The 144179-nt window shown below is 41.4% G+C and overlaps 4 protein-coding genes and 1 non-coding gene across 9 annotated transcripts; 1 reads left to right on the plus strand and 4 right to left on the minus strand.

Moving 5' to 3' along the window:
• Positions 1-942: 942 nt before the first annotated feature.
• Positions 943-14770, plus strand: CNOT11 (CCR4-NOT transcription complex subunit 11). The gene is made up of 7 exons (XM_027674926.1): positions 943-1424; positions 2800-2964; positions 7315-7467; positions 8012-8214; positions 8984-9186; positions 12007-12103; positions 14544-14770. The coding sequence occupies exons 1-7, from the start codon at positions 1019-1021 to the stop codon at positions 14739-14741; spliced, it is 1425 nt and encodes a 474-aa protein (XP_027530727.1). The 5' UTR covers positions 943-1018; the 3' UTR covers positions 14742-14770.
• Positions 14771-16710: 1940 nt separating this feature from the next.
• On the minus strand, positions 16711-40558 carry RNF149 (ring finger protein 149). Of its 2 annotated transcripts, XM_027674928.1 has the most exons (9): positions 39972-40558; positions 32271-32521; positions 29309-29377; positions 26404-26486; positions 25844-25940; positions 25308-25337; positions 22975-23170; positions 20536-22617; positions 16711-17319 (listed from the first exon to the last, which is right to left on the minus strand). In XM_027674928.1, exons 1-8 carry the CDS (start codon positions 40435-40437, stop codon positions 22559-22561), a joined length of 1251 nt encoding a protein of 416 aa, XP_027530729.1. In that variant the 5' UTR covers positions 40438-40558; the 3' UTR covers positions 16711-17319; positions 20536-22558. The 2 variants fall into 2 exon arrangements, with proteins under 2 accessions (XP_027530729.1, XP_027530730.1); XM_027674929.1 differs by lacking the exon at positions 25308-25337 and having other exon boundaries at positions 39972-40452.
• On the minus strand, positions 20110-20225 carry LOC113963809. Its single transcript, XR_003532967.1, has one exon. It is a non-coding gene; the product is annotated as a small nucleolar RNA SNORD89 (small nucleolar RNA).
• A 2964-nt stretch (positions 40559-43522) lies between the features above and the next one.
• CREG2 (cellular repressor of E1A stimulated genes 2) lies at positions 43523-63538 on the minus strand. Of its 2 annotated transcripts, XM_027674930.1 has the most exons (4): positions 63131-63538; positions 60785-60954; positions 48598-48711; positions 43523-47131 (listed from the first exon to the last, which is right to left on the minus strand). In XM_027674930.1, exons 1-4 carry the CDS (start codon positions 63527-63529, stop codon positions 46984-46986), a joined length of 831 nt encoding a protein of 276 aa, XP_027530731.1. In that variant the 5' UTR covers positions 63530-63538; the 3' UTR covers positions 43523-46983. The 2 variants fall into 2 exon arrangements, with proteins under 2 accessions (XP_027530731.1, XP_027530732.1); XM_027674931.1 differs by lacking the exons at positions 43523-47131; positions 48598-48711 and adding an exon at positions 57621-58301.
• Positions 63539-66830: 3292 nt separating this feature from the next.
• On the minus strand, positions 66831-101271 carry RFX8 (RFX family member 8, lacking RFX DNA binding domain). 3 transcript variants are annotated; one of them, XM_027674933.1, is made up of 16 exons: positions 101139-101271; positions 96364-96487; positions 93598-93659; positions 92032-92118; positions 87691-87753; positions 86068-86131; positions 84932-85066; positions 84775-84852; positions 84136-84249; positions 83344-83494; positions 81854-81912; positions 77863-78019; positions 76247-76341; positions 75001-75115; positions 70989-71276; positions 66831-67168 (listed from the first exon to the last, which is right to left on the minus strand). In XM_027674933.1, exons 1-16 carry the CDS (start codon positions 101228-101230, stop codon positions 67122-67124), a joined length of 1731 nt encoding a protein of 576 aa, XP_027530734.1. In that variant the 5' UTR covers positions 101231-101271; the 3' UTR covers positions 66831-67121. The 3 variants fall into 3 exon arrangements, with proteins under 3 accessions (XP_027530734.1, XP_027530735.1, XP_027530736.1); XM_027674935.1 differs by lacking the exons at positions 66831-67168; positions 70989-71276 and adding an exon at positions 73687-73988; XM_027674934.1 differs by lacking the exons at positions 81854-81912; positions 83344-83494.
• Between the last annotated feature and the right edge of the window lie 42908 nt (positions 101272-144179).

Here is a 144179-nt window from a genome sequence, read left to right on the forward strand (position 1 = left end):
CCTGAGAGCCCCATCAGCAAAGTGGATATTCTCAACTGAACTGGACCATGGAAGAAACGGATGAACACCAGCCATCCAGGACGCACTTTGGGCAGGACAGAGATGGGCAGCAGGAGCAGGTTAACACAGCCTTCCCTTCGAACACCAGAAGCAAGGTAAGGCAAGACTGCCACGGCTGCCGGCTGGAACACAGCCCTGGCGTCTCTTTCCTGTCCCTCTCCCAGGGACACATAGAGCCTCTGAGTGTATGGAACGAGCCTTTACGCCCATTCAGGGTGGTGACAGGGGAAGGTGCCAGGGGCGAGGTTTCCCTTCCTACGGAAAGAAGTGGGATATCGCACAGCGCTCCACCACCTCCTTAGGCAGCCCATGCCAATGTCACTTTCTATGAAAAATTCTTCCTAATGTCCAACCTAAACCACCCCTGGCACAGCTTGAGCCTATGTCCTCTTGTCCTGTCACCGGTTGCCTGGGAGAAGGAGCCGACCCCCACATGGCTACAACCTCCTGTCAGGGTCCCCCGAGCCTCCTCTTCTCCAGGCTCAACAGCCGCAGCTCTCTCAGCCACTCCTCATGGGAGTTGTGCTCCAGACCCTTCAATGGACCCAATCCATGCCGTTAAACGGCACGGCCACGAGGTGTTCCTCGGCCAGCGAAAACCCCTGGACGCACAGCCGGACAGGGCGAGGGAGGCAGCGATGGGGGCTCAAGGAAGCGGGACCCCGCTCCAGCCTACGAGCATCCCCGGGCGGGAAGCGGCGCGTTCCCCGCTCCCGCACCCATCCCGGCAGCCCCGCCGCTGCCACGCGCCCCCTGCCGGCTCCCCGCGGGACCGCGCGGGGCCGCGCGGGCCAACGCCCCGCCCCCGTGGGGCCGCCCGGGCCAATCCCGGTGCGACCCGGCCGCGCGCGCCGCCCCGCCGCCGCCGCCACCGGAACGCCCTGGGAGCCTTTACGGCAGCGCCGTAAAGCGCGGGTAGCGCGGAGGGTGGTGGTGCCGGGGCTGCGGTCGGGGTCGGATGCCCGGGGGCGGCGGGAGCCCCGCGCCCGGCACGCAGGTGGGAGCGGAGGCGGGCGAGTCGGCGGCGGGCGGCAGGATGAGCCTGTCGCCGAAGGAGCTGTCGAGCTTGCTGAGCATCGTGTCGGAGGAGGCGGGCGGCAGCACCTTCGAGGGGCTCTCCAGCGCCTTCCACCACTACTTCGGGAAGGCCGAGCACTTCCGGCTGGGCTCGGTGCTCGTCCTGCTGCTGCAGCAGCCCGACCTGCTGCCCAGCCCCGCGCAGCGGCTCACCGCGCTGTACCTGCTGTGGGAGATGTACCGCACCGAGCCCCTCGCCGCCAACCCCTTCGCCGCCGTCTTCGCGCACCTGCTCAACCCCGCGCCCGAGCGCGGCGGCGACGAGGCGGAGCGTACCCCGCTCTCAGGTGTGTCCCATCGCCGGGGCAACGGGCGGCACGGGGGCCCTCCCGGAAAAAGCCGTGGGAGTTCTGCACGGCCGGCAGCTCCAGGCTCCGTGTCAGACAGGCCGCCTGCAGGGACCTCACCGCGCTCTGCATCTGTCTGAGGGAGCTGGAGCTGTTTGGCCTGGAGAGGAGGAGGGTCGGGGAGACCTTATTACTCTCTACCTGAAAGGAGGTTGTAGCCAGGTGGGGGTTGGTGATGTGACATTGGAATAGACTGTCCAGGGAAGTGGTAGAGTCACCTGGAGGTGTTTAAGGAATGACTGGACATGGCGCTTAGTGCCATGGTCTAGTTGTCGTGGTGGTGTTTGGTCATTGTTTGGACTTGATGATCTCAGAGGTCTTTTCTAACTTAACTGATTCTGTGATAACACAGAATTTTTTTGAAGAAAGCCATTACAAAAACCTGGAGGTGATAAGAGGCTTCTGACAGCTGTGAAGCTGTGAAACAAACCTCTTAGAGACAAGTACATGAAACACTTTTCCCCCTCTTCAGTAAATACAAGTGTGACAGCATTGTGTAAATCGGTTTCTAAAAAAAAAAAATCCTGTTGGAGGGAGTCCTGAGGAGGGCCACCAAGTTAATTAGGAGAATGGAGCACCTCTCAGCACAAGGAAATGCTGAGAGAATTGGATTTGTTCAGCCTGGAGAAGAGAAGACTTCGGGGTGACCTAGTTGCAGCCTTCCAGTCCCTGAAGGGAGACTATAAGAAAAATGGAGATGGACCTTTTTACAAGGACCTGTAGTGACAGAACAAGGGGGTATGGCTTCAAACTGAGACTAGGTTTAGATTAGATGTTAGTAAAAAATTCTTTACTGTGCAGGTGGTGAGACACTGGAACAGGTTGCCCAGAGAAGCTGTGGATGCCCCATCCCTGGAAGTGTTCAAGGCCAGGCTGGATGGAGTGCTGAGCAACCTGGTCTAGCGGAAGGTGTCCCTGCCTGTGGCAGAAGGGTTGGAACAAGATGGTCTTTAAGGTTCCTTCTGACCCAAACCATTCCCTGATTCTGTGAATTGCGATGTCAGGTCATACTTAGTGGCTCACTGGTTGTCTGGATTGTAAAGTGTGTGAATAAACCACTGTGAGTGACTTAGCCTCAGATTTTGCATGTCAAGATGCAGAACAGTGATCAGTGTAGTGCTGCATTTTCCATTGCTTTAGGAACTGAGTAGGTAACAATTTTGTGTGTGCACACAGACTCTCCAGCTGCACTGACCTTGCCATAAATAATACATCAGTTTGCATTTTAGTTTTGCTTGTTATACAAGAAGCGTATGGAAACTGTTAATGCTCCTGCATTAAAAACCAGGAATTGTTTTTCACTGTGTGTCCACAGGCTTCTTACCTCCCATAACTCCTCCAGAAAAATTCTTTCTTTCTCAACTGATGTTGGCCCCTCCCAGAGAGCTGTTCAAGAAGACTCCTCGGCAGATTGCTGCAATGGATGTGGGGAACATGGCCCAGTCAGTGGATATAAGCGGGCTTCAGCTGGCATTAGCAGGTAAGGAAGGTTTGTGGCTGTGGTTCTCTTATGAATGGAAACTGTAATTGTACCATGACTGTGAGTTACCTGAGAAACACTCTCATCTGTCCTAAATATGGAAAAGTTTAAACTGTGGTGTAGTGTCTTCAAGCCCTTGTTCCAGCACATGGAGAAACTTCAAGCAGATATTACACCTTAACTCTTATCCTTTAACAGTAGCTTTTTAAGCATGTATGCCACTGCCTTAAATATGAGAGCATTTTGCAAGTATAGGAAGGTGTTAATCTAAAGCTTGGTGGTTTGTTGGTTTTTTTTAAGGGTGGAGGTTTTTTGTTTTATTTTGTGGGTGTTTTTTCTGTATTTTTACCCCTTTTCACCCTTTGCAATATTTGTAGTGTGAGAGAAAAAGCATAGCTGTCACACTGCTGTCTTGTACCAGTACTTCAGCTGTACCTGGCAAATTGACTATTACTTATTACAATTATATCATCAGTTTATTATAAAGTTACATCTTGCAGCATTAGCTCAAGAGTGGGAAAGTGATCCACTTTTGCTAGATTGAAAAGAAAAGCAATGTGATGCTTATCCTTTGACAGGAGAACATGAGGAGGAATGTGATTGTTCAGGTCACATTGACTGATGAGTCACATCTGGAGCTAATCTGAAATATATTGTTGGGAAGAAGGTGCCGCTTTGAACACCAAAAAATACTGGTTTTTTTTCTCTAGGTATGTGCAAATAGACCTGCTTGCTTGAAAACTGACCATCCCACTTCTGTATCAGTACAATGTGGTTTATTGCACTATTTAGACTTTCTCTGTCCTGCAGTTGTATCTCGGTATTGTAATTTTTTTCTCTAGACTCTGACATTGACTTGTGATGCTGTGGTACACTGTCCCTCATTCACAGCGTACAAATGTCCTCTGGTGTCCTCCTTAGCTGCTATTTCTAGACTGTGGGATCTTTTGAAAATGCAGATTCAACACCCTAACATACCATCACGGGCAAGACAAACCCTTCTGGTTCTTGTTCTGTTCATCCTGTCTGTATTTTCCAGAATACTTTAGCAAATTCAGATTCTGAGAAACTTCAGGGAACTTGATTTTTACCATAAGACATATGTGATGCCTTAAGAAGCCTGGAGATGATTTTTTTCATTTGTTTTTATTTGTTTTGTCCTTGGTACTGTGTTTGCCTTCTGAAGAGTTTGTTCATATTACAAATGAAATCATAGGATAAGAGAATGGTTTGGGTTGGGAGGGACCTTAAAGATCATCTAATTCCAACCCCCCTGCCATGGGTAGGGATAGCTTCCACTAGACCAGGTTGTTCAAAGCCCTGTCCAACGTGGTCTTGAACACTTCCCAGGGATGGGGCATCCACAGCTTCTCTGGGCAACCTCAAAATGGTAGTTGGATGAATGGGTACTCCAGGCCACATATTTTAATTTGTTCTTTTTTAAAATACAAGTCAATGGTGGCTGAAAGTACAATGCAAAGTCATTAATGGTGCTTTGCAAAATTAAATCCTGTGAGATGTGCATGTATAATTGTTTAAATAATCCAGTAAACATGCACAACTAATTGCTTATGAGCAGTAATAGGAGTTATGTAACAAAATCAGCTGCATCTGAAAAAGTTTATGCTGTCTTACTCAGGCTTCTTGCTGGAGCTCCCTAAAACAACTGTCTGCTCTCTAGTCACTTTTTTAGAAGATAAATATTTTGCTTGTTTTGGAAAGTGCGATTTCTTTCACAAGTGTTCAGTATTATTTCTCCTAATGACTCAGTATGCAGGATGAAGCTGGTGTAGGATGATGGCACAGTAGATGCAATGTTTGTGGTGTTGTGTTTACACTTCCCACCTCCATATTTCACAGAACGTAACAACTGGAAGACTTGGTAGCCCTTCAAAATTGTGGTCCCTGAGACGAATTGAGGGGTATTTAGAGCAGGATGATTTTTACTTGCTTTAGCATATATCTGCAAAATCAACTAAAATAACTTAGAAAGCATTAACTTTTTTCAATCAGTTTATCTTTCCCAATCTTTGTGTTTTTTAAAGGGAGGAAAGACACTTGGCTTGTCTTCTGAACTTGAACTCACTGTGACAATTGTAGCTGTATGGTAGTATTTCTATTTTTTATTTTCTTTTTTATTTTTAGTGTTTATCTGCCTCCCATCTTCCCTTCCCCCAAAAAAAATAGAATGCTGGATCGAGCATCTTGGGAATGAGTATTAAAACTTGCTCTGTTCTCTTCTCCTTTTGATCTACAGAGAACTAATTCAAGCTTTGGTATTGCCCTGTAATGATGTGGTGTGTTATCCTATCAAAAATGTAATTTTCTCCTAGTTGAAGGGATGGGTCTTCTGGCAAAGTACTCCTAAGTGACTGCTAATTCCTTGTTTGATCTGGGATTAACTGACCTGTATTAAAGTTTTTAATACATTGTAGAGCTTTCTTTAAGAATCAAAGGAAATTTCTTTTTACCTGTAAAAAGAAAAAAAAAAGCTCCATAGAGGAACCTAAAGGTTTGTTTTCAGTTTAAATTTTTAAAATTTAAATGTCTTAGTTTAAGGTGCTTTATTATTTTCTGTTAAATACCTTGTTTTAATTCTTACTTCTGCTTACCTGAAACTGTTGATTCAGCCCTAATTCTCAAAGCTGTGAGGGTGAACTGAGCTTCAATGCAAATAACTAAGGGCTCGGGCAGACTTCTGAAATCTGTGAATTGAAATATTTCTAGTTAAGCATCAGTAATAATTTCAGATTATGAGGTTACAAACAAATCAGTGACTTACTGACTGGTGAATTTAAATTCTAGAGTACAAATAAAAAAATAGAAAAAACCCACCCAATGTCTCCCCTTCACTCCTGCACTTCATTTGTTAAATCAGCCCTTCTGTCCAGTGGCTAAGTGAAAGTACTCAGGAGATGGAGTTTGAAACAATTTATTATGTAGAAGACATGTTTTATTAACCAGCTCATTTGGACTTTGCCTTTAAAATGTTTTTTTGTTTAAATAACTGAAAAGTATGCTAGTTGTTGCCTTTAATAGAAAAACATACCCTACTGTGCTGCTTTGGTGAGTATATATGCAAATATTTGCGTTATCTGAAATAGTTGGGTAAAGTAGGACAGAAAGCCACTGGGTGGTACTTTGTTTTGATGATCCTTTTGTCACTCACAATTTCGGCGTCTCTTGCAGATCTGGTTGGAGTCATATGAAATAGTTCATGTGCATGGGAAGCTGGGAAGCCTCAACATGGTTGCACAGAAAGGAGCAAGCACACTTTGCTTAGAAGTGTTAGGGCACACAAAATATGACAGCACTACACTCAATTAGCCAGGAAAAGGAATGGTGTTTAGTTTCACGAAGAACTTCTTCAAGGGATTTCTTGTGTGCTACCAACAATTTTGGACTTCAGATTGCTTAAGGCTTAATCTGCTTCCTAGTGTTCTGTGTTAATGGGCTGGGAGGGAGGAGTGTCAGGTAGTGTTTCTGTAGTGGGGATTTTTCTGGATTTTGTTCTTCAGAGTTTTTTTGCCAAAGCAATGGAAAACATGATCTCTTCAAATAGTACATAGAAGATTAGCCATCAAGTCTTCATATACGGAAGAGTAAATAGATTGTGACAGAAGAGCATGTAAAAATCTGACAATGCGAGTATTGAGCCCCCATATTTTCTTTTTGGCCACTTTTTCTTCAAGTCTTTGGCTGTATATACTAACCTTAATATTATTTTTATGTAACTTGTTCCGTAGTTTGGCTTTCAAAGGGACACTTTCAGCTCCTTTCAGGTTTGCTTTAATGATGACCTCTCTAGAATCACATAACAGTTAAAACTCCATTGTTTTCCAAAGGAGCATTGACTGTGGCTTGACAGTGAATGCACTAGTAGGTTAGGCAATGCCACGGAAATGCGTTGGGTGAATTTGAATACCTGACTTCAGGTCTAGTATAACCACTGTCTTCTGTGAATGGATCCATGTAGATTTCTCACTTACCTGCTCTGAGAGTGATTACAAAATTAGATACACCATGTGAACTCTTTCAGGAGTAGCATGGGAACCTAATAATGTGCTTTTGGATGCAGATTACAACAGTTACCTACCTTTTCTAGAGCAAAGACTAAGTTTAAGATTAATTTCTATTTCTTCTTTATCCTTGCTGTATATCTCAGTCCCTTGCCTGTCAGCTGGCACTCTCACTACTAGCTGCCTGATGCTGTACTAAATTGCATGTTGATGTTATCTGTTGTTTGTTTTTTTTAAGCTTGTTCTTTTTTTTAAAGCTGCTTGTTTTTCTCTACCTTTAATATTCAAGGCACCTCTGTTTCAGTTTTATGCTTTAATATTCTTCTTTCAGAACGCCAGTCCGAGTTGCCAACACAGAGCAAGGCCAGCTTCCCCAGCATTCTCAGTGATCCTGACCCAGATTCTTCCAACTCTGGTTTTGACAGCTCTGTTGCTTCCCAGATCACGGAAGCCTTAGTGAGTGGACCAAAACCTCCTATAGAAAGTATGTGCATTTTCACATCTTTGTTTCTGTAACGTGACATGCTGTGTTATTCTAGTTCTTCAGATAAAATATAATGGAATTGAGAAGTATGAAATGGGAGTTAAGATGAAGGAAACAGCACAAAACTGCACTGTCAGGCTATCTGTAGATCAGATTCCATAGCGTTCACATTTTCAGACTTTGAAAAATCTGGAGTCTGTCTTCAAGCTCTTCCCCATGTCATCTGTTGGCTGACAGATCTTAGACCCTGCACTAAGATCTGCATTGGCTGGTAACACCTCCCAAGGAAGCAGTTGCTGTGTGAGGGGAAAAAGACCATGGGATCAGTAACTTAGTGATCTGAATCAAGAAGAAAAACAGACTGATGTAATGATATCACTAAAAATCATAAATAAATGTTTTTCTGGGAGGCAAATAGGATTGTAATGCTGTTCTCAGTGTTATAGTGGCTTAAAGACATAGGGGCTTTGGGGATTATTTTTGTACTGATGTAAAACCGAATACCCACAGCCTAAGAAAATATTTCACTTTGTTGCCATTTTAGGTCATTTCCGACCAGAGTTCATTCGACCACCACCTCCACTCCATATATGTGAGGATGAATTGGCATGGTTAAATCCCATTGAGCCAGATCACACAATTCAGTGGGATAAATCAATGTGTGTTAAGAACAGCACTGGAGTGGAGATAAAAAGAATCATGGCAAAAGCTTTTAAAAGTCCTTTGACTTCCCCACAGCAAACACAGGTAAGTATGATGCACTTTGCTGTCTAAAATGATTCCCTAACAAGCTGTCTAACTCATGTATTTTAGAAAACTTTGAGCACTTTAAATGATCTGTGTTTGGATTCAGGAAACTCCAAGTACTTCAAATTGTAAAAACCCAAGAATTTTGACTTGGGTTTGTATTATTTAGGAAGAAATCCTTAAACTCCATAGCAGTGACTGGATGTAGTTATAGTTGATCAATAAGCGACACCGATATTTTTCTGCATGGAAAAATCTTCATGTAACTGAGTTATTCATGCTTCTGTGGAAGCTGTTGATACATAATTATTTCAGAAATACCAACACCAAATTATTTATTTTTTCTCAATTTGATAATATTACCCCTGATTTCAGTGGGCTTTTTTTCATAATCATTATGCTGACACTATAAAATAACCCTTATTTGCAGACCTCTTTCTGACAACAGTGAACCTGAAATTGAGATTTTCTTCTGCTGTACAGGAAACTAAAGGCGGCTGAAACTTTTCATGTGGTTTTTTTCTCTCTTCTTTACCACCCACTGATGAAAGACTGCTAAATGCCTTATTAAAGGTTTTATGGCCACAATTGCCTGTACATGGAAATTTTAAAGTAGGCCAGTGTTTTTTCAATTGAGAAGCCTACATCTAAAGGGTTATCATTCTGTATCTTAGATGTATTATAGTAGTTTCTTCAAACAGTAACATGAATAGTTGAGGAAAAACAAACCGAGAGTTTTTGGTTTTTTTTTGTTTTTTTTTCTTCACAGCTCCTTGGAGAATTGGAAAAGGATCCCAAGCTTGTTTACCATATTGGTCTCACTCCTGCCAAACTGCCAGACCTGGTTGAAAACAATCCTTTAGTAGCTATAGAAATGTTGCTGAAACTAATGCAGTCTAGTCAAATAACAGAGTATTTTTCTGTCTTGGTCAACATGGACATGTCCTTACATTCAATGGAAGTTGTAAATCGGTGAGTACGATCTTAAATCTAAAAAGGTTTTGCTAAGTATGTAAAACAAAAACATGAACAGTTATTAAGTGATTGTGAGGCTGACCACAGGGCTGTATTTAGATGCATTCCAAACACTACCAAAAGTAACAGGAACGGAAGAAATAGCTAGTCAGATTACAGTGTAGGAAAAGAGTATCAACCTGTCATTGCCTTTTCAATTTCTTTATGGTGTTTTTGTTGGATTTTTTTTTCATACTGTTTTAATAATAAGTCTCAGCGTTCTCTGATTAATCCTGCAAGGAAGAGTGTGCTGTGGATTTGTTGCTTTTTATGACTACTGGACTGTCTAATGCTGTTTCTTTCATAAAGGCTTTACTTCCTTTCCTGTAGTTCTTTATTGGTGGTGCCTGTAGTTTAAGGAAAAAACCTCTTATTTTAGTCCAGACTAAGTTTATAAAGTTAGTTGAGGGTGGGTATTAAAGAATTGGACCTCTCAAACATCTTCAGTGCTGAGTTGAGAGAACACAGCCAATTTTTAAGTTCCTTTTTACAGCCTTGCTATTTTAAAATATAACTGTAATATTAACAGCTTCCTATTAGCAGCAGCAAAATTGCAACAGGAAAAAAACCCTCACAATTTCCCAGGAGAAAGATGTGATATTGGAGGTATATATTACACTTTATTTTAATTATAATTTTATATAATTGTTTAAATTAAAAAAAATTTATATTAATTATTCATAACATACCATATTAGGTATGGTACAAAGCTAATTTCTTGCACAGGTGCTTTGCTAGTTAATCTTTCAGTCCCTACTCCAAGAATGGAGAGGCTTATTTTCTTTAGAAAACACTGTATTACTCTCTAATATTAGCAAAGTGTTTCTCCTTTGAAAAGAATAGGGAAATACATGTTCTATTTTACATAACTTCAGCTGGAATTGATGTCTGCTAGAAGATTATTTTTTCAAACTGACACACTGAGCTCAAAACAGTATTTAAAATGGTGTCACTTAAGAGAGTCTATCACTGCAATCTATAATATGTCTGAATGTTTCCTTCAGACCTCAAGTTCTGGTTAATATATAAATTTCCCTAGCAAGTAGATGTCCTATGTCCCAGGAAGCTGCAGGTTTAGTTCCTGCCTTGCAAAATGACCAGTTACTGAATGGGTTTGTTTTTGAACTGTAGTGATTGACACCTCCTCTAACCGGTCACAAGAATTCATGTTCTTTTTCTCATACCTAAAAGTTTAGCCTCGTCTCTAGCTTCCGTCTTTTCTTCCGACTGAGGGAGCAGTTGTGTTTAATTAGGACATCTGGAAATGTTCATTTTGATCCTTCTTGAGGTATGCCAGTGTAGGAGATAGAAGAGTACAGTGGGACAAAGGGCAGCTATTGTGAGAATCCTCCACAAACAGTTAATTCCACGTGGCTAATCTGCCTAATCTCAATTTGCATTCTTGATGCAGTTTAAGTGAACAAAAGGTGTTATTGTTAAATGGTGGCCCTGCTTTAGGTTCATGCCCTGTTTTCATTGAGAATAACTTCTGCATGTTTCTTAACAGAATGCTAGCCCCTTAAATAGGAAAACTTCTCAGACAGCTAATCCCCACAAACTACAGAAGTACATCTGTCTTACTTTCTTCCATTTCTGAATGGCACTTACTGAATGTGAACTACCAAATCAGCCTTCTTCAGCAGTCTTTTTGCAGAAGGGTCAAATTGCACTTAAATATCATTTGAGGAAAGAAACATACCTGAAACAAATCCCTCCCTACTGGTGCAGACTGACAGCTGTTACTGCCCTGAATGTCCAAGATAGCTACACCACCAGGCATGCTGGTTCTCCCACAGCACAGCTACCATAGGAACAACTTCTATCAAGCTGACAAATGACTGTCAGTGCAAACAGGGAGACACTGATTTTTAAGTGAAATAAGACAAAAAATTGAAACTGCACTTGAAACTAAAACATGCACCTTTTTCCCTATTGCCCCCTTTTCACTACTTGAGATAGGACTGATTGGATTTACTTGGGTCAAATTCTATTGTAACCTTAAGGCAGTTCTACATTTAGTGTATGTTGTTATCTTAAAAGAGCGGTACTGCTCTTTCAGTTAAGAAACAGTGGCAACTCAAATACATTGGTAGTCAGTATTGTTAAAACACAAATAGGTGTGCTTTGCTGTTAACCCTTAAAAATACACCAGTACCATTCTTTGATGCAATAGTTCTCCAGTTCTTCTGTAGTAAGAAGCTTCTGAGATTACTGTGCATCATCAATCTTTAGTTAACTTTTTCATCTAGTCAGGGTCTCTTATTTGAACTGTAGAGATTCATATTGCTCCAGATACTAGGACTGAAACTTACAGCTGAAGGAACTAAAGAGCTGATATTTTGCAGTAACAGAGTTATTCCATTTGTATAAATAAGGAAGGATTTCAGCATCTAGAATCAGTACATGAAATTCAAATATGAATAAGCAAAACGGTATTGCAGTGCTTATTGCAAATAGCCCTGGTACTCAAGACAGCTAGAGGGCCTCGTTGTAAATTGGAAAGTAGTGTCACTGACTCATTTGTGTAATGTTTGTAGGTGTGTCAGATATACTAGAAACCAATCTAACTCAGCTTCTGTGTCAGAGTTAAAATAAAACGTTTTGGACTCTTAATGAAGAAATTTAAATATGTAGAAATGTCTGTGGAAGCTGTCAAAAATCAGCTCTGTATGACAGGACTGGGAATAAACTAATATCACAGGTCTAACTTACTTGTTTTGCAACAGAATCACTAGAATTAGGGTTTCATAAACCACTGGATATTTTTTATTTGAACAGACTTACTACTGCAGTTGATCTCCCACCTGAATTTATTCATCTTTATATCTCCAATTGTATCTCCACCTGTGAACAGATTAAAGACAAATATATGCAGGTGAGTACTTGAATAAATTGGTTTGGAAAAAGTGTCCCATATATTGCTCTGTTTAATATGTGCTGTGATTTTATAAGACTTCACAGGTAATTACTGTTCCCTTTTTTTCTGTAGACATCATACATTTCTTCCTGGCAAAACTGCAGTTTTATGTGACTAGGGTTCTTGCATCCGAAAGGTTGTCACTCACCCTTTTTTTCTCCCCCAGTATTAGTTTTCCTTCTGCTTAGTTTTAAGCTTCAAGCTTGTTTTCTATACAAGTGTGCCCAACACTTCCAGACCTCTGAGATGATGTTACAAAACTCACGTGGAAGTCTCGCTTTTCAATAGTGACCTGTAACAGCTTGCAAGTGTTTTGTCTTCCTGAGACCATACTCTGCTTCACAAGCCTGTCATACTCCTTCAGTACCAGCATGCAAGTTGTAGCCACGTTAAAGATCCCTGACTGGGGAGGATCAGGGGAAATCTGGAGAGGTTTCATCACCTTCAGCATGCAGGGTTGTCTGTGTACTGTGTGAGGTACTTCCTTCTCTCCTGATACGTTGGTTTCACCAAGTGCCCAGTAGAACTTGTTTTCTTGGGTACATCATTGGTGAAAAATAGTTCCATGTTCAGTTTACCCAGGGCTTTGTGAATCTTGACCAAGTCCTGCCTCAGCTTTTTCCTCTCAATACTGAAGAACTGCAGCCTCATTATTCTCTTGCAACAAGGCAGCTGTTCCTTAAGCTTTTTTGGTGTCCTTCTCTAGTGCTTTCTCCAGCTCTACTATATCCTTAAGCTACAGAGATGAAAATTGTGCACAGTACAGAGAGTGGGGTTGCAGTGGGGTTTGAGATAGCAGCAACCCTCCTTCTGTCTTGTTCTTGGCACCCTTCCAGATGGTGACTAACCATTTGTTATCTTCTGGTGGTTTCTGATGCTTCTCTGCTTTGAGACTCTGCCAAACACACGAGTGACTTGACCTGTGACCTGCTGAATAGCAGCTGTACCTATTATATTTGGTAGTGGAACAGGAAAATAGCAGCAGACCTGGACTGCAGCTGAGAATACACCCAGAGTGGGACACTGTGCTCAAAGGGGCTCATGCTCGAAGAGACCATGTAGGAGCTGTGCTTCAGGCACACATGGGACAAAAGAATAGAGGGTCAAGGAACACGTACTGATCCCTAAGCAGCATGCAGAGCTTAGGAGATATAACACTTTCTTAATGTGTATAAGGCCTCACAGACATAAGATGTTTTGTTTTAAAAAGTATGGTACAAAACTACTATTGGAAATGATCCTCAGAAAGTGGGAGTCAGCCAGTATCTTGCATTTGTTCTTTTGCTCCGAGTTTCATGTTCCTCAATTATTAAAGTTACTCTTGTAACTAACTGGTATTGCAGAGAAAGCATGATGCCTTTTGATTGCAGTGAAGGAAATCGGTTGTTCACTTTCTGAATTTTCTTGTTACAGGTAGTAAATTTTGGAGTAGTAAACTCAGTTCCTGAAAAAAATAGCTGATATCTTAAATTTAGTGTCAAATAATCTTAAATGCTGTGGACAATTAATCTATCAAGCCCCTCCGTTCTGTCTGATAAACATCGTACATGTATATAGTTGCTTTTAGAGAAAGGTTTGGGTTCAGCTCATAATATGAAGTAGTATGAGACCACTTAAAGATAAAAATCTGCTTTTGTCCTTGGGGAAGAATGTGCTCTGTGTAAAGCAGAGAGTAGTGACTGGATCTATGTATGACAAATTTTAGGTGCCAGTTCCTAGGCCTTCATTTCCCAACTCCCAGCATGCTCTTCAAGGTCCTACCTAAGCAGCTCTTAAGGAGGAACACTTCCAAGATCCTCTGTTTTCATTGGATCAGGCAGGAAGTGAGCCATAAACTCTGAGGCATATTCTTGGATTAGGTGTCCCTGGAACTGTCTTTCCTTCTAAGATAGAGCAAGAGGGTCTGCTAATTCAGCAGCAGAGCACTTTCCATGAAGGAAGTTTGGAATCAGTTCTGTTGCTGTCACTTCCCATCTGGAGTGCCTTGATAATGTGATGGGAATTTTGAGATATGAAGCTTGTTCATTTTTCTTTATGGTGTTATTGTAGAAAGTAAGACTAAGCAGGACCCAAATGATGACATCATCTTAAACTATTATCCTTTCTCTCTGCCTTTATTCAGAGATTACATAACAAATTAAGTGCAGTGCATAGGTGGGTCTAGTGCTTCGTATGTACATGGGATTAATGTTGAGAAAGCTCCTGTATCCAGAAGTACAGAACTATAAAGCAGAGGATTCAACTTTTTCATTGAAAAAGCTGAAGTACCACCAGATAGCTGATGAAGCTGAACTGCTCCTGAAATGCCTCACTTGTACTGCTGAGGGCCAACAGTCCTTTAACTGACTAGGCTGCAGACATTTATTTGGATTATGAAACCATGTCTCTTTTGTTTCAGAACCGCCTGGTACGTCTTGTTTGTGTTTTTCTTCAGTCTTTAATCAGAAACAAAATTATTAATGTACAGGACTTGTTTATAGAAGTGCAAGCATTCTGTATTGAGTTCAGTCGGATACGAGAAGCAGCTGGCCTCTTCAGATTGCTGAAGACACTAGACACAGGGGAAAATCCATCAGAAATGAAAACGTCAAAATAAAGTGACTGTCACTGGCAAAAAACCCCTTGTGCCAGAGTTCTATACTAATTGTCTATTTTAAACTTAAATCCCTGGATTATGTAATACATTATAAATAGCATTTTATGCATTTAAACAATAAATAAGGATTTTTCAGCTACACATGTTTAAGTTCATGAAATGCGTTCGGCGTTATGCTATTTTTGACTGTGGTTAACCTTTGTATGTTGTATGTATGTCCTGAGATTCAGGTTCTAATTCCAGAGAGAATATAAATGATACCTAGCATTTCACAGCAAATTTCAGTATTAATCTGCCACTCGCAGTTTTGTGCCCAAAACTTTTTGTGTATAACTAAAGTCGACTTGTATCAAGGTAAGTAACTTCCTTGTTTTGCCCTTTGTTCACTGTGTAAGACCTCCTAGGAGCCGGATACAACTCCTAAAAATGCATGGCGGTTTTAGCGAGTAAGGCAAAGTCTGTCTTGATGTCTAGAAACTGCTAAAGGCTTATCGTTACATGGCAGAAATGAAGTGTTGGGTGCTGTAGGTTTAGAGTGGTACTCTCTCTTTTCAAGATCACTGAATATTTCCAGAATCATGCCAGCAGTAGCTGAAATACCACACCTATTTCATGCTTGTGAGAAAATTTCATGGAGGAAAGATGGTGCCATTGCTTCCATAAAAATCCAAGGCATGACCCTCTTCCTGCTTCCAAACTTGCATAGGCAGTTGCTCTGTGGCTGCCAAAGTTAAAATAGTGTCTTCCTTCTAAAGCATAGAGGGGTAGTACCATTCACATGGTTAAATGCCTGGTGTTGGGGAAACTGGGGAAGGAGTCAGTGTAACTATTATTTTAAGCTGATAGTAGAATAGCTGCTGTTATTCAAGCCTTGAGACTGAAAAGGAAAGTAACTTGAAAAGCTGACTAGTTCCAATTTAATGCTTGATTGATAAATGAAAGCTGTTTTAAATCTGCTTCTCAAATTTTTAGGAAGTGCAAGATCAGTAATGCAAGGTTAAGACTGTCTTTTGGCTTTCTCTTTCCAACTGATTTAAATTGCAGAATTGCTTGGATTGAAAATCCCATTGATTACTCATCTCACACAGCATAATCTTTTGGTAAGAAGTCCTGTGAGAAGTGTTCTCTCCTCATTAGGGGTTAGACTTGTGTAGCTTCCCAGAGTTAGGATGTATCAAGTCAACTAATGTAACATTTAAGGTCTGTCCAATTGTAGATGTTCTTTCTAAAACCCAAGACATTTGCTATGAGATGTTTTTAGCAGCAACAGTTAACTAAGCTTGTGCTCTAACTTGTGTGTTAATGTTTTAAGAGAGGCCAAGGCTGCCCCGTGTGAGAAGCAGGTCAGACAAACTGGCACAGCCAAGCCCCTCAGCCAGGCTGGCGCCAGCTCTGTGATAACCCAGCAGTGGTCTATACCTAATGGAGAGGATCCACATTGGAGCACTTATTTAAGAAATGCAGCCCCTACGAGGGAGGTCATGATGGAGCAGGGGAAAAGGGTGACCAGGAGACAGCAGAGACCAACTGTTACAGGCTGACCACACCCTTTCTTCCCCATCCCCGTGCCACCATGCACATGAAAGGGAGAAGAGTGAGGAGGGAGTCAAGTTGAGCCTAGAGAGAATGGTAGTTTTAGTTTTCTATTTCTTACTATCTTACTCTAAAATTAATTTATTGCCATTTAAAAGTAATCTTCATCTACTCAAGTCCGTTTTGCCTGTGATGGTAATTTGTAACTTTCTTATCTTGACCTATGAGTTCTTCCATCTTACTTTCCCCCTCTTCAACAGGACAGCAGCCAGCCAAGGTTAACCCACTCCCCCCGGTATTGGTTACAGGGGTAAAGTGGCACAGGCTGAAGGGATGTCCCCCTTAGATACCTACCATGAAGTTAAGCTTGTTTTGTGCTGTGCTAGTGCTGAATCTCTCAGTGTATCAAAGAAAAACCTCTCAAGCTTCTCAGACATTGCTTTTTAAAAGGTCTGTATAATTTATTAAGGAATTTGAGCTTTTAGCCATTAAGTTACAACAACAATGCATAACTTGACATTCTTACAATTGTACATACACAATGGAAAAGACACAAGTGCTTAATCCAAACAATGCAACCAAGTCAGTACAAGGTTACAATAAAAGACAGTCGGTTGTGAATAGTTGTTGACAGACTAGCAAATTCAAATGGTTCTCTGCAGGTATGTTTATAATATAAGTGACTTCAAAGTTTTGGACCTAAGCTTCTGACTAACAAAATTATGAAAATTCAAATTATTTTCCTCTTCTGAATTAAGGATATGCTCATTTTAAAATGCAGTATCATTACCATGTTTGAGACAGTGAAAAGTAGCTTCAGGTCCAGTGGAAGTATAATGGACAGTCCCAGGCAATGCACTCTTCACACAAACACATGCAATTATAGAGACATTCTACTTTTAAAACTTTCTCAAATCAAGTTTTGCAATACAGCAGGATAGCTGAAGAGAGAGATCAGGACCCATACTGAAAAAACCCAAAAGCCTTCAGCTTGATTTGTGCATGTTTAATCTACAATTCCAATTCCCAAATCTTCACATATCACCTGTGAGAGAAAAGAATACACCCAGTAAAGACCAGTCTCATATACATGTTACAATTTTTTACAGGCATTCCCATTTAAAAAATTGGAGTTGCCATATTCGACTAATTTACTACGGCCCTATTACAAAATTGCATCTCTTCAACTTAACCAAGGGGAGCCCTTCTCTCCCCTCTTCCACCCCAACTCCTCCTCCCTTTAGCCCTGCTCTAAAACTCAGTTAAGTGCACAGTAAGGATATTCAGTTTTTTTAGCTTGTCGAAATACAGCCTTGACAGATTTAATTTTCTGCCAGTTAAAGAGTATGTGATAAAGTAATTCAGCTTAATCTAAATGTGAGACACAGCAAAGTTAAAAGCAGAAAAGGAAAACCAGAAAGGACCACTCTTATCTCTTCTTGCAATAGCAAGCTATTAAATCAGTCCAAGCCTTTGTGTGAAGTCTCACCCAGCCTGGTGACTGAAGGGAGACACACACAACAGAACAGTCAAGATGCCAGCAGAATCTGGCACCCAGCAGTCAACACCAACTCCATTCCCTCCAGGTTAACCTCAGGAGATACTTCCAGCTGACTCCTCTACTAGATTTCAGTTCTAGCCCTCTTTGTAGAGCTGCAGAGTCAGTACGTTCTTACTGATCTCAGTATCCTCATCCAGCACAGAAACACTACATTCAGTGCCAAGTGCTGTAAACCAAACCAATGAAAACTGTATATGAAACCTCTCCACTCAAAAAACCCCAAACAAACAAAAACCCCCAGGCCTTACGCTCGCAAAAACCCCAAACAAAACAAACTTTAAAGAGCTAATCCCCCCCTCCCTCCCCAAACCCAACCTATCACATTATCAATATTACTGGGTCATGGTGCTAAAGGCTCTGCTGAGCAACAGTTCCCGGTTCAACATGTGTGATGCTGATGTGTAACAAAAGACATGGTTTTATTACATGTTGTGGCAACAACTAAAAAATGTTCCACAAATTCAGAATGCAGTCCTTAACCTACTGGTGTGTACTTCAAAGTACAGCTGGTGTTGCTAAGAGTACTTGAATGTCTACACTTGTCTAGACAGAAGTCTGCTTTTATGAGACAGCTAAATTATCAGTCCAACCTACTGTGTTCTATCTGTTGTCACTGGAATGTGAAACCAACACCTTTCACTTCTCATTGACCTCATGAAAACCTGCAAGTGCCACTGCCTCTGTCTCATCCACAGGGCTTAGGATGTGGGGAACCAGCACTGCACACTTGCTGGACTCCTCTCTGCACAATTACAACTGGCTGGTCTTAGAGAAAGCTTAGAGGATAGGCAGAAAACCTGAATGACCATTCCCAAACCAGTAAGTAATTAAAAAACCAGCTTGCACCTTTGACAAAGTTGTTGCAATGGCATTTCTCTGTGCCAGTTACACCCTACACAGGACTGGAATTCCCGAAGTGTAACAGCCCAGCTTTGGCAGGAATAGACTGGTGCCCAATTTATTAAATCAGTATGGATTAAAAGCATTCTCACTGTAGTTAAATTATCCTACAACTTCTCTGGCATACCTCCAGAATCTAGCCCTAATTACTGGCAACAGGTTACTGGACTACATTAAGATCTGAGGTGGGGGTGAGGGGCAGAGGAAAGGAGTTACTGATATCCTATCAAACTTCTCCAGTACCTGCAAAGCATCTCCTCTAAGCATTGCTTAGAGCCTAAGAAGAATCCACTCAAGGGGTCATTAGTGAAACAAAATCCAAATTTTCTAGTTAAATTGATACTGTAAGCAATAAAAATCACTATTAACGCACTTTTAGATCTGAAATGTCTATGGTTCATTTTGCTTGCTGAAAGCCAGTTTAAATGGTTGTTTACTATATTTTTTTTTACAATTTGTCATTTGTAGGCTATAATTAATAAACTAAAATTTCTGAACAAAGAGGGGCCTCTAGTTTTGCTTTAAGACACCATCTTATTTTGACACGTTCATAGCTCCTTTAAAAAAAAAAACAACAAAACCAATCACTTCACAAATTTTCTCCCTAACAGAGACACTAGAACTAACAAAGCCATATCAATTAACACAACACTAATAAAACTTATCCCACAACAAACAGCATCACCTAGTCCTGCTAGGGGTTTTTCCCAAGTGATTTATTCAGCATCGCCATTGAGGGGCTTCGGACCTCATGTGGGTACTGGGCTTTAGCTTTTTGTATAATCATACCACATGAATACCTCTAGTAAGAAATCCTCTGCCTGATTACAGCAAAGTCTGACAAAGGGACAGATGTCTCCAAGACAAGTTCCTGCATGTTTTATGAAAATGTGCAGCTAGGAAGAGAAAGATCAAGGCACGGGGAGGCAGGAGGAACCCACAACACACACAGCATCAGCTCCCACACTAGGCAGGACACAGCCTAAGCCAAAGAGGCAGAATATAGATTCCCCAAATGTTAGGGAAGGGAGTCAGAAAGCACCTGGCCTACAAAAAGCATTCATGGGGGAATGAAAAAAAGACTCTAGTTCTGACCTGCATATAAGCTTTTGGTAGGTAAAGTGCTAGAAACTAGAAACACCAATTTGATCCAACACAGTGGAGGTCCAGATCAACAAAGTCTGTGAACCTCTACTTTACTACAGCTGCCTACACCTGTTTACTTTAAATGTTTCGAATGAGCAGTAACAGCAGCTCACATGGTTCATGCTTCTAATCCTATCTTGCTACTGTTTTAAACTCCCTAGATTGTCTCTTTCCTGCCCTGTACTTTTTATCCTACCTCTCTTTTTGCTAATGGATGTCAGCTTTTTGACTGAGGTCAGACTAATGATTCGCTTCAGGTGATTTTTGTCATCGTGCTTCCAAGGAGAGCAAACTGCTTGCTGGAGGCACTGCAATTCGGCCTTTTATTGTCATCATTCCTCAGCAGCACAGCTGGCCTTACAAGACCTAACTGTATCAAAGATCAACTATGCGCAAACCAATTTGATAGAAACAACTGTAACTACTCTCCTGAAAGGCTGAAGTGAAACAGGAGCAGTTCCGGCATCAGAAACAGACCCCAGGACTCTTCGTACTTGGGTATTTTTCTAAATCAGCACACTTCAGATTTTATAAGCGCTCTTTTCAGTTTGAAGGTCCTTTAGCTTTTCTCCCAGCTTTCTATCAGATCTCAGATTTGATTCTTAAGAAAAGCTTTTGGTTTTATAGGTATTACATAAAGGCTCAAGTACTTACCACATTTCTTCTCTCAAGAATGAATACTGTGCAGTAGTTATCAGCAAGACACAATCCACAGACTGACAACACTTCTCTTGATAACTTCTCTTTTGGTTCCTCCTTGAGCTAGAGTTTAAACCCTCTCAACATACACTACATCAATGTTCAGTTTTGTGTTAAAGAAGAGGGAGAAGACTTAAGTTTTTAAAAGTGAAGAGATAGTTAAAAAGGCAGTTCTGGAAATGTTGATAAAATTCTTTTGGAGACATAAACGTCCTTATACATTGCTTGGTTTAGTTACGGGCTGGTTTTTTATTTGTTCAGTTTTGGAGGAGATGGTGGGTAAGTCATATTCCATTCTCATGTGCTTCTCGTAAGATGAAGGCATCACAAAAACTTGCACCTGCTGGTGACATCAGAACTACAACCTGACAGTTTTCCAGTAAACCTAAAAGTTACACTCCTACAAGGAAGAGGCAAATTTTTTTTAAGTAGGCATTAAGAGGAATTTTTTGAAGGAAATTTAGGGTGAAATATCTGCTCTGCAACGTAGAAGTTCAGGTTATATTTCCCCATCTGAAGCCTCTGTCATTTCTGGAACATTCACTCTAAAATTAAAAAAAGTTATTGCTTCTACTGAAGCTCAATATAAGTTAGAAAAAGAATTGCATATTTTCTTAAAAACATTCCAAATATACATTTTAAAAACAAAATGCACTCTAAAACAAATGTCTGGTGAAAGACACTGTTTTAAGCAACCTGTAGCAAGAGCTTTACAAAAGAAAGTCGAGGAATGTAGCATATTATAACATGACAATGCTAAAATCCTAAACAACTCACTTAACACTCTTAAGTAGTGTTTTAAATATACATATTTCTTTACAAAACAGTTTAGCAATTCCTTATACCACTTACAATATATAAATATTTGGATAAGAGGTCATAATGGGAGATGCCAGGGTTTATATTTACTCTCAGATGCTTCAGATTTCTTAAGTGTTTTACTATAAGGCACAATACTGCTAATCTAACAGAAAGGAATAAAAGCTAATGGCAAACCCAGTCAAAACTCTTAATGTGGAATATCCAAGAGAAGAATTCCAGGATCTCTATGCAAAGGAAAAGAAAAAGCAAAACAAAACAAAACAAAACTTTGTATTTCTTAAGAAACACTTTCAATTTGTACATAAAGTGGATCAGGATGGGAACAGGAGCAAGAAGGAATTAAGTAAATTCTTATAAATAGACTAATAAATATATCTTAGCCATAATTAGCCCTTTACCTCTGTTCTACTGAGTTTAAGACTGAAAGAGGTAACCAATGTGCATATACCTAAATAAGTCTACATGCTCAGCACGTGAAGACCACCTAGCACAACTTATTACTGCCAAATTCAGTATAAAAACCTTGCAAGATGGAGAAAGTCTCCTTTTCTTAGCATCCAGTCCGAGTAGAACACATTACAAGATCAAATTAGTATTTGTTACATGTAACGAAAGTTGCAACTAGCAATTTTTCCATCACAAAAAAAAAGAATACACAACATATCCATGAAGTTATTTGATTCCTTCAAGGTTAGATCGTGTTTTTTTCTAAGAATATCCATCTCCAATTACAACAGATCAGAACTTTCAGAACATTTTAACAGTTGTAGTCTTGCAAGTGTTCTCCATGTGTACATACTGAATGTAAATAGTGCATCCAATATATTTCACTGTTACACATTGTACATTGTTTTCACTGCCTAGTCTTCATCTTTGTTACAGCCCTCTGGAACACAATGACATTGCAACAATGCTTACAGAAAAAGGGTTATTGCATCTTTTTTTTAGGATGAGACATCCAGAGGAGATTTTATAAAATCCTCCTGTGTACAAAATTCTTAGTTATTAGCCCTTTTGGAACACCAGCTAGAAAAGTTTGAAAGGTAAAATAATTTACATTGTTATTTTTTCTGTTCACTAGACAAGAGTCCATACTAATTAAATAAAAAATAATAGTTCTTCAACAGTCTATTCAAGATATCTTCCATGAAGCAGTTCAGTGGGAATTTCCATTAGATAGATGTTCTCCATGCCGGTTATTACTGACATCCACATCTAAAAATTAGGAATTAAAAGGAAAATTGTTTGTTGATTTACCATTTTAATATGCTTTATCTTGTTACCTTAATGCAGACGCTGGCAACAAATTTCATATTTATATAAACCTAAAGTTCTCAACATCCTCTGGGTAAGTAATCCTCCTCATCATGGCTAGGCTTCGCGAACGAAGATTTGGGAAGGGCTCTACCCATTTTTCATGCAAATCTACCTGCTTGTATTTTTTCAACACCAGTAGTAACTGACACCACTCAGTCTGGTATGCACCATAATACTAATACCAGTTAGAGAAGAGCTTCTTCTAATGCAATGTATGGTGTTAAGGATTGTCCAACAATAAACTAAGTGACTTACCAAGCAATGCTGTGGTTTCACCCGCATCCTCTTTTAAACTGGTACACTGCAATACAGATTCATTTGTGGAGGAAGCTGACAATTCGCTGACCTCATTTCTGTCATCATCTTGCAAAGCAATACTCAGACTTCCAACTGAAACACTGCCACTTATGGATTCAGGTATTGGAACTTCAAGTACATCTTCAGGGTCCCCCTTCAAAATTAAACATATTTAACTGACACTTTAGTCTCCTATCAGGCATCAACATTCCTCCATGTTACCACTTTGTAACCTCACATTATTGGAAAAAAGACCATTTTTTTAGCTATTATCTGTGCACTCCTGGAAACAGTGTTGAACATTGTCCACTCGCAATGTTATTGCCTGAACGTAAAGAAACAAAGCCAACCAAAAGAAAAGCCATTTTTCAAAGCCACCTCAAAGCCAAGAGCAGCAACAGGAGTCCACTCAGTCAGCCTTTTGGATGGAATATTTCAACACTGTAGCAACAGTATTGCTGCAGTCTAGTTAAGAGCAGGCTCCACTGAGGAAACCTATTGATCCTTTGAGTTTGCAGAAATCTCTCTTTTTCATGACAGTAGTTGGGCAAGCTAAGACTTTTTTTTTACTGGGGTGAGCAAACATTTGACATCAGAACAAACTTCTCGTCTACCTCCAGCCTAACTTTAAGTCCATTCCAAAAATGCAAATATGCTGGCTTGTCACTTTGCAGGAAGAAAACATCTACAGCACATGCAAAGGGATTTATTTCGCCTACTGTATAGCATGGCTATTTCTGATCCATTCTGAAACTTAACTCAAAGTCCTACATGTACATGTTCCTAAAATTAAGCAGACTACCTTCATTGCCATAGCTATACTGATATTATTTATACATAAGCAAGTATATTGCAATATAAGTAGCTATTCTGTGAGTCTCCTAACAAGTATTTTTCCCTTCCTCAAATAACTATCAAGGGCCCATCTTAAGATTTAAGAAATTCTAGTCTGATTCTTTATCATCAAATCATCACATTTTAAAATGTACTGAATTTTAATAAGCTACAGAACTCCTACAATTGAACACAAGACACATATGATGCTAATCTTTACATATGTGGGTGGGGGACATTAATGATTTTCCAAAATTTAGACAGTTAAATAAGCTGAAACTACAAAATTCAGCAATGTTCTACCAAATCAGTCAGACATGCTGAACTGCAGTTCTTTCTCTCTTAAGAAATAGTATAATGAAGAATTAGACCACTTAAGTCTGTCCTTTACAAAAGCCATGTAATAGGACTTTCTACCTTCTTTCTACTTTGAGCCTTTAAAATTTTTGAAGCATCTCAAGTACTTGTCTATAAAACTGAACTCATCCTTGAACCTCTTTGCAGAAGGTTTAATATATTTCTATAATATATTAAATATATATAATTTCTATAATAAGGCTGCACATTCTTCTCTGCAGGTATGTCACTCAGCGAGTGCACTGCTGAGAGAAGCTGCTTTGCTTTTTGCACTTTTTTTCTTCACATCAGTAAAAAAATACAAGTAATCACTCTACAGACTAGATTGGGCAACCTGGATCAGGCTGAAAACTAAGATAGAAAAAAAATCCTGAATGGTTTCCCACATTATTAGTGTCAGTAAGACTTGAATGATTGATGACTAAGCAGGATATATTTTCTCTGTTTCAGTAGAAAAATGAACTGGGCTTCTCTATTTAATACAATCCCATTCCACCTGCTTTCCAAAAGTCATTTTGGCCAACAAGCAGAGGAGGTATTACTCCTCCCGGTTGGGCTTGGTATCAGTATCCACTGCAACAGCATGAATTCAGCAAATATAACTATTCTGAAGGTTTAAGTATTTTGGTTTTCGGCCTGTATTCAAAAGGGTAAGTCCTTCAGCATATAACACAAGATACATCAACTCCAAGAATTGAAAGTGAGCAAAAAACAAGCTGCTAACGTAACAATGTTAAAGTAACAATACCTCTTTCACATGACAAACATATTGCAATTCTTGGGTAAAGCCTGACTTAATACACTGAAGCACCAAAATCTGGTATATACATATTACATAGCAAGAGTGTTGCCACCTTTGACAAAACAAAACAGTTATTCACAAAGCTCTTCCACAGATCTGCTAAGTCTCTGCAATGAAATAAGAGAAAAGGTAGTCAAAATGCAGACCTAGTCCATGAAAGGAAAGTCCCTGAAACCAAAGAACACCTCTATTTTTTAAAGATCTCTGTAGATCAGTAGGAGATGAGAGAGGTACATTCATGTCTATGGCATTTTAGTGGAACTCAAGACTATTTATCAACAGTGACCAAGTAACCTACCCCATGTGTCTTCATCTCTCTTTTCTGGTGCTGTCAGAAAGAAATGAGAGCACATCATTTTCTCTACTTAACCAATTTCTAGTGAATGACTTTAGGAAGGTTTTAAGTACCGGCTCATTTACAGGGATGAAACGCAGGGCATATGTGAAAGTACACAAATACTATGTAGAAAAACTGGTTCTTTTTCCTTTGAATCGCAGTTCTCAACAACATCAAATATATGCTCTAGATTTACTGAATTCAGTTATATATTTGTAGCTTGGACAAACTATCTCACCTCTGATTCAACTTCCTTACTATCACCAGCTGGAGACAGAAAAAACTGGTTATCACAGATTCATAAGATGCTTGATACACTATTTAAGCTCCTACCCATAAAATTCCCTTATTTTTCTGGTTCTCAATTACTCTTGCATCTTTGCTTAGTTTCTTGAGTCTTGTCAAGTTACAGCTGGTCTCATTCTGAACAGTTACATGAAGTCTTGCCTCCTACACTGTACTTCTACCTTGAAGATTAAAGTAAGTGTGCAACATACCCAGTATCCCAAAGCTTTGATAACGTCTAGTTTACACATTGGACAAGTTCGGTGGTCCAAAAGCCAAGGATCAATGCAGGTTCTATGGAAGATGTGCCTGAAGAAAAGAAATGCCCTTTAGAACTTATCATGAAAGCCACACACCACTCCTTCATACAGTGTGCAAGTTAACAACACATTAGACATAAACTCTTCCTTGATAACACTGACAATTAGATGTTGCTCAATTTACTAGTACAAACAGTTCTGTAAGCCTTGTCTTTCATGTTTTCTGATGTAAGAGATGTCACTAACCACAAAGACACCCCAGAGTTACCAGTTCAACAGTGTACCATTCTAATTTAAGCAAGCTCTATTCACTCCTGCAGTCCTCCCAATTGCTCCCTTGCCCCTGCATAGGTGTGAAGCACTACGTGGTCTCGCAGTGCCCTTCAACATCAAACAGGCCAACAAATGGCAGCTTCAGCTCTGCCCCAGAGGTTAAGAAGAGTTTACAGAAAACTCATTCTATTTCTTCAGAAAAACATGCTAAAGAGTAAAGAAGAATTACAGCAACTTACTTGCATGGCAGAATTCGGACAGTGTCTTTCAGTTTGTAGTTCTCAATGCACACAGCACAGTTTTCCACATCAACATCTAAACCCTAGATGTGATAACATGTTTAAGTGTATTACGTCTACATTCCATTACAGAACAAGCTTTGTGTAATAGCTTCACAGAGTGTGAAATGTATTAAATGATATAGCAAATAAAAATATCTCCCTCACTTAATTCAAGATACTATCAAGAGGTGATTTGATCAAGTGTTACCAAATGCTAAAGGCAGCCAAACCTGGATTTTCTACTTTAAATAGCTATACACGGTATCTTAGGTAATATGTTACATCTCAAACATTGGTTTTGATCATGGGAGCTTAGGAACATTTCAGTTTAAAATAACTATCCAATGAAATAATTTTAAAAGAGGTCAGCACAGATCAAAGTGCACAATCTAATTCTGAACTAGTGGTCCCAAAGATTTCCAAGTGCTTGAGCAGGAAGAGATTCTCAGGGTAGAATACTGCAAACATCTTCTCCACTTTTTTCTACCACATCCTAACAGATATTCCTTCATAGCTTCACAGTAAAGTATGCAACTTGGGATGGTTTAAAACTTTTCTCCAAGCTCACACTAGGCAGAACATCAAATGCAGTGTTTCCCCACCTCTATTTCTTTCTAAAGGTTAGCATCTTTCCTAACAGGTCTTACTGTCCTTTTGATGCCATGCTTATAGTTGCAGTGCAAATATGATGGGTATCTCCAAACGCAAGAGAAATAATCCAACATTAATTGGGCTGCAAAAAACCTAAGTATTAGAATAACAGACAGTGGACAAACTTCTTTACTTTTATCCCCATAAAATAAGTATTTTTGGTGTACTACTTACTGAAGCACTTCAATTTCATTACCACAGACACTCAAATGAATTAGTTCTGCAAGCAAACTTTCAAGTTCAAGGCAACTATTTCCTTCCTTTGCATGCTATCAATTTACATAATTAATACCTTAAATTCCTAAGTAAATCACATTAAGACTGTTTTTTTTTTTACATAAGCAAAGTTAAGACAAGTACTTATTGTGTAACAAGTTATTTTTCATTCAGTACAAGAGGCAAAATCCAAGCACACCATATGTAGTATATACTCAAATGAGTGTCCATTTTACAATAATCCCATAAGCTTCTCAGGAAAAATCTACATGATAGCAAAACCACTTTTAATATATTGACCTATTTTTAGTTAAATACCTCAAAAGAAGGGATAACGAAAGACTGTACTGTGTCACAACAAAAGAAACAGACTCTTTCTAAATGGCTGAAAATACACAAAGAAAAATGTACATTTACAGAGTAGACAGGTCTGTATTTCCAGACAAATTTACATTAGTTCATGAAAATACCTCTACATCAGTAATTTAAATAAATTTGGTGATAGCAGGCTGATTCAAATCAAATTAGAAGAAGTGATTTACTAAGCAGAAAGACTATTTTAATAGAGAGATTTTAACCTCATCTACTACTGCGCTTATCTAACATGGCATTCATAGGTACAACCAGCATCCTGTATAACAACTTAAACTCCTCCATTTTATTTCGTCAAGGGTCTATCTATGGGAAGGAACTCCCTGGTACACTGCAAGAATCACATGATACAAATTATTTTTAGAGGTTTACTGAAAATATTTAAAAGCCGTTAACATGTTGCATGTGATTTTCACCATGGGTTTCATCCTGACCCTTTTACATCCCTTTTTTCCTATGCTGATGTTATGCTTTGATACTGCTTTACACATGTTTTGGTTCAATTCCTTCTTTCTTGATCTTGCATGAACAGAAGCATGAATATCTCTCTGTTCACAGCTTGAAATATATGTTAAATTCCATCAAAAAGGAATCTAAATAAAAGTAAGAAACACTCGTAAAACACTACTTAAACATGCTGAATGCATAAAAGGGAAAAGGCAAGGAAGTTCAAAGACAGCTTTGGGTTTAAGTTTCAAAACCGATTTACTAAATGAAGGATATTCTGTGTAGCACAAGATCTTAGCTGAATAGCTTCTGCTGAACCACAGCTTTTAAAGTTTTTACATATCAATGTCCTTTCTCACTTGAATTTTATTACAGGTTTAAAAACAACCTAATCCTTGTTTTTCATCTCTGAGCAAAAGTAAAAAGTAATCAAATAAGACAAGGGTTGGGGGAAAAAGTGTATGTAGTAGCAAAAATCTATTCAGAAGCTAATTTTGCATCTAGCATCAGTGCTGCCTGAAACTCCAACTAAAATAATTTTCTTTCCAAACCTTGGCTTTTTCTACATTGCTTATTCTAATACAGCTCAGTTTAGGCTGTATGCTGTCAAAGCCAACTTTCTGAAAGCTGCTTTACTTTTTAGAACAGATTTCATAACATAAGAAAGGTACTTTAAAAAATTTACACTTCAACGTAAGTCTACACAGCTCCTTAATGTATTGTATTGCAAAAGATAAAACAAGTGTTTTATTTTTCAAATATATTTATATTTTTAAGGCCTTCTGATCAAGAAGAAGATGAATATTCTTTTAAGAAAACAGAACATTACATCACTGTAAGAACTGTGCAATCAGTAGATCTCAGGAAGTATTTTGCAATCCACTTGTTGATGTTTTCAAGTGTGAAAACATAACGAGGTTTTCCCATCTTTACACTACCAGCCTTGTATACATTCTGTATAATCAGATATTATTTGCAACAAAACAGCCTTACATTTCATAAGTAGTTCAAATTTGACTCTTCAATTTTAAATTCTGTCTTTTAAACAAAGGCCCTAAAATAAGCCTAAAATTGTATGTCACACTGCAATTACGTTGCGAGAGATTAAGTTTAAATTCTATGAAGACTTTACAACCATTTTTAAAACTTATAGCAATAACCAGAGACACTGAATTACCTTTTCTCCACGTTTCACAGTATGCAGCTGAAGCTGGCTGATCGCTCTCTTGGTTTCTTTCCTATGTCCCTTGAAAGAAGATTTTAAGTGTTAGTACAGACATTAGTTTCAGGACATTATATTTCAAAGTTTTTAAATACTTTTCATGGAGATTACTAAGTCTTCTGAACGCATCTAAAAAAAATAATCTCTGGCTAATTAATTTGTTTACAAATTATTTCCAGCCAGCAGATGTTCAAGAACTGCAGGTTTTGCACTCCTGGGGCCCAGCAGCACATTTTATCTGTACAATGTCCCCAAGCAGTACCGAAGTGAGCAGACCACACCGACACATCCAGCCTTGCATCCTCACTACTGGCATTAAGGGTCTTTCCGCACAGGAAAACTGAAACCTGTGTAGGCTTTAGACGCAATCAGAGCTGAAACAGCACCCGTATAACCAGACCTTCCAGTTAGTCAAGCCCATGAGCAAGCAGACCGTACGTTTTGCACCAGCCTGAGAGCAGGTGGAATCCTGCCAGGCAGCCTACAGCTGGCCACCAGGTCAAAAGGCTGCTTGTAGCTATTAATACTTCCCCTCAGTTAAACACTGTCTCCTACGTTAGACAAAGCTTTGCACTGAAAGGACACATTATGCGAAGGAGATGACAAGAAAGGCTTTACAGACATCATGCACCATACTGGACTTCTGTACAATAACTCCTAATTATGCTTAGAGGGGAAGCAAGAAAAGAAAGCAGTACTGTATTCCAAGACAAAGTGCCAACTACTGCAAGAAACTGAGAAACTCAACACTCCCAATTAACAGATGCTGACTTGTCTAGCAGCAACACTCACTAAAGAAATACCATAAAGGAATAAAAAAAAACAAAACCATAATGGTAGCTTTTCTCTGTAATAATTACAATGATGTATATAATTTTACAAATGCATAGTGTTGAAAATTGTGATTTTTAAATTTTTATGGTGTCAAAAATAATTAGTCTGAAAGTTCTCCCAGAAACGGACAGACAACTAGCAGCAGAAGCCTATTCCACCTTCTGTAGCACCGCAGGGTTTTCTGCACAGTCCTGTTTCATATTCAGTAGCAAGGAGGTCTTCCAAAGTTTTACTGCTAAACTGGTGTTAGAATAAACCTGAAGATAACCATCTTCACCTTCACTTAGCAGCTACACAGCACCTTGCTTTAAAGCATAACATATTTAACTCCTGAATTTTAATTGTATTTGAGTCCATAAGCCAAGAAAAATAAGATTTGGGTTAGCAAAGTGGCTTTTTGTCTCCAAAATTCTTTTAAGACTCCTAACCATATATCTTGACTAATGTCTTCACAACATTTTCCGACCTTTGTTTTCAGTGGCCATTTAGAAGAGAGAGAATTGAGAAAATGGTATAACCTTTTAATGCTAGACAGTTTCATTTAATTAAGAAGTATTTGGATGACAAGCCCAATGACATAATCTATTGAGACTGTAGTACATATTTCTGAGAAACATCACATTCACACTAAAGAAACCCAAAACACCTTAAAACTAAAGCACGTTATATGATATGATGCTTAATAAAGCATGTGAACTTTCCTTAGGGTGAACTACCCAAGAGGCAACAGAAAGAAGCAACTTTCTTCACCAAAGAACTGTTGCAACACAGAAATACATCCCTTTTTCTACAAATACTTCTTAAACGTTTTGTTTTCTTGAAAGTATTCTCATAATATAAGTTCTAAGACTTAAAGCTTAGCAAAAAAGACTCTATGGAACCAACATTTCAGGGAGACCACAAGTTCAACCAATACAGAAATCCCGTGTGTTATCCTCAGTTATTAAAAAGAGAAATTAAATATCTTATTAGAAGAGTCCTATAAGTCCTATACAGAGCTCAGATTCCTAAAGGCAAACAAAAATCCATTCCCTCCTCCCCCAAAGTCTACATCTTCAAACAGAAGGAAGGGGAAGTCCACATATAAAGCAGTGACTGAAACGATATTCTTTCCTGGACTGAGGATAAAACAAGAACCATTTACAAATATAAATAAATTCAACTTTCTTTTTCACTATTAGAAAACTGTGGTAGAGCTACTGATGACCACAGTAAGAACCTAACCTATTTACAGGAGTTGAAAAGCAGAGGGAAGTGCCATTCTAAGGTATTTTCAAAACTCAGTAGGACTTAGGTCCTCAATAATTCCACGGAAGTTGCTCTCTTGGTCACAGGAGTCCAGAGGTCCCTTCCAACCTAAATTGTTCTGTGATGTAGCACTTCCTTCAGGGAAAAAAAGTAAAGCTGACTTTTTTTTGTTCTATCAAAGTACAGGAATATGAAAAGAGCACATGTGGATCAAAGTTATTCTTTCTTAACCTTCCCAGAAGTCTCGGTGCTCTCAGCATTTCAGGCAGCCCAAGAGAGGTGAATCTCACATGCACCTTCTAGTCTGCTGCAGTTCAGTAACTCTACAGTGAAGTGGTGGAATTACAAGTTTTAAAAGCAGTTTTCATAAAGCTTTAGAACCAAAAATTCTACCCTGAACAACTTGTGGGTTTTATTAAGGAAAGAAAAAAAGCTTACTGTGGTGTCTTTCTGTTAAAAAAAGTCTGGTATGGGAAGTTAATACTTTCAGAATGAAAATTACTGAAGAATGAAAATAACTTTTAATGCCAAAAGGAAGGAAGTTCAGTTAGGTGACAAATCACACAAGAAGCTGCCCTTACTCTGTTGTTGACAAGTGGCTAAATGTATTTCTCACTACTTCATACGAGCATCTAATAATTATAACTAGTCAAACTTGCGATGCCAATTAGCATACTGCTTATTAGCCTCACTAACTACTACTGAGCAGCTTTCACAGTTAGCAAAATAGGAAGGCACAGATCTTCAAGAATGCATCAATAAACAATCAAAGTTAGGCAACTGATTTGACAAAAGGAGGAGGTAAATACTCTTATGCATCATCAGATCCATTTACCTGGTTTCCAAACTGTGATCCTGTATACAGGAAACGTTGTATATAGTAAAATATGAGCCAAGCAAGCGATATAATCATCATGGTGATGAAGGCGATGGCTACAAACACAACTGATTGACCACTAATATATTCCTGCACATGTCGTGTGCCAACAACAATAGTCATTTTTACTGGAATCCCTCTTCGTACTGGCTCCAATATCTCTATGCCTTTTGGATAGCCAACCATTATCACCACTGTATTTCCTGTTCCTGTTGGAGGGGGAAAAGAAAGAAAAAAAGTCAGTCATCACAGTAAAAATGTAGGCATTCTTGCCTCTTCAGTTTAAGATCAGGAAACAAAGTTACAGGAAAACCTCCAATGCTTTTTTTTCAGGCATAGCAGATTCGATAGAAAGTTTACTAGTAAAGAATCCCTTATTTACTTTCAGAAACTCTCAAACACGACATAAACTCCAACAGATGCATCTCTACTGTTCAAGGCCCTATATAGTCATCATTCCACACACTGAGGTGAGATGTGGATGCCATGCAAAAAAGCTAGACAAGTTATACACATCTCATCTTGAAGCTGCTTAAGTTCTAACTTGCAACTCAGGAACAGCTGGTTTTTTATTTGTCAGCATGGGAATTTTAGCTCCACATGGAGACAGTATGTGAATATCACAAAGAGAGACACATTCAATTTAGTTTGAATCTGAATCCATAGCACAATGACACTGGATATGTAAACAAAAAGAAAAGAGGATTCAGATATTTAATAATAAATTACATTAAACATTGAAATACTTAAGAATTCTTTAATACTAAATATTCAAAATGTAATGAGACTTCACAACAAGGACTTGTCAAGAAATACTCTAGGACTCTTTTGGGAGCATTGGACCAAAGGATTTTTCTTATACATTAGAACTCTAAAGCACTCAATCCATATGAAAAAAACACCTAATTTCAAAAAACCCCAAAACCTTTAGGCATCATGTTGCCACCAAAACCAGTAAGGATACTGTCAAGACCAACTAGCCAAAACTAAAGACCTTCTGTGACTAGAGTTTTACTCTGTTTTTTCTGGAAGCATCTCCAGTATTGTCTCAGAAACATCTAACCTAAGCATTAAAAAAAATTACAAACAAATGTACCTGTTAAAAATGTCACATTTTCACTGGTCTATGCTATTTTTATTTGAATAGCTCTTACTTTGTATGTACCAACACTGCTACAACCCTTGGTAAGCCATGGCTTTATAGTTTACTTTGCTCTCCTACCTCTGAGAAAAAGTGAAACTAATCTTAGTTCAGAGAGAAAGGCAGAAAAAGAGAGGAGTTTTCCTAGCTGAAAAACTACAGCTGTAATGTCACAGTTACGTTTTTAGATTCACAAGATTACCTACCTGCAACAAGACCTCCCACTGAAGGCTTAAAGCCTTTTTCCTTCCCAGCTGTGTAAGATTCCGTACTGAGAAGCTATGTCAAAAGAAATTGTTTCCTAATTTATAACATTACATCAAATGGGGACTTTCAAAATCCAAAGCTGCATTCTGGACTCACCCACCTCTCTGCCTACTAAGAGAAAGAGTTATTTGCCTAAACTATTTACCCCAAATCCCTTTATTTGAGATAGTTGTGGCTGTGACACCTTGTCAACCTGGCCACTCTGCTAACAAGTCAAGGGGAATTTGCAGAAGTTTCACTTCTGTATGTAGCAATTCCTCCCTCCATAAGGTGCAGATGGCTTGCTTTGGATGAAACACTAAAGATGAGTAACCCTCCTATCTCAATGCCAGTTACCCCTTCTCAGCTTCACTTTGTGCACCTCTGATTCAACCTCTGATCACGTACTGTAAGAATTGTTATACCCCTGTCTGCCAGATCCAGACCCAGCAAAAGAGCAGATTTTCTGAAGAGAGTTATGTTTCTGGAAGTTTTGAGGATGGTGCAGAGATACACACAAAAAAAGAAAATATGCTAATGGAGAAAGGCCCAACTTGTGCCTCCCCTCAGGCACTCCACTCTGCTCACCAGAGCTCCTGCTGCCTTGCCTGGTGGGTATGTTTGGAGACACAAAGCAGCGAAGCCGAAGACAAACAGGACAGGCTCCACTAATGAGTTCTGCTCACCAACAACATGCCAATCCAGCTTATCACCTGTTATCACAAGTCCAAGCATACTAATTGGTTAATCAATATTGTTCTCATCTCTGAACCAGCATGAAAGCATTACCAGAGACAATCATGAATCTCAGAGAAGACTGTGTGAAGCACTCTTTGCTCTCTGACCCTACACAGGGAGTTAACAAGAAAAGAACACATAAAAGTAAGAATTTATCTCACATTGCTGAGAACTGCTATCCCCATACCTAAATCAAGAGATTAGGTCCAATGTCCTTACTCAACTGTAAGAGTTACAAGTAATAGCAGGGCTGCCTAAGGATGGCCAGGGAAGGATACAGATGTCTTGGAAAGATTTATGTTGTTTCATTCAAGCTTGGGGAAGAAAAGGAAGTTTCAAGACTAGAGACAGCCTGGATTTTTCAATCAATAAACATTTCCACCTCAGTCCTGAAATCTCGAGTCAGTTTAATCTAATCCTCCGTGCGATTTCTAACAAAGAAGTATTCTAAACCCCCACAACAATAAGTAATGCCTTTCTCTGTTTTGCCACTAGCATGCCCAACTATCAGGCACTTTTTTCCTTGAAATGAAAGTCAGGATACTTTTACATAATGGTTCCTAGATACTGTGGCACCTTCCACTTTTAGAATTAACACAAGCGTGCCATAGATTTTTAAATAAATGTCCATTTAAAGCATTTTAACAGATTTAAAGACTTGGTGATGAACCTGCCATTAAAAACACATGCAACTGAACACAGCGGCCTTGAAGGTCATGAGACAGAAGGGGGGGAAGAAAAAAATAATTGCAATCAAAGATTACAAAAGGAGCAAGAGCAGTCTCAGAGAAGCAGTTGCCCTGAGCAGCGTGTAAGACTAAGGGCTTTAACTCATTCCTTACTAATTTTAGCCTTCTGTTCTGAAACACGTTATTCAAAGACTGAAATGATGTTGAATCATTCCATCAGCTTCTTCAACTGCAACACAACTCAGAGATCTCAAATCACATTTATTAAGAAAACTCCAAGTATCACATATATGTATCTACTGAAAGCAAGTTTAGTTGGATTTGCCTTTCTACAACTTTCTAATTTTACAATAAATAATCTACGTTTTTACTCTGCTAGAGTAAACTCGTTTTCTCGTCTAGGTTTGATTGATGCTTCAGTGAAACTGGGTAGATTTAAAATTTGGTCTGTGCTTTTTAACATTATGATGGTTGACAGATCCTTAGGATACTTGCAAAAAAGGGCAAATCTGGAACTTTGAAGATGAAGACATGTTTCCTGCCAGTGCACAAAAGGTCAGTTTTACTGCTAGCATTGCTAGTCTTTTCTTGGAAGAGGAAACTCTCCTGATGAGGAAAAAGTAGGACAGATACAGATTCCAGGCATCCCAAATTACAACATTTATTCCCATTCACTCGCTTAGAGACAAAAAGATAATCTTCTGTCATCTGGAAACTGATGGCAGACACACTCTAGTTTTTGTCCTCCTGAGAAACATCAGAAAGCTCCCAAAGTTTGACCATGTTAGTAAAAATGTTTAAGGTCAGTCCATTGATTTATTTAAGCATAAGCATCCTACTGCTACTGCCACAATTAACACCAAATGTTCTCTTTAGCTCCTGGTCCAAACAAATGGCTGTTACCAGCACACTAACAATCCAATGACAACCATCTACCCCAACCTCATCTCATCAAATCCCTGGTGCATATTGTGTTTTCACCTGATGCAAGAAGCAGGATGCATAACCACTGATACACATACTTCTTTCCACATGAGTTTCCAACACATATGCACTTTTATGTATAACACAGATTATACACAACATTTTGAAGTTACTCCTGCTTCTTCAGAACAACATCAGCAGCTCAACATCATACAGTCACCAAGTTAAGCAAGCCACTAATTTCAGTTCTGTCCTTTCAGTATTTACAGTACCAGAAGCTTTCAGTAGAAAACAGCAGTAATACAGAAATTATGCACCACTTGAGAATCCTGAGTGGTGCTGCAAGCAATGTAGCAAAGTGTTGAACTACATGCCAAAATAACCCTAACTGCTGCTTTGGAGATGGCAAGAGCTTATAGAATCATGAGTACAAAGTAATTTGCATCTGTTTTGTTCAATATACATCCATAAAAAAACATGACAATGAAGGAAAGAACTAGTTGGATGTATTTTGGCAAATCAAAGACCCTTTTCTTTATGTAGCTAAAGCCATAATCTCAAATTAAGTCTCAAGCTTCCCTTAAATCCACAGGCCATGAACCAAAGCCCTCCCTCAGACTATGAAAGGCCTACCTCAAACTATGAAAGCCAGTCCCTCCCACCCCTGTGTGTCAAGCACAATCATATTTTAATTCCACTAGTCTTCAAGGTAACTTATGTTCTAATCAGAATCACCAAATCCTAGTTTGAGGGGGGATTCAGAGATGGCTGGATGCATGAACTACAACAGAAAAAAATACAGAACCAGAAGACCCTGTTTTCTTTCCACTGCAATACACCTCTGCCTCCTCCTAATTTCTCAACCAGAACTGAGCCTCTGACTCTGCTTAGTCTGGTCTCCACAATACCTCACACCTTGCCTCTCCAGACTCTTCTCCAGCCTGCTCCCAGCTAATATTTACATGCAATACTTGTTTTGGTTTTGGAAATTATTTTGAAGCTTCTGTTTAAAGTTTGCCACATCACAAAAATGAACAGATTTAAAATTGCCTGCAAAGTCTGTAAAACTGAAGTTTGAGTTTATGTTATTGAGATACAATAAGTGAAAAACATCTTGAGTCATTTGGGTAAAATGAGTGTTTTCCATTGGAAAAAATGTCCTCAGCCACACATGAAGTTGTGTCACTATTACTTTGCCAGAGGAGGGAAGTCATCCAGCATTTTGAACAATGTAATTCGGACAGAGAGCAAAGGCCTGAACCACATGAGACACACCAGTAAAGTCACAATTGAAGAATCTTCTTTTAGAAGGAGAGACAGGATTGCAAGGCTACATATTTAAATTCTCGACTCTCTTGTTTCAAAACTGTAATTAAGAGCCCTACTCACTGCACTCATGAAGCTTACAAGGTATCCAAGAAAAATACAGACTATTTAGAATATTCGCCCTTTATCAAATGCTTTGACATCAGCTACAACAAATCATTTCTACACCTACTCAAGAACTTCTCTTTCTACTCAAGCTGAAAGGTGTCACAAACCACCAAAAATCCTACAACAACAATAGCACATGTGCATCACACACATCCCAGAAAATTCAAAGGCCAGGCTTTTCAGAAGGAGAATGAAAAGATGACACTGGAATCAGAAAAGCCACCTGTTTATCACCTTCACATAATTTAGGCTGCACCTCTACCAGCCATAAGCACTGTTCCATCTCACACCATTTTCAGTGCCACTAATTGCAAACCCATTAAGTGGATTTTACTCATGCATATAACTCCACTCCTTAGTTACTGCACTGTAGATTTCCCAGAGTATATATCCTCAGCACTCTCCCAGAAGCAAAGTTTGCTTCCTCATATGTCAATTCACAAATCCCTTCACAGGAATGGAAAACTTAAATCGTGTAAAATACAGCTTTACCTTCCACATTCTTCCTTGCCAGTCTTCCACAGACTCTTTTTTCTCCCTTCAAAAAGCCTAATACTTAAAATACTAGCAGTAGTTCTTCCATATATTCCCAAAGTACACTAAAAATATTTGAACATTTACACGTCTGAAAGTTTCAACCATGAAACAAACATCTATGACTGCATCAGAGCTTGTATATATTGGGATATATTATTACATTCCCATGCAAACCATTCCGAAGTCCAACCTGCACTTGTGAAATCAGTATAAGTACAAATACATTATTGTATATATGCGCTATACTAAATCATACTCTTTATATAGGCAGAACTTTTATCAGCAACATTCTGCCAGCTTAAGACAAAAAACCCCAAACAGCAGTCAGAGAGCACTTCTCTTTATGCTACGGACAGATAGCAAGTCCAAACCTGAGCAGTAAGCTCAAGAAGGTCTTCTGTAGCCAGAGACAACAGCAGAAAAGAGAAAATTTTAAAAAAAAATTATAAAATAAGCAAGATGAGAAAAGGAGGAAAAGATTCAACAAAAGAGCAAACAGTATTTATGAGAGAATTCCATGCTACAATGGGCAACGGAGAAGAATGCGGAAAAAAAATTGTACTGATTGGCCAATACAGAGCGACAGGAAGAAAAAGAAGCTGGTAAAGAGGAAAGAATTATTACACAACAACATATCTTAATTGCCACATGGGATCAAAATCATAGGTCTATTGTACCTGCATCTCATCTCCACTTTCACAGTAGATTAAGAACATGAGATGGGCCAGGCTGATTCCAAGCAACCAGCAGGCTAAGAGTAACAGTAATCATGCTTCCAATCCCCAAATTGGTGCCCCTTGGTATTCCAAGGAGGGAGTTGTTTTCCAAATGATAAATGACATGTGTGATAGAGCAACAGCTCCCTAAACTTAGTTTTTCAGCTCACTACACTAGGAAAATACGTTTCCTTTAGAAAGGCATTATGGTTCTATTTCAACTAGGTCCCTGGTCTTTCCCTTCCTCATGACGGAGGATGAGGATGAGACCGTGTGCATTAACAAACTCATTGTACCAAAAAGCCGTGTGAAGCACACATCTGCAGAATTTTTTACTTAGTTTGCTTTGTCTTTGCATCCTCCTTTGAAGACCTCCCAGTTTCTCAAAAATCTACAAAAGCAAACACGGATTTTATTACAGAATTTCGAGGCTCTTTTCCCCCTTTAATTTAAGCATTTCATGTCGTCATGACCATAAAAATCCAGCAAGGCTTTAGTGTCATAGCCCAAGCCAGGACTGCGGCGACAGAACACGCGGATTCCTATCTCGGCAAAAATCACAGAACCCTTCACAGAACCCAGGCTACATAGCAGCAGTAGCAGCACGCTCAAACAAGCCAAGTCAACATCCTTCTTCAGGATTCAGTTTTCCTACTCCATTCGCAAGCGTTTAAGGATTACCTGATGCTTACACCCCTCTCCCACCCTTCACAGACCTGCGCAGGAAGGACGATGAAGCTATTACAACAAAGCCTGTATCAAAAGCTATCTCTAAATAGCTACAGCTATGCCTTCAAAGACACCTGAAGGCATCTTCGGGATACCTGGTGTGTTTCCACACGGTCTGCAGAAAGCGGCCTACCTGCGACCGCTGCAGCCACTCTGCCAGAGGTCGCCAGGCAAAAAGGTATTCCTAAAGGAAACCCAAGGCTCCCACCGCAGTCTGTCACACGCTGCCCATCCCGAAGGCTCCACCGCATCTCCCCCTCGACACCTGGGCCGTAACTTGGGACACAGAACACGGTCCCGGCATTTTCCCTAGCGTGGCTTACAGAAAGATAAAACAAAACGCCTGCTCTCTGTACCATTTTTACAGGGACTTCTGCCTCTCCGCATCCCCATCCCTCACCTCGCAGAGCCACAACACCGATGCGGGCCGGCGTTAGACAAAGCCATCCTCCCAGAAACATCCCCCCCGAACCCTCGGCGAGCGCCCGGCGCCGACCCCGCTCACCCAGGTGGGACATGGACACGGTGCTGTTGCCGAAACGGGCCTCGTTGTAGATGACCACGGCGGCCGCCCGCTTCCGCGCCGCGTTGGTGACCTTGTCCTTGAAGGTGCAGCCGCCGCGGGCCACCAGGGCGATCCAGGGCTGTGGGTCGCCCTCGGGGGGCCCGCGGCCGCCGGGCGGCAGCGGTACGTCGTAGTCGGTGTCGGCGGCGCAGCCCTCCATGTGACGGGGCGAGGCGCCGCGGGGGATGCCCACCAGGCCCTGGGCGCTCTCCTTGGGCGAGCTGTCCCCGTAGCGGCCGCTCTCCGTGTTGCCGCGCACGGTGCGGTTGCTGAGCGGCTCCACGTAGGCCGTGCTCACCCACGCCGTGTACCACTCCAGCGCCCGGGCGCCCGCGCACGGCGGCGGCGGCGCCCCCAGCGCCACCAGCGCCGCCGCCACCAGCGCCAGCCGGGCGCGCCGCACCATGGCCCGGCCGCCCTCGCCACGGACACGAGGAGCGTGAGGAGGTCGCTCCGCCGCCGCCGCGCTCTGCCCCGCGGCCGCCCCGCGCCGCGCAGGTACTGGCAGTGCCGCCCCAGGCGGAGCCCGCCCGCCACCGCGGCTGATGGCGAGCAGGGGGCCGGGCCGCCCCGCCCCGCGGCATGACGGGAGAGCGGGGGGGGTTCGGGCCGGACGGGCGAGCGTGGCGTGGGGATTGAGGCGACCGAGGCGTTGCGGCATCCAGAGTCGATTAGCTTGGAAAAGACCTCCGAGATCATCGACTCCAATCTATGACCGAACCACCCTGCCAACCAGACTATGGCACTAAGTGCCACGTCCATTCTTTCCCTAAACAACTCCAGGGACGGTGACTCCACCGCTTCCCTGGGTAGCCCATTCCAATGTCTAATCACGCTTTCTGTGAAGCAATTACTCCTATCTTCCTGTTGTCCAACCTAGACCTCCCCTGGCACAGCTTGAGGCCATTTTCCTCTTGTCCTGTCACTGGTTGCCTCGTAGAAGAGGCTGACCCCCACCTGGCTGTAGAGATAAGTGATAAGGTCACCCCGAGCCTCCTTTTCTCCAGGCTAAACAACCCCAGCTCCCTCAGCCACTCCTCATAAGACCTGTGTTCCAAACCCTTCACCAGCTCCGTTGCCCTTCTTTGGACACTCTCCAGCCACCTCAATGTCCCTTCTGAATCGAGGAGCCCAGAACTGGACACAGTACTTGAGACGCAGTCTCATCAGTGCCGAGTACAGAGGGAGAATCACTTTCCTGATCCTGCTGGCCACACTGGTCCTGATACAAGAAGATGCCATTGCTCCTGGTCAGAGAGGACTGGTTTGGGGGCGCAGCTCAGCCCCCTGCGCGAAACTGGTGCCTGAAGCGCCTCCTGCACAGAGAGTGTCCGCTGCAGCCAGCTTGGGGCTGCTTGGCCTTGGACCCTGGGATGGGTGTCAGTCCTCAGTCCTGTCTATCAGCCTGAGAAGTGACATATGTGTGAAGTTACATGAGTCACTACCGAACACTCCAGGGCACACCTCGCCCTCATTCGAGGGTGAAGTATGACCTCCTAAGGAGTGGAAGGAGGCTGAAACGCCAGAAGCAAGGACAGATAGGAAGAAGGAGTGGTCAGAAGCCAGGAACAGAGCGGTGCACAGCCATGCAGGGGAAAAGGGTCGGAGCTATGCACATCCAGATATAAACGGTACCTGTGCTGTTGTGCTTAGGGGAGCTCACTCCAGAAGGATGAAAATGGTGAAAGGGTCAGTACCATGTATTTAAATAAGAAATGAAGGTATTGAAAAAACATGATCATTCTATGGATTCATTTTCCATTAGAAGTATTCAACATATATCTCTTCTTAAGAAAACACATTTAAAGTCTTACCTGTTCTTTCACAGAAGACATCTGTACCTTTTTCCAACTTCTGAAATAAATTGCTTGTTTTCATGAGCCTTTTTTTAATAGTCTCATATACCCGTTTTCCTTCAGAAGTCAACAATTGAGTGATTCTACACTGTTACCTATGCTGTTAAACAACATTGTCAAACTTTGTCGCTGTCCTTCCTAATCATGATTATATGTTGGGGCTGCTGACACAGACAGGGTCTAGTAGAGCCTGAAATAGTTTGTGCAGAAGATATTGTCAGCAAAAGCCATGAGCTCAGTGAACTGCCCTATTCTGTGTCAGCATCAAGACCAATATGTTCCCATTTCTGTTCCAGAGTCAGTGTTTAAACAAACAAACAAACACCTTCAAACCCAATGTATTCCTTAAAGCAACTCTTTAGCATTCTACCAAAATAACACTTGGCAATGTTAGGACTCTCCCCAAAGGCACTGAGCATTGTGAAAACAAGTTTAAAGTGGCAAAATCAGACGACAGACAAGAGCAGACAGAGTAATGTGGAAGGAGCTATGGAGAAGTTGGAAGTTGAAGGAAGAACATAGTAAAACTAGAGCTAATGAAAAAAATAGGGAAAAGAGGACAAGGAAACTGAGGAGCATCTGACAGAATGTTAGATGGGAGAGGGTGTGTGGAGGTGGTAGCAGAGAAGAGGCAAGTAAAAGGTGAGCTGTACTGAAGTATTACAAGTAACAGGCAATTCAGAAGAAGCACAAATTCAGTGTTTGGCAAAAAAAAACAGATTAAAAAAAAAGTAACAGCACTTCAGTGATTCCAAAAATGTTCAAATTAGATTTTTTTTGTAAGTAAGTGAGAGACACTTGGTATAATCAGAACAGACTTCACTCTGGAAACGGGACAAAAGTGAAAAGAGTAATTAAAAAGGAAAAGAACAGCTACAGGAAATGATCTTTTAAAAATATGAGTTACTGGAAATAGGAAGTTGATGTTGACCGTGATTTGTACAGGTTAGGGAACTGTTGTCATGGTTCTCACGGTGAATGCAGTCAATCCAGGGGCAAGAGAAAGACTTAAGGTGTAAATAGGTAACACAGGCTGTTATTCTATTCTAACATAGGCTGCTATTCTATTTTATTCTGTTCTATAACCTTTATTGGATATTAAATGGGAATTTTAGTATGAGAGGTTGAATTTTGTTGGAAGGAGATGGTGCAGAAAAGCAAGATGAAAAGGTAAATTGTCATCCTTGGCTTGAGAAAACACGGGCAGAGGAAACTGGACGGCAGAGAGCAAGCTGTAACAAGAACTTGTAAGAGCAAGGCTGGCAAGGGAAGAAATAGCACTGAGGAAACTTCCAAAACACCATTAATGCACACCCGAGAGAGATGAGTGCTCAGTCCCTACATGCAGAAAAGAAGAGCAAACTTCAAAAGTTACATTTAACTGTCACAGTGAATGCTCACGGTAAAGAGATGATGAAGGAATGATAAAAGGTGCTTGGCTAGGCTTTTTTCACTAGAGAAAAGGCAGATCTGAGTCTCAGTTCCCATAAATATTTTGAGACAAATTAGCTTGATTTAGGAAAACTTGGGGGAAAAAAGTAGATGTTCAGATGAGATAGAAATTATAACAGTTGTTAGCAGAAGGTCAGTTCCTCTGGCTAATGATGTACTGAAAAATATTCTAATACAGTTTCCACTTTTAAATTTGTTTTATTTGTATTTTTTCTCCATGGGCATTTTGTTAACAACTTTCAATATTTTTAGAAATCAAAATACATTGCAAATGACAATACACATCCAGAAATGAGACAGGTTGCATTTCATCCACAGAAGTGAAGAAAATTTCATCAGAAATGGAGCATTCTTTGGTTAAATAAGAACAGCAGTTCAAACTAGCTGTACTTAAATGCTGTACATGCATTACTTGTGCACAAATTAGCAAAAAGTGAGAACCCAACTTTTCAACTTTGTTTTCCTTTTTTCAGCAAGTATACAGAAATTACTAAATACATCTCTTAAATATTGCAAAACCACAGTTAGAGTTTTAAACATGTTGCACAACAAGGTTTTTTGGGAAAGCTACAGAAATAACTAAAAAAGAGAACACTTAGAAATTACACGTCAGCTAGTTGAAGTGCTTAATGAATTCATAAGAGCTTATCAAGACCTTTTATGAAATGCTTGTTTGATGTAATAATTAAAGTACAACAAATAAATGGTATTTTTATTTTTTGCTTTATCTGAAGCAAGATCAGACTCCACAGTCTTGAGGAACTATGATTTTATTATATTTCAAATAACACTCTTTGGGTTAAAAGCTTTCACAAATAACACCATGTGATGACCAATATCACTTGAGACATCTGTCAGTTTAAAGAAAAACTGGTACTCGCATATAAATAATAATGTAAATCCCAATTAAGCAAACTACTATCACCTCCCCTTTTTTTGGTCTGGAAAATTCCATTCAAAATCTGCAGATCATATTTTTGATCCATTTCTACACACTTTCAAGGACTTCTATGGTAGCTATTCCTTGGGTGAAGGAAGCATGAAATGAGAACAGGTGATTTAAGACAGCATTTCTTCACGAAGCTCCTTTTGTCATTTTATATGCCATCACCATTTCATGTTTTGAGGTTCTCTCAAGAGCCTCATGGCTGGTCCATATAGAAAAACTTCTTGATGAATGTGTCACTTTACAATACAGAAGTTACTCCAGTTAATCTATGTATCCAGGGAGACAGCCTAAGCAGGTAGGGTGTTGTAAATTCAAAACCTTTTTCAGTACACACTAACTTCTTAAACCATTAAAGCTCTACTGGACATCATTGACACAATGCCTTACTGCTTCAAGGCAAGTTAATAAGTTAATGAATATGATACAAGACTATATTACTGTTGCCAGGGGACGTAAGTGAAATTGAGAGTATAGTAACAGCAGCATTTCTAAAATTCTTCCGCTCTTCTTCAACTTGTTTAAACATTTACTTTTTACTCTGAATTTGTGTGTATGTGTTTAGGGGTGGGGCACAGAAGAGGCATTTCAGGCTCTGGAAATAGTAGTGAACTGGGATAATGAAACATGTAATTATAGTTTCACAAAAATGTTATACCTGCAGAAATTCCCCTACAAGGTTTAATACTCTTCCTGTTGAACTCAGATTTAAAAGTCCCATTAATCCAATGGGTAAAGTTATCAAATCCATAGTGGACAAAGATCTCCATGGCAAAATGATATGAATCAAGGAGGATTTCACTTGATGGTATTTTATACTTCTGTATAGGATGGGCCATTTTGCTTCAGTACTACACAGTGTAAGATTCAGGGGCAAACTCAAATGGGAAAATGCTACTTATCTGCCAAGAAAAAAAAAAGGAAGGAAATAGATTGAGGCAGGATGCTTCCTCCTTTTGTGTAATTACCTCTGCGAAAGATCTCCACTGCCAACAGAGCCTCTGGCAATAAGACAAGGGGGAAAAAAAAGCTTAGTGAGTATCTAAACAATGTTTTCCCCTCTCCTTTGCATTTGATTCTTACAGAATATCAGGAATGATAGCGATGTGTGGAGTCCCGAACTTACCCAAGGGCTAAGTGGCCCCTGGTAGTTAAACCAGCATAGTGCCCAGCACTGTTCTGGGAATGACTCCCTCTCTCTATGCCTGAACCAAAATAAGCTCAGCTACACTTAATTGGCTTCCAGCTGATCATGGCTCACACAGCTGCCTCTGAGCTCTGCCCAGGGATTAACCTGTACAAGTTCGGGCCACTCGCCCAGGCACCCAAGTTCCTCCCCAGCCCAGATGTGCTGTGGACTGATGTCTAGAGCTCAGGTGCAGTCCCAGGGATGCTGTAAGACCTTCCCCACAGGCACAGATACCCCATCTCAATGTATTTCTTTCTTATATTTAACAGGGAGAACAGCTGTATCATTTTCAAACTGTGTAGTGACTTGGCTGGTTAGCCATGGGAACTTTCTGTGATATCCTTAGGAAATGAAGAGTAAATTTTCCAGGAGGACATCTAGAGAAAGGGCTGAAGATGATTAAAATACCTTTTAACTCTTTTGGTATTATCACGAGATGCCCATTAATAATGTGTTTGCAACAAAGTTTGCACTTTCTACACTAGGAAAATGAGATTTTGTGGCTTGAAATACCTAATATCTTTTTTAAAAAATAAATTCTTTAAAAATATAAATGCATGAACAAGCCCTTTAAATCTTGGTGAGGAAACAGAGTTAAGGGACTGCTCCACCCCTCAGTGAGTTAGTGAGGGTTTACAGAAAATCAGTTGCACAAACGAGTTAAAAATAAAGCAGTAGCTGGAGAAGGGAGGCAAAAGAAATTGGGACTACAGGCTATTAAAAATACTTTTCCTGCCTCAACAGGAATAGGCTAGCTGGGAACATTTACTTAAATTCTTCTTATGACAATGTTTATACTTGTATTGAGATAATCCTTGTAGGGCCGATTTGATTTGGCCCTTAATATGTTTAACCAGCTTTGTGTCAGTGAAAGACAAGTTATATTGGAGCTGTGTTCTTTGAACTGTTTGCATTTTTTCTACTAAAATGGAGAAGTTCTACTCAATTTCCAAGTGAAATATCAAATTATCTAACTAGGGAAAAACACACATAGAAAATACAAGTTAGCAAAAGAGGACAGCTTTAGCATAACATTTTTTAAAAACTTAAATACCTAAATTTGCAGCTATTCAGTTTCTCTTAGAGTACGTACAAATCAAAGGAGACCAAACAGCAGTAATATCTCCACAATGCATAGATGGTTCTGAGTAGGCAATTTGCTTTTTCAGAATATTATATTTAGCACATACTGTAGTTTCCCTGTGGGTGCACAGCAATAGAAGTCAAAACAAACAGATACGAAGCATTTTTAAACAGTATTTAAGATGACGCATTGCCTGCTTGAAATGACAAGTTTGTACATTGCAGGGTAGGGCTAGTATCCACCACTCCTTTATAATTTGAAAGTCTGTGTTGATTTATTTTCACTCTGCTCTATGTCAGACAGGGCTATTTTGAAGCCTTTTGGGAAAAGAAAAGAAATATCACTGTAAAGTAACCATCCAGCATGAAATTTTAAAAGTGTTTGGAAAGGAAATTCAGGAGATTTCTATCTCAAAGCACATGCAATCACCCTTTACTTGGAACTGCTTTTAAATACTCTTCTACTGCAATGGCAGAATCTTCTCCATACCAGCTTTGAAGCCAGATGTGCTCAATGTTCATTTTCATGAAGAACCACTCATAGCTACGAGGCCACTTTCTTACCACTGGGTGCCTGGAAAGACAAAGAAAAGGGAAAAAAAATTAAAAGATGTGCCAAAGCATATGCATAATCTCCTTTTTTCTTCAGTCTAGTGTGTTCAGCCAGATTGAAAACTGAGATCCGAGAACCACTACTATTCATCTTTTTGGCCCTCCTTTGCTGTAAGGTTTATGATCTTCCACACCCCAGTCTGGAGAGAACTGCAACACAGGCAGCCAGCAAACACCACCTTCCCCATTGCAGAACCCCATCTCTAAAACCAGATGTTGTTGGTCTCTAACTAAGTGAAAAATAGTTAGAGGGGACTCTCTGAATGTGTGCCAGGCTTGTGCTTGTACCTGTTCAAAGGAAACAGTGTTCTGAAAATACTACACATTTGGTAGCAGTTCTGGTGTGGCGGGAGAGCTAATAAAACTGGGTAGCAGGTAGAGCACAGATTCTGAGCTGTCAGTTCCTACAGCTCCTACAGTGCCTTGGAGCACCTATGACTGTGGCATTGGAAAGTGGCTCCAGATGCTGCTGGCACCGGATAGGGTGTGCCCAGCAGCTCTCACCGTGTTGTTCTGGCTTTTACACCCCGACGATGGAGCATTCTCTGCAGAGGTGCTGCTGGACTGTGGCACACATAGAAATCTAATTTCTACAAAGTTTGTAAAAAAACGCTCCTGTGCCAAGATGGCCCCACCTGCCCGTGGCCTCAGTTTTGCTACTGATGGCACCCACTGACACTCACCTTAACCCCTTCCCATAGGTCAGAGAGAGTATTGACTCTGGGCTATTTTGGATCCCAGCTCATCCCAGTTTCCCGGCAGTATTTGATTGACCAGGCAAGGTGTGCCTGGAAGACAATCTCTGGCAGCCTGTGTGGGAGGTGCATGCTCTAGCTAAGGTTCAGGCTTTTCGTGCCTGTAATTCTGAAGACCCACTGGAGGGCATGGGGGCACACCCTCTATATGTGTGTACACCTCTGGGTTGTGCTTGCATCTTTCAAAGGAGACTGTTCGGTAAGTACTGTGGCTTTGCAGCAGCTGGTATGTCAGAAGAGGCAATAAAACCCATAAGATCCACCCTGAAAATATTTGTGAGCCCAAAGGCAGCAGGCCTCTGCTCTGTCCCTGAGTAGGAGGCTGTAGCTGAAGAGCACTACCTGTCCTAAACTGGGGTAGAATCATTAAAGATAACAAATACACCCTGGATTTATGGAATGTCTCCTTGCAACCAGATGAAATATTTTCATAATCCCCAGATTATAAACTACATGCTTTATGAGAGTCCAACACTAACTAATTGCATTTCCATATTTCGTTTCCTCAAGAGTTAAAAGGAAGTCAGTCATTCCAAACTACACAGGAGCCAACATGCTTCGTGGCCCCAAAGTAAAGATCAGGCTTGTTACTTCTCAGTTTTTCTGTACCACATTTGTATATTTGTCTCAAACCTGTGGGTTGCACTCTACTGTGTGCCTGTTAGATACAGACCTGGAAAACACTGCTTGCTTGGCAAATTCCACTTCCTCCGGAGGCACCATGACCATCTGTCCCATGAGAGTCAGCCTGACGCACCTCGGATCCTCTGGATCAATTACATTTTTTCTGTGCATGAGAAAAATGCTTATGAGTATTAGCTTGATTTCTTTTGGGTTTTGGAGAAATGTGAACTCCTGCTTACATATAGAAAGCTTTGTCAAGCCTTGCAAGTCTTTTCTACACCCAGCTATACCATTTGGTGGAGGGGGGAGATCTTGGAAGAATAGTTGCCTGACACATAGATCTGTGTAGATATTTGCTTAATCTTAATTTATGCTCACAAAACCTGGATTAATATATGTTGGCTTGTAAAAAGTATGAAAATGGCAGTTTTCCCAGACAGATGTACAGACCTGTATTCAGGATTCTGAGAACTGTGAGATGGTTACTCTGTGCCTATGCCTACAAAAAAAAAGTATGAATACATGTATTTGTATGTAAAACATAAGGTCTTTTCCTTGTGCTTATCCTAGAAACTCAATCCTTTTTCATTTTTTTATCCATTTTTCAACTGCTTTACATCAAATAAACAAGATCTGTTAAAACAAATTCTCCAATTGCCTTCAGGTCAAGACAGAGAAGGTACCTGTTGCTTTTTGGGTCCTCGTAAACAGTAATAATAAATAACTCCCATTAGTAGCTGCAGGGCAATTGTTGACTCTGATATATACAATACAATCATATAAATCATAAGTAAATTGACCATTGCAAAAACATGTTGTATGCAATGACTGCAAAGGCTTGATTCTGGTGAGTGCTGAGCAGCCCCAAGTCCTATTGCCAGCAGTTTGAGACCGCTCAGCATCTCAGGGAACCATCTCCCCATGTAAGCCCAAAAAGCTGCATTAGGAAATGAAGGCTGTGTTTCTTCTTCTCTGTGTTTAGTCAGAAGCAGCAAATCACAGTAAATTGCATCTCATCTGTGTGCAATTTTACTTAAAGATCTTGGCTTGAGCCCTTTAGCCTTAACTGTGTGCAATCTGCAATGGCTTCATTTTTGGTTATAATTCTCAATGTGTCTAGTGCATGCAGGAAACATATGGACATCCTCCTGCAGCTAATTTAACACCTGCAGATTCTCCACAGATGGTTAGGAAACACTGTGTAGCTCACTGGATAAAGTACTTACTCTTCTAGAGAGGGCCATGAACAGAGATACGCAAGGAAGTATGGGAGGCTGGTTGATACTCGGCTATGCCCCGTGAGCACTTGGCATCACCTGTAGCCTGACCTCCAACGGGCCATTTGTCATATGATCTCTGGGAAGTTTTTTCAGCATCCTGTTCAGTTGTCTGAAGGGGATGTTCAGCTTAACAACCTCCAGACAAACTCCACTTGTACTCTTTTTCCTCTCCCAGGAGGAAGGGCAGCGGCCAAAGATCAAGCTCAAACTTTCTGTTCACATCAATGTATAATGGTCTAATTTTCTCTAGTAAAATTTTTTTAAACTATTATGAAATAATACACAAGTGGTGTTCTGAGTGTCTGAAAATCTGCATTCCCTACCCTGGCACTGGGTTTATTTCTATCAGTGTGTATCTGGAACACAAATTTGTCTATGTGATCACCTTGGCACTCCGTAGATCCTCAGCACTAACTCACACTGACTGCTGAAGATGTCATTTCACATCTGGCTTTCAGTGGCCTGAGAGCACCCTGTCGCTAAGGAACAGAGCTCCATGCCCTAGGGACACCTCTAGCTCCTTGCATTTTTTTTGTGTAGGCTTTGGGTGTTGTGTGGCTGTTCAGCACACAGGGTCCAATGAGACTCACCCACCAAAACATGAATAAATATAGGAATACAGTATATACAGCTGAAGAAAGAGGAGCCAAGTCCCACATACACAAGGTGTCAGCTGAGGGTCTGTGTCCAGCAGCCAGGGGAGTGGAGATTCACACTCTTGGAACCACTGACCCTGGATAATGAAGTCTAAAAGTCCATTTGAGGCTATCTCCTGATCTATTGTTATCTTTTGTTCTTAACCTTAATATTGTATCAAAACCTTCCGCATGTGTTTATATATTCAACGAATTTTTAACACATATATTGATGAAGGAAGGGACTTCTCACTAGCAAAAATTCAGTTCAGAAGATTGCTTTAAAATAACTGTGTGTCCCAAAATATGATACATTTTCCTCTATAGCCTAACAGTATCATAAAACAACTGAAGAGCAAGGAAAAGCAGGAATATTTGCAAGTGTCTTTCTTTGCATAGCTCCTGGGTAAGATGCAATTATTACTTTCAGAGAGGAATTTGAAAGGATTGCTATTAAAGAATGTCTGCATTTCACAGGCTGGATCAGGTGATACATTTTAGATGTGATCAGGAGCAGCAAGAGGTTTTGGTCTGACCTTCTCAGATTACAATTATGTGGTGGTTTTGTGCAAGTACATGTTTATTCTGAAAGTGTGCTCATTGATTTTGAGTAGGCTATAGACCTGACATTGCTGCTGTTAAGCAGTGAACCCTGCCTGCCTATGCTGAGAAAGTTTTGCCTGATAGGACTAGTGGCAGATGTGACTGCTTCCCAATTTACATAAAAAGCTGCTCTCCACGCATTTGGTTGACAATGAAACCCACATACTAAACTGAATTTTGCCCATTGGAATAATATTCTGGAGGGTCAGTTTGTTTTTCTGGGAAATGAGGCAAACAAGTTCTTTGTTGAGATTACATTAGGTGAAGTTTTGGAAGAACTGAACAGGACAATGATACATTTGAGTTCAGCACATGTTATTACTTTGTTGGCTTTGCATTCAGGGCTGCCTCTTATCATAGATTTTCTGTTTCAGAACAGGAACCTTGTATTCTAACCTTACATTAGCATTAGTATTTTCTTTTTCAAAGGAACCCTTCATATTCTGAAATAAGTCTGTTTCTGCATCTTTTTTTGGCATAGTATTTCCCTAATGATGTGTGATTACTTTCATACTTCTTAAACCACCCAAAATCACTAAACTTACAGTTACCACTTCTAAATGTTGTAAGCAGGTCTTGAGTTTCCAGTGCTGTTACCAGCACAACCAACGTAAATGCAGGATTTGCTTCCTAGTAATAAATAAGGAATATATCTCATATTTTTACTAAAGATAATAAAAGGATACCAGAGATAAATAGGTATATTTCATAAAATATTCCTCCCTTATATCTGTGGAGGTCTATTCATGCATTCACTAGTCACTTGTTGCCTTCTGTATAAGTGCATATTCAGCTCTCAGGCCTTGGGTTTCTTTTATCTTTGCTGGCACGAGAACAAGTAGGTCCGGAGAAGCAGCTTTAAATAACATTTATGTGCTGCTGGCTGGGGTTGAGGGGGAGGCAGAGCCAGGGGCAGAGGTGGTGATACTGTTGCTCTGTTGAGGAAACCCAAGGTGGTTTCTCAGGCCCTGTCTTTACCAGAATCAGGTCCTCTGTCTCTCTGGAGAGGATAAAATATGAACTGAGGGGAAGAGAAAGAAGGTAACTGGAAGGAGACCAAGCAGCAGAGGAACACATTTTTCCATGCTTATTTAAAATACATATACTTTGTTGCAGAAAACTAGGAAAATCAGGTTAAAAGGGAAGAAGATTCAGTTTATGCATTTTATAAGAAGACAGTGCATTAAGAGGAAGCATCTTAATTATTCATCTGATTTGTGAAGAAAGAAAAATTCATTGTTCCTGTTTTTCTGCTTATAGTGAGAAAACTAGGTATGCAGAGTTTGACCCAGTCCAGCCAGTTCTTTTCCAAGCATGTGAGATGACAACATGAGCCACATTTAGTTACAAAGGTGCCAGCTTTACTGAGAGGTCTGTATACAAGTGCAATATGTTTCCCAACAGAGATGCAATGCTGTGAAGTGCACTGCCAATGAACATGTCCCACTTATATTACTACGTAACGCTTCCATGCTTTTTGGGTCACAGTTCAAGAGTGGTTCAGAGTAAAGAGTGCCACCTACTCATTAAATTGTTTATTACACTGGCCGTCTCTTGTTTAATTAGAGGGTTCTTATACAACAACTATCCAAGTCCAAATGTGATGAACCCATAGTTCAGGCTGCTGTGGTTATATTGGCACATAACGTGACGATGTTGGGTCTTGGTTAGGACTCGCTTTCACATTTGAGATCTCTGCTTTGACTGACTCTTCTGTCTCCTGGTTTCTGACCAAAGGTATCCCTGAGTATTATCTTCATTCTCAGTCTCTGCAATCCGTTAGTGAGGTGACACAAATCTGCCACAGAGCAGCAGTAAAACAAAAATAAGAGTTTGGGAGGCACTTGGGAAGGAATGCCAGGTGTTCCCAAGAAGGAACTGGTATGAGAAATGTTCAGTAATGTTCCGGGGTCGGGGGGCAGAAGCAGGGGTCTATAGAGAGGAATATCTCTCTTTCGCTTCTTCTCCAGCCTTCTTTTCCCACAGAGCAGCTGACGTCATTCTCCTCCACCCCCCTGAAGAAACAAGACCTTCCATCTTCCCAGTCACGATATACGAATCCTTCCCATAACCCTTGAACACAGTTCTCCTTGCCCTGTGAGAAAGCACTGGTCTTATCCCTCTACTTGAGCAGAATGGAAGAGGAAGTTTGGAAAGAGCTTTCTCCTACTGCAGAAAAGAAGAGACAGAGGGCCAAGAAGAAAGGCCCAAGAACAGTTTTCCTACTTTTTTTCTACTTTAAAGCATACAGCTCACGTGTGGCATAAGGGCAATGACTGCCTCCACACATCCTAACCTCTCCTATAGTGACAGCAGTGGTGTAAAACCATGTCATTAGGAGGTGGGGACGGGATGCTGACACAGCTCATCCCTGTCCCCTCCCACAGATGCAAGGTAGGCATCCTGTCACACCCTGCACAAGGCTCCTCTTACGTAGCCCCAAGCTGGGCACAAGATGAAAAAACAGAACTCTTTTCTAGTATATACAATGCATCATAGGATTTTTGTCCTCTAAAATCTACAGGAAGGAAGGAAGGGAATGCTATGTTCTTAGAGAGTTACTGTAAAGTGCATATAATTTTGATTAATAGATGTGATTAATTTTGAAAAGTAAGTTATCCTTCTCATACAATTAATTTGCTCACCGCTCACTAACTGCCAGTGTCTCCGAAACAGAAATAATGTATTGGTGCTGCTAATCTGCGTGGCATGAACGTCAAACAAAATCTCTGCTGAAAGCAATTTCATAATCTGAAAAGCTGTTGCTGGCCTTTAACTGGATATGGCTGGGCAGTTCTGCCCTGCTCTGATTTTGACAGGAATTTCTTTATCAGCCATGTTGGGGAGCCAGCAAAGATACTTAGACGTCTTTGCTTTTGGAAGAGGTCTTCTGGTCTGAATCTGAAGTCAGGCTTGGGAGCTGAAGAGTATTGATACAGTGGCTATTCTGCATCTAAGTGAGCCTGTATTCATGGCATATCTGTTTTCATGTTTTAAATAATTTCACTCTTTCTAGAAGATAGTCCTTCCCAGAATGTTTTAATTACAATGTGTTACATGAAACCAGTCTGTTTGCCTGTCTTCATTGACAATAACAGCTCATTTCTTCAGCTGAACTCCATGTTTCAGACAGGAAACTTTTATATAGTTTAACCACAGACAATTCACGGAGAAAAAAAAGAATCACAGCATCAACTATTTTTGTAAACAGAGTCAGAAGAACACATACTACTTCACTAGAAAGGGATTTTAGGAAATTGGTTATTTAAGAATACAGGAAAAAAATAGTAATTTAGAGCTATGTTGTGTGCATTGGGTCATGATGATAGTAGGTTTCATGTTTGACTTTCTAATTTGATATCTTCATGACTTTTTTAAATACAGATTTTTCAGGAACAGCTACTGACATAATTATTTGCATATGACTAAAAAGGGCCAATATAAATACCAGAACTAGAAATGTGTCAGTGCCATTGAATCAGGAGGTGGATCTCAAAAATTGATGGATATCTGAGTTCAGCCTTTGTCTTCTGCATGCATCAATTCTCTTTGTGAGAAGGTGCAGTACCAAATTTGTTGTATTAATCCATGCATTAACAAGCATTGACTCCACAAACTCAGGGGTAGTTATGTGTTAGCTGGCCATCTCATATCTCAGAGGTTGTGCCTGCCACCCATGGCACGATTATTGTCTCAGGATTGCCCATGTGTATGTATGCATACACATACATGTTTGTGTATGCTGCTGATCCACCACACAGCCAGGACCTTATCCCACCAAATTCCTCTTCTCTCCTCATAACCTGGTGATATCCAGAAGCACTGGGGTTATTCAGCACCTCCTGTCAGCATTTTCAATGCAGAGTTTAGGAAACCTTACAGAGCTTAGGAGCCAGCTTTTATCCACTGAACACATCTGCCTGATTGTGCTGATCTGCTACCAGATGAGCATGGTGGGTAAAATGACCCTCATGGAGTCACCCCGATGGAGGTCATAAACAAGGAGGGGAATCCGAATTTGAAACACCATCCTCCAGACTAATAGCAAAAGAAAACCAATGGTGGACTGACCCCAAAGCTCACTGCTTTTCTCTTGTGCCAGTTCACGGCAGCTATGTAATGGCTCCTTCCCTAAGGAAGCTGCCGTGAGTCTCTATGAATGTGCTGAACCTGATGTCAAGGAAGCGACACACTTATAAAATTAATTGCCTGTTTTCCAGACTGCAGCTGTAATGAGCCTACTCGGAAAGAGGGATCCTCTGAGCAGCCTGTGTGTTGGGAAATGTGTTTAGAACAATAGCTCCTCTATTCTTTAATGCTGGGCTTGGTCTTGCTCCCACTGAAAACTGCAAGAATGGGACTCAATCTTTTCAGCTTGTCTGTGGCATAGACATACCAGCTTAGTCTATTTATATCCCTGAACCATTTAATTTCTCTTGCCTCTATTATCCATTTATCAGCCTTCAGATAGGATGCTGTGTAGTTGCTAACAAATGCTGTCTCTATCCTGGCCATCAGAGAGTCTTCTCAGAGAGGGGCAGTCCATCTCCTCTGGGAAATGGCAATCTCTAGGTCAGAGATGAGGAATCCAGACTGTAGCTGCAACACTAAAATGTCTTGCAATTAGTGCTAGTCATCAGTACGAGTTTGGCGTAATAAACACTTGAAGAAAAGCACCAAGATCAGTGTTTACAGAGCCATAGTGCTGTCTACTCTTTTATATGGATCCGAATCATGGGTCATCTACCGCCACCACCTGCGTCTCCTAGAAAGCTTCCATCAACGCTGCCTCTGCACAATCCTTAACATCCATTGGTCAGACTATGTGACCAATACATCTGTTCTCGAACAGGCAGCAATTACGAGTATTGAGGCCATGTTACTGAGAACGCAACTGCGTTGGGCAGGGCACGTCTCTAGGATGAAGGACCACCGCCTCCCTAAGATCCTGCTCTATGGTGAACTTGCCACTGGCTGCCGCAAGAGAGGAGCTCCAAAGAAAAGATACAAGGACTCCCTGAAGCAACAACGCAGCCTCGGGCATATTGATCACCATAACTGGTCCACTCTGGCCTCTAATCGGGAGGCCTGGAGACAGACCATTTATAACGCTGCTGATGCTTTTGAGAAGGCACGCAGGATCACTCTTGAGGAGAAAAGACAACGCAGAAAGAATCGAACCTTGCAGAATATACCATCTAAGGAGTCTTTCTGCTGTGTCTTTTGCAACCGGACTTGCCTTTCTCGTATTGGCCTTTTTAGCCACCAACGCGCTTGCATGAAAAATGGGTAGAGCCCTTCCCAAATCTTCGTTCGCGAAGCCTAGCCATGATGATGAGTGCTAGTCAGATGCATCACAGCTGTCTTTCTTTCATTATTAAATGTTATTTCTCTTATTAGTTTAGGGTTTTCAAATTTTCTCTCCAGCTGATTAAATATTAAGGCTGGAGTACCAAAAAGGCCAGTCTGTACTCCTCACAACCTTGAAAATGAAAATATTTATTGTCAAGGTTTGGAACTTGAGTCTGTTCTAAAACAAAACAAATGAAATTTGCTACTAAATAAATTTAATATCAAATTGGTGTGCACAAGTCACTTGAAACTCATTAGATAAAAGAAGACTACTGAAATGTCAGCTATGTTTTCTTTCTAAAGGCCAGAGATTTCTTTTGCGTTCAGTTGGTCAGAAGCATTTTTCAGGAGAGTGCCAAATACTCCCAGGAGCATTGACTACAGGCACTGATTAGCTTTCACATTTATTTTCATTCTTGCAACTCGTAGTGGGTTAATAATGGAATTCTAATAAAGTTCCACATGAAAACAAGCTATAAATGCATTGCTGGCATACAAGGACATGAACTTTCTCACGTAGAACATGATTCATTCAGATATTTTACATAATTATTTTGAAACCAAAACAATAAATAATGCACTTGACAAAGAGAACATCTGACAAGAATGACACTTTCCTTTGCAAAGAAAAACTCACAGATACCATTTTAATACTGACCAGAGGTCTCTCAGAGTAAAAGGTCTTGCCTCTCTTATAGTGTGGGTAAAGAAGACTTTTGCTATACAAAACTTGAGCCACCACATAAAGCTCTGGACTAAGGATGCTGTGTGCCTGTTTGCATGGCACAGCCTGGCTATCTTAGCAGGTCAAGTGCACCCTGAAGCTGGGGACAGGTCACTCCAAGCACTGGCAGCAGGGCCCAGATACACTTGTTGTTTCCTTCACTGTTGTGCTCCTGGCCTTTTCTGTGGGGTAACAGTAGGATGGTGTACAGGGCTGGAATTTGAGATGTTGCTACTTTTAAATGTAAAAATCACTCACAGATTGATAGTTTAAAATATAAATTAATTTCTGACCCTAGTTATAGGTGGAAGGAAGAGAAGAAAGTTAAAATCCCAGTGACCACATGCTTCCTGACTGTGAGACAGCCTCAAAGCTTGCTCACATTTTTGTATCATCAAAAACACAAACTGCACATCACAAATGTCCCAACTTTTCATTGGCCATATTGCTTGTTCTTTGCACTAATGCCAAACAATATCTGTTCCAGATGAGAAGTCCAGAAATAATGAAAAACAAACTGGTTTTGTTTTTGTAAGAACGAAATAAATAATGCAAGGAGCTTTGATCAAACTCTGAATCTGTGCTCTCAATTCAATAGTCAGCTCAATATTTAGAGTATGGTTATATGTTAAAATGTGGATATCTATTTTCCTCCACCTTCTTTTTTCCTTTCCCCTCTCCTTTTCTCTCCTCTGGCTCTTGGGGAGCTGATTCAAGTTACTAAGCCAGTAGAAATCTCATTCAGGAAAAAAAAAAGAAGAGGTTTCTGCTGGGTTACTGAGCTAAAACAGGCCCACCATATGGTCAGCTGGAGGGAGGGGGTGGGATTGCATGTCCAGGAGCAGCACTGGCCACAGGAGGAAAGGAAGAAGGATCGGCAGAAAACCTTAGTCTCACTGTCAGGTTAATGTTCTTCAGATTTATGTTTCAGCTCAGGGTGAGGCACAGCCCAGAACCGATGGGGGCCAGGGTGGCACGTCACTGGTGGTAGGGAGGGAGAGTCGGGATATGGTGACTGGTAATTAGTTTGGCCTAAGCTGTTTTGGAAATCCAGATTTAGCTTCTTGATGGTGCCCAGAAAGCTCTTCTCACCAGAGAGCACAGGCTCGGGCTGCAGAGGGGACTAGAGAGCCAGGTGACAGAATCCACGTGTCCCTGGCTGCAAAACAAACAGCAGCAAATATCTGGCATACTGAACAAAAGGGCAGTGGTTTGAAAATTAATAGTCACTTAACAAAAAGACATTGAATAAATATTCTCAAAAGTTTGTGATATATATGGATTTCATATTTCTATAAATCATGCAGCTTTCTCTTTTGGTGGTGAACTGGCACTTCCCAAACTGGTAAATTGGGCGGTGATGTTGCTAAACCATAAAGACAAAGACTTTCAAGTGTGGCTGTTTAAAGGCAGGGATTAAAGGCCACACTTAAGTGCCTAAATGGGTGTGTAGTTTTCAGAAGTGCTCAGCACCACCACTTATCATGGATGGAACTGCTATGAGTCTTGAGCCTCTGAAAATAGGGCATTAGGTAGTAGGACATAGGACTTCAAATACCTTTTTTAAGCCCTTGGTCTAGATATTCAGCTCACTATTTGACTGAATGGGAAAGCTTAGAAAGCAGGATAAGTGCCATTAGCATGTAATGAAAGAAGAGATATATTTATTTCTTAAATGATAAATCCAAAATATTTAATGAAATAATTAAAGAAGATATTTAAGGAACAAGCAGAACCATTCCAGTGTTAAGTTCACTACTCTGTTGACCTCCTCAAGCATTCAAAGCTTAATTGCCTTAAGAAATGTGGTGATGGGACAGCGTCAGAGGAAGCCATAATTTCTATTCCTTGGGAGTAGGATGTCAGCCTGAAATTACCTGTACTGCTTAGGACTAAGAAATATTTCATTTTTCCACTATATAACTCTTCAGAAACAGCGTATTCTGGAGACAAATACAGACAAGTGTTACAGTAATGTTTTATATTTGCCATTCACTTCTTTTCTCAGTGCTGTTCTCAGCTAGCAGGCTTGAGAAGTGGGGTGATATACAAGGCAGTCCCCAGCTGGGGAAACCTGCTCTTAAGATAAAACCTCTCCTTCCCCAAAGAGGACCTTAAGTTGGGGTAAAAACTGTTAGTGTAATTTCTTTCTGAATGAGCCTGTACTTTCCAGTTCTCTTTCTCTCTTTGGAACATCAGTTAAGATCTGCTTTGGTAATGGAGTCCTGTCTGACACAATTTCAGTGTCATGTACCTTGTCACATAAAGAGGCCTTTGTAAATAACACTTCACACAAGGTTGACCCAGCCAAGTTTGCCACGTTTGACTGTAAAAAAACATATGGTAGAGATAAGTCTTTTTCAAGGAGATAAGAATGGAGGGGAAAATTGAATCATCTTTGAGTTTACATGCATACATTTTACACATGTAAAGCTTTGGTGAGCTGACGTTACTCATTATACATACAGAAAGACATGGACCTGTTGGAGCGAGTCCAGAGGAGGCCACAAAGATGATCATAGGGCTGGAGCACCTCTCCTGTGAAAACAGGCTGAGAAAGTTTGGGTTGTTCAGCCTGGAGAAGGCTCCAGGGAGATCTTACAGCAGACTTCCAGTACCTAAAGGGGCTGACAAGAGAGCTGGAGAGGGGCTTTTCACAAGGCCGTGTAGTGATAGGACAAGGAGGAATAGATTTAAACAGAAAAAAGGTAGGTTTAGATTAGATGTTAGAAAGAAATTCTTAACTGTGAGGGTGGTGAGACACTGGAACAGGTTGCACAGAGAAGCTGTGGATGCTCCATCCCTGGACATGTTCAAGGCCAGGCTGGATGGGGTTTTGAGCAACCTGATCTAGTGGAAGGTGTCCCTTCCCATGACAGGGGGGCTGGACTTAAATGGCATTCAAGGTCCCCTCCAACACAAATAATTCTTTGATTCTAAGATAGTATGATATGATTGGGAAGAAGTCAATTCATTGCTGTCTCTGGAGAGAAGAACCTGGAACTGGATGTAGATTGGTAAACCTAAGACCTAACTTCCTTTATTTGTGGGGTCATTTACTGACTGTTTATGATATACAGGGTATAAAAAAATTTGCAAAGATATTCAATCATATCCTCTGAAGAGGTGGAAATTAGACTGAGTGTCACAGTCCTGGGTGTATAACTTCTGAACTGAGAGCCTGAGATCCCCTTACAGAACCCAGAGAGCTAGATCCCCATGAAGGCAATCAGCAGGGCCTCCAGAGTTGTTCAGCAGAGCAACAGTGCCTGCTTTACCATGAATTGGATAGCCTTTGAAACTCCACGGATCTTATTGACTAGATCACTATAGACTAGAATAGGATCTTGAAAATCTAGATTTTATGGAGGCACCTCCAAGAAGAGATTAAAATTTAGGTGTGTTAGTGTGCAAGCTGAAAGCCACTCTAGCTGTTGATGCTACAATATACTTCAGTGACACCCCTGTTTTTCTGTACTATGCTTTACCAGGGCAATTTACTGCAAAACAAACCTAGGAAGGAGCATGTAGCTGATGGTGAGAGCCAAAAACGAAAGCAGGACATTGAAGGTCGGGACCCAGCATTTTGTTCTGAGGTCTCTGTTCTCACTAAAGGTGGTAGTAGGCAGATAAAATTATTACCTGCAGAAATTTCCATCTGTTTCTGGCAGGGTCAGAGAAGCCATGGGATTCTTCAGGAGATCTGTCACAGTGTTATCCTTCGGTGTTACGTAAAAGAAAGGGATTCCAGTGCTGTTATTGATGGGACCATCGCTGAGAAGTAAACAGTTCCCATAGGGCATACCTTGGATCTGCGAAGTCCAAATAAGCAACTGGTTACATCTTTGCATACAGAGGGTTTACAATGTGGGGCATTCCCTCAAGGGCTCTAGCAGAAAGGACAGCCAGCCCCATTGCTCCCACTCTCTGTTGTCATCATGAGACAGCACTTCTAAATTAATCTATCTCCTCTAAATTAGTTCTATCATGCTTCTATGAAAACAGATCTCTCCTCTATTTTTGTTTTCCAGTCCTGTCCATGGCATTATAGAGTACATTTTCTCTTCCACGACCTTAAAGGAACTACCAAATTAAAAATGTTTAAGTGCATTAAAAGCAATGTCATCAGCATCAAGAAATGTTTACTTTAAACCAGTGCTGATACCTTTCCTCAAACCCAAAGGGATACAGAGCCTAATTTAGCCTTGATTCAGCCTGCTTTTTACACTAATTTTGCCAGCCCTTTTGGCTTTGACTTGCAATGTCATTGCATCTGTTTGCCAAGACAGACAAAAAAGCATTTTAGCGAGAATTGTTTGAAGACAAACTGGACATCAGCTCAACTTCCTGGGTAGGAACATCAGGTCTGGAGGGGTCTCAGCCACCAAGCCAGCCAGAGTAAAACCTCCTCCCATGGCAAAGGAGGGACGCCAAAGAGCCAAGTTTTCAAAACGTTTTCTCCCATACACTGACCTGTGTACACAGAGAGGATATAACACATGCAAAAATGTCCTTGCCCAGTAATGACACCTATTAATATTCTCCATAATGATTTATATTCCTAATTTGCTTTTCATGCCATTATAAATAGCAATGACAGATACTTTATGAGTTATGGGAGTTTTTTTCATTTTTTCAGATCCTTCTTTCCTCATGGTGTATTAGATGTTAAATAGTAAAATTATCAGTCAATATATTAATTCAATGTAAGTGGTAAATCTTTTACAGCAAAATCAAATTAAATATTAATAGTTAATAAGAAAACCCTGGATAATGTTACCTGGGTTGCATGCTTTCTGATTTTGAATGTTTATATGCCTTTAAAATTTTAATACTTATAGTGCTTATAAATGGCATTTGTTGGCATTCCTTAGAAGTAATGCTTTAATGATGCTACATAACTTACAAGCTAAAGATACTTGTTTATTATTAAGAGTTACAATGAAAAAAATTAGCTGTCAGTAACATTGCGGGACAGGTTCCCATTGCTTAAAATGTTCAGTCTGTCATGCAAGGTTAATTTTACACTGGATTCTCAAAAAGAATTGTGATCACAGGCAGCATAGCTTAGCATTCAGAGCAACAATCACCACCCCATGAATTCCAAATTTTATTATTATTCAGATTTTTTTATATTACTTCTGTGTTCTAACTAGAGGCAGCTAACTGCAGACTACATTATGTCTGTAATTCCACTGAGGGTTTCTGGCAAGAGTATAAACCAGGAGAGTTAAGATCATACTATTTAATAGGATTTCCAACAAGCTGATGTAGAATTACAGGTCTCTTGTGATCATGTGTAGATTTGTTTAATAGTATCTTTTTTCAACTTGTTACTTTGTATTTCAGAATAACATAAACTGTCACTAACTCTGCCAAGCTTTCTGAAGATTTATGTGCTTCTAATTTTGCCTATTTTTGAAATTGTAAATTAATTAATCTGTGAATACTTTCAACAGAAAGTTTGGATGTCTTTTTTTTTTAATTTCTTTTCTTTCCCCCTTTTGTCTGAGTTGTACTGGATGCTGTGTCTGTCTCATCCCAACCTTTCACTTTAAAAAGGGAAATATTTTAAAGCTGCAAAAAATAATGACCCCGACTCTCTGGTGCAGCCCAGCTATTTTCCTTAATGCTACTAACAGAGAAATCGTCCTTCAAGCTGGACGGATGGAGAGATTCTGCGGTAGCCCAGCGAGGTCTCTTCCTTTTCTTCCTCCTCCTCCTGAAACAGGCCCTCTCCAAACCCAACGTTGCATCTCTGCTTTCTGGCCTAGAGATTTTGGTTTTTTTGGTGCCCCTCTGGTGCGATTTATAGCATGCCGCCTCCTTCGCCGTGCTCTAAGCACGATTTCTCTTCCAGAAAGAGTTTCCGCTGTTCCCTCCGCGACGCGGGCGCTGCCGGCGGCGGGACGGCGCGGCCGCGGGGGCTGGCGCTCGTCCGGTAGGAACCGCGTGGCGTGGGCACCGTGGGCACCGTGGGCACCGTACCTTTCCTCGGGCGGCCCGCGTCGCCACGAAGCCCCAGGTGTTGTGGCGGGCGAGGAAGCGGGCAGTCCCGGCGCGTCCCGGCGCCCCGCCGCCCTCCCGCCGGTAGGAGAACATCCTAGAGGGGGCGGCCCCCGGCCCCGGCCGCCGCGCCGCCGGCCCGGAGCCCAGCGCCGCATCCTCCCGGTACGCTGAGGCCGGGTAGCTCTGCTTCCAGAGGCCGCCCGCCTCCTCCAGCAGCGCGGGCAGCGCTTCCTCGGTGGAGGAGCTATGCAGCTCGTCCGCCGCCGCCCCCGCCTCGGGCAGCGGCCACGACACCGAGCTGACCACCACGTACCCCCCCGCGCCGCCCCATAGCAGCGCCGGCAGCAGCCACCACGGCCACCGCCGCCCCGCCGACATCTTCTGCGGCAGCTCCGGCCGCGCCGCTCCCGCCGCGCCCTCCCGCGGCCGACGCCCGCCCCGCACCACCCCCTCCCCGGTGCCGAATGTTCGCAGCAGCGCCCGGTCGATCGGGCGGCACGTCGCGCCTCGGCGTCCTGCCCCCGCCCCAGCCCCGTACGGTGCGGGAGCCGCTGCCCGCACCTGCCCGGGACGCCCGTGGGACACATGCCCGCGGCGTGTGGAGGCCCCTCGCGGGGCTCCGTGCTGGGTTACCTGTCGCTTGTGGGGCACCTGTGACATTTGGAGCCCCTGGGTCAGGTGCGCAGCCCAGTAGGTATCTCACGAAAATAAGTTCTCTACATGCAACACAAAACTTGGATGGACAGGTGGAGCTGTCAGGGCAGAGGCAGTGCGACCTCTCCGTTTATTAGAAAAGAGAGAATTCACGAGGCAGCATGTTCATATGAATATTACCGTTGCAGGGAAAGCTTCATTTGGGGTTAAGTAACAGCAAGACCCCAAGTCTGAGATGGCAGTCAGCACTGGTTTGGTGTTTGCAGGATGTGTTTTGATACGTAAGTACATGGAGTTGCTATTAAATGATATGTTTCCCAGGTGAGGTTTTAATTAGGCAAAGATTTGGATGTATATTTGTGTTTATATTAGTGGCCTGATTTAGTAAAGGCACTTTTCATCCAGCTCTTTTTCTGTTCTTGGCAGTAGACTCCTTCAATTTGACAATGCAAACTTGCAATTCTTTGAAACATATGCTTGTAAACTTTCATCGTGTTTGTGCAAATTATTTAAGGAGCACAGGTTCAATAGGAGACAGGGAGCAATGAATCTCATAGGAGCCTTTGCCTGTCTGAAGATTCTCAGGTACATCTCACAGATCTTACCCTTCCATAGCATATTGCAACGTCAGTCTATTGACACAACTTCTGCTTAATTGTACCACAAGAACATGTTGTATATCTAATCTAGAATCTAAACTCTTATAAATATAAGTTGACTGGAAAATATTGAGTATTTTTAGCTTATATTTTTCCTAGACCCCCTATTCTGTTTTTTTATCTTCACCATAAAAACCTGAAGGATAGTGGAAAGGGATACAACAGGTCTTAAAGCCCAAATGAATTTTTCTGACTGTGAAGATACTTCCTGAGAGTATGTAATTTTGGCACCAAACTCTTAATCTTATCTGTAGAATACATGATTACCTTTCCCTTTAGCACATGGGCCTGTCTGCATCTGCTGTAATACCACACTTTTGAATATTGATTCCCACTACATTGCTTGAGCTGAGACAGAGGGATAGAGATGCAAGTAGAAAATAAATGTAGATTTCCAAACCCAAAATAAGTGAAAGCCTAAGCTCCTGACAAGTGCTTTTCTCTGATTCAGGATATGTCCTTTCTCAAAATAACAAAGCGGTTGTCGCTTCTTGAAATAGCAACCAGACCCAGACAACTCACTGCAGGCATGCTCTTAAAAAATATTTAACCCTCCCATTTCCCTGGTGTTTCAGGGAATTTCTTCACACACTTGTTTTGTAAGCAAAGTACAAGTAAAGAAGTTATAAAGAGAAACCCTGGCATAAATTTGTATGAAATAGTAAATATAGACTATGAAATTTGTGAAGAATGATGAACTCCCAGTCAACCCTGAAACTGTACAGGATCTGCTGCTCCAGCTGGATCCCTACAAATCTGATGGGATTCCCCCAAGAATCCTTGAAGAGCTGGCTGATGTCATCACAAAACCTCTTTTGATGATTTTTGAGCAGTCTTGAGAATACAGAGAGGTCCCAGCTGACTGGAAGCTGGTGGATGTTGTCCTGATTTTCAAGATGGGCAAGAAGGAGGACCCTGGAAATGACAAGCCTGTCAGTCTCACTTCAATGCCTGGTAAAGTTATGGAGAAAATTATTCTATGAAGTATTGAAAAACACCTGAAAGACAACGCTGTCATCAGTGACAGCCAGCACAGCTTCACAAGAGGAAAGTCCTGCTTATCAAACCTGTTTTCCTTCTATGAGAAGGTAACCCGCCTAGCTGATCAAGGGAAGCCAGTTGATGTAACCTTTTTTGCTTTTCAGAAAAGCTTTCAATATTGTCTCTCACAGTATCCTTCTGAACAAAATGTCCAGCACACAGCTGGATAAACACATAATGCCATGGATAAGCAATTGGCTAAGGAGTTGAGCATGGTGGGTAATAGTGAATGGGTTGACATCAGACTGGTGACCTGTCACTAGTGGGGTTCCAAAGGGCTCCATCTTAGGCCTTGTGCTTTTCAACATCTTCAGAAATGACTTGGATGCAGGACTGGTAGGGATACTAAGCAAGTTTGCAGATTACACAAAACTCAGAGGAGCAGTTGACTCCCTCAAAGGCAGGGAGGCTCTGCAGAGAGACCCCAACTAATTAGAGGACTGGGCAATCACCAACAATATGAAGTTCAACAAGGAGAAGTGTTGGATTCCGCACCAGGATGGGACAACCCCAGATGTATGTACAGCCTGGGGAATGAGATGCTGGAAAGCAGTGCTGCAGAAAGGGAGCTGGGGATCCTGGTTGATGGCAAGTTGGATATGAGTCAGCAGTGCCCTGGCAGCCAGAAGGGCCAACTGTGTCCACAGCCAGCCTGTTGAGGAGGTGATTGTCCTGCTCTGCTCCACGATGGTGCCGCCTCACCTTGAATATTGTGCCAGTTTTGGGCATCATGATATAAGAAAGATATTAAGCTATTAGAGAGTGTCCAAAGGAGGGCGACAAAGATGGTGAAGGGCCTCAAGGGGAAGCCGTATGAGGAACAGCTGAGGCCACTTGGTCTGTTCATGCTGGAGGAGACTGAGGGGAGACCTAATTGCAGTCTACAACTTCCTTGTGAGGGGAAGAGGAGGGGCAGGCACTGATCTCTTCTCTGTGGTGACCAGTGACAGAACCCGAAGGAATGGCCTGAAGTTGTGTCAGGGGAGGTTTAGGTTGGATATTAGAAATAGGTTCTTCACCTAGAGGGTGTTTGGGGACTGGAACAGGATCCCCAGGGAAGTGGTCACAGCACCAAGCGTGACAGAGTTCAAAAAGCATTTGGACAATGCTCTCAGGCACATGGTGTGACTCTTGGTGATGATCCTGTGCAGGGCCAGGAGTTAGACTTGATGATCCTTGTGGATCCCTTCCAACTTGGTATATTCTGTGATTCTGTGATCTATGCTGTAGCTTCCAGATAAATTTACCACAATAACTCAGGTAGGTCTTCAGCTTTACTGACGACAGAAAAATACAGGAAATACATAAAAGCAAGCCACAAATAGTTCACCTTTTTTCTGAAGATTTATTCAAATAATACAAATCACATGACAACTTAAAATAACTGCATTGCTAGCCCAGTATTGCATTTAGTATTTCCAGGGGAAAAAAATCTTAAATTTAAGAGAATGAAAACAGTATACCTTAAAGTTGTATCAAAAAGTAAGAATGGTGTAGCATAAAGAATTTTCAAGTCTGGATGGTTTTCTCTTAAGATTTGCTGCTCATTGGAGGCAAAGAAGTGTCTGTCCACCTTTTGAGTAAGAAGTGTTTCCCTTCCAACTTGAAGATCCAGTTTAGTACACGTTATAATAAATCTCTCTTCCAAAATTACTTGGATGTGCTAAAAATTAGAAAAGAAACATGGAAATGTTTTGGCAATAGGAACTGTAAATTTTAAGTTTCTCCCTTCATCAAACAAGAAAAGTCTTCTCTATTCTTTCCAGTTTAACCCAAGGGATTTTATAGATGCCAAGCCTTATTTTACATCAATAAACCCAACAAGAGGAGGCGCACATTGGGGTTCCTCATAGGTAGGCAAAGGTCTGACAGGAGGCCACATCCACTTCTAATATGTCATTCACACTTTGCATTTCTGCTATGAGCCCTTCTATTCACTTTCAAAACAAATAGTCTCAGCCTGTCTCTGTCCTGACGGGACCTGCTTTTTCATGCTGAAATTCTGGCTTTCTTAAAATCAGCAGAAGTTTTGACACTGAATTCAATTAGGGTCATGTTTTTCCCTAGTTTTTTGATCATTTTAGTTAATGATTTCACTTGATCCTGGCTTATACAGACCACTCAGATGAACACTTACCGTTCCTATATGTCAAACAGTTAACTATGTCCTATTTTTTTCTCCCTTTTTAACAAATCAAAGTGTTTGATTTGCTCTCTGCTAACAGAGCTAGGAATAGCATACCCTCAGTCTCCTCGTGCCCTGATTTGCAGTATATTGTATGTTACAAAGGTGTGGAATTGGATTAAAAGCTACAGCACAGTGCTCTGCAGATAAACCCACTGCAGGTGTGAAGTTTAATAGGATTTTAATTTGGTAACAAGTGAACAAAAAGCAGAAACCTAGAATGGGATTTTCTAGATGAAAAAATGTTATTCGTGCTGAAAGAAAGCAAGTGCAAGCTCTGTGATAAGGAATAAAGATGGGGCCAATGCTCTCTGAGCTGCAGTTTCATAGATTACAGCTCGCTCAGAACATCTCCGTTACTGCCACTGGTTTCATCAATTCTTTAGTTCATACTATGTTTGGCTATATAGCATTTCATCTGCCACACTTCCCTCTAAGCCAGTGTGTACAAATCTTCTATTGTCTCACTCCCGCCCTCTACATTTTTTCATATAAAACCAATGTTTTCCTTGGGAGATGCCACCAACTTCGAATGTATTCTCTCTTCAAAATAATTAACAATTATTTTCATGCTTCAAACTATATTTAAAAATAAGATTCAGAAATGTGCTGCACTATTCAAAATAAATGGAAAAATATAGTCTCTCTGCTGAGGAATGTAATTTATATTCAGCATGAACTAGGAAAGGAAAACCAAAAACAGATGGGGAAGGAAGAGAAAGAATTCAGGTGACAACTAAAAGATTACGAAGTGAGCTGCTAATCCACAGACACATATTGGTGCTGCTGATAACAGGGTAAGGTCAGGAGATTCTTTTCTGATTTCTGTTACCAGTCCTCCCTCTTGTTTTCCAGGGTTTTGTAGCACAACTAAGTGGTTAGCACTAATTTCAATGAGGTGAGGGTGGAGGTGTGATAAGCAGACTGTTTTTTTTCCCCAGCACAACAGACTGTAGAGAAGGCATAGAAATGCCTTGTGGGACAAGATTAAAATGCCGTAGAGGTTGGTGTTGTTGGCAGTGAACGGAGTAGAGGATGGGAACTGACCAGTGGATCGCGGAGAGCTGCTGAGGCTGTATGAGGTGAAGCAAAAATTATGAAATAAACTCATGATGCACAGAGCAATATGTTAGGCAGCAGAAATGCAGTCCAGGAAACAGCAGTGTGTCTGGTGGATGCTGCTAAGGCTGCTGAGGCTTTAGATACCCAACAGAATGGGCTGTGGCCGAAGGGGTGTTAGTCAGGAGCAGGGATGCTTGGGAGATGGTTGCTTGGGAGCATGATGATGATGGTGATCAAAAGTCATAGAACAAAAATTCTCATGCAATGAGAATCTACTCAAAGGATCTATAGAGATGGCCATACAAACAAAGTGGTGGGTGATGGAGATGCTTTTGGCAGCTGTGTTTTTTATCAACCTATGGAATTAGTATTGCACACAAAAAGAAGGAATCTGCAATGGTTGAGGTGGGAGCTACCACCTGTCTGAAGAAAACAAGCGGGCAGAAATGCTCACTCACTCTATCACAGACCCTGAAGCACTTTTGAGCTGCAGCTTGAAATTTTTCAGCTCCCTCAAAAAGTTGAACCACAACATCAACAGGCTCTTACCAGAATTTCTTTTTCATCCCACCATTATCAGCATCTTGCATGTGGACTGGTAGAATCCATCATCTGTTGGCTTCTTTAAACTTTTTCTACACTCAATCCTTCACTGTGTCCTTTCCTCATCCATAACTTCTCTCAAGTTGTCCTACTCCTCATTTCACATTTTACACCCTTCCTCTCTTATTCTGACATCCCTCATCCCTCACTCTAATCAGCCTTGCTCTGTTCTTGCAATCATGTACAAAACATGCAAAACTGACAGACATATTTATAGGCACATCACTTACACAGACCAAACCTGGGTCAAACCCTTGTCTGTGTCTGGGTCAAATACCTGCAAAAAGCATTGAAATGGCCATAGGAGGCCATACAAAAGCCCACATGGGCAGTACAGTGAAGAGCATAGGAAGCAGGGCAGATATTGAATGAGATTTCTAGTGGTTTATTTCCTCATTTCTGATCATCAGTGATTTAGAGCTCTCCTGCTAATAGCTGGCACTCAGCTCAGTTTGGTTTTTGACTATAAGGTGGTATGACAGGATGGGTTATTATTTTACATTTGAAAAATAACAAAATCTGTCAAACATGCCCATCACATGTATAAATCATTCTTAGTTTGTCCCCTTCATACCTGCTTTCTCCCCTCCAACTTCCGTTGCTGAGCTAGTCTTAGCATATCCTATGTTTAAGAAATTAGGGTCCCCTAAGGGTTATTATAACTAATAAAGATGTTTTTAAAACAGTCAGTTTCCACTCCTGGTCCTAGTATATGGAAACTGAACACCTCTTGGGTTTAAAATAACTATAGCAGGGTCGCCCCAAAAATGTAATTTTCTTCGTGAGTCTTGGTGCCATTAACATTTGTCCTTCACAGTTTTCTGGAAAACACAGTGTTCTCTGAGATTTAAGATAATGTCCTAAATTTAATTTCTCTTCCATATTACTGCATGGAAGACAAATCTGAAAACAGCTGAATGATTAATTCATCGCTTGCATTAAGCACAGAGACTTGATCCATGTTCCCATATGTCCTTATATTTTAGCCTTGTATCCTAGAAGACTCAAAGTCTATCTTGTTTTCTACCTGTATGCCTTACTTTATGCTAGTAAGTTTGGAGCAGTGGACTGACTGCAAGGAAGCCTGGTGGAGAGAAAGGTCTCAAGGATTTAATTTTTCTGCATCTTTTGATAAAATTAACAGATAACTGGAGAGCAGAGAATGTGCTCTCGATGCTTCCAACAGTGAGAAAAGACCACACTGTGCCCTCTCTCTTCTGATCCATAAATACATGCAGCCCATTTTGCCAGCTAGCCCACAGCCTGCTCCAGCCCACCTGAACAGTACTGCTCTTCCTTAGACAACGCCTGGGGAATCTGATGGAGCACCAGAGGTCTGCTGGAAACCTAAGGAAAGATCAGGGAACTGTGGTACTGAAGAGGTGGGTGGTGTGGAGATTACAATGCCTTGATAGGATCATGGGATGGGTGTGAGGTGTGAAGGATGCTTTATGACTACAGTTTTCAGTGACATCGGACACAGCTCCATGAAAACCTGGATTTCATTAGTTCTACTTTACATGCATAAAAACCCTCAACCAAACACAGCCCTCCCAATCCCTGGGGTTATAATCTACCCAATTTCTAACTGGGGTTTTGTCATAGTTTTCTTTTATGTTAATGTTAATTTCACCTTGCTGGCAGTGGCTGTGTTCACCAAACAACTCAGAACTCTGGAAAATATTGCTTAATCCAAAGTTATTCTGGTTCTGCATCACGAGAGCTGTCTGTGGAGCATTGGCTTGAGACTGATCCTCTGCAAAACAGGCTGAGAGATGGCTGGGCTCATAAACACACAGAACAGGGACCTCATTTTGCTTTGCAACCAAGGAATTTCCATCTTCTTTCTCCTCCTCTATATAGGTCTGGAAAACGTGAGCCGCAAAATCAACAAGTAGCAAATTCAACAAAAGCCAGGATCCTAGTTTTAAAGAAAAACAAAGATAAGTATGACAACCTTTTAATTTGCTTATCTTTATGGTGTGTTCTTTTTTGAAGGGCTTTGTTATAGTAATGAGCTAGATAAAGTAGCATATCAGCACTCATCGAACAGGACTTACAAAATTACGTACTTCCAGATTTCACGGCAAAAGAGGCACCAAGTGCAGATTTTAAACATAAGCAAAAACTTTTTCCCTTATTTAACTTAGCGAGGAAAGTGTATTTGTGTTCATTCACTTTCCCGTTCAAGTTTTTCCCCCACATTAATTTCTACTACAAGGCTTATCAATAACAATGTATCATTCCCATTCTCCCCTCAGACAAATAAATCATTCCACCTCTTCCCAAGCAAAACCTCCTACAGATGTTTGTATGTCTTGTATTTATGACATTAAATGGCCTACGCCTACCTTGCAGCCTGAGCCATAACTGCTAAAAGCCAAGAGAGACTCTCTGAGGCCACTGACATTTGAATCATACCTTGACTGGAAGTCCTTACAGTAAAAAGTAGATCTTCTTCCATGCCATAAATCTGTGTAGGAATTCATGAAGTAATTCATAACCTCTGCATCCCACAAACAAGTTTACATGGACATCAACAAGAAGGTACCACAATTTATATGAACAACCAAGGTTTATAGAGCTTTAAAAATGAAAAATGTCTCTTTTGATGTTAAATGTGTCTGAGAAGATGCTGCTTCTGCTGTTCATCCTTTTGGGGGTCTTTAAACTATAGCAAAGTAGGTGGAAGCACTTGTTTACCTATGGAAAGGGATTTTTATAGTTGGAGTTGAAAGTATACAGACCTGACACTAGTAGTCCAAGAGTGTTTCTATCAGTCTTTCAGGTGTTTTCAACATATTTAATAAAAGTAAGCATGAAACCAAAGCTACCACTCCAGTTGCCCCTTGGATAATACAGAGGGACACAGTTTTCAAGAGGGACTAGGTTGAAGCAGCTTGCTTGCAAAGGAGGAATGCACAGGTCACTATCCAGACCTTGTGGCTTGGAATGCCTTGGAAGGTAGACCAGTAAGGAAACAGAGGTGTGTGAGCCGACATGAAACTCGGTGAGGGAAGTATGTCCCAGTACCCCTGACTGCGGCTCCACACTTTCTCCGTACTGCCTTTCAGCAGGGGTAACTGCACAGTTCCTCCAATTGCACTTGGGCATCACCCACGTGGAGGCTGGGCTGGGCTGGAAAAGGGTAAAAGTCAATTCTAAATTCTGAGGTGTAAGTATGCCAGTATATTATGTGTGCTGGATATGGCAAACTCCAAGGCAAGAGATTGAGTCAGAAGTAAGTTTGGTTTTGGTTACTAGTATGTGGTTTATTTTGGGTGTGAGACACACTGCATTTGGCCAGACGCACTGGCACTCACACATTTCCCTAAGTGATTGTGTTTCTGCAGTGTGGATGCTACATAGTTTGACTTGCAGGATGCCCACCATTCCTGCAAGAAATGCTGACATTTAAGAAACTTCTGAAAAGCAATGACCCTGAGAACTTTTACATCAGATGGCTTGTTAACAGAACTGCTTCAGCCTGTCTGCTAAAACTCAATATCCTAATGGAATAGAAACATGTGAAAGAAGGGACATCATTAGATCAAATAACGCAACATCTTAAAGCACTGGGGTTATTAAGAAAGAAGATAATAATGACCAAATTTTTGGAGCATCATAGCAAAAGATTAAAAACCATTTTTAACTCTCTCATATATGAGAAAAAATTAAATCAGTGTTATTGAAGTACAGTAGGAAGACTGTCATAAGTGACAGTGAAAATAAAAATTGTAACTACTTCAAGGAAGGCTCTGCAGAGGCAGACATGCACTTCATCTGTTGCATCCCATCCTTTGACAACTGCAGAACAAGGAGCCAATTCATTAAACTCTTCTTGCGGTGGAAAGAGGGAAGAGGATGTCATCATCATGGGAGATTTCAATAAACATTATGCTTCCAGTGCAGTTCTTGGAATTCATTCCCAGCCTCCTCATTGCCAAGAATATTGCATGTAACATTGGAGAGTTTTGTGCAGAACTCCTCCAGAGATTAAGAAATGACTGATTATTTTATTATTACTGTAATGCAGCAGCTGATGGACAAGGGACTCTACTGTGCTATGTTCCCTGCAGACACAGAACAAAACTCTGATCCTGCTTAAGACAGTTTACAATCTAAACATAAGGCAAAAGGTAGCAGCTTGATGCAGAAGAAGGGTGTGTTCATAGATGCACAAACACAGGCATTATTGGGGTAAGAATACCAAAGAACACAAAAGGCAACAACCTTAACAATACCCCTTTGTTATGTCTTTGCAGGAAACACATGAAAGTACAGTTTTGAAGGGGCATTTCAAAGAAGATAATGAGGTTTTCTTTGGCTATTTATGTGAAGCCCCGTCCAACAGAAGAGTCAAAAATATGAAGGTGCTGCTTTGAAATTCTAAATGGCGGTTCATAGAGTTCGGGATTAGATGCCTCTCACAGGAGATGGTGCATTTCTGCTGAATGAAGCCTCTGAAAGGTGTTACAAATGACAAGAAAGGCAGTTAGGGTAGAGACTGAACCGATTTAAGACATGGTTGTATCACTTCAAATCACTTCAAGTGAACATGACTGCACAGTTCCTTCACTTCTCCTACCTTGCACTGGTGTGTGATGGATTTGATGTTTGACAGCTCAGAGCCCTAAAACAGAGAGAAAACTAAGCCAGCTAAAGGAGTGACTATTTTCAGTCAGTTTAACACCTTCAACAGGTGTGCTGCTAACTAAGCATAAGGAAAAGGAGCATTTGGAAGGAGCTGCTGTCAGATGAACTAACTGCCTTTTTGGCAAGTAGTTATCACAGTGACCTACTCTGGCAGAGCAGTTCTTTCTGTAATATATAGAAAGAACCTGAAGGACTTGGAGCTATCACTTGAGAGACCTAGAATGTTTATGGTTTGGGATATTAGCAACCCCAGCTCTCCATCACACCCTTCTGCTGTGGTGTGCAACTCTGGTATGGAGGGAGAGCAGAGGCTCTCACTTCAGGCTGCTGTTTTCCATTTCCCCACAGACAAACTATGACTTCTGCCAAAAGAGGGAGTCCTGCCCTTCCTGCCATCTCCAGCTGCATGCTCCTACTCTTCTCCCTTCTGTGAATCCTAGAGTTTTGCTCAGACAACTGGTCTGGTTAAAAACTAATAATTTAATTTCCCTGACCTACCTATAGCCACATCACCAGGAGAATGGTGATTGAAGGAAGGAAGTAGAAAGAAGGGATGACTTTATTAAGTAGCATGAATTTATGTCAGTTAAAATCATGGAGTCACAGAAACACAGAATAGTTTTGGTTGGAAGGGATCTTAAAGACCATCTGGTGCCAACTCCCCTGCCACACACCTTTCACTGGATCAGGTTGCTTAAACCCCCATCCAGCCTGGCCTTGAACTTCCAGGGATGGAGTATCCACAGCTTCTCTGGGCAATCTGTTCCACTGCCTGACTACCCTAATAGTAAAGAATTCCTTCCTAATATCTAATTTAATACTACTTTCCGCTTAAAGCCATTCCCCATTGTCCTGTCACTACATGCCCTGATGAAAAGGTCCTCTCCAGCTTTCTTGTCAGCCTCTTTAGATACTTTTAGATCTATTGCCTCTGTCATCTCAGGTCAGAAAGGGGCATATGAAATGAGATTCACAAAGATCCTACTTACCAAAACTGTCTGTCCTGTTGATGGTCAGAATCTTGCCTACAGTGCTCAGCAGGAGGTTCCATTTCAACATAAAATCTGATGCCTGCTTTTTAAACGTCTCTTTACTCCTGCTTGGCTGCAGATAAAGAAAATAATTGGTTTATGATACAGGTGATTAAAAGAATTCCTTACTGTGTGGCAGACTATTTCCCTGTACAAACTGGGAAATAGTTTCAAGTTTTTCAATACAAAGGTGGAAAAAGCAACAAATATTTTTTTCTGTTAGAATCCTAAAATAGCTGAGGTTGAAAGAGATCTTTGGATATTACCTAATCTGATCTCTTGTCCAAAGCATGGCCAGCTTAGTTCAGGACTTGTCCAACCAAATTCTAAATATCTCCTGAATAAAGATTCCACAGCCTTTCCAGGCAATCTCTTCCTATGCTTAATTACTCTCATAGTAAATTTTTTTTCTTTTGTATTGCCTTATGCCTTATAACTGTGAAACCCCAGGAAAAGTCCTGCTCTTTCTTCTCTATACCATCCCATGAGGTAGCTGAGGGTTCCATGAGATGAATGCACCACAGAACTGCAAAGTATCTTTCTTAATTTAAAAAGGAAAAAAAAAGTCAAATAAGTACAGTTTACTTTATTTCTTCAGAAAGGGAAAAAAATTACCCAAACTCTAAGTATCACCCAGACCCAAGTTAACTGGCCTGGCAACCAATCCAATGCAGCATACAAGCTACTACTAATTCTGAATCAGGCAAGGAAGAGGGATGGTAGAATGGGTAATCTGTCAAAAGGTACATATGTGAGGATGTTCATACTGGAATCTTTCACAAGAGCTAGAGACTTTGCACTAGAAGTTGTCACTCTCTTACTACCTGCTAAAAGTCAACAGTTTAGTGAATCAAGGATTTCAGAGATTAGGAAGGATTCTTTTCATTTTTAATAACATATTACTTTTGAATTTTGGTTTATTAGCAACTGCAATAATACGTGTCTATGAAATGAGAGCAGATACTGAAACCACTTGAGCGGATATATGTGCAGAAATATGCTTGTAGTTGTTTGCACAGATGGAACTTTTGTATGCCAATTAATTTTCCATTTTCTGCAGCATGCATAAATTGTATCTATGGAAATCTGCAGTCTGGTCAGGTTGCTAGTGTGCAATGTAGCTCCTGCAGACTAGTGACAGTCAGCATGTAGCAAGATAAATGATGTGATCACTCTTTCTTTAGTGAAATTATTAATTTAATACCTTAATGACAAAAGTCTGAAGATCTGAAGAGAAACAACTCAGGAGATCCCGAATATCTGTGGTAGATGTCAGCGAAGAAATTAAGTTTTTCAAACCTGTGAAATACAGAAGAGAGATCATTACATGAAGTGATTGGCTTGCCTTTTGGTTTGTTTCTGCCCTTTTTAGCTTCCTTTTTCTTTTATCTTTACCTTAAAATAGATTAAGAAATCTGTTTCTAGTATTTTGATTAATATATAGTACCCTACTTGGACATGAACGTGAATTCTGACTGATTTCAATTTCCACCATAACTCCACTGACCTAGTCATCATGGCAAAGGTGACAAGAAAAAGCACTTCCAATGAAAAAGCTGGAATTTGGTTATAGGTAATACTAACATATGTATCTGAGATTTTATGTGGTTGAGAAAAAAAAATCTTGGTTTATCTCTTGAAGGGAGAAAACAGTTTTAAAACAATAACATTAAGTGTAGAATATTCTGTAGGCCAACTGAAATACAGATAATGTTGCCACATATCAGTACAGCTGTTCCCCCAAAAGATTGGAACCTACCACCCAATGCCAAAAGGGAAACTGCATCTCTCTGAGTTTATACCCTTCTGAGACATCTTCCTTCAAGAAATCATATGTATAGCGTTTGTGAAACCTTGCTTATTATAAATAACAGTTTGCAAAAGCAATGAAAACAGAGAATGCAATAAACCCACCTTGGAAAGAGTAAGATCATGATAATATAATGGAAAAATGTATTAAAAGTGTTCTGTGCAGTGGTTTTGATTTTAACATGTATACAAATATTATTGAAATGGTTCTGCTGATTGTTCTGTGAAGAAGGCAAATTATTATTCCTACTGAAAGAAGTCACAGAAAGTCTGTGGCATATCCCTTGTCAGTGCACAAGTCAGTGATGGAGCAGGAACAAAGAGTTGAGGTTTCCCCCTGTCACCTCTGTACACAGCCTAGTCCAACTTGCCCATCTCTTGCTAACATTTTAAATGGCAGACCATTAATCAAAAAAATTAACTTGCCATTATGTTTCTGTTTCTTTTCATTAAGCTGGCAAATACATTATGTCACGGCTGCATACAAACTGAGTATTTTATTGTTTACAGCACAACATTGATCCCACAGGCCACAATATAGCAAAATGACATGAAAGCTGAAAGGCTTTGTCCAGTTCAGCATACAGTATTTTAAAACCTAACCATAAGAAATTATTTTATGTGCTTCAATTAATAACAGAGAAAAATGTAAAATGCGATGATTGAAAACATCTTTTCTGTCAAAGGAAAGAAAAATTAATATCCCTGCTTGCCAACCTTCTTCTAGAAGATATATAATTCAGTAACACAAACCCCACTCCTACTGCCACAAAAAGCTTCCAGAGAGAGTCAGAACGGACAGCCTTTAATTCTTAACCTTTAGAGTTAGGAGGATAACACCACGTGATCCATTCTCAGTTTTATTGGCTTTTTTCCAGCCCTTTGGGTTACAGTAAGACAGTAATTCCCATTAGGGCAGATGCCATGAATGAGCAAGAGGAAATGCTGGAGCTTTAACAATGGCAAGCAAGGGCTTAAGTGGATAGACAAATATAGCAAAAAAAATATTACATTTGAATTGTATGTTTTTCTGCCGCTTCTTTGGATTCCTAAACTTCTCTCGAAAGAGGTTTTTAGTCACATCCAGAGATTGCTCATTGAAGACAGCATGCAAGCCTGATCGCAGAACAGTGACTGTGCTGTTGTTGTTCAAGAGTGCTCTTACTGTCTGTAGAGAATAAAAAAACAGTTAATGCCTTTCATTCTCTCAAGCTCTTAAGTCAGCCAAATAAGGAAATTGAAAAAGGGAAGCTTCCCTTACTCAATACTAGACTTCATATGAGCAGTCTCCAAACTGGGAGAGGGGCTACAGGATCAAAGGAGATAAGAAGTTGTCTTCAAGAGATTTTTGTTCTTTCCAATGACACTCTGTGTTGTCTGCGATGAAGCAGACAAGGCTAACATGCTTGAATTATCTGGGCAATTGCCTGGGCAATTGGTTTTGTCAAGAGTTACTATAATTACACCAAATAACAGTATTTTGTCTAAAGCATGGAATGGTGTATCAGGGACAGCTTTCTCTCGATGTTACCTGTCCTTAATACATGTTTCAATTAAATTCAAAGGCAAATTCAATTCAATTCTCCAGTTGTCCAAACCTTTGAGAGAGTAAAAATGACATTAGAAATATGGTCATTAGTTAAAATAATATCAGTTGGGATTTTATCACATTTATCTGCTTATGAGTCATTTGTGAATGAATCTGTCTTCATATTTGTCCCAAAAAGTATTATTCACATAGATATTGCAAACAATTTTCAGACTAACATTTGATCCTCATCTCTTCATTTTTTTTTAATTAATTGCTAACATCACATAGTATTCCTTAAAATTCTTGGTGAAATGATGAAAACAGTCAAGGATACAATTTCCAATCTTGTCATTCTGCTAACTTTTTTGAAACACTAAAAACATTCTGATTCTCACTCAGTAATCCCCTTCATCTAAGTTAAAGACAAAGGCATTTTTCTTATTTGACTTGCAGTTTTCAGTGTCAGAAGAAGAGCCTGCAACAAGAACACATGATTCAAAGGCTGGGAACTACCAGGGGCAGCTTCTTCAGTACCCTGCTAGCACCTGACTCCATGCCCCAACACCGCGGACTTATCTCTTTAGCCATTGGACTATACCAGATATAATTTTCTAAATGACAGCACTTAAATACAGCTTACCAGACGCAGGAATCAGCTCCAGGAAATGACAAACATCTTATCCACATTCCTTTTTCAAAGGGAATTTACACCTTTTTATGCTCTAATTACTTTTGCATGTCCAGGTAGTAGCAGCTGTCAGCCTGTTTTATCCACACATGATGGAAAATTTACTTTTTTCTTTTGAATGCTGACCCTGACAAAATTGTTCATATTTTCTCACCAGATGGCTAAATTATTGCAAAGTACTCTACAAGGGATGGTGTGGTTACACTGTTCAGAGGCTGCAGCTGCACTGTGCCTCTGTAGTACTTCTCATCACAAGCACTCTCACCTGCTTTGACCATTAAGTCTCTAGCTGAAATCCCAGGTGCGTTTTAGACAGAGAAAGCAGAGAAGAGTAATTAGAAATATCAGATTACTCCTATGTGAGAAGAGGAGATAAACTTCAGATTTGGATAGAAATAACTGAGGAAGGATGTGATGGAGATTTGCAGAGAGAATTGCATGAAGAAGAGTAGAATTTTTTTAAATAATAAAGTATTTTTTCACACAACAAATAATCAAACCCTGGAACTCACTACCCCAAGATGTTGTGATGTCAAAAATCAAGTTATTTAATACTATGATGTGGATATTAGCTGTCATCTCAGATTGCTGGAAGCCAGGAGAGTACAGTGGAGGAGGAGGACGGTATTGCTTGCTCTACTCACACCCACTTCACATGAGCATCTGAGGTGGGTGACAGTGTGAAACAGGATACGAGTCCACACAAGCACCTAGGGTGGGTCTGACTGACTAAACCACTCAGCAGTCTTTCTAAGGGACATCCACTTGCCCATGAACCACCTGCATATTTTTCACAAGCTGAAAAGTCTAAACATCTGTGGTGTTCATCTCACCATCTTGTGGCATGCCTTGGACAGGGGGATGCAGTTTGCAGGAGGATATTAACTGGTGTTTCTTTCCTACCCTGTTTCACTGGAGCCTAGCACTCATGGCTTTGGCAAGATCTATAACAGAAGTTATAATCAAGGCTATGTGACTGCTGAAGGACTACAGAGATGCTCATTTACAAGACTTACAGAGTCTCAATTATTGAAATTATTGGTTTTAAATTGATGATGGGACTAATAGTCAAGTACAGTGGAACTCCTTTGCTTTTCCCTTGTATTTTGAAGAAGCTCTAGAGAAGGTACAAACATCATTTACTTGTGAGAGCTGTAAGTGTAGATTTGACCCTGATTCTTGGGTCTGCTGTGCTCACTTTGTGCTGATTAAACAGTGTAAAGGGGATGTAGAGCAGCCAGAAGCTGCTGCTAGAGAATTTCCCCAACTAGCTGCAATTCTCTTGTCCTAAATCTTGAGGGCGTAAATCTAATTTTGACTCTCTGCAGCTTTTCTGCACATTAGGAATAGGGAGGGAAGAGTCAAAAGCTACAACCAGCCCTTTAACATTACAAGAAGGATGATATGAATTCTGAGCATGCAAATCAAATGCAAATGGCTGGGAATAGTTGACACTTGTGATCTTGCTGGATTATATTCTTCAATAAGAAGCCCTGTTTAGAAGCACATAAAGCTAAACTTTTCAGGTATTAGTATCTCCAAGGGCTGCTGCAGTAGATGGAAACTCTGAGTGCTTAGCACTTTATAGAAGTCGACTTATTGCCTGTGTTAGCACACCTATGTGTGTTTGTGCATTATTAATTTTTTTTTAAAGTAAGAGGGGTGTGTGTTTTGTATCCTGCTGGTGATGAAGCCTGCCTTCCTGCCTTCCTTCCTTCCTTCCTTCCTTCCTTCCTTCCTTCCTTCCCCCTCCTCCTCCCTTTCTCTCCTTCCCTCCTTCCCTCTGTTTATCGTGGGGAGACAACACAGTGATTTAAGTCAGGTGGCATGTTGGAGAAATCTTGTCCTTGTTGTTTGAAGGAGAGAATATACCATCTGTTCTCTTTTGCTTTCTTCCCTATTTCTGAACTACCTCTTCTGCCATGGCCTGGACCACCTCAAAACCCAAGGGTTTGGAAGGATCCAAGGACACCAATGGAAGAAATATTGCAGAAAGGGTACAGGCCTGCATAATAATGCAGCACTGAATGAAACTATTTACTTTGCCATGTTCAGAGGTTTAAAAATGCAGCTTCTGAAGGCACCTCTGTAGCTGAGAAGAATGATACTGCAGAGCAAAAAGCAGGCAGAAATATTAATCGTTAGAGATATTCTTCTCTCTTTCTTCACAAGGAAAAAAGCCAGTCTGAGTGACTGGACCCTGAGGAGGAAAGGGCAGAGGAAGCTACCCTGCATCCCTCTTCCTAACACTGTCAAAGCAGAGGATGGAAAAGATTTTTCCAGTTGAACCCTGGGATCTTGAGCCCTTAGACACTTCATGGCCTACTCCCTGACCATGCAGCTTCTCCACAGCCAGTGTGTTAGTGATCTCCCTTGTGCAGGCTGCTGCAGCACTTGTCAGAGAAAGTGGTCAGGATGTTGCACAAAACCAACTTTAGAATAACTCCAGCATGTGCTGTCTGACTGACTTTGTCATGGATGAGTGAAGATACTGGAAATTGTCATCTGATCCTTCCAGCTACTGTGTTCTCCTCTCCATGGGGGACCACTGACCACATCTCAGAGGCTTTTGCAGAATCCAGAGGGAGGAAAAGGTCCTGTCAGCATACTTAACGATGTGGGAAGAGATGAGTAGGAGGGTGAGCATGATTTAGACTACGGTCAGTTAAGAACACCCATGCTGCTGCTGCTATTGTCTTACAGTGGAGCATCTGAAATTTAGTCCAAACTGCTTGTGTGAATGAGATGCCCATCTTTTTTGCTTCACGGGTTCTGCAACATACCTTGGCCATGTTACAAAGGTCTGTCTGTCTCCTGAGTCTTTTTACAAACTCTTTAACTTCTGTTAAAGAAGAAGAGGCAGATGTTTCACATCATTAATATTTTACAGTCTAAAATACATTAATGAAGACAGATCTTTTAAGTTAGAAGGTAGATCCCTAGGGGAGCTTTGGAGGGTAACAGAGAGCACAGTGGGGGCACTGAGCCAGCATTATAGGCTGGGCTGGGGACCCTTGCAGTCAAAGCTTGCAAGGAGAAGCTGCTTCCTTCACTGTGAATCTATTAACCCATGATTTACAGGAAAGATACTTTCAATATTTTTTTACATTTAATACTTCCTAATTAAGATTAATGTTCTTTTACCTGTATGGTTTCAAGTGAATGAAAGCAATCGTAAATCTAAACCTCCTGTATTTTGTTTAGACAGTTTACATTTCCACCTTTATGCATCTATAATTCTGCAGCACTGTGAATAGGAGTTGGTTTCTTTTGTTCTACTTTTGTCCTGTTTATGTGTTATATAATTATGAAAAGGTCCAAGAATACACTTCTTAAGAATAAAATATAAAATAACTGATTTTCAGTGGCAGGAAAATCAAGTATAAAGCAACTTCTGTAGACAGACAGTGATTTTCAGTGAAAATTTCTGTTTCTATGATGTTTGTACAAAGAAGAAAGACCAGGATACATATACAAAGGGTCATAGGTGATTATTGACATATATGCCCATGCACACACATGTTAAAAATACATTACTAAGCTTGCTCTGTCAAGCATTCAAATGTAAGAAATACCAGAATTATTTTGTCTCAAAGTCTTTCTTAGGCATATGATTCCTAATACAATCTTTTGTCTACACAGGAGCCCTGCTTCACTACTATGGAGCTGGTCTTCAGTCAAGGAGCAACTGAGCAACATGATGTTTTAGTCAGAATCTTCAGCATCATATATATAAATATATACATGTGTGTATGGACATATTTACGAATGCAAACATATACACACAGGTTTGTAGAGTACAGACTTTTTCCAATCATCCTCAATTCCTCTAATGGAAGTCATAGTTTCCCTATAGGAGTGTGGCTTTTTTCCCTCCCTTTATATTGGACTGTGTTATAGCCATTAATTAATTTATCAGCATAAAACCAATTGCAAGGTGAAGAGACAGAATAATATCTAAATTTCAGAGGGCAGGCTGCTTATTATTTGGTTATCTACACAGCCAAAGGAATCGTGGCAGAAGACATCTTTAAAAAGGTTTAAGTACACTTCAATTTACCATAAATTGGGAATAATTTTGGCTTAAATTTGTTCTCACACATTATCTGAGACTATTTATTTTTAACTGTATCCCAGCTAACTCTAGTTGTTGCTACTATTGAAGTTACATTAACTAAACAAGTTTTTAAAATAATTTAAGAGTCTTGTAATACAATCTTTTTTGCAGTTTAATGAGAAGTTATTTTTGAAAATTTCTCTTACTCAAACCTACCATTAGATTTGGATGTTTGGAGCATTAGTGGAAATCCTCCCAAAGGATTAAGCATCCAACATTTAACATTTTCGCTGAACAATCTGATTGAGTCGATGTGTTGTGCAGGCACCTCCTCCAGGAAATCAGGAAGTAGGATGTTCTCCAGTTCCTAGAATACAAATTCATGGTGCTGCAACAGATGAGTGTACTACAGATATTTACAGCATCACCAAATAAAATTGTATTGATAGTTTAAATGTAAAGAAGCCCATTTTTTTCTTCCAGTTAAGCAAGAGCTAAGCTACCTTTATTAGCAGAAGGAAAAAGATTTTAAGACTAAATGTTGTTTCCTGAATTAATTACTAGACACTACTTAATGACCTGCTGCAAGTCAGAAGCAAATTATTTTTATCAGAAAACTGCATATTTCTATGTGGAATGTCACTGACAAGTGTTCTCAAAGGAAAAGTAACTCTCATAATCTGGAAAACAGTTATCAGTTGAAATTTCAGTCACATAACCTCATGCCAGAACCACAGACTACATTAATAACAGCACATTCCATTGATATCGGGGACTTTCAAATTAATACATAGGAGGAAAATGGAAGTTATCTCAGATTCCACTGGCTCCTTTCAAAACACATACTATTCTCTCTCAGAAGAAGCCAAAGAACAGAGATGAGGTAAGAATGAAAATCCCGTTTGTACAGCACACAAGAAACCGCCGACCTTTCTCCTTATATAGAATTACTAAAAAGACATAAACATGTAGTAGCATAATTACAACAAGCAAATGTGGCTACAATACCTTGAATAGATACCTATCATAGCTTTTTAACAGCTGGCACACATCTGGCAAGCACATCAGTTCTATTCTTTCAGGCTGCAGAGACCTCCAGAACGACATGATACAGTCTTCTACCTGTCACACAAAGCCTTTTATGAATTTTCACTGATTTTGCACTTGTGAAATGTGAAGTGTATTTCAGTAAAACAACATACAAGCACAGAAGCAAAGGAATGACTGTGGAGATGGACTCTTTACCTGGGCCCATCCTGGCTGGGCTCCAGTGTAAGTGGAAGCATCCTGGGGACGTGGCAACAACCTGAACCTCTCAAGGCAGTGTAGGAAAGAGGGGAGAAACAAAGAATTGTGCCATGGACATGAGGATATAATGAAAGATATGTGTCTGTGGCCGTGTGTTATGCGCTGGGCTCAGATCTTTTGATGTGCCAGGAGGGCTCAGGATATGCTTGCAAACTCAGATTCTTGGAGCATGTTGTGTTGATTCAGAATTTCAAAATAACTTGACTGAATGCTCCTTTAGTCCGTAAAAGATCATCTACCATAAATCAAATCATGAAGTAAATATGCTACACAGACACAATGTTTTTCTTATAGTTGTTTGCTGTTGTCAGAATAAGTGTTAATAAAGCAAAGGCATACCTTGTCAAGCTTGTTCTCTCTCACCATTTGTAAAATAACTTGACAATAGTTGTAGTAGTCATTGGCAAGCAGTGCAATCTGTGACCAAAAAGAGAGTACAAAATGATCTCACAGCAAAAGAGCTAACTTGCTTTATGATAAGATACTTTGAACGTACCATTTCGTAGGGGTCTGTCTCACTTTGCACTTGCTCTCCAAGGAAGAACTGGTTGAATTCAGGAAAAAGGTATTGAAATGTCTCTTTCTCAGCCTTTAGATAAATGACAGATGGATAATACTCCAAACTCTTACTCTTGATCATCAGAATTTATTTTGAACAATAAAAAGAAAAAAGATTGCAATTATTTTGTCAGTTCGGTTAGAGGTATTAAGTATTTTCAGTATTTTCTTGAAATTGTAGAACACGATTTTTTAATAAGATTTATTTCTTCAGAGAAATGCTTGTCCTTTTTTTTCTTTTTTTTTTTTTTTTTTTTTTAGAAAATTGGGGTGGATGAAAGAAACAAGCAGGGCTGCCTAAACATTTAAATCCTAAACCATACATGAATTTCTTTTTAAAACCGGTGAATATTTAATGCAATACATATCTTCCACATATATTTTCTGTAGCACTCATGTCACACTTGTAACCTTCTGCACAAGGCTGCAGATAGTTGGCTGTGCTGTCAGGGTGACAGCAGACTTCTCATTGGCCACCATTACATCCACTTCAGAGCACTCATTACTGCACCCGAGCACTCCGTAAAAGTAAGACAGACATCCAGTCTCTTATTTTTTCCTCACTTTGGTCCACATAAGTTTGTTGCTCATGCTCTGCTGGATGATGTTCAACAAGCCATCCCATGACAGCTCACTGAGGGGAAAACTGCCATAGGTTACCTGTGCATCCACCCTTTTCAGTGAGCAGGGGTTATGCTCTTTTTTCTTAATCATTTCCTAGTATTTAAACACTTATCATGCCAATAAACTCTGAGCATGTTGAAAAGACACTGTCTCACCAGCATGAGGGCCTGGTACCATGGGCCTCAGGCAAGGAAGGCTGTGCCCCACTAACTCCCCTAATATTCAAACCTGGGCTGTCAGCCACAATTTCCGCTCTCAGTACAGACAAAATTATTTGAGCTGACGTTAAGACAACAAAAATATTTAGCTAATGGATGAAATAGGAGTGGGGGGAAGTAAGCACTTTTGAAAAAGATGGGCTAACTCTATTTCATCAGAAGGTATTAGGTAGCAGTTCCAACTAAACACACAGATTGACATTTTGTTATGTCTAATGTATCTGAAACTCACTGTTCCTTTTTTTGGTCTATTCTTCTTGTAATCAGCTGCATTTTCAGAACTCCAGAAATTATTACTGTGATAAAATATATAAGAGAAAAAAAAATAAACTTTTAAAAGCTCACCAATTTATTCTGTATTTAGTAAGAAAATGAGCTCAAACTGGATAGAGTACACTAGGTTGGAGCATTGTGTTTGGGAAACAAACACTGCTCTCTTTCCTGTCATTCAGTGGTCCCGTGATTTTCTAACAAATCTGAAGATGAATTTCTTAATTTTTAGATAAAACTGAGATATTCGTTATAAAGACAATGCCATTTAGCAGTGCCATGACTTTTAACTTCTTGCACCAGAATCATGGGTTTGTATTTGTAACTGCAGTTTGTTTGGAATGGTAGTAATTATTATAAACATGAACATAACAAAAGCATAATCATCCTTGTGCTTAGATTTCACAGTTATGACATTTTCTGCACTATACATCAGTTTAAATAGCATTTTGTTTCTGACTTTCACCCATCTACTTTGCAAGCTGGCCATGATGTTCCATACAGTCAGAATTTACTTGGTCCTGCACAGGCTTGACCAGTGGCTTTTAGCTGGAAAGCCAGGGATGAAGGCACAACAGGCTGCTTTATTGCTGTACTCTCTCTACTCTCTCCTACCTGTCTCCCTGCCTGTTTTGCTGAGGCTAAGGATAGTGGAGGGAGGGACAATGTTGCTAGTAAAAGGGGAGCACTGTGAGAGTTGGATGCCTCCAATCAAGCCTCCATTTGCTGCTGACACATGCTCACTGTCTGTGAAGGCATTTCAAACTCCAGGGTCCTTTTGGACTCGGCTGTTTTGAAGGGTGACAGGCAGGGGCTTTGTAGAAGATATGCTTCCATTGGTGATTGCCAGCACTCAGGCTATCTAATCAGAACTTGGCTACTGGGTTTCACCGCTGTGATGTATTATAAACCAGGGTACCACCATACGTCCTGAAGGGGAGTACGATAAAATGTAACAGCTTGAATTGCTGTCTGAAAATTGCTGCCTGAAAACTCCAGCTGCTGAAAATGCTTCCTCTCACTTCTCTGCTTCTCACAGGACTGACCCTTGCCCCCTTTCCCTCTGCCACTACTCTGTGCCATGAAGGCTGTGCTCCAAAGAAACAACCAAATTGGCTGTCCAAGACAGGGCACAACATTTATGCTGGGCATGTTTGGTAGCGCTGGTGACTTTCTCCCAGACATTTTAGAGGTGGTGGCTGGACAAAGGGAAACACATGTAAGTAGAGACATTTTATAACGCTTCTTTCAAATGGGTCCTTCCTGCAGATTTCTAAAGCCTGTGAAACAAAATTAATGAATATTTTCCAGCTCCTGCTCTCCCTGAGAAGGCGGCCAGATGTATTTTTTGCTGCCGCTACTATGGCAACCTGTATCAGCACTGCTCGCCTCCAGTGGGTTGGCTCCCACGGCAGGCTGGCTCCTGCTCCCCCCGCACAGGGACATCGAGGGGCGAGAAGGGGTGCTGCATGGGTTCTTCTGTGCCCTGGCAGCTAGCCGGGAGCTCAGTGGACATTAAATGGAATATCTATGGAATGCTAACATCTATATGCCCCCACTGTCAGCAAAGGGGATTGGGATTCACCTGGTGCCTGCAGAGGTGCTTGGCTGTACATCAGAGATGCTCACTTCCCCTGGCGAGCAGTGCCTGGGTAAAGACAAAACACACAAAAGAGGAGGTGGGTAGGAGAAGGGGAAAATGGGTGACAGCAAAATCACAAGGAGATTCACCGTCTCTCTTACAGAGTTTGGATGATGCTGTGGGGTGGGAACTAGAGCTAAAATGGGAAATACAAGACTGGGGAAGACAAAAATATTAACAGAGGCAAATGGGAAGGACAAAAGAAAAATGAAAGGAGGAAAGGTGGTGAATGTGTATGCTGTTGACTGTTAGATTACACTGAGATTAGAAAAGTTAATTTGCTAGAATCATATCAGATTTTTTTAATGAAAAAATCATGGGTTTGCTTCACTAGACAGTCAGGAGCCTAAACCTTCCCTATTACTAGAATCATAAAGCAACTCTTACAAAACCAAAATTCAATTACTTTTTTTTTAACATTGCTGTAGTCTGAGCCACAGAAAGTACCATCTTAGTGAGTGCTTGTCCTCAAAGTTCCCATTCCTAGAGGGAACGTATTCCTATTATAATGAAAATCAGTAATTAACATATTCCCTTAATGTCTGTAATGCATTTGGTGTCCTCATGGATTACAGTTGTGCTTATTTGCACTATTTTCATAACATCATCATCAAACCTGTGGTACACATTTCTTCAAAGATTCAAAGATTTCTAAACGAACCAGCTCACAGGTGGTTCTTATCACTCCTTGTGTGAACATGTTCCAACCCTGACACATTCGAGGCCCCACTGACTATCAAAATGCAAATGCCTTCTTTGTATTCAGAGGCACATCATCTTACTGCCATTTCTATGACACCAACAAGCATAGCTCCCAAGCTGCCAGATCCTTCAGAGGCCTAGTTCGTCACTACCAGCACCATATCAATTGCTGACTATTTCATCATGGTCAAGAAATATCCTTTTCAGCAATTAGAAAGAATGGTTCATAGTTTTGAAACAATCATTTCCTTCACCAACCCGCAGGATAGATGGATGCCTTGATCTCTAAACTGGGCCCCGGTGTCCACCTTCCCCTCCGGTAGGTGCAGCAGAAAAAGCATCTGCACGTTGGACTTTATTTATGAATGGGCACAATAGTAATTTAGGACACATTCACTACTGAAACAGATATCCCCTGTCTCTTCTAGAGGGAAGTGGCAACAAGTCAGAGAAATATATCCCATTACAGGAGTCTGGCCCACAGACCAGCATTTGAACTGCACTGAAATGGTGTATTAAAAATCTTTTTCACTCCAATTTGGAAATTTCCACACCAACACACTCTCAAAAACTGAGATGTTATGTGTCAAATACCTGTGGCGTGGGTATACGTACGATTATCTATGTGAGAACAAAATTTCTTCTTGCAGGTAGAAAAGTCTACAAGTTTTAATTATTCTTTTTCTAAATTTCAATTTTATAATTAAAAAACAATCTGGAATTTGCCATTGCTGATTTTACCAGCTTTGTTGGATCCAAAAAAATTAACTGTGATTTCGAAAAGTACTGAACTTGATGAGGTATTTCCTTCATGTATTCCTACTTAAATGCAAAGAATGTACAAAACTCCATACAAATGAAAACTAACTGATTTATTTGGTTGAAGCTGATGCTTATTTTGTATGTGACCTAATTATTTCTTTCAGAGTTGTGCTACTCATGCTTCTCTGGCTGTGTCTTGTGCTTTTTTTACTGCTTTCTCTCTGTTTTTTCCTGCTGTGCTCTATGAGACACTAAGAAGTAATTGTGACACCCAGCTGCTCAGGTTTTGTGGGGCTGTATGTTGGCTTGGGACAGAGACCTGTGGCTGCATTTAGAGTGGAAGCATCAGACAAGACAATTTTGTACTTCAGGGACTTTTCTATTGCAACTAGAAAGATGGCCTTTATCTAAATACAATCTTTATATTTTGATTTTTTTTTTTTAATATGAAAAGTTACAGAATCATAGAATCGTTTGATTTGGAAGCAACCTTCAAAGATTATCCAGTTCAACCCCTCTGCCATGGGTAGGGCACCTTTCCCTAGACCAGATTGCTCAAAGCCTCATCCAACCTGGCCTTGAACACTTCTAGGGATGGGCATCCAAAATTTCTCTGGGCAACCTGTGCTAGTGCCTCACCACCTTCACAGTAAAGGATTTCTTCCTAATGCCCAATCTAAACCGACCTTCCTTCAGCTTGAAGCCATTCCCCCTTCTTCTATCACCACGTGCCCTGTATAAAGTCCCCCTCCAGCTCTCTTGTAGGCCCCCTTTAGGTGCTATAAGGTCTCCCCAGAGCCTTCTCTTCTCAAGGCTGAAGAAACCCAACTCTCTCAGCCTTTCTACAATAGGACAGCTGTTTACGTCAAGAAACAATATCAAGATAAGTAGATAGCTAGTTTATTTCAGCCCTTTCCCTGGAATACCTCCCCTTTTCCTTGGTTTGACCAAATTAAATATAGTTTTTTAGGAGTAGGTGTCTGGGCAGGCACCTCTGCTGGTGGAGAAGGAGACAGAGGTCTGCAGCTAGTGCATCAGCTCCCCTATGGTTAAGCATGGGCTGCAGAGTGTTCCCCAGCCCATTGGAGAAGATGGCTCATTTCCATGAGGAGGGCCAAGAACAGAAGCTATGCTGGCGTATGTGATGCATCTGTCTCCCAGTTGTAGCTAAAGTCCTCCTTTCTGCACCTGGTCCAAACTTAGCCAACATTGGTTCTTTGGTTCCTCCTACTTTTTCTAATTTTTCCTCATGTTTCTATGCTGAGAGGAAAAAAGAGCAACAATTCAAATTGTTTTGTTCTCTCTCATCTCTCCTGTGACCAGAACCACCAGCTCTCTGACTATACCCATCAATATTGCTGTTTTCAAGTGATGCTGCAGGAAAACTTTCACTGAAGAAGAAAGACCAGCATAGACTTAGCCAGAGACCTGTAATGTTTCTTGAACAGTGAACAAGACCTTTCCTAATTGTGGATATCAATTCTTATATCAAATCTCAGGCTGGTTCTGGTCATACTGTGTGCAGCGGATATGAAGACTATCACTTCAGTAAAGGGTGTCATGAGAAACCAGCCTCAAATTTCCTATGAATAATTTGTTTGGTCTCACAACAACTGACTGCCACTTGATTATCTGCAGAACCTGATCCTCTGCACTGTCCCATCATTTGCTGTTGTCCTTCTATGGACTTCTGCAACATTTCTCTGCTATAAAACCCATAGAGAAAGGCAACAAACCTATGGGTATATTTTTTCCATGCTCTTGCAGAGCATGCACTCAATTAATTAAATATTATATAAAATATCACAGACACTGAGAGTTTCATCATTATCAGATATCTGAGTGCTTAATAGGCTGACTTGTATTGCCCTAACATTCTTGCTGTAGAATAATGCTATATCTCCATATTAAAGAGTAGAAACCAAAGTATAGAATTTACCCATATACACACCGAAGTAGTGTACAATAATATAAGAGTGAGGATACAAGACTGGTCTTCAAAGTCCAAGGCATAGGCTGCACCTAATGTCCTTCTCCTGTACATTAAAAAGAAGTGTAAAACTGTTACAGAGTGGCAGCATTTTCCTTCCTTTTTTTCTGGGGAGAAAGGCAAGCCTGTGGTTTGTTTATCTGAACTATAAGCTTGACCATGAGAATTCTTCCTCTCCTGCCCACAACTGGAGCATGCTCCTTTCTACGCTCTAATCTGCCAAAGTATTTTACATTCATCAATTATTTTTAGGCTTTTAAGTTTTGCAATCAATTTATACTTGTATTACACTGTGTTCTCTTACAAGAGGTGATTTTAAAATCTGATCTTTTAAAAGTAAATAAAGGAAGCATTTTTGAAATAATATGCCTCAAGTAGTAAAAAAAACTCAGATAAAATGATTGTGTGTAGGACTCTTCAAAACAGCGCAATCATTTATACTTCAATACAGGTCTCTTCAGCCTACTGTTCAATAAGGAAGGTGATACAATGTCATGAAGGTGTTTCAATATGGTTTTTTTGACCTCCAATTTAGAGTCTCAATATATTAAGCTCTTCTTTTAGGTTTCACATGAGTTCTTGCTCTTAAGATTTACATGGTTAAAATGTCCAATTCAAGGAAGTCCAGTTAAGCAAGGTCTGTTTCCAAAATGCAATTTCTCCATTAGGGTGCAGCACCTAACGGCACACCACTTTTATAGTGTGTATAATGAGAAGCAAAATATAATGCTGTTGTCAATATTCAACAGATGATTTACAGACTTTTATGTACAGATGATATATATACTGTCATGTGACATTTTTTGATTAAAACATTTTAAAAAACAAACCTGAGATAATTTTGTTCATACAGAAGACAGCAAAAACGTGCATAAAAGGAAGAGTTCTTCTTGATAGCTATTCCATCATAATGATATCTAGAAAATTAAAAAAAAGATCAACTGGCAACCATATGATTTTCAAGTCATCAAATAATTCATAATCCTCCTTTGAAAGCAGATCATTCTATTTAACCAAAGACTAAGTAAAAAAACCCTTATGTTTGTTTTTTTAAATTCTGTTGAATATTTATTTTCCCCAACAGAAAAAAAATTACATAAACTATTTACAAATACTTTTTAACAGTTTTTGCCCTGGAATTATACCTTCTTCTAAATAAAAAAAAAAAGCCAGTGAATAGGGTGCAACAGATTTGTACAGGACAGTTACTGAAGTCAGGGATCAGAGTCTCAGCAGAGTCTCAGAGGTCTTCATATACCCATGGATGTTGAAGGACTTAGTGCAGCTGTTTCCTGGCCATTCACAGTAGCTTGAGGACTGGATGGCCCATCAGTGGTCATGGCGAGCTAAAACTCAATAAACCTGCCAGACCTTCTCTAAGGTTTATCCTGAGCTCAGTGAGCAACGGAGTCACCACCTCTGCTACCAAGGTGTCTCGAGCTGGCTCTTCCCAGATTGGGCCACGATGAAGCCAAGGGAGCAGTGCCGTGGTTTGCAGCCACCAGCAGCCAGCAGGGTAACCTTCTGCTGATGGAGAGAGCATGGAGGCTGGGGGCTACCAAATACTGCCTACTATGAGGAGAAGCTTGGGAGTGTCTGCAGTGAGGCACTCCCAAATTAAAAGATCTCTTGGCTTAAGCTGATAGCAAGTCCAGACTAGTGGAGAAAAGCCACAGATCAAGTAAGGGCATGTTGTTCTCAGAGCCTGTACTTGACAGCTATACAAAATGCTTGTAAAATTTCTCTGTCTCAGTGTCCTTAAAACGTCCCCTTTCCCAGTCTGGATGTTCAGAAGATGATTATAAGTTTGGATACAAAAGAGCATCAAACTCTCTGTGCTCTAGAAAAAGAGAGGAAAGGGAAAAGAAAGGAGAGGGAGGAGGAGGATCTGAAGTTGTCTGATTTAAATGGTTTGAAACTGTTTACAGCATTTCCATTGACCACCAGTATGTGCTGGGTCACTCCATGGATATGTGCAAGGATGAAAAACACAACACAGACATCAATCATGGCTGCCATCCCCATGCATCCCAGAAACAGGCTTTTCTGGCCTTGAAACTCAGTGTCTCAGGAGCTCTGAGTAAGGTTGTGATGTCTAGCATGCAAACCATGCTGTTAATAGCCAGTACAAATCAGAGCAATAATTCTTTTTTTAAAGCAGTCTGACCTGGAATTCATGCCCTACCAAAGCAGATCCGATGTGGTGGTTTTCATGGAATTTACTCTATTTTAACATCCTTGGTGACACCATGAATCACTCTGGATCTTGTGATGTGTTACAGACTTGCAACCAACAATTCAGCTGCTATATTGCAGTGGTGAAAAGTCAGCCACTTTAAAATTTTATTAGAATAGTTAGAAATAACATTTTCAAAGAAAGGACATAAAACCAATACCTGATACTCCCTGCTGTGGTCCGCTTTCTTGTCACCAGACCTGGGAAAACTAACTGAATAAGCTGTAAAGACAAGCACAAAATTACAGATACTTCGCAAATTCATTCTAAAATGCAAAAATGTATCTGCCTCCATTTTTTGTCTTTATCACTTTGTTTGCTTTCCATCATTTGCAGGCTAATACCTGTTCTTACATAACTCTCAAATGGTAACTGTTGAACAGAACTCAATGAGGCTTTTGTGGATCAAAGGCTAAGTATTTAAGGGATTACTTCCCTCAGGTTGGAATTTTTTTTAGAGTAGTCTGTTTTACCTTGCACTGAAAAACATTCAGTGCTCACACCAGTAGACCCCCATGATCGGGGGGGTCAATCAGCTGGGGGAACTTGAGGGCACTGTGATGCTCCCATACTCTGCCAGACCTGCAAGCCTTATTCAATTAAGTAGGACTTACTCACACAAGGGGCTTCACCTTCCCACTTACTCTTGCAAGGTTACTGACAGGATAGGGCCCGACTTACCTGTTTTAAAAGGACCTGAATCATCAAGCTGCAAAGCAACCTTTTGACCACCATAATGATAAGCGTGAACTGAGGTCATGCAGCATCTGTCAAGGTCAGGCTCTACAGTGTAATTAGATATTGTCAGGTTAATAATCCACTTCACTATGATTATTCTGCATGAGGTGTGCTGTGAAGACAGAAACTAACCCAGGACACCTGGAACTAACATTCCCTATATAGCAGGAATAGAGGATCGAGCACTCCATGTTAGTGAGGAGTAAGAAGAGTGTCTACTCAGCAGCACACAGCTTGGACTCTGTGCAGAGTAGCTGGTCCAAAGGCCTGATAAAGACCAGATTTCCCCAACTCACACTAACATGCACCTCCAGTTTTAAGAGTGGTCTTGTTCTTTGCATGTTTCTCCATGCATCCACACCAGCTGCTCCCTTTCTTAAGATGATAGTTTAGCCTAATCTCATTTTCCTCAAAGGGCAGCCTATGAAACTGGTGCTTCTGTGGCACAAGACATACACTTCTTCCCACTGTCTCTTCTACACAGACAGCACTATATTTAAGTAGAGGGACAGGGCAGATGAGATTAGCAGTGTCTTCAATCACCACAGTTTGAATCACGTGGGGGCTTGACTGCAAAAGCCCTCACAGTCCACATGTATGTAGCACAGTCAGGTTACTACAGCTTGGTGAATTATTAATAGCTCAGCCCATTAGCAAGGCTGGGGTAACTATTACATGTGCCCCTTCAGTTTAAACCAGGGCTGCTGCAGTTCCTGCCCTCCTCAGCTTCTTGCTGCATGGTCCTTTCTCCTGCTGCAGGAGGACAGACCATTTCAAGCCACTGGGGAGATGCACCCCAGCTTGCTCATTTGGGTTGTGTTAACTTGCACCGCAATGCACCGGGCCAGTTAAGGCTGTGAGCAAACAGTTGCAAGTACCAACCCATAGCAGCTTTGGCTCATCAGCTAAGCTCTCCTGCGTGACCAGACTCATGCTTCATCTGTGCCTGTCCCAACTTAAAAGTAAAATGCATTAATGTAAACCACAAGAAGGCTGGTAATCAGTCATGCTGGAATACCTGAAAGTGTATAGGCAGAATGAGATTAATCTTACCTACGTGGCTACAAGGCAGAGATATCTAAGCTCGTCACTGTAGACTCAGTAGTCAATGGAGAAAAACAGGCAGTTCTGAGGCACATTTCATCTGAGCGGACTGAGATGATTCATTTTGTGTGAAAGGGAACATATGTAACTACTTATTTCTCTCCATTGGCTACCAAGAGATTTTTAAGGTGACCAGCTTCATGGCAGATGTCTATGCTGAGCCAGGCAAATTCTACCCATGGTCTTAGCTGATGATTCATTCAGCTATGGTAATTAATCACACTGGATCACTCACTCAAATCTTAATTTTCAGTAAAAGTGATTTAACTTATCCAGTAAAAAAATTAGATTCAACTGAATTGAGATAAATGATTCCTAAAATGAGGTTATCCACATAAATGAAATTGATTTCAGTTATAACTTGTACTTATATTATTTTGGGCTTGTATTAAAATAGTGCTTAGTAGCTCTTAGTGTGGGAACTAATAGAATATTGTCAGTTAAAAAGAAAGTACTGAACGAAAAGCCTTGAGCAACAAATAATCACAAGGTTTTCTATCTTCCTTACTTAGATAAAAAATGTTGAATAGCTATGGGTGTTTGTTGCAACTGGGATTTCTAAGTGGTAATTGCTCTGTGGGTTGCATTAACCTCCATATAGTAGAAGAGTGGAACTGTTAGAAGGAAATTTTGCTTGGATGTATCTGTGACAACTTTTTAGGGTATGTTTGGAGCAAAATCTCCACAAGTATACTTTAGGGGGAAGTATAAAATTATGTAACAATGGAAGGTATCTTTTAAAGACAGAAGAATCAACTCCTTGGGATGAGTTGTTTAACCTGATGTTAAAAACAGAAAGCTGGTAAAACTTTCTAAAATACATTGGCAAAAGAAGTCTTTGCTAGTGTAACATATACCAGTTCCCTGAAGAAAATAAACTCCATCACAGACAACTCTCATTTCTCTAGTATAACTGCATCTGCATGAGGGCTTACCAGAAATACATTAGAAAACACACAAGCATAATACGTTATTCATTCTTCTCTGTTACTTAATCTCATTTGATATGCAGTGTGTATATTTGATGATCAAATTTTCTGTTTAGGTATCCCTGCTTATCTTATATATCCTGTCTATGGTGTACCTTTCCAAAGGTGGATGGATGTACTTGAATCTTGAAATCTGGATTGCAGGTTTCAATATACAGTTCATGTAGTAGCCGACAGGGTACAGTGCATCCTCCACACAAATAGAAATTATCAGCTAGCCTTTAAAACAAAAACATCAGTTGGTTTGTATCAGAATTAGAAGAAAGAGTTGTTAGCTTTTCAATTTTTATTTTCCTTGTTTCCAAGGTGTAAGAGAGGTCATGTGAGACTCTGCTATGAAATTAACTCATTCTCATAATTTTTTAATTAAAAAATATAACTTTGTAATATTATAACATTAACACCAATACAGCCAGTATTAGCATTTCTCATATGCATATCAAAAGATCTAACTTTGGTCTTCTAAACAGAAAGGTCTCCACTTTCTCCACCAAAGACAATAATAGGAGAATTTTTCCACCTGAAATATGCGATATGGTGATTTGAAATAGAGAGTACCCAAACTGTAAAGGACAAAATTCTGTTTTCATACAACCTCACTGATTTTAGGACAAGTTTATTAAGAGAACAGAATTTTAATTTACATTACTATGTAACAGAACTGCTAGGACTGAAACAGGTTTAGATGTTTAAATACTCATCCTTTAGCCAAATCCCTGACTCATCTTACTTATCAGAATGGCCATAGTCAAGTAAATGCAACTACTTGTGTAAATAAGGTGAGGAAGACGTAAACTTGGTTACTTATTAGCCTAAAGTATTACCTTCACTGGGAAAAAATGACTTTTAATTATGAGATAATGTCAATGGTTTTGATGTCAGAAGATAGTAGCCTGCAGTACAAATACAGGAGTAAAGCTGAAGCAAAGGAGCAGAGAGATTAATTTTCAAAGCATAACACATTGCTCGTATGACAGTGGTTTCTTACTCTAACTGTGCTTCCATTCTACCAAATGATTTATGCATATTTAATTAATTTATCAGCTGAATGCTAGTGCAGCACAGTGCCAGTTACTCACTGTGTCTTTACTGATAATCCAGTTGGTTGGGAAAGAAGACTTTTCATATTCACTGAGTGAGATAAGCCAGCTGGATTTTAAATCAGCATCCTCTGTTTTATCAGTAGCCTGACTTCAGACAACCCAGTGTTTATCTTTCTGAACTAGCTGTATTGGCAGTAGATAGCAGATAAGGTCTTCAGCAAACTGGCTTGCTAGAACAGACTGAGCAAGAAGATGGTCACTGTGCTGCCTGACAATGTCTACCTCACCCTTTATTCATGTCTCCTCCCCTTCTTCCACTGAAGAAGGCTTTCTGCCTCCCCTAGACTTTCTTCTCCCCAGCAAAAGATCCCCAAATGCCTCACTGATACCTCCTTGGAAACCACCTTCTCACCCACCGACCCAAGAGCCTGGTACTGTCAAGCACCAGGGCTGAGCTGCGCTGGGCTCCCTGCCAGCTCCCAACCACCTCCAGCCCCACCATCCAACAGAAAAGGCTTCACCGATAGACCTGAGGAGGAACCTGCATCCAAAGATAGGGGCTCTGCTGCATTACTGGGGTATTTCCCATCATCAGGCTAAAAGGTAAATGAAATTTATTCTAGATAAGAGTCCTGACTGAGCCCTGCCTCCCAGCAGGCAGAAATGTTGTATCTTCTAAAGCAACCTTCTCAAAACCCTTCACAATTAAGCAGTCCCATGGGAGATTAAAGCTCAGTCCAAATTCATCCTCAATATAACACCAAAAGAGTCACTGGAAGTGCGTCATAAATTAATTCAGTAGGTGGTTTCTGCCAATAGTTTTTCTTTACCATTTAACTACTTAGTGATAAAGTATTTCGGAATTTCCTTTTGTGAATTCATCATCTATTAAACTGCCAGTGTTTTTCAAATAATAAGTTAAACATATTCTTAGTGTTGACACATAATACAAGAATATTGTCTATCAGGAAAAAAAATCCACACAGAAAAGACCACTGTGCTCATCTTCTTGCCTATTAGCCCTAAGGTTTTCAAAACTTGAGTTTTTATTGCATCATCAAACCAAAACTGCTAATAAAGACAAAAAAAAAAATCAAAAGAAAAGAGTGGTAAGGGAGAAAGATTGAGGTTAAACAAAAAGCACATGGCGAAAGACCTCCTCCATTTATCTACTATCTATCCACACTTCGTGTGTGATTTATTACAAAACAATAACAATGTAATCTTTGTTGACCTCACCAAGGCTTTCGATACTGTGAGCAGAAAAGGTCTATGGCAGATTTTGGAACGTTTAGGTTGTCCCCCCAAGTTCCTTAAAATGATCATCTCACTCCATGAGGATCAGCTCGGCTAAGTCAGATATGGCAACACACTTTCTGAGCCCTTTCTAATAACTAATGGTGTGAAACAAGGCTGCATTCTCGCACCAACCCTATTCACAGTCTTTTTCAGCATAATACTCTGAAGGGCCACGGCCAACCTCAATGATCAGGACGGTATCTACATTTGATACCGTACTGATGGAAGCCTTTTCAACCTAAGGCGACTGAAGGCCCACACTAAGACCTTAAACCATCTTGTCCAGGAGTTGCTCTATGCTGATGACACCGCCCTTGTCACCCACACAGAAGCAGCTCTGCAGTGTTTAACATCCCGCTTTGCTGAGGCTGCTGAGCTCTTTGGGCTGGAAGTCAGCTTAAAGAAGACTGAAGTTCTCTATCAACCGGCACCTCAGGAAGTCTTCCATCATCCCCATATCACCATTGGCGAATCAGAGCTCAAATCAGTCCAGCAGTTTAACTACCTAGGTAGCCTCATCTCCTCGGACGATAAGATTGACGGAGAGATAGACAACAGGTTAGCAAAGGCATATAGTGCTTTTGGAAAGCTTCATAAAAGAGTTTGGCAAAATAAACACTTGAAGAAAAGTATAAAGATCAGTGTTTACAGGGGCATAGTGCTGTCTACTCTCTTATGTGGATCTGAATCATGGGTCATCTACCGCCACCACCTGCAACTCCTAGAAAGCTTCCATCAACGTTGTCTCCGTACAATCCTAAACATCCACTGGTCAGATTATGTGACTAACACGTCTGTTCTAGAACAAGCAGCAATCACAAGTATTGAGGCCATGTTGCTGAGAACACAGCTGCGTTGGGCAGGGCACGTATCAAGGATGAAGGACCACCGCCTCCCTAAGATCATGCTTTATGGTGAGTTTGCCACCGACTGCTGCAAGAGAGGAGCCCTGAAGAGAAGATACAAGGACTCCCTGAAACAACATCTCAGCCTTGGCCATATTGATCGACATAACTGGTCTACTCTGGCCTCCAATCGGGAGGTCTGGAGACACACTATCTGTAATGCTGCTGATGCCTTTGAGAAAGCACGCAGGATCACCCTTGAGGAGAAAAGACACCGCAGAAAGAATCGAGCCTTGCAGAATATACCACCTAAGGAGTCCTTCTGCTGTGCCTTTTGCAACTGGACTTGTCTATCTTGTATTGGCCTTTTTAGCCACCAACGCGCTTGTAACAAACGTGGGTAGAGCCCTTCCCAAATCTTCGTTTGCGAAGCCTAGCCATGATGACGATGATTATCTGACTGATTTTAGGACCTCACATGGACTCCAGGTTTTTGGGGTTTGCCACCTGTTCTATTTGAACCCTTGGCAGCCAGGCCACTATACAGGTTGGCAAGTCTGCTGTTAAATCATTTGTGGACCAAAATCTAGTTTGCTGTTGACAATGCACCAACTGTAAAATGAAGCTGAGCATTTAAAATTTTTCAAAACATGAAAAGGGGATTCAGAAGGTTGTCATGATGAAAAAAAAATCATCACTTCATCATTTCAAGGATTGTTTATGATTCAATTTTATGCTATGTCTCAAACCTGTTGGATGAATGACCTTGGATGAATCTCTTCCTTCTGTCCTTTTAAAATGGGAATGCTAGCATCTATATCACAGTAAAAACACAGATGAGCTCCCACTGCTCAGGTATTACTGAGAGGGAGAATAAAATGTTTTAGGATTACTTACTGACAAGTTAAAAGTTCGTTTGTATGTGTTATTACTGTTTCACACAAAGCTCCAACAGTATTTACCAGCTGGACTCATCTGTGATTGGGGAAAGTAGGAAAGTATCCCTGGTTTCTCTTTGGCCATCACATGGAAGGTGATGCTCTTCTCAGAGCACAAGCAAATGATGATGACAACCTTACTCCACCACAGAAAGCGTCTCATTAAGGAGTTCAACCATTACCTTCATCTCAAGAAAGCATAACCTCGGAGAATGTCAAATGGTCAGCATCACTCTGAGTGAGTGCCAGCGTCCCACCAGCTGTGCAGCCAAGCAATCACCCGTGGTGAGGTCTTACCCGTGGGCTGTAAGAGCCCACCAGTCACGAGTGGTCCAGCCAGGGAGAGCCCTTGCCAGCTGCCCTGCAGCATCACACCAAGTGGGTGGCAGCCCAGTGGCCAGGTCCCAGCCAGTGGTCAGGCTGACACAAAATCCCGTTTCCACCGTGTCAAACCACCTTTATATCAGAAAGGCTTGTGGCAGGAGATGGGACTTTCAGGGAAGTTTCCTTGCTTTCCCGGCATCGTTTATGCACCACAGTGATGACGGGGCCTTTGCAGCAAACCAGACTCTTGCCCCACGGAACCGCGAGAAACGCTAAAAGCAGGACTCCTGCGCTTCCCGTGGCAAGCCCACCCGGTGGGTCCTGCGAGCCCCCCGGTAAGGGGAGAGGCCAGCCGCGCCACCTCCCCGCTCCATCCCCAGCCACGCCCGCCCCCGGGAGCGGGGCAGGGGGCAGCACCCACCACTGGAGGACGGGCAGGTACGTGAGGGAAGTGGGGCCGCAGTAAGCCATCTCGGCCGGCTCCGGGGCGGGCTGTAGCTGGGTGTCGGCCATTGGTGCGGGGCCGGTGGGTCCGGGGCCGTCGGGTAACGGACGGTGGGTAACGCCCGGCCCGCGCCACCCCCGCGCCCGCCCCGCGCCCGCCCCGCCGGCCGCACGGGCGCTCCGCGCATCCCCCGACAGCCCCGGCGGAGTGGGACCTGCGCCCTGGGAAGGGCTGGCCTCAGTGCCACCGCCTGCATCCCTGGCATTCACCGGCATTCCTGGCGCCCACCCCTTTGCCTGCAAATGGGAATTTCACAGGAACTGCAGGAGAGGAAAGGAATGATACGCAAATTGGAAAGAAGTGAGAATGGCCGATTGTGCGGCTCTACATCTGAATATCACGTAGTGATAGGAGAGGGGGGAATGGCTTCAAACTGAGAGTAGGTTTAGACTACGTATTACGAAAAAATTTTTTCCTTTCTTTACTATGAGGGCGGCAAAGCACTGAAACAGGTTGCACAGAGAAGTTGTGGATGCCCTATCCATGGAAGGGGCCAATGGATGCCCCACTGTTAGATGGGGCTCCGGGCCCTGCCCATGTCAGGGGTGTTGGAACTAGGTGATCTTTAGGATCCCTCCCAACCCCAGCCATTCTATGATTCCATGATTCTGTGATCACAAGTGCCATCTTATAGGTTTTGCATGTCTTTAAAATGTTACTTTCAGAGTTTTCAACAAGAATGCCATAACCTCCCATAATTCATAGAATCATAGAATCATAGAATCAACCGGGTTGGAAAAGACCTCCGAGATCACCAAATCCAACCCTTGGATCCAACACCACTGTGGTTACTAGATCATGGCACTAAGTGCCACATCCAGTCTCACCTTAAAAACCTCCAGGGACCATGGATCCACCACCTCCCTAGGCAGCCCATTCCAATGTCTGATTACTCTCTCTGTAAAAATTTCTTCCTAATATCCAACCTAAACCTCCCCTGGCAGAGCTTGAGACCGTGCCCTCTTGTCCTACTGCTGGTTGCCTGGGAGAAGAAACCAACACCCATCTGGCTACCACCTTCTTTCAGGGAGTTGTAGAGAGTGATGAGGTCTCCTCTGAACCTCCTTTTCTCCAGGCTAAACAATCCCATCTCCCTCAGCCTCTCCTCACAGAACTTGTGCTTGAGTCCCTTCGCCAGCCTCACTGCTCTTCTCTGGACCTGCTCCAGCACCTCAATATCCTTCCTGAACTGAGGGACCCAGAACTGGACACAGTACTTCAGGTGTGGCCTCACCAGCACTGAGTACAGGGGAAGAATCACTTCCCTGGTCCTGTTGGCCACGCTGTTCCTGATCCAGGCCAGGATGCCATTGGCCTTCTTGGCCACCTGGGCACACTGCTGGCTCATGTTCAGCTTCCTGTCAATCCAAACTCCCAGGTCCCTTTCTGCCTGGCTGCTCTCCAGCCACTCTGTGCCCAGCCTGTAGCATTGCATGGGGTTGTTGTGGCCACAGTGCAGGACCCGGCACCTGGCCTTGTTGCACCTCATCCTGTTGGAATCAGACCATCTCTCCAGCTTGTCCAGGTCCCCCTGAAGAAAATTGTTTAATTTCTCTTTGATGCAGACAGATGAAAAGTCTGTCTGCTCTGCTGAAACCCTGTAAGTACTTTTCCATTGCAAGTATCCACTATGCAAAATGAGCTTTTCTGCCATGTGACTGATGAACATAAATTATGTATGGCTGGATCATCTAAAAGCTTACTAGTGGATGGCTTTGGGTTACATCAGAGCTCAGCTTCTCAGAAACTCCCACGGCTCCCTCCTGTTAATTAGCTTCCTGAAAGCCCACATATGAGACAGACTGGCTTCCTTGCTTTGTAAGGACAAGATGACCAAAGCCAACACGTTAGTAGGCAGCAGTATTAAAGCGGGAAGGAGGGGATGGACACGGACTTGGGGCCACAATACCAGGAAAGGGAATTTAGGGAAGAAGATTGCTGGTTTTCTAGTGCCCCAATGTAGCATGCTTTTGAGGAGCAGTGCACACAGATATCATGTATAATACATGTTGCTCTTTATCTGTGAAGCCTCATGCTGTGTTGAAAACCACATGGGAAGATGCTGTTCACTCAAGGGCCCCTGAACCAAAGCCTTTAAAATTATTTCTGCCCAAAGCACAGGTTAGTATACGCACTGTAACCAATACAATCTGTCACCAGTAATTGTACTTAATAACCGATTGTGTAGGCTTCCCTCAGGAGATACAGTTCATGTTTTTTTACATCCATGGTCTACTGATCCCCTCTGTGGGACATTTAACTTACACAGCAGATACTCCTGCAAATACTGCAAAGTGAAAGCTTTCTCAGGTTAAACCAGCTGTTGTAAGAACTGGCAGCAGTGATATTGCAGCAACTATAAGACTCGTGTGGTGTTGTCATCTAAGTACTCACAGAGCTTCTGTGCTGGGGCTTGCAGTAGATACTGCCTGACACACTCACGTCCAGTTCAGGTGTGCCTGTCCATACTGCACTGAGAGCAGTCTCCTCCACTTAATCCACCTGAGGAACAGGAACACTCATCTCCAGTTTCCAACAACTGGCTTGCTTATATGTTTGCATGTGCTTCTGAGTCCTGGTCATAGTTCTCAAGGGTCACGACCCACAACTGACTTTTTGGGACTATCTGAAACTGTACAAAGTTAGTGAAGCTCCCTAGGCCTGATGCCTGAGCAGGAAAAAAAGACCCAAAAACATTCACAACTTATCTAAAACTGAAAAATGATAAATGGGCTATTTCTGTGGTAACAGATTAAAACAAAGGAAGTCACACAGATCAGAAATTCCCTGGACTACACCTAATACTCAGAAAGGTCTTGATGAGAGGAAGCAAAAGATGCACAAAAAAAACTGTCCAGTTACTGCCCATGGCTTGAGAGATATAAATAAGGTCACAGAACTTCTCTTGCCCAATTTCCAGATAATGAGATAGATAGATCTGTGTGCTGTTCAAATCTTGACACTACTTTTATTTGATTAGGCTCTTCCCATTTTTTTCAGAAAATGACTCTTTAACCTTTCAGATAATTCTAACACTTGCTTTTTTGGGGGGCTGGGGAGGGAAGGGGGCAGGGATGGAAGGGAGATTCTGACTTGAAATGCCAGGCTGCTAGTAGAATTCGATTGAAAACCTGAAATCTGCTTCTTCAATTTAATCCAGTAAGATTGGACTGGGTGGATGTACATTAGGTCAAGCTGTAGAAAGTCTTTATTCTTGCATAAGCTGAAAGTTGCAAAGTTCTTTATTGCTGTCACAAACATACTCCTTGTGCAAAATTAAAGAGTATTTAATGAACATGCACTTTGACTGAAAAAAAATTGGACCTAAAATGGTCCTTGGTTGAACTGATTAAAAGAGGTGCTAAAGAAGCTCCCTTCCTCTGACTTTTATCCATAACTAGCACAAATTTAAACCAAACTCTGAGGTAACAAACATCTCTAAAACATTGTAAGGAATGTCTTTAGCATAAAATTACCTCTTCAGATTACTGCCTCTGCTCACCCCCCCATCCTATATTCAAGAGAGGATTTGGATACCTTGTGAGAGTTGGATGGCTTGTGAGGTAAACAGATCATGTAAGAGCTTTTGCTACTGACAGCTGTTTTGTAAAGGTAAGTGCTGGCATCTCTCAGATATTTACAGTTTTTTAAAATAAGTACTTTATAAGATTTTTAATGCTTAAGCTAAAGTATGTATGAAACAGTCATGAAGGCAAGTGAATCCACTACAGCTTCCACTACCACCAGCAATGAAAATATGTGACTGTAGTAAATTGTATGTTCCCCTAGAGTTGAAAAGACATCCATGGTATTTATTTCATTTATTCTCACGTAGAAAGGAATGGGTAAAAAAGGTTGAAAAGTCAAATCAAGAAACCAAATCTTTCCCTGACACCACCAAACCAAGGTCCCAGAGAAACATACCATTATATTTTCAATATGAAAAGTTAAAGAATTGGGTCAGTGTTAGTTTAAGAGTCCTGGTGGACCGAGGTAAACATCCCTATTTGGGAAATTAATCAGTACATTTTGTTGGTTTGGCTTTTGTCTGTTTTTTTTTTTCTCTACTAGTTGACCTACCAGGGACAAAATTGCATATGTGCAAAGGTTTACTCTTTTTCCTTCTGAATAATGCCAATGACCAGGCATTACCTCAAACCAATCAGCTTACTGTGAGCAGAGATGTTCAGAGTCCTAGTTATCTTTCAAACTTTAGTTTAAAATATATCACTTGAAAGAATTAAAAAAATACAAAAGGTTGTATCTGGTTGTGTCACAATGTTTAAAGCAGCAGCAAAACCAAAACAGGATTGCAACCACCTTCTCCTTGAATATAATGCTTTGACATTATAGGAAACTATGTCCTTCACAAGCCACACACTTGGACATGAATGCACATGAGGAAGAAGAAGGCTCCTCTCCTAAGTGCCTATGGCATGTGAACTCTTTTGCAGAAGAAAATCCAGTTCAGCAAAGCTTGTCAGCATGTGTGTAAGACTGCTTCATTTCAGCAAAGCATTTATGAATGCACTTATATTTAAACATGTACTTAGCTGAGTTGTTTTGGTGAGTGGGGATTGATGGCTGAATTGAGGCATTAAACATTAATGATGGAGCTGGAAACACAGAATAGTATGTAAATTGGGATGTGTCATGTTGGGACTAGAATAAACTGATTCAAACACTGCAATCATTGGATGATTAAGATCTCTTGAAAGATGTGAAGCCATTAGAAATTCTTAGAACCTGGTGACTTGAGAAGGGGCACAATCACTGCCAATCATTCAGTCCTCGCCTCATCTCATCTCAAATCACTTGGTTTTAGAGCGTTTGGTAGGGAGACTGGATGGAAATCTCTTCCACTTAGAAACTGAAACACTTAAATTTCTGTTGGTACAACATTAATTCTAGATGTTGCCCAGGACAGTGTCATCTATTGATCTCCTTTTAACCAGGATGAAAAATGAATTCTTTGGCTTCTTTTGGTCCAGCCACAAGTGGTAGCAGGGTCTATCTGAGCAGCTCTGTCCCTGTTGTCTGGAGAGAGCCTGATGTGAACACTTCCCACAGAGCCCTGCTGGTCACCCTTTGTGCTCCTGTATAGGCAGTGCCTCTAGGAAGGTGACCATGGAGCTGAGGGCTGTTGTTTCCACCATGTGCTGATGACACCTGCTCTTTATATTTCCCTCCCTTTAGACCCGCTCAGGGCAGCCAAACACTTTAGACAGTGACTTGTGAAGATGGAGATATGGATAAAAGCCTATCTGTCCAGAAGATGCTGAGCTAATGCTTGCAGAAGAAAGAAACTGCTTTATTTCTGCTTGGCAGAAGATGCTGTGTTTGCTCCTCCAAGTATAAGTAGTAGTATATTATGCTTCCCAGATACATTCTTTTTGTGGTTTTGTTTTCTACATTTTGGATGCATACTTTCTGTTAAGTTATCTTTCTGTTTATTGGACAATCTGTTATTAACAGCTGTGCTATAACCTCTGAAATAGTGATGCTAGTTTTGCATGTTACAGTAATTTGAACGGAAACAAAATATTTTTTTTTCTGTACAATAAAAACAGTGGCACATCGTACAGAGAAGCTCTACCTATCTCAGGGGCTAGTGGATCAAACAGCAGCTGTGACATGAGCTCCTGTGCCTGATTTGCGGACCACATGTAAATGCCCCTGGACTGTATTTGTACATCAGGAATGTTTACACAGTGGATCAACTAGTTTTGTAGGAAGGAAAGGCACTAAGGGCAGCTTTGAAATATGCTCAAGGTAAAGTCCAGCCACAAAACTTTTGAAAAGAGAGAAAACATCTCCCTCCTCCACCAGCATAAATTCAAACTTTACAGTGAAAAGAGATGCTTGCTTGGCTTTTTTAAATTAAAATGACAGGTAAAAATGTTTCACTTAAATAGCTACATTAACCAATAATTTTCTTGAAATTATTTGTTGAAAGATTTAGCATAAGTTTGAAATAAGTAAATGACAATGCAGTTAACAATCTCCTCTGAAAGTGACTTTTATTGTAACAAATAGAAATCCTGTTTCTATAGTTCTTTGAAGGTAAAGCGTGTGTTACAAGTGATGTAGTTTTATTTATGTAGTTTTACTTTTTTTTTATTTCCAACCTTTTGAATATCTTAGACCAAAGCGGCATGTGAAAGAAATATTTTCTGCGTATATCATCGGGGGTGAGATGATTAAAACTGTATACAGTCCTGTATTCCTATTATTCTTTTAAAAATCTTATTTTATCCTTCAGTCTAGAAAATGTAGCAGGAGATAGCATGATTTATGCCTTGCTTATAGTTACATAACTGATATTCTCATATAATATTTTATCTCAGATTACCAATAGATTCAAGAGAGAGAAAACACCCTAACAGACTTAATAAGCCTTACCCTATAATCACTGTAGGAACAACGAAACTTGAAGTACCAGGACCCATCAGAGTTGTTCAGATCCACCAGGACCCTACTTTGAGCAGGGAAGTGAACTAGACAACCTCCAGACATACCTGACAACTTAATTTATTCCATGATTGCTGCATGGTCTCTTTCTTAATTGAATCTGAAGCATTTGTGACTTGTCTATGTTTGGCTTTTGTTCAAATAAGTAGAACATTCATTTATGTTGCTAACAGTAGCATTACTCTAGCTGCAGCAGTGTAAAGATATAGCAAGACAAAATTTTTATAAAAAATATTATCTTTTTCTTGGGTGAGTTGATTCAGCTAGACTACATATAGATACTGTGGGCCCACACAGATTGTGTTGGTCTGAAGCTAGCAGCAAACACGTGCCTGATAGAGGTTGGGAATGATTACTCTGGTAGAATGAAAGTGTGTTTCTTTTTTCCAATTTAGCAAATTAGAATAGACTGGTATGGTTTTTAATGACAAGATGTCTGCTATATCAATTGACACTCTCTGTTTCCATTGGAATAAATTACAAAATCAACCTCTGTGAAACCTTGGGTACAAAATTCCCCTTTGAGGTGCTTGAGTGTTTATACTCTCATCCCATAGCTTTGCATTGACACGAAGGAACTCTGGGGTGGTTGGCTTATGGGTTTCTGGACTGATCAACATCCTTGATTTATGGTCCTGATTTGTGATCCTGATTTTGAACTACACTCCATCACTTCTGACACAAAAATACATTCCTTCCTGCTAAGTGCTCCTCAGATGGCTTACAGAAGTATTTCCACCACTGCATACTTCTTATTTTGACTCTGTGCTATTTGTAACACGGGACTGGCCGCCTGGTACTGTTGGGAGCTTTGCACGAGCAAGGACTAGAGCTGAGTGAATACATACCCTAAATATTTATTTGCATTCAAAAGGGAGCTTATATTTAACTGTGGTTGTAATCCTTTCATATTTATTTTCTATGAATATGCGATCATGTGAGCTTTACTAGCACAATACTTGTCTGAGAATTTCTATGTGATTTACTCATGGGAGGCAAACATTTAATTCAAATGTTGGGTCACCAAAAGGCAGATCAGAATTTTCTATTGACTTTGTTTTGATTACTTATTAAAATTAAATGTTACGATCCTTGTGGATAAAGGAAAGCAAAATTATGCAATATTATAGTCAGTGGCACAATAAACACTCACATTCTACTTGTTAGTTTAAAAAACTTTATCAATATAGGTCAAAAGATATATGGGGCATAAATTAACTTTACTTGATTTATTGCAGAAGATACATTCCCAGTTGAAAATTTCAATTGGATTACAAAATTCAGAAATGGGATGATCTGCAGACCTACAATTATTCACTGAAGTATTTAACTAATAATTTTATAACAAGCTCATTTTAAATATGATCCGCAGATCTACAAGTGATTCAACATAAAGTTTGCCAAAGAAAATCTTCTAGTAAGAACAGCATGCATGAGTTAGAGATACAGGATGTGGTTGCTTAGTTACTAATCAGGAGTCCACCTGGAGAGCACAGAGCCTCTGCACTTCAGAGCATGGAGATAGGTTTTGCCCTTTGTTTTTGTCTGGCATTACTGCTGAATGTTAAAATCTAAAATGTGTAACCAGGCAACTTTAATGGACAGTGACTCCACTCTGGCAACCTCATTGCTACTGCAGTCAGTGACAGTGTGACCATCCTTCCATCAGGGAAGATAGAACCATGGGAAAAATTATAGACAAAACTTCATTTTAAGAGGCATTTTGGAGAATGTACCTTGGATATTTTTCTCTCAAATGCCATCCTACTGCACTCATATAGACAAATCACAGAGCTTTGTTATCTGTTTTAGTATTTTCATTACATCCTGGATTATTTTTAATAATAATAGGGTTCATAAAACCCTAAAAAATCATTAACCAATAGTATTTAAAATTATTTTTCCCTTGAATCTCATTCTTGACAGAAAGAGCGTTTAACAAGATTCTGCGAAGTTTCTGCGGTTTGCCAAAATTTGTTTTTAAAAGAAAATATACTTTCTACTGCTGCTTTTGAGTTCAGACAAGCTTAGTAACTTCCAGAAGATATGAAAATGGAAAGCTGTCAGACTAATCGTAATAAAATTTCTCTGGGAGTAAGGATGGTTCTTGAGAATTTCTCAGTCTACAATATTCCTCATGCAAGTGACAGAGGTTCAGCTTGCTGCATGTTTCAAACTTGCAGTAATACTTACTGTCTCCCCAAAATGCAGTCTTATTTTGAAAATGTAACAATTATTTTTGCCAAAAACATGGAGATAAATAATTAAGAGCAAATGCATATTGCTGCTTTTTTTTCTGTTTAGCCAAAATGAGTTTTTACACAACTACACTTATGACTAAATAATTTCTCTCATTACTTGTTGTAATATACCTTTTTGTGAATATAGAAATGTTCGATCCACACAAAATAATTTGGTTCTGAATTTTGAAACTTTTGGAACTGATTATAAGAAACTTTAAGAATTCATTGCAAGACAAATCATTCCTCTTTATCATCCTCATATTTGTCTGTTTAACAAGTTTAAAATTCCAAATGGGGATTCCTAACCTGCTGTACAAAAGAAACTTATTTTTCCAAACATGCTGTATAATAAAGAAAACCTAGTCAAAATTTAAAGATTTGCTCACTTTTAAGGTACAGAGTCCTGTATCTTGCAGGTATGTCTTACTATTTCAGTGCATTCAAATATGATAAAATAACATCTGTATTGCAATTCTGAAATGTTTTTGACAGATGACAAAAATCAGTTGAAAAAGTTGAAGAATCAGTTGAAGAATCTCAGCTGTATAACTTTCAAGATGCTTAATTTTATCTGAGTTCTTTATGTTATGCAATGAGTTGGGCAATTACTCATCCATTAGAGTTCCTATTATTGAATAGCATAACCTCAAAATTAAAATTCATAAATTATGCTATATTTTTTAAATTCAAATGTTCAATTTTAGTGCATGCTTTAAATTTTCAAATATTTATAATGTATTTTCACTGCTGTCTTGAAAATAATCAGGAATACAATGGATTATTCCCCTTTTCAACTGTGCAACAACAATTTCCTCAATTTGAAGCCTTAGGGGCCATAGGGAAAAATATTTTTAAATCATATCTTTAATGGTTTTCATAATTGAAAGAAATGCTAACATATTGTTGGGAATGCACAAAATTTTTGGTTTGGAAGATACACAGTTTTGACTAAGAGTGTATCTTGGAAAACAGTATGATTTAATTTGCCATCACAGGCAAGTGATCTACATGAGTGACTTAGATAATCTTATGACATACTTTTTTATGCTTGTGCAGCTGTCATCTTGTCTTTTTCCAATTTTCATATTTCTTAGCTACAAAGCAGATCTCAAACACTTCGTAGAAGTTACCGTGGAATTATTTTATCACTCACACCATTTAAATGCATTAGTGTGCTGAAGGATGCAACTAGTTAACAAACCTCTGCATGAATTGCAGTAAGTATTGTATTGAGCTATGTACAGTAATTTCTTAACAAATTCTAGAAAATACAGAACATCTTTTTAGAGTTTGCACCTTAATGGCAGGTCACTGTCCCAGTTATGGCCACAGTTTGTAGAAATGTAGCTTGACCAAGTAAAAATACATAAATAATACATAGAGCCCACCTTATTGTGGCATTACTTGCCTATGCAATACCAATTTTTCACGCCTAAAACTCAGATGCTCTTTTCCTTACAGTTAATATTTACTCATGTGAAAATGCATGGGAAGGACTTCTGGCCATAATCTGACTCCCTACTGGCATGAGAGCTGGAAGTATGCATCTGCATCCCCTTGTTTTCTTCCTCACTGTGTGGAGGCACAGAAGGCAGACTGGTCAGGATCAGGGCACTCCAGCAGCTGAACAATTAAGGGACCATGAAGTACCTGGCAGGTGAGCCTCAGTTGCTCCAGAGGAGTGAATATTCATAAGTCTTTCTTCTCTGACCTTTGGCTTACTCTCATGGGTTCTTTCATTTTAATTTTAATTAGAGGCTATGGTAAAGGGGCATATCCACTCCGGTTTTTCTGAAGGAATCTTCCAGTCTTGAAACCCTCAACCACCTGTTGCCATCCAAATTACTTTTCCCTCACCTCTCTCCTATTTCATCTTGGGGCTTCCTTCAGCTGCCCTCTTTCATTAGCAGTTCCTAGCATACAAGCAGCATAATACAACAAAACCATATAAAGATGAAACCTCCTTTCATGCAGGCTGCTGAATCCTGGCTGGGAATTAACAAGAACATACAGTAAGGGTTCTCCTGAGCAAAACCTGTAAACAGCAGGCTACCCTGATCAGTCGAAACACTGAAAAATCAGATTGAAACACACCCGAAGCCATTGGCTGTAGTGTTATTTCTTGTACATATTCACCTTAGCTGGGTTAAAAGAGTTCAAGCAATGGTCAGAGCAATGTCATATTTTAACAGTCAAAAAACAAAGCCACATCTGCAGTTCTTACTTCAGGTGAGCACAGTCTTAGAATTACCTAAAAAGACAAATGTTTGGGGTTTCTTAATGCTGTGATTAATTATTGTTGAAATGTTAACTTTCTTTTGGCCAAATTCTACTTTTAAAATGAGATTTAATCAAGAGTTACTGTGGTTAGTGTTACTGTGTACAGGTTTGGTTGATTGCTTCAGTTTTCTTCTTGCTCATGCAAAAATTAATGCAATAAGACATGACTCTTAAATTAAAGAGTAGATTATCACCTTCAGGGAGAAGTCAAAGGATTTAGGAAGAACCTCAAATAAGGAATGGATGAACACATTAATGACAAAGGGGTTAGCATTCACTGTCTGCTCATTTGAAATAGAGGAAGATCATTTGAGTGTGTGTATGACAAAGCTTTTTCAGTTTCCTGAAACCAAATTTATTAACTATTAGTCTATGCTAAAAACCCTTAGCCCTTTGATAAAAGGTTGGGAAATAAAATGTGCATGTTAAACGTAAAGTAATTTTTCATTATTAGTAGTATTATTAAATGTGGTATTTTGCCCTGTTTGTTTTTGTTGGGTAGGTAGCTGCTCATGTTCTGCCAGTTAATCCTGTTCTTTTGTGTATTTTAATTATAAAGCACCTAATAATGTGGTGACTGCTTCTAATAAATTAAAAATACCTAGATAAATAGAGAGGTGGTGTTGTCCATTAGGCACAATATGCAGGTTTGGTTAAAAACAGTAAAGTCTGTTTGAGCTCTCAAAGGAGCTTCTGCAGCTTAACAGAAATATAAGACATTTGCTTTCAGCTCTAGCAGAAATGCCTGAAGCATAAGGACCTGGGAAGTTCTGTTCATGGACAGAAATAATCACCTCACACAAGATCAGATTTTGTCTGTTCAGCCGGCATAAATACTGTTGTGAATTTTATATGTGACAGTGAAAAGCATTTTGCAGACTTGTGAAATTTTTACCTTTTCAGCTCAGTGTGGTTTAACCACACTCCTTGTAGCTCGGAAAAGAAGAAGCTACTTGTGCATTTCCCCAAAAGCAGTTGGTTCATATGCCTCTGAAACAGAGAGGATAAAATGCTGAGGCTGTGGCCAGTTTCAATGCTTGCCTCATCAGTGGTGCGCCAGTCACCCTGCAAAGCCAATGCAATGTAGCTTTTAGTCACAGGTGCTTACACTAACTTCTGATAGTCTCAAACAACTGGAACATGCCCTGATTTTTTAATCAGGCCCTTATAATAGTCCTTCTGTTGGTACACAGAGCTCAGCAACTCTTAGAGGCTGGGTTTAACCAGCATTTCTGGGTAAGATCTCAGCAAAATTTGGATTGTTTCATGTATGAGCCCATATGGAAACTGAGATCTTTAGAAACACTTGTCATCATTATCTAAGTGGGACTTTATCATTCTACATCAGTGTAACCTTTCTGGGGACCTCATCATTGGTGAAAGTACTGAGCTGAGGAGAAAAAAGGATCAGGAGAAAATGTACTACAGTAACCCCTTATTAGTGAATGAATGCACACTCATGCATACTTCAGCTATCTGCTTTGATATCCAAATACAATAGTGCTATAGACTAGGCTCAGAATTTGACCTTCAATATCTTACTGCCACGGCATTTATTTCTCAACTGGTTTCTTTAGTCTTAGGCTGTTTTTGTGTTAAGTACTGAAGGAATCTGGTAACCCCTGCTGTGCCGGAGGAGATTGTCCCTGTAGAGTGACAACGGTGTAAAACTGGCAAACCTGAGCCTGACATGTAATGACATCGCCTGCTAATCCTTTTTCATCAACAGAATCCAAGTTTTACTAAACTGCTTTAGTGATGGGATAATGTTTACTTCTGTCTGTCAAGGCCTCCTTTTCAATGGAGGTATAAAAGGGATCTTATAAAATCTACTCCCTCTTGGACATGAAATATTTTATTATGTTGTGACGCACAGGTTGTACAGCTGAGAGCATAACAATTTGTGTACAGAACTACCCCAGAAAAGACATTTCTGCTGCTCTTCTGCACATTCCTATTTGCCCTTTATATCACTGTTTATATTTGATATTATGAAATACATCCTTCTGCGTGGTGGTTGTAGTTCAAAGATTATTTGAAGGGAATATCTCTTGAAGGTCATTTTGCTTGCTCAAGCCTTTGTAGTACTTGAAATGCAAAGATTTATGGGTTTTTTGCTCTGTTTGTCCCTCACATACATATATATACATGTATGTATCTATTTCAAATTGACTGACTAAAGTAACCAGTACAGAGGAATCCCCATCCTAAGAACAGTATCTTCAGCTGTATTCATGGCTTCAGTCAACACTATTGTTTTGAGACCAGAATATAAACACAAAATCAAGGAGCAGGAAGTATTTTTTTTCTTGCTTTCAAAAACTGTACTGACCTGTGTTCCTTTGCTGCATACTGGAAACCCATCCACCTATAGAACATGATACCACAGCTTTGAGCACAGGAAATTAATTCAGCAAAAACAAGGCCCTGATAACTCCATGATCAATTCTCTTGATCCCTTCCCCTTTAATAGTAGCAATAAAATGAGGATGTATTTTGGGAGTCTCCATAGGACTGGACCAGATACCCAGGGTTTTAAAAAGAGAAAAGAGCACTCCCCTTTTACGTAACAATCTAAAACTGTTTTAACATCTCTGAATGGTTTCTCCATCCTGTGCCAAATGATTTTCAGATTGCCAGCGGTTACCTTTTCTTGTGCCTTTTGGTCACACCTGTATTGACATTATACAGCAGCACATGTGAAAAAAACTTTGTCACCATACCTTAACATTACAGGTATTTGAGCACAGCACCTGCTGTGCTCTTTAGTTTCATTGAAATCCATGCACTGAACATCATGACAACCGTACCATGAGTGATGTGCTTTCTCTCCCATCCCTTCCCCAAGCTGCAAGTCACACCTACAGTGCACTACTTTGTTTTGGCAGAAGTTTTGTTTTAAATGCACATGCTGCTATTTATATACAGTAGAAAAGGTGAGGCTTAAAGCAGAGGTCTTGCACTTGACACAAGAGATGCAGGCTTGTAATGTCCATAGTCTCTAGGGGAGTTCATTTCCCATAAAATGAGGTTTACCAGTATGAGAAGTTCTCTTCCAAGTGAGGAGCAAAGCTGGTCATCCCAGTCTTCGCACAGGAACTTTAAATTAATTTGGGACCCACACCACTGCATTGGAGACAATAGACTTGTGCTGGACAAAACATTGTATGAAAACACTAAGAGGGTACTTGTCCTAATCTGTTCTGGTAAGAAGGAATGTTGCAGCCTTGTACTTGCTGGAATTTCCTAAGGGTTCATGACTTCTTGCTCATATACATGGCACTGTTTTAGTCTAGACAAGAGTTGACAAAAGCTTGTATAATGGGGAACAGGTCATCATCTGTTAGAATAGGGAGGAAGTGCCCTGGAACTGAAAGTGGTGGGGTGTGGTAGGAAGCAAGAGCTTCTCATCTGTCAGGAGCCCTGGAGCTCTGCAAGTAGCTGACCCACTGTGCCAGTTATGGTTTGGTAATTTCAGCCAAAGTCTACAGGAAAGTCCCTGGAGCTCTTCCCTTCACACAATACTGTAACATCTTTCTATTATAGGACTCACTTGTAACTAACTCCATTAGCTCTGCTCAAGACTTGGGAATAAGCTGATGGCAATGATACTGTTGTGGAGAACTATAATAATAATAATGGCCAGTCTTTGCGAACGAAGATTTTGGGAAAGGTCTTTTACCTTTCCAGCCTGCGCAATGGATTTTTTAGGTGAGACACAGCCTGCGCTGAACTGAGCCCACCCTTTAATCCTAAGGTTCATCTGCCGGGGCCAAGCAATCTTGGACAATGGCAGTGAGGTTCTCAGGACGCAGGTTTGTTTAGAGTGACCTTCTCATAGATGGATGGCCTCACAGGGCTAACGGGCTCCATCTGCCCGGGGGACCGAGGAATCGAACCGGGGTCTCAGCAGTGAGAGTCCTGCATGCTAACCACTAGGCCACCAGGGGTCCCCTGTGGAGAACTATAATAATTTTATGTAAATGACATACTGCTGACATACAAGTCCAGTTTGGTAGTGTCCACATATGGAGCTGGATAAAGCTGTAAAGTGCACTGGCTTTTGGGGGAACTCAAAAAAAAAAAAGTGGGGCCAAATGACAGAGGTGCAGTTTCACACCAATACACAGATGATGCATCTTGCAGGGAACAGCTTATACTACTTTGATGCAACCAGGACTCTTGTTACTTCCCTAAGTTAGAGTAACAGCATCTCATTGCTGACAGTATCAGCACAGACTCACAGAGGAGAGGAATGCTTAAAAGGTACTGATGGAAACCAATTTAACAACACAAGGGTGGCCATTCTGTGACTCTTGTGAACAGCCTGACACTGTTCCCATGCTGGGTTATATCATATGACAGACTTCAAGGCTGTGCCAACATAAGGCTGCTGAGTAACTGGCTTCTTGGTTGCAGGAGGAATGCTGCCAGCTGAGGTTCCCTAGGTTAGGCTGACTTAGAATCTAAACTGTTTCTATCCTATGTGTTGTCTTGAATCCAGACTAGGGCAAAGTTAGGACCCAGTTTCTGTTAGATGAGCCTGTAGATGACTTCTGACTAACTTCTTTCATTTGTTTAGGTGTGAAAATCTTGATGCTCTGCAGTAGCTGGATAGAAAGGAGGTACCCAAACTGACTACGTTACTCTGTGCTTGAAGAGCAAAGGCAAGATTTCTTCTTCAACACTGCATTGCCAGTCCTGGTTGTCAGTGATGACAGTTCTCCTTCACCCATGGGAAGAAGAGACAGGGAGAAGGACCAAAGTTTTGCAAAACTACAAGGATTCACTACTGCGTCCAGTGGGGATGGTGGTATGCAAGGTTGGCCTGGCTAGAATCAATTACCGTAGCTCCAGTACCACAAGGAGCATGGGAAGAGAAAAACTGGCCTTAAAAACCAGTCACACAAAAAAGCAAATCTGTAGGAGACACATAATGTCTGCTAAGGAGTGAAAGCAAACCTCAGCAGGCTTGTTGTGCCTGGGAGTCATCCTTGAGGAAAAAAAATGTATTCACACATCATATTGGACATTTTCAAGCTGGATTTGTCATTGCCCCATGTGAAATTTGCCCCTCTGCTTAGGCCCTCACCTGCACCAGCACACTTCAGCTTACAGTCCTCTCAGTGTGTGCCATCACATGTGCTTATTGTGATCAGTGCTGCCCAGTGAAATGACCCAATTTAGTCCTCAAAGTTAGCAAGTGAGCTGGTGCAGAGGAAAAGGCACTAGCCCCTAAGAAAGGGATAAGAACAAGCCCTGTGCACATGTATAATGTCCTAACCCAGTGCACAGTTGAGGCTAGAGTTTTGTGGAATTGCCCCTCCTGCTGTATTTATTAATTAGATAATGACAGGAACTCCCCTGGCTGCTGGCCCTTGGTCATCAACACTGCTCATTTGTTGAATGGTGCCTGGCCTGAGGGTTTGGCCTGCAGGGACTAATGCTATTCCAAGGGATTTGGCAGCTAGCACAATCAAGGACCGCTTCCCAGTAGATACGCTGTTTTAGAAGTTAAGAGGGTTGAATACAACAGGCACGGGCTAAACTCTGTCCCATCTGCCCTTACTGACACAGAATGGTCCTGGGTGATGTACGTTTGGGAAGACGTCCACCTACATACTTGTTCATCCATCTTGCCTGTACCACATGATTTATAAAGACAAAATTATTATCCACTGTCCCTCTGCAAACTGTAACTGGAGACTGATCACCTCCAGAGGGAACATGGAGGCCCTTGGCGGTCCTAACAGATCATAGAACCACAGAATAGTTTGAGTTGGAAGGGACCTTTAAAGGCTGTCTAGTCCCTGCAATAAGAAGGGACATTTTCAACGAGATCAGATTGCCCAGAGCCTCATCCAACTTGACTTTGAATATTTCCACAGATAAGGCATCTGCCACCCCTCTGGACAACCTGTTCCAGTGTTTCAGCACCCTTATTGTAAAATTTTCTTCCTTATATCTGTATATACCCTCTTTTAGCTTAAAACCATGACCCTTTGTCCTATGCAACAAGCCCTGCTAAAGGGTTTGTCCACATCTTTCTTATAAGCCCCCTTTAAGTACTGAAAGGCTACAATAAGGTCTTGCCAAAGCCTTCTCTTCTCCAGGCTGAACAGCCCCAACTCTCTCAGCATTTCTTTGTAGGAGAGCTGCTTCAGCCCTCTGATCATCTTGGTGGCCTTCCTTTGGACCTGCTCCAATAGTCCACCCATCAAATACTTCTCTCTCCAATTTAGACAGAAGGATGTTGTGTGGGACCATGTCAAAGGCTGTACACAAGTCCAGACAGATGACATCCACAGCTCCTCTCTTGTCCACTGGTGTAGTCACTCCATTGTAGAAGGCCGCTAGGTTGGTCAGACAGGACTTGCCCTTGGTTAAGCTGTTGTGGCTGTCCCAAATCACCTCCCTGTCCTCCGTTCACCTTAGCATAGCTTCTAAGAGGGTCTGTTTCATGATCTTCTCAGGTATAGAGATGAGGCTGACAAGTCAGTAGTTTCCAGGGTCCTCCTTTCTACCCTTTTTAAAGATGGATACAATGTTTTCCAGTCAGCTGGGACTTCACCTGACTGCCATGACTTTTCAGATATTGGGGAGAGTGGCTTGGCCACTACATCAGCCAATTACCTCAGGACTCTGGGATGTATCTCATCAGGTCCCATGGACTTACATACATTCAGGGGGTCATGAACCTGATCTTTATTTACGGTGAGGGGGGACTTTGCTCCTCCAGTCCTCATCTTGCAATCCATCCACTCGAGAAGTGTGGAAAGAGAGGTTGCCAGGGCAGTCTGAGGCAGAAAGTTGTTGTCTATCTCAGCCTTCTCCAGTTACCAGTTTGCCAGTCCTGCTCACTGGAGTACATTTTCTTTGACCTTCCTTTTCTGGCTCACATGTCTGCAGAAGCCCTTCTTGTTATGCTTTTCATTCCTCACCAAGTTCAGCTCCATCTGCACCTTGGCCTTCCTAACCCCATTCCTACACAACTGGACTGCGTATCTCTACTCTTCCCAGGATATCTGTCCCTGTTTCCACTGCCTGTGCATTTCCTTCTTGCATTTGAGTTTTACCAGCAGGTCTTGACTCAGCTGTGCTGGTCTTTTGCCTTCCTTTCCTAATTTCTTATATCAGGGGATCAAGAGCTCTTGTGCTCTTTGGAAAGCATCCTTAAAGATCTGCCAGCTCTGTTCTGTTCCCTTGTCTTTGAGGGCAGTTTCCCAGAGGGTCCTATTGACTAACTCCTTGAACAGCTGGAAGTTTGCTTTCGTAACATTCAGGGTCCTGATTTGATTCTTTGCCTGACACATATCCCTCTGGACTGTGAAGTCCACCAGTGCATGATCACTGCAGACCAGGCTGCCCCCAGTCTTGACATCCTTGATTAGCTCTCTTGCTTTGGTAACCATCAGATCCAATATCTCATCCCCTCTGGTAGGGCTGTCTATTACCTGTCTCATGAAGTTATCTTCCATGCATTCCAGGAATCTCCTGGATTGCTACTCACTGTGCTACTTTTCTGTTAGATGTTGGGGTGGTTGAAGTCAGCAGGACAAGAGCCTGTGGGCACAGTGCCTCCTGTAGCTGGAGAAGGAAAGCTTCATCAGTAGGCTCCCCTTGGTCAGGTGACCTCCAGCAGACACCGACCATGAGGCTCCTTTTGTTGCCTTTGTCTCTGAATCTCACCTGCAGGCTTTCAACTTGCTCATGAATATTCTTCAGAGATAGCTCTTCCTGGTATATCCATCTCTTGATGCAGAGGGGAACCCCTTTGCCTCTCCTTCCTCTCCTGTCCCTTCTGAACAGCCTGTAGCCATCAATAGCCACACTTCAGTCATCGGACTCATCCCACCAAGTTTCAGTAATGGCAACTAGGTCGTAGCTTTCTAGCAGCATGGTGGCTTCCAGCTCTTCCTGTTTGTTGCCCATGCTGAGTGTGTTGGTGCAGAGACACTTCAGCTGGGCTGTTGGCCATGTCACCTTCTAGAGGAACACCCCTTAATTCCTCTGAGATATTTCCTGTGGGTTTCTATTACTCCAGGAGCCCCTGGTTCATCTTGGTAAGACTTCAAGTGGGCTGCAGTGTAGACAGCCCCTTTCAGAGCTGGCTGAGGCCCTTGCTAGCACTCTGTCCTTCTAACCTTGGTGTGTCATCCCACAGCTTGTCACAGGCAAGCCTGACATTATCCACTTCCCACTTCAAGTCTAGTTTAAAGCTCTGTCAAGGAGCCATGCTAGATGGTGAGGAAAGACTTTCTTCCCCCTTAATTATGGGGGGAAAATTTAAGGTTTAAATTTGGTCATTCTTCAGCATCAAACTGAATTTAACCTGCAGCCACTGAATGCCATTGAAATGGAAGCTGCAAAATAATCAGTTCTGGGGTGGGAAGACGATTTTCTGGGCAATGTTTCTGACTCATTTTGCTGTAGTACTACCATCTTTGTCAGTTAATACTGCTTTTAGCAATGAAACTGCTTTGCTTTGGGTAGAACACAGAACTTCTCTGCTTTCTTAGAAAAACAAAATTATGCTGATTTGTATTTTTTCCTTATGCAGGCTGCATTTGTTTGCACACAAGATGTGAATAATGAAGGAGTCTATAAAATTCAGCTGGTGAAATTCTATTGGAGTTTGCAAGAAACAAAACACACAAAACCAGCCCATCAAGTAAAAATGGCTGATTGATGCAAAAGGCAACACAGATGGAGGTAATGGGGTTTCAAAAGAGGAATTAGAGAAGATCTGAACGGAAGCTCATAAATCTGCAGCAATTCAGCTTTGCCAAGAATTGCAGTGGGAAATCCTCATTATGGGAGGTATTTCCATGCTGTACTCACCCATGAGAGCAGCTTTGCTAGGGCAACCATGGGGAAAGCATGATCTTGTGGTGACGGTGAGACCCAGCCATCAGCATTCCTTTGCCTTGTCAGCCTTCGATGCTGACTCACCAGGCAGCCTTGAGTGAGTCACTTATTGCCAGATGCTTCCACCTGACCTTGTCAGGGTGCTGCAAACAAGGAAGCAAAACAGACCTACCTTTGGCAACTCTGGCAAACAAGTTTTATCATGTTGTATTCCAGCTTCCCCCATGCCACCAGATGAGTAGTGTGGCTGAGAAAGAAGCCAGGCCAGGCCCATTTTTTGGTCTGGGGGCTGTTGCCCTGACGTGGCAGAGACACAGAGGAGTTATTTGTAGCAGAGGAAGACAAGAGAGGCTCTCCACTGTTGCAAAGGAAACACGATGACTGGTAGAAAGCTCTTTGTGCATAGGAAGTGGAGAACCTGGTTGGTGGAAAGCTTTTTGTACGTAGGCAGCAGAGAATCCAGTGGCTCAGCAGATCCCATGGGAAAGACCAGTGAGAGAGGAGGATGCAGAGCCCCAGGGAGGGAGCCACATGAACATAGGAAATAACTGCGTGCCACACCAGCTCAGCTGAAGGACTTAGAGGCTGGCCTTAAATCTTCCACTAAATGGAGAAAAGATCACTGCTTCTAACAGTGGGCTAATGAATCTTAGAGGGCTGCAAAATCTGGGGATTTTTCTGGTTAATTCCACCAGTTTCTCACCAGAAGGCACAACACGTTGCTAGTCTGGGAAGGGCCGTCCTTGGTGTGACAATCTCTGTCTTGAGACAATTGCTGTGACATGCTTTTTCTCTTCTGTGGGATCAGATGTGGGCAGCCTGATCTATGTTAGAAAAAGATCATCAGGAGTGTCTGAAACAATTCACTTGGCATTGGGTTTTCCTGAGGGTTTCTCTCTGTAGTGCCTCTCCAGAGCACTTATACCACCACCTCTGACCACTAACACTGAGCTGGACTAACATGACTCACAAAGCCTAAAAAAAGAGCTGAGACTAGAGTGGTGCTTGGTCAGACCTACAAGTTCAGGACAGAAGGAGCCATAATCACCCTTCTCCCTGCCTGAACTTCAGCTCCCCTCACCTCCCATTGCTGGCTCTGGACCAAACATCCCTCTTTCATTACAGGAGATAATGTTGTCATCAATCACATTGCTGCATCCAGTATTTATACATAGAAAATTCAACCTGTATTCCAGGTTATTGAAAATCCCTCCTGCATGCCAGCAGAGGGTTAGTTTTTGGCTGCCCAGATCCTCGCTAACAGCTGTGGGGGCAGATTTTCAAGGAGGGGAAATGAGAGGTTAGCTGCCCTGTAGAGCTGTAATCTGGGGTTTGGAGTCAGCCCACCTCTTGTACATATATAAATGCCATTAAAGTCAGTCCAGGAGTTCTCACTGCAGTAGGCAGCTTAGACACAAACTCAGGAACCAAACTGTGTCCTGAGCACTCCTCCCATCCCCCACTCCCTGCCCAGCTTCCCCTGGGCTCTGTGAGGGCTGTGAAATGCTGGAGGGTTTGGGGTGGGTCTCAGCTCCACTGGGCTGAAGTGGGTAAACCAATGTGAGTAACCTATAAATGGTCTCTATTTTCTGTTACTGTGACCCTTCAGTGACACCTGGAAGCTTCAGGGAGTGATTCATAAGACCGCGTTTACAACAGGTTAGCTGCACTAATGGAGCTGTAGGAAGAGGTGTCTAGAAATCTTCATAGGTATGGGCTTAGCCCAGCTACATACCACGGGCAATGCAGAAAGCTGTCCTGAGGTGTTTGTACTAACCCACAAGCCAGGTTGCCTTGGCCATATTGATCAACATAACTGGCCTACTCAGGCCTCCAATCTGGGGGTCTGGAGACACACTATCTTTAATGCTGCTGATGCTTTTGAGAAAGCACGCAGGATCACTCTTGAGAAGAAAAGACAACGCAGAAAGAATCGTGCCTTGCAGAATATACCACCTAAGGAGTCCTTCTGCTGTGCCTTTTGCAACCGGATGTGCCTATCTCGTATTGGTCTTTTTAGATACCAGCGTGCTTGTAACAAACATGGGTAGAGCCCTTCCCAAATCTTCGTTTGCGAAGCCTAGCCATGATGATCTACCAGTTTGTAGAGCCTCCTCAGCAGTCTGGCAGTTACTCAGGTAGGTGATGGACATCCCTCTGTGTGAGGTCTCAACCTGACACCACAAAGCACTCCGTAGGGAGCAAGCCGTCATTCAGAGAGGGAGATACCTCCACGCAGTAAGCGCACCTCACTTCTGGTCTGTGACTCTGTTGGAAAACCACACTAGTGAAACGTTTGCCAATCTTAATCCCTGCATAGCACAGTGAAGCCTTATGTCCTTTGTGCTGCATCCAGCTACAGCACTGCTTTGCTAAACATATTAAGTGTTAGAATTTTTGTACTCTCTTGGTAGAAACAGATAAAAATAATACTTATGATGCAGCCGACCAATTTGAGCTAGTGAAACACTGAAAACTCCCAGTTGCCTTTGAGTAGATACATTTCAAAGTGTTGCCCAAATACTTTGGAACAATATTCAAACTATGTTTTCTTTGTGAAGTGTTTTATTTGATACTTGAAAGATATTTGATGTCTGCAAGCTATTGAATTTGACTCTCAGCTCATGTTGAGCACTAAGCAACATGCTTCCTGGTTGCAGGACTGAAGCTCCTGTCTTGACAACTGGTGATTTGCACACAATAGTTTTTCTCCTTTTTTGGTTTTTCTGCAGGTAATTTATGCTAAATTCACAAAGCATTTGCATAATGGCTTCTACCAGTAGAAAAACCATTATGTTATCTCAGAAGTTGCAGTAAATGAAATTATGTGTTTTATTTCCAGTGCACCTAAATGCTTTATTTGCTCTTTGAAAAGAGCTATAAGCTAATTTTCTCTTTCTGAAACTATTAATGGTCATATTTTCTGTCATATCCAGAACTTGCATATATTACGTGACCAGCTGTCTTGTTAAATTCCTTTGAGCAAATCTTTGTTAAATACTGCAGGTGCAAATTCTTCTGGAGCCAGTGGAAGCAGGAAGTACATATCCAAGAGCTGCATTTTGCCTGTTAATTGAATTGTCCAGACCATCAGATGACCAAAGGGGACAAGGGGAAAAATGGGAGTAATAAATTGCGGTACCATTAATGTGCTGGTATGCTGGAAGGATATAGAGGGAGATGCCTTTTTGGACACATAACCACTATTCAGTGATTAGAAAAGCTGGGGAAAGGGAGGATATTTGAGAGGCTGGGAAAGAGATGTAGCAACTGGAGCCAGTGGGAGAGCATGACTGTACCCACTGTCAGAGTTTCAGTGCACCAAAGCCAGGGTGCCTCACCCCATAATGACACAGCTAAATGGAAAGATTTTGTTTCTTTTGTGTCTCCACCCAGTTAGATAAAGATATGGCTAATGAAAGCCAGGTCACACCTGTCTACTGGCACCTTTTCCTCTCTCATTACGTGTGTTACCTTCCAGATAGATTTATCTCGGTATAGAGAGAAAGCAGGTTCTTTTTGTTTGTTTTCTGTTTTCCTTTTAATTTCAGAGGAAGTGTTTCATACCTGAAAGGTACAGATTACAGATGCTTTTACTTTCTCTAAACTTTACTCTGATGGCAAAATGGGAGCTTTTGTGTTTGATTCACTAGAGAATAAATATGTAAATAAAAAGTTGGGACTGCACAGATTACAGCCCTCTGACAATAGCCTGTTAGAAAACATGAAGTAAAACCAGGGATATCTTAAGCAATTTAATGAAATGGAAAATATTTATGTGTCTGGTTTTAATATTTTCACATATCTTTTTATCTTTTTGCATATTATGATTTGAAGGAATTTTAATTCACTCCAAAATACTTGTTAATGCAATGGAAACACTTCACTGCCTAGTGTACCTGGTTCTAGCTCTGCATCTTTCATCAATACCTTCTCTGGGAAAATCCTCTCTATTTCTAACAGACAACCCGAAACAGGATAACAGAGTTTGACCTACAATGAATTAGGAATGCAGACATGGCTTAGCTGAGAAAGCAGAGGTTTCTGTTAATTGTGGAATTATCTGTCCTGAAGCAAAACCCCTTCTTGAACATATCATGTATTCAGATAAGAGAATATTTTTTCAACTTCAAGCCTCTAGCAGAATGATAAAAGTCCTCATGTTGAAACTACAGGTGCTTCATGCAACACTGAGTAAATTACTCTGGAGTAAGTTTGGCTGGAGAGAAGTGACAGTACTTTTATTCATTGCACAAGCACCTCAGTCAGTCTGCTCAGGTTTCTGGAAACCTCTGTGGTCTGATTCACTATTTCCTTACTGTTTGTTCTGGGACTGGGAGTAACTATGCAAACATGATGTTGATGCAATTGTAGGGAGTATCTAGGCTAATCCCTGCATTCAACTTCTGAACATGTTTGTTGAGAGCAAGGGGTTGGATTCCTTACTGTCTTTTCTCCTATGTTGTCTGTAAGCCTTTGGAGGTATAGCCACAGGTAGAGTTTTACACTTATTTTCGAACTGTAAACCACCATGTGCAAGTCAGTGAAAGAAATAATTTCTAGTGTACAGTGAACATGTTCTGGCAGTTGGTATAAGGACATAGCTAGCACAAAAATGTATTATCATTTTACAATATTATCTTTTTACAAATTTGCATGAATTCATCTTTGTCTTTAAAATCGTCTAAGGTAATCAGGCTAACATCTTGGTTTTGGTTTTGGTATTGATGGCTTAGTGCTTTCAACAAAGAATTAGAATTTTCTTCCCTCTAGATTTGCTTTAATATGTCCAAAGATTTAGTTGTTCTACCAGGACTCTTCCGGTGACTAAGAGTTTAGCTGGGGGGCCAGTATAGGAACCAGAAGCACACTTTTAGAGATCTGTGTTATTTTTTAATATGCATTTCAGGCAGCATCCATCTCAGCTAACACTGAACAGCTTCATCTGCATCTGAGCTAGTCCTGTATGTCCCGTTCCAGTAACTGTGAGAAACATCTGACCTGTTTTAGATATCTGCCTTATGAAGAAAAGTAGGAAAGCCTGCTTCCTTCCATCAACTGTGAAGGGATCTCTTCAGTGCATTCATATGTGGAAGCTTGCAGTCAGTTTGGTGACTGGGCATCCCACCCTTTGCAACTGACCAAGAAGCAGGATTGGATAAAATAAGTATCCAATTGTACAACAAGTAGGTTATTTACAGTAGCAGAATGTCTGATGGAAGAAAAAATCAGCAGACTTTTCAGACCTGCTTTGCAGTTCCTGATTCTCCAGGGAGTGTTGTGTTGGTTTTGGAGTTATTTATGAGGGAGGAGGATTTAACGTTTCCTTTAAGGGCTGCAAAGTTTCGAAGGGCAGGGTGGATGGTGGTTGGAAGTCTTTTTAGGAAAAAAACCCTTGACTTGTATTTCTCTGCAGACAGTCCTACTTTCAGTTGCAAAGTAGTGGTATGGAGACCAAAAAGGTTTCCTGTTTAATCTCCTAGCCAGAACTACAAACACATGAACAGATTTCTAGAAAAACACAGCTATAAGATTGCACTTCCTGGCACTGGCTGTGGATGTGGTTTGATATTGTAAAGTGTACATGGCCTGCAGATAGGCAGGACAGTAGTCCATGGGACTTGGGATGCATCTGAGGGTGCTGAGAGAGACAGCTATGGCTTTCTGCCATCTTTGGAAGGCTGTGGCCATTGGAGAAGGTCTCTAATACCTGGGAAAATGCAAATATCACATCTGAAGTATGAGAAAGTATCCAAGGAACTGCAGGTTGGTTGGCCTAATCTGAAAAAGATTATGAACGTATCTTCTGGAAGCTGTGACTGGACTCATGAAGAACAGATAGATAACTGGGAACAGCCAACATGGGCTTAGCAAGAACAAATCATGCCTACCCACCTGCCTGCCTTCTGTGCTGAGATGATTGGCTCTGTGAAAAAGGGGAAAGCAATGCTTATTACAAAGATGTTAAACAGTACTGACCCCTGAGGGAGGCCACTAGAAAGCAACTGCCAGGGGAACTTTGTGCCTCTGACCACAAACATTTAAGCCCAGTGGTCCAGCCAGCTTTCCACCCACAATGCAGTCTGCTCATCCATTCCAGCAACTTGTCTCTAAGGATGGTATGAGAGGCTACAGTGAAGGCCAAGATCAAATCAAGAGGCAACTGGCACAGGTTGCACCAAAGGCAATCCTAATCAGATAAAAGGAAAACCAAACCTTATGGAGGGAGTTGATTCCTACTCTGAAATCCCCATCCTTGAAGATGCTGACAACACAGCTACCCAAGGCCCTGAACAACGTCTTCTGAGAGAGCCCCATTCTAGTGAAGGGGTGGACCACATGGGTGAAAGGCACCCAGACAGGTCCTTTCCAAACTGAATTATTCTATGATCTATACTGTAGGGTATGTGTTTATATGTAGATGTGCAGGAGAATTTCAGCATCATCTCTGGCCTTGTGTGGGAGGCTGTTTTGTACCTTAATTCAAAACAGTCATGTCTGGCTTTCTCCAGGAGAAGAAACAACCTTCTGGGAGCTGATGCTTTTGTTTCCACTTCTGTTATGGAGATGTCAGAATCATGGATGTTACCACTGTGTGCAAAACTAATTACCACCTATTTGAGAAAAAGAATATGGGGTTGTATTGCTTTCTTACAAGGTCAGGTGTGGAAGCTGTCTGGGCAATGGGAGGAGGTCTGTCTGTGCTATCCTACAGAGGAAGGGCTGAAGGACAGAGCTGTCACTCTAGTGCTTATCACTCCCGATACCCATCTCTGTTTTGTGTGTGAGTTGGTGTTTGTTCCACCCCTGATCCTGCTCTAAAATTAAAGATGATACTAATTCAACATGTTCTTGCCATGAGAGGCAACTAAGGAGAAATAACAGCAAAGATAGACCCATGGGGAACAGCAGTGAGAGGCAGTATGTACCTTCTCTGTCCTCTGGATAGGAAACGGAATAACCTTTAAGGGCTCAGCCAAAAGTAAACATTTTTGTGACATCATCAGTACTTAACCTAAGCAACCCATGCTAATATTGCTTCCAATATCGTGATATAGATAATGTCTGTGAATGGATAGAAGGCTCCACATTGTGGGGTTACATCCATGTACATTTTATCTCATATGTGATGATATAAGCACTAGTATCTGTGCTCATTCTTAGAGGTACATCAAACAGGGCTTCTCTGACCCATTTTAAAGCAAACCCATCTACACTAAGATTCCCTTTGTGGTCAGAGAAGAGATATAGGTATTTCCAGGGAGTAATTTATCTCTTTCTGCAGCGTATCTTCAGAACAGATTATATAACTTCCTGGCAGCATCTGTTTCTTTCCAGCTACTGGAAAGGATGTGTGGGTGACAGGCTCAAATGCAGATATCTGCACTGTAAACATCAAGGGTGCGGATTCATCTCACCCTGATTTTAGGGTGTAGGGTAATTGCCCTGACCAGCCTCCCACAGGACCCTCAGACATCTATCCTGTACTCTTTGTAACAGGGTCTGGGTGTGAACTTGGGCCCTGGTGCCCAGCCCTTTTTCCACTTATGTTGTAATTTTGCTATGCCCTGATGATCCTTACTTACTCCCTTGACTCTCTACATTGACTTCACACCTAGCTCCTTGCCTGCTGCTCCCATCTGAAGGGCTTGATTCAGTCGCCTCAGCTCCAATGCCATTTGGTGTTGGCTATCCCTATTAGCCTTGAGCTGATGCTCCAGTAGTCTCCCACAGGTCCTACACCAGCCCCACGAGGATGTCACAACAATCCACAGGGATCTGAAATTGTGCCAGACATTGATGGGCAGGCAGCCGGACTGTGCCTCAGGTGTCTAAAGCCTAGGTGTCTGCATGGGAGCTAGGTGCCTAAGCTCTTGGTACAGTCAGTAAGGCTCTGGACCATACAGTTAGTGGAGTCTGGAGAGCAATGTGGCTGACCAAACGTTGGTGTCTACTTCAGAGGGAGAGTAGCTTGCTAGGCTCCAGCAACTGTATGGGCTCAGTCTTCCTTGGCTGCCACTGGAGTTTCAGCTGTATATCACATCCAGGCACTATAATTCAGGCAAGCTAAATCCCACCCATGGTGACTAGAAAGAGAAGAAATAAATACATTTATGAGAAAAATATGAAAATGATCACTCTTTGTGTTAAACATTATGATTTTCAGCTGAGAAGTATAGAAAGGGAAAAGCTTTGTGGATATTCAAGTCTCAATCACTGTGTCTGTACATGCAATCACACACTCCCAGTGTATTATATAAACTCTCACAAAACACATCCTTTTGTTTACAGTCATATGGATTTACAAACACTCCCTGGAAGAACAGGGACACACTCATTGTATACAATACACTTTTTGCTTCTGTAAACTGTAAATGTGGAATTATAAATAATAATTTGGGATATTTCCCACATGGTTTTCTGCATTCTGGGTTTCTATCTTTACAAGTAAATGAGAATATTGGCAGTATAAAATAATGATCTCTTTTTGCTCCGTCTCCTCTGCTCAGTTCTACAGTATTGTTATATCCTCCTCTGTTGTCATAGAAATGATTGATATGTCCAATCACAGCATTCTTGCCATACCCTTGCCTCTACATATTATCCTTTAAACCAGACTGTAAGTTGGCTTTTTGGTATTTTGGGTTATGTTCTGAAGAGACCAAAAAAAAAACCAACCGAAATCAAACCCAAAAACCTTTGGCCTGAGAAGACTGAAACTAATTCAAAAGACAAAGCTACATATATTAATACTGTGAATATCCATGATTTTATTCTAAGCCTTGTGACATTTTTATTAACCCCTGACTTTGACAAGTAATGACTTTGTGAGAATCTTAGCATCTTCTGATGCAAAACAAATATTTGCATTGTTTAAAGCTTCCTAGCTATGGAACTTAAAAACACAAGGGCAAATTTAAAGAGGAGGGGCCCTGTTGATTTTAGGGGGAATTAATTATGATTTTTGCAGATTTGGGTTTCCCTCTCAAGAAAGCAGGAGAAAAAAAGAACTAGTCAAGCTCTTGTTTGACATGATGCAATATTTCAGAACTTAGTAATGCAAGCTGGCTACTTCCAGACTCAGATGTCCATTCCACGGCAGTTTATCACCCTAAGAAATACCGTGGAGCTGCCTGGGCTTCTTTTCCACTGGTTTCCACTTCCCTCCAGCAGCGCCTGCAGGGATATGGCACCAGTCACACCTCCCTTTCCCTTCATCTGGACAATAAGTCTTGTGGTTTTTTTCTCCCCCACTCCCCACCCCCCTTCCTATGCCCAGAGCCCCATGAAGGCCTCTACACGGTCCCCCATGCATCCTCTGTGCAGGAGAGAGGGCTTTCTGTTCATCTAAGGCATTTGCAACACTTGAGTGCTTTCAGCAAAGCAACTGAAGCTGAGTCTTGGGAAAGGGGGCTGCATGGCTTTGAATCTAGGAACAGGGCGGCCCAGCCAGAAGCAGGAAGGGCTTTCAGTGCAATTGCGGCATGGCACGGACGGACCACGAAGCTGCCACTAAATCTCTTTCTCAATCTCTTGCCTTTTTTTGGGACTCTGCATTGTGATGCTGCCTGTAATACCGATTTTAGCAAGTGCCACTAGGTGGCTCGAGATTGAACCTCTGCAGGCATCAGCGTTCAGTGGGATGTGAGTGTGTGGGGAGCAGGAATTTGGGAATTATCCTTGGGCGGTGTGCACCACCCTCATTGCTCTGATTTTCAGATCTTGGTTACAGATGCTGAAGGAGGGAAAGAGGCATCCCAGCAAACTGTCTGAAATGGGAACGAGCTCATTCTCATTTCTCACGTGAAATGAAACACCGGAAATTTTCTCTTGATTTATTCCTTGAGAACTGGGACTAGTGATAGCCTGGAGCCTAGTAGTACTCCTTGGAATACCAGTCATGCCCCGTTCCCCCCACCTGCCCGAAAAAAATTCTTCTTTTTTAAGATTTTATCAAAGGCAATTGTTACCATCATCAGGGCTTATTTTGACCCAAGTTTGCCTTGAGAACCCACCATGGATGAGAGGTCTGAGTTTAACCTACTGGAGGAGAGAAAAGCTTTCCCAGGCCCAGCAGATGACAAGGGTGATCACCACAAGCATTGGTTTTATGCCTGTCACCCTTCTGACCTCTTTCAGGGGTAATCAAGTAATCAATTACTACCTGTTTCTTGCTTCACTCCATACCAAACCTCTGTATTTTCTGCCTATTCTTGTTCACTCTTATTCCAGAGTGCTCCTTGGTTTGTCCTTCCCTCCATGCATGGGGCTTTATGTGTTTGCCTGCAGCAGGAGCTCTGCAGGCACCTCTTTTACTTCTTTTCCAGACAGTGCAATTCCACATCCCAGGAGGGCTGTGACCCTCTTCCCTTTCCCTCACTGATACCTGTCCAGGCATCAGACCTGCGGTTTGGCACACACACCCTGTGACAGTGGTGGGACATCTCTCACCTGCCACCCACTCTGAGCTGCCCCAGCTGCCTGGGGTTCATGTGAGAGGATGCTGTGGGGCAGGAGCTGGGAGGAGAAAGGAAGGCGGGATGCACTACTTAGCCTTGCCTGGAAAACCTCACCCTGCTGCCTGGGGAAGCCAGGGCTGAGTTAGTCAGGGAGCCAACACCTCAAAGGCAAGGAGGAGGAGGGGGAAAGAGGAGATAGAGGCATTGTTGAGCAAGAAGGTGCAAGTGGGTGCCATCAGCCAGTTGTTTGAACTAAAAACAACTGCAGAGATGCCAGGAGCTGTAGCTATGCTAAACAGTTGGCCCATCCCCCTCCCATGGTGTTTCCATTGCCCTTTTCCTCCTCCACAGTCAACAGGGCTTTGGCCAGGAATATATTTTGGATTTGATTAGAAAACAACATATATCCTATGAAGTGCAGGCAGGCAAGCATAGCAACGCTGGCAAGTCAAGCATGTGGTCTCACAGGCCCTGACAGCAAGTCAAATATATCCCCCTACTCCCTTACTGGCCTTAAAACTCCTTATTTAGGGCCAGAGGTAGCAAAAGTGAGCAACACCAAACTACTCATCCGGCTCTTCTGCAGTAGAGCATGGGGAGATTTCATTTGGTTTCTGTGCAGCAGCTACCAGAGCTCCCAGTAACCACTGAGAATTTAGAGGCTTGTTTTAAAGTGTAAAAATATACTTATTCCCAACATTGCTTTTATTAAGAGAAAAGAGATGAAAAATTAATTCATTAGTCCCACCTAAAGCTCCTTTCCCAGTGTTGGCTCTTGCCTCAGTCTCTGTCCCCACAAACATTACCTGCATCCCCCACAGAGGGCTCCTCCTGTCTTCCTCATTTTTAGGGTGGAGGCTAATAAGCTCCCCAACCCTGGTAAGTCAGGATTAATTAACCTGCGCATCCCTGCAGGCTTCCAACACCTGCTAATTGAGAGAATCTAGCCAGGCTCTCACGGTGTTGTTTGTTTTTTTTTTTTACACGCAGCAAGTTTTAGCACCTGGAATAAGGGAAGGTTATAAGCCCTGCCTTTGCTTGGGTGCTTTACAGTGAAGGAGAGAAAAAAAGTGGGAGTGGAAATTATATTTTATAGGGTCTATTTTAATTTTATTTTTATTTTTTCATTTTAATTTAGACCAGCAACCTCTTTCACATGGGAGGGGCATCAGCTAGTAAGCAGCTCTGTTGCATGCCATTACTACCTTTCTGAGGCTGGGGGAGGCACTTCTAGCTGAGTTCTACCTCTCTGCTAATGGGCACCCCATCTCATGGCTGGTGGCTGCCATCTGTGGCACATGTTGTAGAGAATGTAGTCAATCACTGTGGGATGCAGTTATCTGGTGCAAGAGCTCTCTAGGGACTGATTTAGGACCACTATAGTAAGGACAGTTAGAGCTAATTGGATTTTTTTTTCCCCCCAACCTACATTTCCAGATGTGACAGGGCAGCATTGCTTTATTAACCTAGCTGTGTTCATCCGTGCTCCCTGTTACAGAGGAAGTGATTTTTTTTCTTGGTGTTGAAACACAGCTTAGTGGGGGTTGTTTCCTGCCAGTTCCTGAACAAGAGCCAAGTGGCCTTCCTTGCCTGCTGGAATTTTACAGCATGCACTGAGCAGGGGTGCCACCCTGCTAAATGCTGGCATTTTTTATTTCAGTGAACACTTGTTATCTCCACTAGTAAATGACTCATTTTCAGTGGACTGGGCAAACCAGAAAAAAAAAATCCCTGGCAATATCTTCAGTGACCCATTCAGGTGGATAAACATTCTACAAATGTCCCCTCACAGCTAACAGGACACTGGCAAATAGCTTGTGTGCAGAAGAATGAAGATGGTGTTTTGCTGGCTCCCCTCCCACAGGAGCCTCGACCACAGGCGGAGAATTGTCACCACCCAGCCCTTCCCTGCCCGGACGCTCAGCTCTGTCTTGGTACCAGCTTTGGTGCTCTCTGGGTCCTCCTGCAGCCAGATGAAAGCTGGATGAAATACAGAGCTGTTTTCTGCTAGCGCTTTGGCCCAACACCTACCAGGCCACAAGGGAGGAGAAATGAGCCCACCTGGCTGGGAAGATGTTTGATCACTGTAGAGCAGCAGCCTCAGTTTGTCTGCCAGTGCCACTCACCAGCCACGAATTCTTTTTCACAGCACCTTTTTGGGAGAGATGAGAAACAAAGGCCCAAGGGGAGCTTAAATAACATGCCAAAGGTCATAGTACAACAAACCTAGCTTTCCTCACAAGTTTTGCTACAGTGTTTGTGGGTTTGTGTGTTTCTGTGGGTAGGTTTTACTAGCGGGGCGGGGGGGGGGGGGGGGGCTACAAGGTTGGCTTCTGTTAGACATTGCTAGAAGCTTCCCGTGCCTGGTGGAGCCAATGCCAGCTGGCTCCAGGATGGACTTCCTGCCGCTGGCCAAGGTCAAGTCAATCAGGAGTAATAGTAATGCCTCTGTGCTAACATATTTAAGAAGAGAGATGTATTGCGCAGAAAGAATTCCAGCCAGGGAAGAGTGGAGTGAGAACATGGGAACAAGGTAGACACCAAGGTCAGTGCAGAAGGAGGGGGAGGAGGTGCTCCAGGCGCCGGAGCTGAGGCCCCTGGACCCCGTGGTGCAGACCATGGTGGAGCAGCTGTGCCCCTGCAGCCCATGGAGGACCATCAGGGTGCAGAGACCCACCTGCAGCCCATGGAGGAGCCCATGCTGGAGCAGGTGGATATCTGAAGGAGGCTGTGACCCAGTGGGAGGCCCAAGATGGAGCAGGGTCCTGCCAGTGACCTGCAGCCCATGGAGAGGGAAGCCCATGCTGAAGCAGGTTTTTCCTGGGTAGGACTTGTGGCCTCTGTGGGGGACCCACACTGGTACAGCTCATCCGTGAAGAACTGCACCCCATGGAGAAGTGACCCAGTTTGGGAAGAACTGTCGCCTGTGGAATGGACTCACGCTGGAGAGGTCCATCAAGGACTGTCTCCCATGGGAGGGACCCCACAGGAGCAGGGGAAGGACTCCTCTCTCTGAGCAGCAGCAGAAAAAACAACTGACCGTAACCTCCATTACCCGTCCGGAGGTACAGCATGGAAGGAAGGAGGGGTGGGGGGAAGGTGTTTTTAAGGTTATTTTATTTCTCACTCTTTTGCTCTTATCCTGTTAGTAATAAAGTACTATCCCCACTTTGAGTCTGTTTTGCCCATGATGGTGATCAGTAACTGACCTCTCCCAGCTGTTATCTCAACTCATGAATCCTTAGCTGTTTTTTTTTTCTCTCCTCTGTCCAGTTGCAGAGGGAGAGTGAGAGAGTGGCTTTAGTGGGTACCTGGCATTTGGCCAGGGTCAACCCACTACAGTGTTGTCTCAAAGCAACCAAAAAATGACTTGTATGCTATATTCGTTTGGCTAATCCTGTGCTTTAGATAATGGACAGCTTGACCCCATTTACACCGTGACCCACACCTAGGGCAAAGGAATGTGTTTCAGAGAGCAGAAATTATTTTATGTCATGGCCATTGATCCTTTGCATTCTGCAGTTGTTCCCTGAGGATCTCCACAAACAGAAGTGCTCCATCTTTATCTGTCTCAAAGATCTTTAAGAGAGGCTGAAGGCTTGATTGTACTGTGCACAATACCACTTCAAAACCAGATCGGAGAGCATCCTTCAGATCAGCATGGAAAATCTGTGTTCTTCACAGTCCAGGCAGGGTGGTGGTGGCTCCTGCCAGCCACAGTGGCTCCAGCAGGATACTCAGAAGAATGCTTAAAAGGATGCTCCATCTACCCGCAAACAATCATGACAAAGGCTTTAAAAAAATGCAGCTCTGGAGCAAGAAGGACCACAGGCAATACTATCTGCATAAATATCAGAGGCTTCATTCCCTTGGAGACCCTAGACCTGTAGATACACCTGCTTGTGCCTGGTTACTCCTTTCTCCTTGCTTTACACATAATCTCCCTCCTTTTTTTTTTTTTATCCCATCTGCCAGCATCAGGGCAAATCTCCTTTCATATGGAGAGCAGCTGCCCCTTCCCTACCACCCACCCATCAGCCACAATACCTTTTCCATCCTAAATGTTTCTATGATTCTATATAGCTCTTCTTTTGCTAGCAACTGAAGGCTAGTACCAGAGTAGTGGTTCTCCTTATGAAGTCCCTACCTGCCCTCCCACTCACAGTTTCCCCATGAAGCATCATTCCTAGCATCCTGTACTTGGCTTGCCTAAAGGCTGCCGCTCTGTAACTGCAAGACATGCTTCTGGCATTCCTGGGAAGCAAATTACAGTCATGCTGGCAGCTGCCCTCTGCCCCTGTCTATTGCAATAGCTCAAGATGATGCCAGCAGGCCCTGGACTGCATTAGGAAGAGGGTAACCAGAAGGTCGAGGGAGGTGATTATTCCCATCTGTTCAGTACTAGTAGACAGACACATCAGGGTGCTGGGTCCAGTTCTGAGCTTCCCAGTACAACACAGACAGGAACTTTCTGCAGTAAGTCAGTGAAGGCCCATGAAGATGATGAAGAGACTGGTGCATCTGACATCTGAGGAGAGGCTGAGAGAGCTGGGATTGTGCAGCCTGGAAAAGAGAAGGGTCAGGGGTATGTGACCCTTGTGAATGAATACTCAGTGGGGTGACTAAAGAAGATGAAGTCAGACTCTAAGGGGTGTCCAGTTAAAGGACAAGAGACAATTGGCATAAATGGAAATACAAGAAATACCATTTCAACATTAAAAAAAATCCCGCACTTCTTTATTAAATGGATGACCACTCAGATGGGTTGTGGAGTCTCCATCCTTGGATATACTCAAAATCTGACTGCACCCAGTCCTAAGCAGCCTGCACTAGCTGTCTCTGCTCTGACCAGGCATCAGACTAGACAATTCCCAGAGATGCCTGCCTTCCAGCCTTCACCATTCTGTGATCCTGCTTGCTGATTCACATGTCCTGTGGTCAAGCCCACTACCCTTACCATCAACCATCTTGATGGAATGGTGTTTGGCACTCCAGGGTGAAGGAACAAATTAGCTCTTCTACAGCAGATACTCAAGAGATACCTGAGCAGCTGACAAATGCACATCTGATATGGGAGCAGATGAGGAAAAATCCATAGGGTGTTAAGTCCAGACAAGGCATTTGGGATTCCTCCCATCTAACTCTGGACCCTTGCAGTGTAACCATTTATGCATGAGTTATGTATCTCCCTTTTGAGTCAAATAGACTCCCTTTTGGCTCCCTTTTGAGTCAATAACAGAGAAATAGGCATTTCTAAAAAGTGATTCATGTGACCTATTTCACATGAGATGAATCATGGCCAAGAATTGCCTTTCTTTCTCTGATAACTATTATGAAGAGAGAGAGACATGAAGAGGTCAAGTTTGGACTTCTATACTGTATATATCTTATGGCGTTTAGGATGATTCCCACTTCTGATACTTGTGCAGAAGTCTATCTGTTATTGCCTAGGGCAAATTTTTACACACCATAAAATGCAGTCAAAATTGATGAATGTCTCTTCGACTACAAAGAGGACTAAACAAACAGACAACTGAAAAGGACAGGCAAACTCCAGAGCACTGAAGATTAAAAGTTCATACAAGCAACCTCGGGGCTGGATGAAATCCTATTTTATTATTTCAAGAGTGAGTGTGTTGGGGTACAGATCAAGGGCACTTTTTAAGTAATGGGACTTCTTCTGGTACATTGGACCAAAGTCAAGGGCCCTAAGCCCAACCCTAAAGATTCCTTGCGTGGCTGGGCTCCTCAGAGTCCAGGGGAGTCTAGAGAACTGATCACTTGATCAGTCCATGCTACCATCTCTGGGGTGGACAGAAGAGAGCTGTGGACAAGACAGCTTGATAAAGATATACCTTAGATCATTCTTTGCAATTGTTAGTCCATATTTTTTTGCATACATCTATCAACAGGATCTTATTGGGGCATATCTTCGCCTCATCATGCTGTTGATTGAACTTCCTTACTTTTAAACTATCCTTGGCCTGAAATGACAAGCAGCAGTGATAGGCCCTGGGCTGGGTCGAATGCTTGAAGGGCACTGCAAGAAGACATAACCTGTCTTGTCTTGTCTTTTGAAGTATGATGAGGCAACAGAGCATAAAACTGTTTTCTCTTTTTGCACTGTCTGGCACACATCTGGACAGTATCTGGACAGAAGACTGATCACTTGGCAGAGGTGGTTTGGTTATGCAGAACAATGCCTGCACACACCATAGGAAGCCAGATTGCATAAACACACTATGGTAGTATGGGTGCTGGGGCACAGTGTGGTCCTGGGTGCTTTAGATAGTCAGTCTAGGAGCTTGACCTTAATGTTGTTCCAAGGATTCTGTGAAAAGGCACTATAGCTCCAGATTTCATCAGACAAGTAATATTTTGGCAAGATTCTTAGCCCCGGGATTTTTCAAAGGAAGCCACAATCTTAGAGAGCTGCATCATTTTGGGATGTTAGCAGTGTAGAAAAAGAAAGGATTGAGAAAGAGTATATAAAGTCAACTGCTTGGAAAAATAACATACAAAGTGTGAATGAAAATAGTTCATCTCAAATCAGGTACCTCAAATCCCATACTAGTTCCTGGTATAAAAGAACTTGTGACCTCTGATTTCTCAGCATTTTGATAAAGATGGTAATGCTTTTGTTTTTCTAAAGTGCTCAGAGATGTCACACAACTATATCAGATTTAGGTGTTATTAAGTGTAGATATTAGCTGTTGTCCTGTAAAATGTAGTATGCAAACATGTTGGAAACTGCTGTGGGATGCAGGGAGAAGGTTGATATTTAAATATAATTTTACATCTTTCTGGTGTAAAATTCCATCATTAAAAAAATCATACAGTGTTTCTGTCCTATGTTATTATAGTGGTGAGAGGAAAGTGACTTACAAAATGCTTGAAATGCTTGATGCTAAGGTAACTGGCTCTTATTTAAAACTCAGTAACTTCACCCATTTGGTATTGCCCTTTCAACGGTATGAAAATATATCTACATGTTTTCTTTCAGCAGAGGTGAGTGAACACCAAGACAGAGCCTTTCTTTCTCTACTGCACACATGTCCACCTTTGCATGATCTCCACCATTTCTTGCACTGGCATGATTCCATCTAGGTGAAGAATACTCCAGCTGCAGAGGTTTCTCTCCCAACCTTGTCAAAATTGAAGTGCAAGGGAAAACTATTTTGGTGACATCACATTCATCCTCAGTAAGACGAATTTCAGACTCCAACATTAGTGTAAATTTAGCCTTTCTCCCCTGGAGGAAATCAAGAACTTGTCCAGGAAGGGAACTGCAGGCAAGGTTCAAGTACATCTGACAGTGTCCTAGGGAACTCTACAAAGCCTCTTGCCAAGCACTTAGGATCTGATCTGGGGCAACGCCCTTGTTCAGAAGTGTGTATTTGCATGCCATTAATGTCCTACCACCTTTAGTACTTTAGCTGTCTTCTGAACTGGGACTTCCTCCTGTGGTGTATGCCTTCATCTCCTTGTGCTTTACACCTAGCTCAAATAACGGCTCCAGTCTGGGCTTGTGAGAGGAGGGAGCAACAATGATCAAAGCAGCAGAAAAAGTTTTCAAAGTGCTGTTGGGAAATCATGTGCTGTTTTTCTCTTCTTTGTATAAATTTTCATGCTTTTTCCATTTCAGGGCTATTGAGCCAAGGGCAAATTGCCTATTCACCATTGCCTAACAACATCTTTTTTTCTGATGATGACTGCTTACAGTAAGAACACAAGCCTTAAATGTGAGAAGTTGGTCATCAGAGCTTCCATGCAGTTTCAGAAGAAGAGCTACACTAATTCACAGCAGTTAAAGATCTGTCCTCTGGACTTCACTTTGCTAGTCAAATGGGTAAATAGCTTTCAAAACATGCATTATTGCACAGCTGAAAATCTTAAAAACTGGCATTGCATTAGAAAGCACGGGATTCATCACACCTGGCTGCATGGGATTCATCACACTGGTCCAAGATGCCTTCAGCACAGGCTTCAGCCTCCAAACTAACCATGCCTTCTTAGTCAGTGCTAAGATACCATTCCTCTTTGCCACTTTATCTGTCTGATTCATGATGAGATGAACCTGAAGGTTCATCCTGAAGGTGCTTACTTCTTTCAGTCAACTATTAAAGGAAGCTTAGGTGATCAGCTTAGATATAGGCATGCAAAATGGATGGATGAATCCCACGTTTTATCTGCAGATAACAGCTCTCTGTAGACCCTCTTTATTCAGTGTTTCTGTTATGACCAGAAAGCCTCTAAAAGCCTCCACATTTCAGAGGAAAAAATATTTGTACTGATTAGGAATACAAAGAAATAAATTCACTAGAAGTACTTCACAGTTACACTGAGGAGCTTTACCAAACTGCTGTGTCACAGCTGCCCTGATATTTGGCTTACTTAAAACCAGATCACAGAGGGTAAATGCGTCCATATAGAAGAGCCCCCTGTTAAATTTACAAGATCAAGAAAAGGACAGAAGATGCCCTTGCAAGCCAAACTGTAATACAAAGCTAAAACACTTTGCCTCACATCAAAATCCAGCAATGTCCCATAACATTCAACCTTTTACTATATTTTGATGGCAATATTTTGTTTAAAAAAAACAACACCTGGAAGATTATTTGTGTTAACGAGCAACCCTTTTCATTTCAACCATCTATTTTTCCAAATTCTACAATGCATGGTGATATCAGCCTAGAGGCTCTGTCTGTTCCCACAGACCTTTCCCTGGTATTTCTATTGGCATGTCAGCAGCAGCCCCATGAGATCTTGGTTTTGCTGTTGGAGTTAAGAAGGTGCCAATGCCATTTCACCATTTCAGTCTCACTTGTTCCTCTTCGCTGTCATGGCCTCCTTGGTGATGCCACTGCCAGGAATCAGAACTGACTTTCTCCTTCTGGGGGAGTGTTATTTTTTGGCCAGTGTGAGGCTTAGTCCTGCAAACCCTTGTTCTGGCAACAGGAGTTGCCCAAGGAGAGGTGTGAAGCCAGGTACAAGGTGCCAGAGAAGGGAGAAGAGGGAACATCTTAAGTTAGCTTCACTGACAAAGCCAGAGTTTCCTGATATTATGTCCTCTGTGGACCTCATGCTGTATAAAATGAAAGGGAAACTTAAATCAATTAAGCCTATGTATTAATTGTGGAAATCCTTACCTGGTTCTACGTTTTCTTCAACAGCACTGGGTTTTAATTTTTCATTTGAAAGGATAGTTAATTTTCACCTAAACTTTTTTCCCCCCTTTCTTTTGCATTTTGGTGATAATTCACTTTTCATTTTAGAGTTACTTTTAAAACGTAACTCCCTATTCATTGTAAAATACAACACAAAATGAAAATCCCTTCAACATTCAAATAAAAGCGACTTGGAAACTGAAGAAGAAAGCTTTCAAAGGACAGACTTCAGTAGCCTTAATGTTTGTTTAAAATATATGCCTTACACTTTAATTTTGACTTCTATAATTTACCTCACTTAAGACACAGTCCTCAAAGATTTATGAATTCACAGGGAGTTTGCACAATGCATGAAGTTCAACATGAGGATAAATTTGACGGTTTAAAGGCAGCTGTACTCAGACCAGGGGCACTGTGGGAATTCAGACTATCATAGCTTCTTTGCAGAAGCCCACTGTTCATAGAAGTGCATTGGCTTCATTCTGGGGACACGATGACTTCTGTACCAGCTCAGGCCATGGCTAAAGGTTGATTATTATCCAATCTGTGGACTTTTTTGGATTAGCTTGCTCTGCATCAAATATAGACACACAACATCACCTTTCTGTTCAGTTACCCAAGTAAAGAGAAATATTTCTGTGATAGCTTTATGCCTTTTTTTACCAGGTTTAAGCTGGCTACAGTACCTGCTCCATCAGAAAATGTTCTGTGACAAAATTACTCCTTCAGATTTTTTTAGCACATTTGAATTGACAGCATAAGTTCATAAAGGTTAAGTGTTTTGCATCATGTTGTTGTGGCATTTCTGACGCAGTACATGGCACATCAAGACTATGTTGAGGGTCATGCCAAAACAAGGCCCAAGTTCCTGAAAAGTGATCCCCACCTATCTCCTCAAGAGCCTGGCAGGCTTGCAGACTCAACTTGAACTGTGTTTATATAAGCTGGAGGGCTCTGAAAGAGCAGCACAACCACGTACACACTCAATGCCTTACTTATTTCTGCCTTCACCACACCGTAACCACAACTGAGTTGGAAAAAACAAAATAAAATCTGAAAACAGGTATTATTTCCAACAGTTACTTGTTTGGTCACATGGCTCTTGTAAGGACAATGCAGTGACGGGAGCCAAAAACCAGGAGAAAAAGCATAGGATACATGCCCGTTGCTTAGTGGGGAAGGCTTGGGAGATCCTTACACAAGCACTGCCTGTAAATGCCTGCAGAGCCACAGCCACCATCATCTTGGCAAAGCAACCTCTCTTATTCTGGGGAACAAATGTGGTGTGAGCAGGTTGTCTCTCTGTCTTGCTCATCATCCAGAAGGACAGCTCTCAGAAACTCTTGATGAGCATCCCCAGGTGCCACTGGGTGAGATAAAGCAAATCAAGACAAATGTGAGGACAAACAACACTCCCTGAGGAGTTTTGACTCAGACAAGGAGGAAAAGAGTTTGCTCGTAGCCACTACAGTTACGGCTCAGAGCCTTGTATAAGAGGTGAAATAAGTGGCACAGTTGGGTCACGGGAAGATAACTACAAGGCAGCTTAGCTACAAGCAGAGATAGCCTGTGACAGCCAGTCACATGCAATAATTGCATGCTTTGCGTGAGAGATAGCAGGACAAGAAACAGCTTGTTAAAACTTAGAGCATGGGCAGTCCTGAAAAATATACATGGGATCTTCTCCATTAGCCCAAGCATGCAACAGTATTTTTATATCAGGTTTATGCATTTTTGCCAGGTTTAAGCCTGGCTGCAGGACTGACAATTCACAGTCTGATATGAAGTGCGAGATCCTGGACTGTGCTGTGAATTCAGTCTGGGTAGATGAGTTAGGGATGTGGAGTCAGAGAAAAGACTATGGCAGCATGAAATCACCCTTCCTTGTGTACAGGAGCAGTCTCTTTATGGAGGCTGTGCTCCATGGACGTAAATCCTGTGTAGGCATGTTCAGAATCAGATTGAAAATGCCCCAGCTAGGTGATGCAAATTGTTGAACTTCACTCTGCTGGTTTAGATTTGTTCACAGATTTCTCTGGAAGCACATTATCCTGGCAAACTTCATACCATTTCAGCCATCAGCTTCCCACATCCTGGGAAGCTCTAAATGGACCAGGTACCATCCTTCTTCACCACATCCAGCATAAAAGATGACACAAACACTGTATTATATTATTTTCATAAGAATATTGTCATATGTTTATTTCTGATTTGGATTAAGTTAGAACTGCTGGGTGCTCCAGTACTGCACAGGTGTGATACTAATTATTACAGGACTAAAGTTAACTTTTCTCCTCAGGCTATACTGCAGTTTCTCCCCAAAACAACTTTTAGGACAGGTTTCATGGTACTTAGATCTCTGTGCGACAACAACTTGAGGAATTCCTGCTCTCACATTACTGCCCGCCACTTATTTAAAGCAGGGCATTAAAAAGAAGTGAATCAATCCCTGCAAAAAAATAAAGATGGTGTTTTCTTTTTTGCTAAGATCAGTCTAGCTACTTGACCACTACACAGGGGAGCTGTACTGGCACAGCTGAAAAAACAGCACAGATGCAGAGCCTGGCTGGGGATGGGAAAAGGTGGGCACCTCTAAAGTGCTGACAGTGCTGACAGTACTGTGCCTTCCCACCTGGTACCAAGCAGCTGAGGAAAGTGCTCTGACTCACCATGCCACTCTTCCTGCGCTGGTGGGATTGCTATATTTAGCCAGTCCCTGTGTTTCACTCCTTTCAATCTAGTCCCCCAAATGCTAACAGAGGAAGCCAGCCAGGTGGTGAACAGTGACGGCCTCAAAGCACATAGCTGATGGAAAGCTGCTCCTTTTTAGCCTTGTGCAACATCGTGTCACCTACAGCAACATCTACCTGTGCTTCCCCAAGCTTGGGGTCTAGCTACCTGCCTGAGCCTTGCCTGCATGCTGGAACGAGGGTAACCCATCGGTCTGGGAGGCCGTACAGTACCCTGAGGAGGGAGAAGCAGCAGGATGTCACCAGCAGCAGCGTGTGTGCAACTGGGCAACCAGAGCTGTAGGAACAGATCTACCCATATGACATTCAGATGCAGCATATAAGAACCTAGGTGTGCCAGCAGTGATCACATAGAGCAGCTCTCACATGGAGGTGTGAGATAGTGGTGGTGGAAGCAACAGAGGAGGAGAGGAGCATAAGGTGGAGGAAGCTGATTGTGTGGCATCCTTCTGCAATTGATCTGTTCCCAGGATCTGTCGTAATCATCAGCATGAGAAGAACTCACCTGCACGAGGAGAACAGGTAGTCTTCCACGTTTCCCAACCACCCTCTGGCCTGCAGCAGGAGAGCTAGCCTGTGCAAAGTCTCACTCAGTCTCATACACTACTCTGTCCTATGATATTCCTCACCCTCACAGACTTTTTCAGCCAAGGAGAGAACCATTTTCCTAGAGTATGATGAGTGACATGTCTAACACTTCACACTATCAAGGAGGTCA

This window comes from Neopelma chrysocephalum, unplaced genomic scaffold, assembly GCF_003984885.1.
Source record: "Neopelma chrysocephalum unplaced genomic scaffold, ASM398488v2 Primary Assembly neopelma1_25, whole genome shotgun sequence".
NCBI lineage: Eukaryota > Metazoa > Chordata > Aves > Passeriformes > Pipridae > Neopelma > Neopelma chrysocephalum.

Bases quoted from the DNA above. Each gene is read 5' to 3' on its own strand.
- RFX8 (XM_027674933.1), bottom strand. From the start codon at position 101,230: ATGGCCGACACCCAGCTACAGCCCGCCCCGGAGCCGGCCGAGATGGCT. The intron at 76,342-77,862 runs GTAATATTTTTT...TGTATTTCACAG, and splicing joins GAAAAACATACAATTCAAAT to GTTTGAAAAACTTAATTTCT. The intron at 71,277-75,000 runs GTAAGTAGGATC...CTTTAAAACTAG, and splicing joins CAACAGGACAGACAGTTTTG to GATCCTGGCTTTTGTTGAAT.
- RNF149 (XM_027674928.1), bottom strand. From the start codon at position 40,437: ATGGTGCGGCGCGCCCGGCTGGCGCTGGTGGCGGCGGCGCTGGTGGCG. The intron at 29,378-32,270 runs GTAAATGGATCT...TCTTCTTTCAAG, and splicing joins GATCACAGTTTGGAAACCAG to GGACATAGGAAAGAAACCAA. The intron at 25,338-25,843 runs GTATGTTGCACA...TCTTTCTGACAG, and splicing joins TCAAAGCTTTGGGATACTGG to CACCAGAAAAGAGAGATGAA.
- CNOT11 (XM_027674926.1), top strand. From the start codon at position 1,019: ATGCCCGGGGGCGGCGGGAGCCCCGCGCCCGGCACGCAGGTGGGAGCG. The intron at 2,965-7,314 runs GTAAGGAAGGTT...TTCTTCTTTCAG, and splicing joins GCTTCAGCTGGCATTAGCAG to AACGCCAGTCCGAGTTGCCA. The intron at 7,468-8,011 runs GTATGTGCATTT...TTGCCATTTTAG, and splicing joins ACCAAAACCTCCTATAGAAA to GTCATTTCCGACCAGAGTTC.
- CREG2 (XM_027674930.1), bottom strand. From the start codon at position 63,529: ATGTCGGCGGGGCGGCGGTGGCCGTGGTGGCTGCTGCCGGCGCTGCTA. The intron at 60,955-63,130 runs GTACGGTGCCCA...TGGACTTCGCAG, and splicing joins CGCGGGCCGCCCGAGGAAAG to ATCCAAGGTATGCCCTATGG. The intron at 48,712-60,784 runs GTAATAATTTTA...TCTCATGCACAG, and splicing joins ACAGATGGAAATTTCTGCAG to AAAAAATGTAATTGATCCAG.